The sequence below is a fragment of the Gordionus sp. m RMFG-2023 genome, chromosome 2 (assembly GCF_954871325.1).
Source record: "Gordionus sp. m RMFG-2023 chromosome 2, tfGorSpeb1-WG-v2, whole genome shotgun sequence".
NCBI lineage: Eukaryota > Metazoa > Nematomorpha > Gordioida > Chordodea > Parachordodidae > Gordionus > Gordionus sp. m RMFG-2023.
Window position 1 is genome coordinate 59,340,819 of NC_088776.1, and position 144,179 is coordinate 59,484,997.

Below are 144,179 nucleotides of genomic sequence, written 5' to 3' on the forward strand. Positions count from 1 at the left end.
GAAACTTAAAAATTATATTATTTTTAAAAAAAAGAAAATATGTATTACAAGCGGGGAACTTGTAATAATAATATGAGAACGGTTTAGAATTTATGATGATAAATCGTCTTTATTTAAAGAATTTAATCAATTGGATATAAATATCTGTTTTGTAATAATAATATTTAAAAGAATATATATGGCAATATGAAATAACAATTTTATGAAGTATAACTGATGTCAAATTATAATCTAAGATAAATAATATATTATTTTTCGCCTTAAGTGACACATTTGTCAAAAAGTAATATTAAACGTAAATGTAATTGAATAAACACCACTTTAAATACATAATGTAAAATAAAATGAAAACAAATAAGTTATATCATTACAACAATATGCTTATTATTATATTTATTATAAAAATCTCTATCGTTTTCTCGATTAGATTAACTTAACTTTTGTATATATGTTGCAAAAGGGCAAATTTGCACTAATAATAATAGGATATAGGATTGATGTTGACACAATACTGGTATTTATTCAAAAAATTCAATCTGATTATTATATAAAAATTGTTTTTTTTATATATATAATTTATTTTTTTAAACAATTAACTTTTAAACTCAAAATAAACATAATAACATGTCCAATTATCAAGTCACAATTGAACAAAATACGATATAAATAACGCCTTAAACAATAATATAGAAACATAAAAATATAAATCGAAAATAAAATATTATTTTACAATATTTACAATCACGTGACATTATATATATTTTTTCAAAACAGCATAATTATTAGTCACCATACCCAGGAGAAATTTTTAAATTTCATGAGTCTAATTTGACCGGAAATGTATTCGAGCATATGTCCAAATTTTAGATAGTATATCCTTAAATTTTTTGAATTTTTTAATATATGCGAAAAATCTATATAAAGAAATATATGTGTTGTTTAAACAGTTAACGGCATAACTGGCTGAAATTCAGGGTGTTGATAATATTTTATACCTTATAGTAGTGTTGTTAAACGGCTCGGTTTGAGCCGATTTTTAAAAACCCCTAACTCAATATCTTAGCTCGAAAAATACTGTCTAAGGAGATTTCGTTAATTAGATGTTCAAACCTTTGTGCCATCTATGAGCAAAATCTTAAGGCTTACTTAATATTTATCTGTATAAAATATTTAGCCGTTTTTAAAAACCGGCTCAAAACGAGCCGTTTAACAACACTACCTTATAGGAATAGATATTTCCGTCTTCGAAATTAAAAAAAAATTGCCATCATTTAAAATTGGGAGATTGCGTATTCCTATGAATAGGATTGTTCATGTTATTTTTACCAAGTTGAAACGTTTAATTTGTTATTTACAGGAGATTTTGCAGCGGATGGATTAAAAAAACTAATCATTGGGCGGAGGAGAGGGGGTATGACATATAATATTATCTAGAGCTAGACTGATGATTTATTTATATCATCTATCGATTTCCGTATAGAAATCAAAATGGCATATCACCACTTGATTTATTTCCAACGACACTTTAAAATGCAATTTAAGGTAAGTATTGTAGGTTATTGGGTTATTATGCCATTAATCTCCAAAAATCGCCATTTGTATTATTCCAAAGAAAATGTTATCATAGAGAAATTGATAATCATAACCTTATTATCTATAAAACTTTTACACAAAAAAATTGTTTTTTTTTTAAAAATCGAATTTAAAATTTATTAAAAATCTAAAAAGAATTTAATTTATTGTCTGCTTTTTTTTAAAAAAAAATATACAATTCGATTCGATTCGAATAAAAAAAAATTAAAATATAAAGAACTTCGTTATTATAAATTTAAAATGGTTAAAATTGGAATCAACGGGTTCGGGAGAATTGGAAGATTAGTGCTGAGGATAGCAATAAAGACATCTAATGTTGAGGTTGTTCAAATTAATGACCCATTCATCGATTTGGATTATCTGGTAAAGATAAAAATTATTATGATGTCTTTTTAATTTTAATATGAAATGCAAATTGAAACCTCTCATTTAATTTTAAGTTTTCAGTGTTATCGTATTATCAAAATGAGTTTGCAATCGATTTATAGTGGATAAATATATATATATATATGTAATAGAGCTGATAAATAGGTCTATTACTATAAAATAATAATTCTAGTTAGTTGACCTTGTAAATATATTTGTCGCTGTGAAAATGGCGAAATTCCATCAAAAATTAATGTAAATTATGGTAACAGTCAAAATGTATACAATCCTATATTTACAATTTTATTAAAAGATTGTTAAAATTTTTATAAATAGCCATCTTACCCGTTCCCTTATCAAGTTATACTTTTGTTATTTATAACCGGATCAAATCCATTACTTCATTTATTTTAAAAAAAATTATCAGTTTCCTCCACTAAATTCCCGTTGTTGGAAAAGAGAAGGTAAATATTGTATTCTGAGGAGATGGTATACACGCGATTCATTTAAATTTTATACAAGGCGATAACTAAATATTTTGTTGTCAGGTCCCTCTAGAAAATATACTATCTCCCGAAAGAAAAGAAAAAAATATCATTGATATCCGCCAATTATGCTCTTCCCCCCTTAGTGCTCTCCTATGCAAAAGCAGTCTTGCAGCCCTGGCTCTGAGATTTGTTTCTTTTTCCTTTTAAGAATTCTAAATATTATGGATGGAATTAATAAGAATATGTAAGTATATTTTTTTTTAAAGCTTTTTTAAATTGTATCAGCATCATATGGAAATATCAATTTATTTTTTAAAATGAAAGAGTCAGATGCCTTAGCAGAATTTATGGATAAAATGTTCAATTCAGAATTAAGAACCATTACTAAACAAGTAACTTCGAATCATGTATATTCATTCATTGCGTATTAAAATAATGGAATAAAGATATTTTATTTATTTTATAGGAAACACATAATTAATTAACTACTTGATAAAAAATAGTCCCAGCAGAGCTATGATTTTCTAAGCCCTGGTTTGGGGCTTGTTGGACCAAAATATACTTTTATTTTAACTAATTTTGAGATAAAAAGTATTAAATAAAAAGGTTTGAGGTATCTCATGAAATTTGTGTAAATTGAGATAAAAACCATTATTATCGATACTATGATTATCATAAGAAAAATTGTGGCCGACCAACCCTAGTCTCCCCTAGGTAAAAAATGATATTAAACAATATTTTGACTTAATTTACGATATATAATAGGTTTACATGTTTAAGTACGATTCGACTCATGGCAGATTTCAAGGCGAAATAGAGAACAAGGGTGGGGTCATTATAATTAATGGCCACTCTATCAAGATCTCAAATGAGAAAGAACCCAAGAATTGCAAATGGAACGTCACTGGAGCGGATTATATAGTTGAAGCAACCGGGGTATTCACGACGGTTGATAAAGCCAAAGTATTTATACCCAATAGAAATCTCATGATTGAAAAATCTAAATAATTAAACAATTTTGTTTATTTTAAAACTTTTACTTAAAATATTTAAAAATTTAAGATACGTATTCAATTTAGTAAACATGAAAAAACAGGTCATTTCTGAGAAAGTTAGACAATGCTCAAACATGTAGAAGAATACAAGAATCTGAGTAACTCTCTAATTCGATATAAATTAAGTTCAGCCATTGGCTATTTCTTATCGATATTATGGTCAGCTGAAAGTAGTTTCATTAATTACATTTTCACAAATTTACTGACCACTTAGCTTATCATCAAAAAAAGGGGAAGACCGAAACCAGAATTTGAATCTTAAAATTACAAATTTTTCTATATTTCTTTTTTTTGTATTAATATATCACCTAACAGGAACACCTAGAGGGAGCCGGTGGCGCCAAACGCGTCATTATAACGGCCCCGTCAAACGACGCCCCAACATTTGTCATGGGAGTTAACGAATCGAAATACGATCCGGCTACCATGAAAGTCGTGAGCAACGCTTCCTGCACCACCAATTGTTTGGCCCCTCTCGTTAAAGTTATCCACGAACATTTTGAGATCATCGAGGGACTCATGACCACCATTCACGCATATACCGCCACCCAAAAGACGGTGGACGGGCCGAGTTCTAAGGTTTAATTTATTTTTGTTTTTTCCAGAAGGTTCTATAAAAGAAAATGAAGGAATAAATTTTTTTTATAACTAAGGCCAATTTTATTTGAATTACATTTTTAAAATTTTTCTCTTTCTGATTTTTTCTGATTTGTGGATTTTTTTTTAAGAAAAGCTACTACTCTAACCTATAAAAACAATGTGTAGATGCTACTGACACCTTATAACATTACCAATTTTATCATCGTTTTTTTGAAAATGAATTGTATTAATGGTGCTCATTATTTGACATTACAGACTGCTTGACCGACCGTAACGTTAGCCTGAAAGAAAGAAAGAAAGAAAGAAAGAAAGAAAGAAAGAAAGAAAGAAAGAAAGAAAGAAAGAAAGAAAGAAAGAAAGAAAGAAAGAAAGAAAGAAAGAAAGAAAGAAAGAAAGAAAGAAAGAAAGAAAAAGAGATGGATTTGATGATAATCTATTCTATAAAATAAATTTTAAATACAATCCATAAAATCAAAATCAATATATATAACCGCGAATAATTTACCAATATTATTTTGCGCCATCGCCACAAATTCAAATAATCAAGGATTGGAGGGGTGGCAGGGGAGCCCACCAGAACGTCATACCATCTAGTACAGGGGCTGCTAAGGCTGTTGCCAAAGTGATACCGGAAATGGAAGGAAAACTGACAGGTATGGCATTCAGGGTTCCGGTACCGGATGTTTCGTGCGTCGATCTTACCTGTCGAACACGCAAAAATGTCGACAACGTGGCCGCTTTAACAAACATCTTTAAAGCAGCTAGCAAGGACCCCGTGTTTAGCAGGTATTTGACCTGTACGGAAGACCAGGTTTAAATATATTTTAATATCATAATCACATTTTTTTAGAAAAAAAAACCAAGTGGGGCATCTTATCTAGTTACCTACCATGGTATAGGAAAATGGTGGCTTGTGTTCACTGAAATTTAAGATTTTATTAATTTTTTAAATTTAAATAGCGGACCAGGAAGTTATATTTAGATCTATTTGTTCCGGAATATTAAACACTTTCACCATTAAATTTATTTAAAATGATAGGTAGACCGGGGATCGTATGAGCCTAGGCCAACTATCAAATTATTTGAATATTCTTAATAAAATAAATCTCATTTTTTTCCCCTCTTAATTACTTTTAAAAATTATCTTAAATAAATTATTATAAATTTTATCACCAAAAACCAATTTTTCCTAAAAAAAAAAAATTAGGGAAGGATTAAACTCGAGGAAAGTTATGCCTATACAAGCAGCTCTTGTAATAACTATAAAAAAATTATAATCCTTGCTTTATAAAATTTAAAATTTCTGGTAATATTAAAAATATTTAAATTTTATTGGAAAAGATTCGTATGAACACCTGAGACCTTCATTATCTCTAAAATCTTTAATTTAAAGGTAGTTTTAAACATTTTCTTTAAGTTCAAATAAAGAACAATTTTTATATAGAAATAGATAGGTAATAGATATTAAAACCTCCATTATTTTATATTTTGAAAAATAGCATCAGTTGAAAAAAATTACTTTTAAGGGTTAATCTATATATTTGAATATAACATTTTTATATATGATTTAACATAAAAAAATTTTATAGCCCCCTGTGTATAATATAGTTATATATATTTGCAGAAAAAACATTAAAAATTAGAGTTCAGTTTACTCAACAAGCGAGCACAAGAAATTCCCAAATCTCATAAACTCCCCGGTTTCACTACTATCTGGTTTAATCTTAAAAAAAACCTTTATAGATTTTTTCAAATATGTATAATATTGATTAATTTTTGAGGTTAACGGATTAAAATATTTTTCGGTACAAATACAAATAATAAATTGCGCGTTATATCTTAACTGTATAGCAAATGAGTTTCAAACGACTTATATATCAATAACATTCATATGGAAAAAAATGGGATGTGGGGGTGGGGAGTGGGGGGTGAAAGACTATATTTTACCTTTGTTTGGGTAATTATCAAATAATTTATAAACCATCATTAAATATTGCTATTATATGTAATATATTACTAAACTTTATTCGGCTGCAAATATCATGGTTATATTAAAGTAATAAAAATTGCTCGGGTCTTAATATCGGGTTAAGGAAATATCTATTACTATAATATTGCTCAAAATAATTTCGCAACTAGTACTAAACTTCGTTCAAAAACTATTTAGCAAGAGAAATATTTTCTCGGCTATGACTAAAACACTTTAGCTCTTATAATTTACTAATGATCTATTATTAAAATAAATAATCCTAAACAATATTTTGTTTCTAATCTTGACAGGTGGTGTCTAGCGACTTTATAGGTAATACTCACAGCTGTATTTATGATGCCTCAGCCGCGATAGTTTTAAATCCGACATTTTTCAAGACTGTTGCATGGTTTACTTTAAAAAATAAACATTATTTTAAAAATTGTATATTAAAATAATTGGCAATAAAAAAAGGATAGAGAGAAGTGAGAAAAGTAAAACAGGATGTGTTTTTTTTGAGAATGGATAAAAGAACGAGGAAATAAAGAAGAGAAAGAAGAAAATGACTTTGACATTTCTTAAATATGAATTTTTTTTAACGTTAAACTAACACATACTTACAAAAAATAACCAACCATTTGTTTAATTTAAGAATAAAGATGATAAAATTTTATGTTTTAAATTTGTGAATAGTTATCTTAGAGTTTGAAAAAAATTTCTTTATTTAGGAAATAATTACCTATTCTGCAAGGAGTTATAATAACTTAGTAATAGGATTGTTAAAAACAATAAACGACCCTATTAAGATTTTCGCCAAAATGATATTATGTAAACTTCGAGATTTAGCATACAGAGGTTCAAACCTCTCTGTCACATCTATGAGAAAATCCAAGGCGTTGGCTATGAACCCGAGTCGGGCTTAGAATTAAGAAAGTCCATATACCATATGTATAATTTAAAATTAAAAAATAAAATAAATGCACCTTTAAAAGGTACGACAACGAATATGGTTACAGTCAAAGAGTGGTTGATCTAATAGTCTATATGGATCAAAGAGAAAAGCATTAATAGCCTAATTTGTGACAAATCAAAATTTACTGTCAATTCCATTTATTATTTCTATTTTTTTCATTATTATTTTTCTTAAAACTTATTTTTCCTTGCGAATTAAAAAAAAAACTAACAGATGCTTTTTATATAACAATTAATTAACTTTGGAATGAATAAATTTATAATATATATATATAATTATATATTTAATATTGTGTTATTGAAGAAATGAACAATTAGTGATTATCGGAAATACACATTTTGAAATGCTAATAAAGGATGTCAAGCGGAGGACCGGTTTAGATCTCCCACAATTCTGATTATTTTTTTATCAAGTTATCGATGATTGAGTCTGAAAATATGTATAATATCTAGTTATTTCTGTAATTTAAAACAATTATACTGATAGCTTGCTTAATTTAATATAATATTTTAAATATTATAATATATCATTGTAAATAACTGTAACCAGGCCAATTAATTTTTGTCATTGTATTAACTTAACTCCTTTTTAACAATCTTTAATACTGCCATATCTACATAAGATGGGTTGTGATCCGTTTTTTTTACTTCTTTTAGCATTATTTTCCTTTATTTTCTCATTTCTGAAAAATCTAATTATTCTTGGTTTTTTGAATTTTCTCCTGATGCTATTCTCTTTCCTATCTATGATCTCTCACAAAAAATAATATAACACCTCTTGTACAAATTTTTTAATAACTATTTGAACCAATCTTTTTATAAATTTTCTTCAGAGCTGAAAGGCATAAATGGTTGGAGACTCTTGGCAAGTAACCTTGGTAAACTCTTATGACGTCGACAATAGCGAATTTCCATTAATAAAATCTGAGGGGGGGGGGGGTGGTGAATTGTACGACATCATATTTGGTGGCGGTATATTCGAACATAGGCATGATATAAATTTATTTGATCGGGAATATCAGCATAGTCACCTACCTTTTTGAGAATCTGACAACAATCCTAAGGGTTTAGTTCAAACCCCTACATCGGGCATACATTTTTTAGGTTCGGCATGATTTGAGAAAATATTTTAATAATTTTTAAAGATCTGATCCGAAATAAAGCATAAAATCGGTCCCTCTTGCCTCCGATAAAATGTTTTTTTGATTGAAACCCATCCCGATAGTTTAAACAAATCATTTATTAAAGCTATCGATCTCTTAATTATGTTTACATGTTACTATTAAATCGCTTATCTTGGTTAAAATTTAAAAAATGAATCGTTTTTTTAGCATGCCTATTATTCAGAGATAACAGTCAAGTTTTTGTAAAGGATAGGGTGCAAAATTAAGACTTGATTTTAATATATTATATACATATAATTATGGTCACTTTTTGGTAATACATTTATCAAATTTATAATTTATTATATATGCATTTTTATAATTTAGATAGTAGATAGATAATGCATTTTTATGATTTAGATTGATACTTTTTATAAATTATATTTTAAAAAAATTGAAAAACGAGACTCTTCACAAAGATGTTATAATTCGTATAGACTCCTGCACTTAAATTTTGTCATTTCCTTTATTATTTATTTTACAAAACAATCGCTCAAAATTGTACGAAATCCATCTTTTTATTTAATTACTATTTTATGCAACAACTACTAATCGTAAGGGCATCAAAGCCACAGTTAGAGACATCAAGTCTCATATTTTATGATAAAAGCTCATTTTTTCAAAATGATAAAAATATTATTTTGTGTATATTGGTCATTTAATTCTTTAGTACTTCTATAATCTTCATTCTATCTTGAATCTTGATATCAATTTAAATTTTTATATTTTTCTACAATGACGTGTAATTTTATAATAACTTTTTTTATTTCAAAGACGACACGCGGTCTAAAGTCAGGTAAATTAGGGTTCAGGAGCAAAGTCCCCCTCCCCAAATGCATAACCACTGCCCCCTTCCAGAATAAATCTTAGCTATTCCACAGGTGTAAAGAATGAAATTCCATATAAAATTAATCAAAATAAATAATATTATAAACCTAAAAAAAATTTATATTGTTCTAGGATTATAACTTTCCTTATAATAATTAGTATAAGTAAAAAATAATAATAAAATCCTGAAGATACATATAGAATCAAATCGACTAAATTAAGAAATTTCTAACAAGGAAGGGGTAGGCAGATACAATACCTTTACTAATTAATGGAAAAGGGTATAGAAAGAATTGGGGACGATTGTATTGAATAAATACGGAAGATTAAAGGTTAAGAATATAGCATCAATTGTGGAATATGGAATCCGTGAGGATTAGGAATATCTCAATTTTAAATAATTTACTTAGAGCAAATCTAATTTTACAATATGTAGTATATATTAAATAAAGTTCTTTATTTTCCAAAAAGGTAAAACTTAATCATAAGCATCTTGGTATATATACAAAATTAACAACAATTTAATATTAAATAAATATAATATAACGTTTCTAGCCTCAAGTCTTCTACAATAAAGAAATCCATTAATAAAATTGTTACTATTTAACATGCATCACCTCCAAAAAAAATAATAATAAAAATTAAGTAATGACAATACAATTGGGAATACGAAATAATTTTGAGAAAATCTCAACTCAAAAAAATTTTTGAGAAATAAGTGACAAAAACACTCGCTTGACATGCGGGAGGTAATTTAAATGTACTTTTTAAATAATATCTGGGTCAGAGGATTAATATGTAATAACTACATTAAATTTGTGAAAGAGGGGAGGGGGGAAGAAGACGTATTGTTATAAAATTTGTTTCTGTATCTTGGGTCAGAGGATTCATAAACAACCAATACATTAATTTTGTGAATGGGGAGGGGGGGGGGCAATTTTTGTCATAAAATTTGTTTCAATAGTATACTATGGGTTATAGGATTAATTTTGTGAAGGGGGAGGGAAACATGTAATGTTTTATAAATTGTTTAAATATTATTGGGTCAAAAGGATTAATTTGCAAAAAATAAATTTTGTGAAGGGGGAAAACATGTATTGTTATAAAATTTGTTTCATTATCTAAAAAAAAAATTAAGCAATAATTACATATAGATAGAAAAAAACTATAAAAATAAAGATTAATTAGTGAATAATTGAAAATTCAATTAAAAACTTTTAATTTGATCTATGTGGACAACAACTATTTTATTATCTATTTGAATCTCCCATATAACATTACTAATTCTCTCACTGACAATCCCTACACGCTACTCTTGATTGCTGCCCCCTTTACAAAAACAGAGTTGCCCAAAGTTAACTCTCTAAAATTTATTCTTTTACATTTAAGTTTATAATTACAGTCATTGTCTCTTAAAAAAAAAACTCCACTTCCATCTCAAATCCCTTTCAAATAATATAAAAGCAGGGGATGATTTAGTTACCGAATGTATGGTATTACGATAATTTAATAAAACATCTTCTAATAATTTATCATCCCAGCCACCTAATTTATAAATCATATTTTTTGCAGATCGTACCGCTCTTTCAGCCATACCATTTGAAGAAGGATGGTATGCAGGAGTACAAATATGTGTTATACATTTTTTATTAAAAATTTTTTTAAATCAAAAGACCTAAAAGCTGGTCCATTGTCGGAAGCCAACTCTACTGGATGACCAAATCTGGAAAATATATTATTTAAAACCATAATAGTGGTAAACGAATTAATGTTCTTAACCTAATAATCTCCAGCCAGCGAGAGTACCCATCAATCGTTACATATCTATAAAAATTCTTAATCGGACCAAAAAAATCAACATAAACTCGGTACCATGGTACGTTCGGCTGTACCCAATAATTTTGTTTAACTTTCGGTAATTTAGGCGCATTAATCATACACATGTTGCACCTAAAAACCATTTCTTTAATATCTTCAGTCACTAAAGGCCACCAAAAATATTTTTCCATCGTATCTAACATCCTAAGCAACTCAATATGACCCTCATGTAGCACCTTAAGAAAATCTTTTCTTAGACTATGAGGAACAACAATTTGTTCTCCCTTAAAAATACAATAATGTTCAACAATTTTCCCAACGCCTTATAACCTTTAATCTGCGAATGATCTCCATCTCCATTCAAAACGAATTTTTTAACTCTTATTAATTCAGTATCTACCAAAGTTTCTTTTTTTATCAGATCTAAATTATTAATTATTATTACATCTTTCTCAAAATCATCAACATTAAATAAACACACTACATCTTTATCAATTAGCCTTGAACCCATCAGGAATGATCTGATCTTTACCCCTCGTATAATAAATGTCAAAATCAAATCCAGCTAAACAAAAGGCCCATTTTTGTAACCTTGGAGACATATTGTATAGTTTAACTGGATGATCAACAAGAGGTTTATGGTCCGTAAAAATCTTAAATTTTCTCCCCACTACATATTTCCTCCATTTCTTAACAGCTAAAATAATAGATAATCCTTCTTTCTCAATAATAGAATAACCTTTTTCAGCACCAGCCAGCGTCTACATGAGCGGGAGGGGTAGGAACAGTTTGCATCCTATTTTTTGAGGAGGTATGGGGTAAGCTGTTTTAATGGGGGTAGGTTAAATTTTTTGGGGGGTTATCTATTAAATTTTGAAATGAAATAAGACAAAATTTATTGCTGTAAAAATTAATAATTTTATTATAGTATTATTATAATACAATTCATCGATCAAATCTATATATTGCAAACAATCATACACATTGTTTTCCAAATAAACTATCCTTTTAAATGTAATTTAAAAGGTTTAGATATTTCAGCAAGCTCATAATGCCATAATAATAAATTCATTGTAAATAATGGAGGTTTTAATTGAATTTATTATCTAAAAAATAAATTCTTTATATTCATAAAATATCGATAGTTGGTAGTAGAGATAGATTAATTTAAGTTATCCTTTATAAATTCTTTGAAAAGAGTATCAATAAATAAATAGGTGAAAATAATGATAAAGAGACACCGCCGCGGTGGCGAGGATTTTTTTTTTGGGGGGAGGGGGGGTAGGTAAAGGTCTTTGGAGGGGGTTTGCATCCAGTGGAAATCCTGTCATGTAGACGCTGGCACCAGCCCAAGCTTTGGACAAAAATTCAATTTCATGACCATCTTCTTCTAAATAAGATTGCACACATGCCTTTATTTAAGCATCAGTTGAAATAAACAAATTCTTATTTCTATCATAATGCGCAAGAACTGGTGCATTACACAATCTTTCTCTAATCTCGTAAAAACTTGCTTTTTCATTAACTCCCCAGTGAAAATTTTTACACCTTTTAAGCAATTCATATAAATTAGTTGCTAATTTAGAAAAACCTCTTATAAATCTCGAATAATAATTCATAAGACCCAGCCAAGAATGTAATTCATCCTTATTATTAGGTTCAGTCATAATATTTATCGGATGAATCTTTTCTTTGATTGGCGGTACTTGTGGTAACCAAAATATTTAATACTATCTTTGCTAAATTCACTTTTTTTAATATATCCAATCAATCCATATTCCAACATTCTTATAAACACTTTTCTTAATTTGTTAAAATGATCTTCTTTCCTTACCAAAAATTAGCAAATCATCTAAATAATAATTAACCCCGTTAATGTCAGAAAAAATTTCGTCCATGGTCTTTTGAAAATAAGCAGTTGACACTGTTAGTCCAAAAGGTAACCTGTTAAATTGAAAAAGATCCTTGTGGGTTGAAACGTCAAAAATTTGGATTAGAAACAGGAATTTGCAAATATGCCGTGGAAAAATCTATTTTCGAGAATATTTTTCAATTTCCTACTTTAGCAATTATGTCACTTATCCTTGGGAGAGGATATTCAAACCTTTCTAATTGTGGACTTACGGTTACTTTAAAATCAGCACAAACTCTCAACGCATTATCTTTTTTTTAACCAAAATTAAAGGAATGGCCCATTGAGAAAATCTCACAGGGTTATTATACGGTTAATGATGCTTGGTACCTTAAGGTACCATCTATCAAATTGAATTTTGTTCATTTTTCATTTGGATAGGCACTACCAAATATATTTATAATATATATTTGAAAAATCGTGATTTTTGGAAAGCCTCTCATCATTAACCTCATTGTTCTAATGTGACCTCTAATGCTTTTTCTATTTCAAAAGGCACTCCTCTAGCCTTCAAAAATCTTGGTTTAAAATCATCCTTTAACAAAATATCTATTTGTAAATTTTTAACTTTGCCAATTTTGCTATTAAAAATACAATTAAAACTTTTAATTAATCTATTAAATATCAAAACTCGCTTTAACACACCCTTCAGTAAATATCGACTGAATAACGATTTTATCTTTATAAAATTTATCATTATTTTTGCAAGGATTGTCAAAAGTTAAAAAATTTATCCTATCACCATCTAGCTTATTAATAGTGGTACTATCAGAGTTGAATTTAATTATGTCAAATTCTTTGATCCAGCCTTGACCACATAAAGGTGGTCCTTCCCCTTCCAAAACATAAAAATCTAAATATTTAATCGTATTAAAATATTTAACCTTTTACTGACTTGACCAATGACTGTGATAGGTGAACCTTCATAGAAGAATAATTTTCTCGAACAACTTTTCTACTCAACATCTTCATAATTGGCCAGCTTTTCAAAATTTTTGATGGGCAAGGATGTCACTGGAGAACCAGAATCTATCATAAAAGAAAAATTTAGATTATTAAGTTGTATGTCAATCATAGAATCATTAATAAAGTTAATCTTATTTCTTGGTCTAAGATTGTAAGGTGTTTGTATAATTTCTTGTTTCTAAAATTGTTGTTGCTGTTGCTTGTCTTAAAATTCTGTTTGTTTCCTTTCCACGATGAACAGCCTTGCCAATCTGCTCCATCATCTCTTCTCCAAGAATCTTTCTCTATAAAGGTTTGATTATTATTTATCTCCATAGACTGACATTTGACCACAATATCCTCAATAACGTTAAGCTCTGTTGTGTTTTCTTCTATCAATCTTGTTTTAAGTTTTTCATTTCGACAATTAATCATAAACTGAACAGCTATTAATTTCGAATTAAGCCCAGAACCACTACCTTTAAGTCTGTCAAGATATTCTCTCGAAGATTTAAGTCTGTCAGGTTTAGCATTGAACAATTCAAAAATACGTGTAATTTTGTTCTTTTCAACTTTCTTTTGTATCAATTCTTACATTTGTTGATGAGATAAAATATCAATGTTATCCATAATACTCACAGCCATATCTTTGTCCATTGTTTGGAATAGGTTATATTTTTTGTCGCTTCATCTACAATATTCTCCGCTAGAAATTTTAGATCCAATGTCTTCAATAACATCTTGATCTTTACAACATTCTCTTCCACCTGGACTAGCGAAAAGGGTATAGAAAGAATTGGGGACGATTGTATTGAATAAATACGGAAGATTGAAAGTTAAGAATATAGCATCAATTGTAGAATATGGAATCCGTGAGGATTAGGAATATCTCAATTTTAAATAATTTACTCAGAGCAAATCTAATTTTACATAGTATATATTAAATAAAATTCTTTATTTTCCAAAAAGATAAAAAAAAGGTAAAACTTAATCATATGGTATATATACAAAATTAACATCAATTTAATATTAAATAAAAATCATTGTAAATAACGTTTCAAACATGAATTTAATATTAAATGAATATAATATAATATAACGTTTCTAGCCTTAAGTCTTCTACAATAAAAAATCCTTTAATAAAATTGTTACTTATATTTAACACTAATAAGTTGATGGGCTTAAAATTTAAATAAAGGGTATATATGTCAACTAGCCCGTTTTTTTTAATTTAAAAATTTAATCTTACCTGAAAAATGTTATCCATCATGTTTAGAATACCAACCCTATGAATTTCAGACAATTTTGCTGTGAACATTTGAACTTAATATAATTTATATTCGTTTTACATTTTTTTTTATAAATTATAAATGATTCAAAGATTAACTCTAATATTGTCTGAAATTTATAAGATAGTATTTTAAACATATTGAAATATATTTCCAATAAGATTTTTAAATTTAAAAAACATACTCAAAAGTGATTTAAATTACAAAAATAACACATTGAAAAAAAACACATTGCCTCTAATATATGTTGCCCACTTGTGGGCTGGAACTTGCCTAAAACAGACCTATAGATTAATGATATTTTCCAAAAAGATATTGGAAAAAAATAACTTATCCAACTATATATGTTCGTTGTGCAGAATTATTATAATTCTTCCATTGTGACCCTTTTAAATTAAAGTTTACATTTTACTAAAATTAAAAATATTTTAAACCGAGCCCAAATTAAGACTATGATAAACATTTTATTCACACATATTCTAATTTGCATGTTAGATATTTATCAAATTATAATTTAAAATATTGTTGCACAACAAGGAATATAATTGTATTAGTTAATTTGGCAATGATATAATTGATTATAAAATATTTTAGTCAAATAATTCTTTGAACCTCTGAATTTCATTTTATCCTGAATGCTTTTATTTTTTTATTAATTTAATAACTACCCTACTTAACATTTTTCTTATATAAATGGATATATTATATTGGATCAATGATAATAAAATAAATAATGTTAGGTTCCTTATAAATTATTTCTAATAATAATATAAATTCATAATTAACCAATAAAAAATATAATGTGAAATTAAGAATATATATATTATATACATATATATATATATAAGTTTATATGACATTTAAAAATAATTAAAAATATATTGCCTATTTTATGCATCGTATTTTTTATAAATCATTTTAATATTATACTTAAATGCTAATTTTATTTTATATCTGGTTAAATTAATGAATTTTATCTAATTTAATAACCTCGTTTATTTTTAAAATGAATTTCTTATTATTACAAATCAACTTTATAATTTAATTTTTCCAATGACGAATTCTTATCAGAGAACCATTAGTTAATTTTGGAGGTATTAAAATATATCACCTATATTTATTAATGTTATCATAAAATATATATTTAAGCCAATAGTTAATTTAATTGACAATATAGAAATAACGACTTAGCATCACCTATCACTTGCCATAAGGTTTAGTTTTTTTTAATTGAATTTATCCAATTTTTTATTTAAATCTTAAATAGTATTATTAATGTTTTATCTTATTTAATGAATTATTTATAAATAATATGTTTTGGTCATAATCATATATCTTGATTGGATTATTTAGTAGCTAATTATTTGCATTATGAATATAATGTTCATATTTCATTAATCTATTTATCCATTAAAATGATTTACTAACATGAGACCAAATAATAAATTAATTTTTATTTTGATATCCTAGCATTCCTTATTTTTAAATAACATGCTCTATATAATTTCTAAATAAGTAAAAATATTATAATTTATAAATTATAATTATATAATTAAAAATAAAATTCTATAATTGAGTCCCCAAAAAGGAACCATAATTGTGTCTAAAAATTTCTATTTGAATTTTAAATTGAAATTCTTTTTTTATATGAAATAATTTTTTAGCATATTTAATGAATAGTATAATCATATTGACTCCAGCTGCAATAGATTTTATATAAATTAGATTGTAAACCATCAAATGAGATTTATGTAATGAATTAGTTAAAACTTTATTCTGTATAAGCATTATAAATTTTTTACAACTAGTTTCTAAATGTTCAAATCACATTAGTTTTTTTAAAATTTAAAATAACTTTTTGGATCTCATGAAGAGAAAGTTGGTACAGACAATATTGTGGTGATTATTACAGCCACCATCCATACCTTATTTTAAGACTGACTATAGTTACGACATGAAAATAAAATCAAATATGACAATCAATAGCCATAAAAATAGGTCTTTTCTAGATTTGACCTCTGATATCTTCAAAAATATAAGAGCTAGGATTCTAAAATTTCAAGAGATTCTCAATTGGTTTAGTATGTAATGACTCTTTTATTAAACATAATTATTAAAAATTATGAGATAGATAATTGTAATTTATAAACTATTAGTGTAAATATTAACTGCAACTAGTTATTTTAATATAAATAACATACCCTTTATTCAACCCCATTTTTTTCAATAGGTTCTATTTAAATACATTTTATTTTACATTTGTATTATATATATAATTATAATAAACATAGTATATATATAATTATAATAAACAAATGTTATGATATCAACTGATCACATGCTTCATTTGAAACCATTTATATAATATATATTCAAATTTCTATATAATAGTCAAAATTAGTGTTGTTAAATTGCCTTAACTTTGACCATCTCTTCTGTGACTTAGTCAAGCTTTTATCCTAAAAAATTGAATTAAACCTCTAAGTTGAGTCTCAACTTGAAGATTGATTCGAATATTTTTGGATAAAAACAGTCTTATAGTTGACTAATGTTAGGTTTTAACAACACTAGTCAAAATTTAAAAATTGTGATTGGGTGAGGCCTATTTGCAGACATCTTCTAATTCACTTTTCTAAAAATTAGGAAGTGATTAATACAATACAGCACATACATAGAATAGATTACATAAGTGATAGATTTGGAATAGGATCTATTTATGCATTAATTTTAAATCGAACTATTAAGGTTAATGTTTATTATCATCAAATCCTACCAAAAAGATATTTCCTCCCCAAAATTTTGACCAGAGAAATGGAAGATACGTTTAAAGAATATCTAAAATCATTTCTTAAAAATTATGATATTATCATGAAAGATTTGTTTTTATGCATAGAAATTGCAAAAAAATTTACTTATATAAAAAATTCTTTTAGAAGTAAAATTAATCTTCAGAGATCAAAATCCTTGAAGATTTTTTTATTTTGAAGCATTTCAAACTCTGCCACCAAATTAATCAATATTTTTTAGGGTAACAAAAAATAGATTACTTGTGAAATTTTACCTTTTTAATAAGTTCAAAAGTACATTTCATTTTCTAAAAGTGCAAATAGTTTTTTTTAAAAAATAACCAAAATAAAATTAACCATCTTCTTACATCTAAATGTGAAAATTTATAATCATTTTATAGGGTATTTACTAATAATATATGTTAAAATGTATATTTAATTTATTTAACAGCTTTCAAAAATCATCTTTTTTTATAATAAGTTTTTAAATATTGATTACAAAAAAACATTAATGCATAATATATCAGGCCAGCACCATATAAAGTCAAAGATAGAGAAAAGAAAAACGTTATCTATATAGCAGGTTTCCGCGCCAGTTTAATACACAGTTAAATTTTTTTTTAAATGGTTTAATAATACCAGGAAAACTGGCTATCACAACAGATTACTGGACGTCTGTTCAAAAACTTCTGTATATATCTATAAGTGGCCAATATATTGATGAAACATCGAAAATGAAAGAAATAATATTGGATGTTAATTATGTGTCTTATCCTCACAAAGCCAAAAACATATATAAACGCCTCTTTGAATTAATTATTGAATACAATTTGAAAGAAAAAATTATCAGTTTAACAACCAATAATGCTGCAAATATGCTTAAAACTCAGAGACTAATGAGAACTTAAATGAGTCAAAACCCATTTGCAGAATATGGCTGTATGGAACATTTGTTAAACAACATTTGCCAGAATATTCTACAAAATATTGATAAGTTATTGTGAAATTAAAATCAATTACAACAATCATTTTTCAAAGTCCATTATTACTTAAAAAAAATATAGATCATTACTTATAGATAATGACATTGGACAGAAACCTGTTGGAATTCAACATATTTGATGTTGGTGAAGGTCCTTACTGTAAATTATCTATTTTTTTTAATAGGATTGTATATTTTTTATTAGAATTTTGAGACAATAAAAACTTTATTATTCTGAATATGAAACCCATTGAAACATTGTCCTGACAAATGATGATAATAGAAAAACTATTTCCTTTATTTAACCATTTTATGAAACTACTTTGGATTTATCTGGATCCTCCTATCCTACCATTGGTTGAATATCTTTTATTTAATATTTTAAAATGGTTCCTAATTCTTTCCCCTCTTTCATTGATACGCCTTTTGCAAAGTAGCATAAAGACACGCAAAGTAAATAAAAATATTTATTTATTTATAAAGGAAATATCCTTGAGGAGAGAATAGCCAGGGATAGGCTCATGAACTGGGACATCAGAGAAAGCTGAGAAATAAATGAAATCCAAAGCTATTTATATGATATTATATATCCAATTAATTTAATGGACTTTGATAAACGTTTTTTGTAATTGATCTTTTCACAATAACTTCATCAATATTTTTTATAATATTCTGGAAAATGATGTTTAACACATGTGCCATAAAGCCATATGCTGCGAATGGGTTTTGACTCATGTAAGTTCTCATTAGTCTCTGAGTTTTAAGCATATTTGCAGCATTATTGGTTGTTAAACTGATAATTTTTTTCTTTCAAATTTATATTCAATAATTAATTCAGTGAGTCATTTATATATGTTTTCAGCTTTGTGAGGATAAGACACATAATTAACTTCCAATATTATTTTTTTCATTTTCGACCTCATCAATATAGTGGCCACTTATAGATATATCCGGAAGTTTTTGAACAGACATCCAGTAATCTGTTGTGATGGCCAATTATCCTGGCAATTTTTCTAGCATGGATATAACATGACTTTTTTTTATTTAGGTAATTGTTTAGAAACATTTTTTTAAAGGAATTATAAGCGAACACTTTAATATTAGGATTTATGTATTCAATCATTTCCAAAAATTTAATAGTTTTATAAGGGCATATAGGGGAATAGAGGACGTTAAAATGATTTCAGCAATGTATTTATTAATTTTTTTTGTTTTGATAGTTGTAATTCTACTATCATATATGTAATCTGAAGAAAAATTTATTTTCTTTCTGAACTAATACTTTTTCCTGTGAAACATTTTTATGCTTAAGAAACATATGTCATCTCAAAGTAGCTTTAATAAGATAAAATTATTGATTACATTGAATCAGAAACCTTCATGGGTCTTGATTTTATGATCAAGCCTAGCCCATTAAAAAATTTATTCAAAATCATCCCGGGCCAACCAAGCCCATGAAGGCTCTTATTCTTTAATTAAAGTTAAAAAAATATATCAATATCTAAGAGAGAAGGGATCATAACTAGCTCAAGGACCAATAATATAATTTGGTTTTTTGTGATATTCCTTTAGTGCAAATACTAACTTTTCTGTTCTATGATATCAATATTGGTGTTATTTATAATTCTAGTTTTTTTATTATGGAAGTAAATTTTTTAGGTGATATCAATTTTTATCTATTCCTTTGGGCCCGATCCGATCCGATAAAAATCTCGAATGTACAATTTATTTTTGGCCAACATCTCGTGATAACCATTTTTAGAAATTGCTTAAATCGAGCCAACAATACTAGCTGAATGTGACTCATTAGATATTTTCAAAATAATTATTTATAAAATAAAATATATAATTATTCAATCATAATATAATCAAAAACAATTTTATAAAAAATATCAGATCAAATCGGTTTTTTATAAAAAATATCGGATCGGATCGGTTTTTATAAAAATATCGGATTTTATCAAACACATCGGCCCGATCCGATATTTAATATCGGCACAGCCCTACTTTTGACAAATATTTTTGAATTTCAAGAATATTTTGATTAATACTCTATGAAAATAAATTACAATATGCCTATTTTTTTTGTATTTTTTTTTAATGGCTTCCTAACTAAAATACTTAAATCTATAAATAATTTATTGTAAATTCACAAAAAAAAAATAGAACAAGATAATGATATAATTTGATTTTTATTAAATGTATAGTAACAGATGTCAAACAATTGATTTATATAAACGGTTGTTGTAGAATGAAATCGATAGCCATAAAGGAGAGCTATAAGAGCCTTAATTGACATTGGAAAAAAATTAGATATAGAGTTTAAAAATGTGATGGTCAGAAAATTAATTTAAAAAAAAATTTAACAGGCCAGGGTGGACTTTTCATAAAATTTTGATGGACCGGATAAAAAATGTAACGGGCATCTTTCCGTAGAACTCTCCATTTCTAAGGTCTTACAATTTAGAACCTTTTTATTTTTAGTTTATTTTAAAAAAATTTCTTCTACATCGATTTTATTTTTTTTAAAAAAAAAATAAAATAAATTCAAGACTAACCAAATTAAAATGCTGGACTGTTACGTCAAACTTTACAAGATAGATCCTCTGTTAGGGCCCTTGGTCCAATCCCAATTACCCAACCCTGTTTCTAAGCCTCGTACATTAGTTAACCATCAACTAAAACACTCTTTATGTGATAATCGCTTGAACGATATAGTCCATGCCAAAAAGATGGAAGATCTTATAAATTGCCTACCTGGAGTGGACAATACCCGTATGCGTTCTAACTCGGAAATGGATGTCATGAAAAATTTGAGACCCGATATGGGGAACGAATTCAGAGAAATACAGGAATACGGGGAAGCCAGAAAAAAATCATTTTATAGCTATGCCTTGGCAGATTATAGTAAGCTAAATATTTGCAGCGTGTGTTTTCGCAGCTTCTCCTTGAATTGCGATCTTAGGGACCATATGTTTTTCGAACACACCATACATAACTCGCCACAACTAGCCCTGAATGCCCGGATTCTGGATAAACAAATATTTCAGGATGAATTTTGCAAAGGGCTTATGCTGAGAAATTTATCCTCTTGTGTGGAAGTCATAAAATCCGACTCCAATCACAATAACAAAGTCAATTCTCCCACTTTTGAAGTTTCAGTTAGGCCAGAATCGATAGCCACCTTGAATGAAAGCGGAAACCATGAAAGTCGAGAAACATACTACACGGATCGAGAAATTCTCAAGAAGCGAAGGAGGGTCAAGAGGATTAGCGAAGATTACCTCTACGAGGCGGACTTTGTCCCGAACCAAGGAGAGCCCTTTAAACGAGCCATCTTAGACAACAATGAGGCTCAAATAGAGAAGAATTTTGATAATATTACTGCGATCGGTTTAGATAATAAAAATACAATGACTCGAGCTGGATCTTCCTCTGATTTTCAAGACGCCGCTAAAGGCTCCTGCGAAACACTTTACATGGGTAAAAAACGCGGTCGCAAACCAAAGATGACCTTTGATCTGATTGAAACCCCGTATTCTCTCCCTAACCATGTAGACCAAACGTCACCGCTCAGCAAGAGTAACTACCAACCGGACGGTAATTGTGTGTGCACAGTGTGTCACAAGGATTTTGAATGGCCATCGAAGCTTAGACGCCATTTTGATTCCGTTCACCTGAGGCTTAAACCCTTCACCTGCCATCTGTGCAGCGAAAAATTTTCTTCCAAACTCGGTCTTGATGGGCATGTGAGCTCGACTCATGAAAAACGTAAGCCTTACGTGTGCCCGCTTTGCCCATTAGGGTATAACGACAGGGGCTCGATCCGTGCACGCCCCAAGGCCTTTGCCTTCAAAGCCTCTCTCAGGAATCACGTGGCCGTGGCTCACAGGGAAGATTTACTCAAATCCGAGCAGGCTCGAGAGATGAGCCTCGAAATAGTTGGTAGGGGTGATCTGGAAGGCAACTTGATTACCACCAATGACTACGATTCGCCGAATAGCATTAAAATGGAGCCTTCCGAAGTTTTCCAAAATATGGAATTGGGTGCGACTGAGCATCTTGTCGAGGACTCCAATGATTCGGCACCTGGAGAATTCAAACTCGAACAGGGATTCGTTCAAGACGAATCGCTAGTTTCTCAAGAGTTTATTGACAATTCATTTGACCCCTCTATCAACAAAGGCAAGAAAAAAAGGGACGGCAGTTTCATTAAGGTGGGCGAAAATTTGAAGGTCAATCTTAAAATTTACCGATGCGACGTATGTTCAAAAATTTTCAATCAATCCGGACATTTGACCCGTCACTTTAAAGTTGTTCACATGAAGGTGGGCCTCTTCAAGTGTTATATCTGTTCGGGGACCGAGAAGCAAGACACGGAGGATGTGAAAGAGGACAGGCTGTTTCATTCTAAGGCCAGTCTGAAAAATCATATCAGGCGCTTTCACCAGGGTTGCCGAACTCACAAATACGGATGCGAGGAGTGTGGTATGTCTTACGCTGATCGCAAGTCCGTTGAGAATCATAGACTTAAAGCTCATCATCATGGGACTTCTTTCAACCCTATCTCTGATTGGGGTAGCACTCCAGCTGGAACTCTGGTTTATCGTTGCCCTTTGGGTCCTTGTGGCAAGACCTTCGCTGCTAAACTCCACCTTACAATCCACATTAAAAAGTTTCACCCATACTTGCATGAACGGCTCAGACGCTTCAAGAAAATTCCCGTCACTCGTCCCACAAGTGTATCACGTAAAAACACTCTCTACATCAAGGGTGCAGAGACTGATTCCGGACCTTACCGTAATGTTACTGATATAGATCTAGCTTTGGACGCTGAAGACTCCAGGGTCGAGATAAATGAACCGACTACAACTCCCACCATGATGATGCTCGGCCACCAAAATAATCTGGTCATATCCACGCAAACGTTGGGCGACTCTGAAATCGGCAGTACCATGGAGGGAGGAGGCCCCACTTTTCTTTGTGATTCTTGCCAAGAGACCTTCGCCGATAGGCATTCACTCGTCAGGCACGTGCGACACTTCCACGAGGAGAAATCTTACGTCTGTCACATTTGCGGTCGATCCTACTACCAAAAACCCCACTTGAATCGCCATCTGGCCTCAACCATCCACGCCGACGTCCTCCCTCACCAGTGCAATTATTGTGGCAAACGCTTCGCTCAATACCCCCAGCTCAGGAAGCACCTGGTCGATCTATTTTATCATAGAGATCCTACCCTTCTTTCGGCTCCCAAGTTTATGTGTCATTTATGTACCCCATCTCAAGCATTTCTTCCTCCAGGTATGGACATTAATACCTATGTCAACGACATAAATACCGTTCTACTTCAAGAGGAAAACGAGTTGAATTCTGGCAATAAATCACCACTGATGATCCCGCCCGAAAATGAATTTGACGAAGATGAACAGACCCGGGTTCATCTCGATATAGTTGACAGGGTTCATTTGGGAACAGGTGAACCTGTGAATATCAAAAATAATTCTACTACAATAACCAAGCTAGTAGAGGAAATTTTACCCTCTTCCTCTCCTGATGTGCTCATCGCTTCATCTAAAAATATTATAGATTTCGATCGATCGAATAACACACGCCCAAAGTTTGCCGGCCCTGATGAACCCGACGATTATTTCTATTACAACATAAACAACGACATAAACGCCGTGGAAAATTACTTCGAGCCCTATACTCCCATAGTTCCTCCATCTTTCGACCCAGCCATCGTGACCAAAGAGGGCCGTCCCCCACCTATCCGTATAGTTCGGTTTCCGAATATGAAAGAACTAGTTTCACACTTGAAGAAGTTTCATCCCGATTTTGACCCTTTCACTGGGACGGATAATCTCGGCGTTCCCAACAAGCGAGTATGTTTCAGGATACTACCCCCCTTTATGACTCACCCTTCAGTATCTGTCCAATCCTACGAAAATCCTCAAAGCACCTTTACGGGCCCTGCCATTTTCAACGACGGTAATATGAATAACATGCCTGTATCCATGAACGAATACGATCCCAATCAACCTCCAATTAATGACCAAATCCACAATGGTGGCTTAAACAACCCCGAAACCTATTACTACGACTCGCAAAACAATTACTATCTTCTGAGCAACCCTAACGTTAGCACCACGCCCGACTTACGAAATTCTCCCACCACTCAATATAGTTAACTCCATTTCCGGAGGTTCAATCTCGCAACCGCCCCAAGAAGTTGTCCCCGGCTTCAACTTTATCCATTTATGCGAATTTTGTGGCAAGACCTTTACTTATAGCAAAACTCTCAAAGAGCACATCAAGAAAATGCATAGTTCCTATATAAGTAGTGAATCGGCTCTTTCTCACAGGACCCTCTGTTACGACAAGACAACCACGGGCGATGTTGAGTTGGCCGAGGCCAGTGCTGCGATGATGATGATGGAGTCGCCAGATTATCAGAAATATTTTTCCGACAGTTCTAACATGAACTCTATGCTTTTCAGCAGGAGGAAGAAAAGAAGATCCTGAGTTTTTTTAACTTTTTTGTTATCGGTTTTTTTATACACGAATTGTATTAGAATATTATTTAGTATGATGTATGAAGATGATAGATGTAAAATTATTATCGAAAATTTATTGTTTAAAATATAATCGTACAAATTTATAATATATTATTTATAATGATATTAATCTTCAATAAATAATTTTATTTATAAACGTTTTTAAAATTTAAGCAAATAAATAGGCTCATTATATTATACAGAGGCCATAAATAATAGTAATGCATTGAATTTTTTAAAATAATGAATTTTGATGATACTATGAAGAAGTGCGAAAAACTAGATCATTTACATTCATTGCTAATTCAACTGAACACTTATATCAGAAACGGCCATCACTATAGAGGGCGGGTGAGCGCGTTAAGAAAAATATTTAAACTATGGATGAGCAGGCGGGAGGGTTAAAAAAATTGACAACTTTTATTTGTTATTTTAAATTATTTAGTTAAACATTAAAATGCTCGCTGAAATTTGAACATTTTTAATACTAAAGTAACCGATAACTGAGAATGTTGTCTTCGGAAGAAATTAATTAGGTAAATTTTGCATGAAAGAATAAAACATCAACGTGGTTGAAAATCTGATTTTACCCCTTTCCCCGAAAGCAAAGAGAATTCAATTAGAGACCATTAAATTATAAATAGATAGCATCCACGTCAAAATTAAACAACAGATGGGAAGAGGTGGCTGTTACAGAGGAGAGCATTACCTGACATAACAAAAAATTTAATTGAAATAACGAGTTTTTATATAATTTGGCAAGATTTTAGGCTACTTAGTTTAGTTTAAGTTAACAATTATTTAAATTATACCGTTTCACTTTTTATTTAAATACCTCAACTGAATAGAGGACATACTTCAAAACGGATATCCTACTTTGATGGAAACGACAAGAAAAAGATTTATGAAGAAAAATATTTGCAATTGGAATAAGTATTTCTGGAAGGTTTTTAGTATCAATAAATATTAATTTTATATTACATGAATATTTTATTAGATCAAATAAATTCCTTATTCGTGATTTAAATTAAATTAATGCTTAATATAGCAATTTCTTAAATTAGAAAACCTTTTTGTAGTATGTAGCGCTGACACTATGGTTAAAAAAAATTGAAAGAATGAGCTTATTTGAATTTTATATGGGCGGCATATTAATAATGGGCTGGCGGGTAAAAAAGATTTAGACTAAAATACGGGCGGGTATATTTTTTTATAATCTCTGGGCCCGTTAAATTTTTATAAAAATATTGGACGGGCGAGCTTTTGGGCTAAAAACCGGTCATTGCAAACCTCTAGTTCGAATAGTACATTATTCGAATAATTCATTTTAAAAAATGTAATCATTAAATTATACTTATAAACTATGATAAAATCAGTGGGTGAGTATGAGCCATTTTTTTTGTAAAATCTTTTACACGCATAATTTATTACATAATATTATATAAATATTTAAATTTTATTTTTACAAATAATATAAGTTAACACAATTTATATACGAAAATAAAAATTCCAAATTAAATAATATACAGGTAAAATATAATGTAAAATGATAAGAATAATGATGAAGAAGTGAATCTCGGGAATGTTCGTGGAGAGAAGATTGCCATTGAAACTTTGATAATTCGTTTTAAGGATAGCTATAGCCAGTCTCTGTATGAGGACGAAGCCTTCTCGCGGATTGCCAGGATGCTTGCGGATGTTAGATCCTAAAACCCTTGAAGAAGGATTATGCAAGCTTACCAAAAGTGGAATTAATTTTAAATCTATATATAGATTAGTAAACATATTCTTATAATATTTTAATCCATTTTTTTATATTTCTATGGATAATAATTTGCCCTAAAAAAATTATGAATATAATTACGATATATTTATTTATTGATTCATCTTACTCTTAGATGTTGAAATATTGATTTAGAGAGTTTGAAATAAATTTCACTAAAATGTGAATAAATTTGCGATAAGATTAAATTTATTTTTAAATAATTATGAAAATTAACAACCAATAATTAATTATGTATTTTTTATTGCTATTTAAAAATCAATTATGTGATGTAAATCCAATCGAATACTTGTTTATTCATAGATTGATTAGATCTAGCTTAGGCATCAATAAAAAAAAAGTATTTATGTGAAAGAAGAAAATAATTAATTTTCATGGTAGTGTATAAAAAAAATTTTTTAAACAAAGGATCGGTTTTTCAATGCCCGATACGTTTAAAAAAATGTAAATTGGGTTCAGATACATACTTGTGAAAGGAATGGTAATTCCAAAAAAAATTCTTCGTAAGATATTTAGTGGTCAAATGTGAAGAAATAACGCAAGTGGTTAGGTGGAGAATGGTTCACTCCCATTTTATGTTTCACTAAAATTTCTATATTACTTTGATATTTTTAAAAACTTATAAAATAAACCGTATTATGGAGAATATGTAAACAAAGTTGATTTTTTAGATCTCGCTGGTACTAATGTGGAGCATCCAAACATACCGACTCAATAAAAGGCATATCTTTAATAAAAACTCCAATAAAATGTATTAAATTTTACAAAGCCATATTTTAGGATAAAATATACTAATAATACCCTAAATTTTCTAAGGTTTTATGACAATTATACTAGATTTTGGAAATCTAAGCAGAAAAAGGCTAAGATAAATTTCTAATGTAATTAAAACATTTCGACTTGTTTCTAAACAGCCTAAAAGTAAGGCATTTAAGTTTTTAAGTATGGCACTTATTTTATTTTTAAAAATAAATATTGTACAATATCAAAAAACAAATTATATAATGTTAGGGATAGAAAAATCATGTGTTTTTCAACAGTTACCATACACCTAAAAAAACTCCTAAATAGGGTGTCCTACTTCAAAAGCTGTTTAGCCATGTGTATCAAAACTAAGTCGAACCAGGACATAGAAGAATCGATAATTATTTTTGGACTTTACTTTTGCAAACCAGGAGCTAGCTTCCACAAAAAGAGAAGCATCAGTGTTTAAGTTCTGCAAATAGTAAAAAACATCCGCCAAAAAAAATTGATAATATTTTCATATTCGATTCTAAAAGTTTAAAAATCATGATATTTTTCGAATCACGAAAGATAATTCCTCAGGGGAAAAAATTTAAGGTAATTTATTCTCGTTGAATAATCTTATGCCCACCATGATATAATTCGTTGAAGATTAATTAATTTTAATTCAAATTTAAAAAAAAAAATTGTATTTCTTTCTACAAATGATTTGAGCTATTAGATAAACTCAAACATATTGGGGTTGGCCAATCAAACCTGGAAACAGTTAACTTATACCTGTCTGATAGGAAAAGACCAAATGGGCTCTAACATTTCTTGGTTTAGAGGAAAACACCTTGTCGCTTATCCAAGTTTTCCTCAACCCAAACATTGATCCGATCATTACAGCATTAATATCATCTAAGGCCCCCCAAAAATATGATATTATGATTTTATATTAGAGATTATCTAGAAATATTGATTTAAAAATATGAAAAATATCTTTTAAATTAATATACTAAATTAGAATATAAAATGTATAATGTTGTGTTCAACTGTTGTGTAAAGTAAAATTTATCCGGGTTGTATTTGTAAATGATATAAATTCGGATATGTTATTAAATAAATATAATTCAACTAACACTATTTTTGTTGAATATAAAAAAAATGATCAAATAAAATTATATCAAAAATATATCTAGATATATACTTTTGATAAAATTTTGTCTTGATACAGATACAATTGTATCTAGGAACAGATACTACATTTTTGTTAAAAATTTAAGCTATTAAATACACAAAAAAATATTTATTCTAAATCCACGAATATATCCACAAATATTTTAATATTTTTACCAATTCTTTCCAAAACCCATTATTTTTAACGAATAAGAATTATTTAAATTTTCTTTATTTTTTGTGGATATCAATTTGTGTTACACTAATATTTGCCACGTTACATTTTCATTTTTTTTCAATAATTTTAATAATTCAAACTTATTGAAAAAAGAAGAATAAAAATTTAATAAAATAGTTTATTAGTTTTTAAATAAAAATGTATGGATAAAATAATTTACAAATATATTTTCGTATTGTATAATAATATAAATTTGTAGACAATCAAATCAAATCAAATGAATATTAATTAAAGACAATGCAATTTTTAAAAAATAAATATTAATCATCAAAAATGATCCATAAACGATAAAATAATAAAGATATAATTTAGAAATGGCAATCTAATGATTGATAGACAACATATTTTGATGATGAGCAAGCTAAATCTCGTAAAAAAACTCATTTGAATATCGAACTCCTTTTAAAAAAGTTGTTTAAAATAAATCATAAGCTATAACTGTAACCCTGACCGAGTTCTTCTAAGCCAGTTCCTTCGAGGCCTATCGCTGCACCACCCCAGATGAGGGATTGAAGCAAGGGGGGAGGCAAATTAGCCGCGCCTCGCTTGGACGTTCTTCCATCAGTGGACTGGGGCTTCATCTTGTCCCACTCCTATAGGCGTTTTAATAAATGTAGTTATTTTTTAAACAAATATAAAAATGCCAATATTTGAGAAATCGCTAAAAAAATATATGCTTGATCTACAAGCACATACCAAAGAAAATGGGCTAAGCGTTGAGGAGCGATTTAATATATTTGTGCTATCTTTAAAATGGAGTTTTATTTTATGAAATGATAGTTTTCGTTCTAAAAACACAGGATTTCGCATTTTTTTTTAAAGACTAGGGCAATTACCCCCTCCTCCTAAAAACTGTATGTGAGAAGGAGAATTAATTTATCAAAAAAAACCTCTCTATGCATGGTTTTGACATGTTGCTTGAGCGATCTATCATAAGCCAAAGTCTTACCGCAAAAGTCGCACAAAAATCCGGGACCTGCTAGATCGAATCTGGTCCTTCGCTTGACTCCGTTAGCCGGGTTAATCCACTCTCCACTACCCCCACAGCCCGACTCATGTTTCATGTAATCGTAGTTGCCAGCAATGCTGTTATTGATGACCAATTGATTTTCGTCCAATTCTTCCTCTCCCACAACTCCGTCTTGCTCTCTTTTGACAATCAATTCCTGGTAGTAATCCTTGTTAGGGTCTGCAACGTTAAATAAATTTATAATGTACGTTAATGTTAATATAACTTTTCCGAATTAGTCCAATGTATAAATTTTACGAGCCTCAAATTAGCCGAAAAATATTTCTCTTATCCAAGGAATTATGCTTTTTAAATCTACTTGGAGATTTAACTATTCTTTTTTCACTCATTAAATATTACCATGCTGGTCCAATGTATTATCGGTGCCAGAACCGGTATTCCCGATCAAAGCCCTGTGAACGTTTTTGATGTGTTGTTTCAATGATCGATCATAGGCTAAGGTTTTACCGCAGAACTCGCACAGATGGCCTGGCTCTGTCCTAAGATCGAAGCGAGTTCTTCGGTCAGCCATTCCATTCGAAAACCGTCGTAATCGTTCACGTTCTATAATGGACCATTCTCGTGGGTGCATGGCACGCACATGTTGTTTGAGCGAACGGTCGTAGGCTAGCGATTTTCCGCAAAAGCGGCATCTGTGCCCGGGGACGTCGCCCAAGTCATGGCGGGTCCGGCGTCTCACCCTTGCGGATCCGATCGACCTTTCTCCATAAACCTGTAATTGGTTTGATAAGATGATATTAAAAAAATTAAACTAATAATTAATTTTTATTTCATAAAGCAGGGCTCAGGACCTGAATTCGGGTTCAGAAAATTAAAATTTTGTTGTACATTTTGAGACCGCAGACCAAATTACCCGATTTATGGGCAACCCATCGAACCCGGGGCAATGCTAACCCGTGTGGGTTCGGATCTCTTTAAGAAAATCGGTTTTCGATTAAGTTCCTGTTATCAAAATTTCAGCAAAATAGAGTTTAAAACTACTGAAACCGAATTCGAGTCCAGAACCATGCTTGCATACTATATATGATGTTGAGGTATTGATAAACATCAGCATGCTTTTATCATCGTAAATTTTTTTCCATCGTAATTAAAGTAAATACTTAGTAAGTCAAATGGATTATTATTTATTTCATTGGTTATTGTTTAATAATACGTTTAATGATTAATTTGTATAAATTGATTTTGTTTGATAACAATTTGTTGAATAAAAATTAAATTCTTATATTGGAAACATTGTGAAACTTTTAACAAATAATATTTGAAAAAATTGTTATAGTTTGTACTTAATCTTTTAGGTTTTGAATATTAGAAGTTTAGTTAACATCATTATTATTATTAATTTGGTTCCCTATTCAAATTTATATTTCAAATATTAGATTATAATTTTAATTATTATTATTACGATTAATTTTGTTCGCCATGCAAATTTATATTTCGTATATTAAATTATAATTTTAGTTAGCATTATTATTATTAATTTTTATTCGCCATGCAAATTTATATATTTGAATTTTTATGAAAAAGGATTTTTAATGGCTAGCAAAAAATATATAAATAGCCAAGAAAAATAATTATAATACACCGATGATATTTTGATTATTAATTTAATAAAAGAATTGACCGATGATATTTTGATTATTAATTTAATAAAAGAATTTACAGACGATATTTTGATTATTATTTTGGATTTGATAGAAGTTGAATAAAGAGTAAAAGTAGTGAATTAGTATTAGAAATTATTAATAATTATATATTTATTATTAGTTCCATAGATATTCAGTCTCTCCCACTAGCCTCAGCAATATAAATATCAATCCCATATTGGTACAAAAATAATTTAGATAATCTTTTAAACATTAATCTATAGTAAAATCATAAACTCAGCTAATCTATTTTAACAAAATATTCCTTATATTTTATAATAGATATCATCAAATTGCACTAGAATAAACAGATCAATTTTAATTAGTAAGTTTCACAGTTTTTATTCGATTTGTTCAGTTTTTAATTAATGTTTTCAGTTTCAAATAAATATCTTTTTCAGTTTTGATTAGATTTTACCAAATGCAGTGGGTTTGGGGTCTAATAAAATTAGCATTTTTCCTCATTTAATATAATCACTAAACCCTTATCTTTGTTACATAGCCCTAAGCTAATCGTTAATGCGGTCCATGAGTTTGGTATCAGGCCTTAGCCTGAATCGTGTAGTTTGTTAAAAATTATCAGAAACATATAGGTGTTTAAACAGCCCCAAGTATTTGTTAGATATAACCGAATATAGTGAGTTTGGTGTTTAAAATTAGTATTTCTCAGCATCTATTATAAACACTAAACCCTAATCTTTGTTGCATAGCCCTAAACTAGCTGCTAACGCGGTCCACGAGCTTAGTTTCAGGCCTAAGTCTGAACCATGTAGTTCGATAAAAAACTAACATACTTCCTAATTTTACCGAATAATAGGTTTGGTGTCTAATAAAATATTAATAAAACTGCTAATTCAAATAACAGTGAAGATTGAGTTTTTTATTTAAAAAAAAATGAAAACAATTTTAAAAAAACTGGGAATAATTAACGTCCTAAAATATATTAATTCATTTGAACCAAACCTTGTTCAATTCCGGCATTTGGGAGTCGTCCAAGTCTCCGTCCCCTTGATCTTCTCGCACCAATTCAGTTTCAGTTAGGAGTTGTTCGCCATCATTGCCTTGATGGTCGATTATGGTCAAGTTATGGGAGTTATCGTGGCTAGTCACAAGGTTATAAGCCGTAGCCAGCTCAGTCTCTGTGTCCTCCCTGGGCTGGGCCAGCCCTAGCAGAACCGAACCCGCAACTAATCGTTTTCCGTCCAAACCTTCTTCGCCATCCTCGAGTCCCGATAAGAACTGGTCGAATCGGTGGGCATGAAGGGGGCCAAACAGCTCAGAGTGTCTGCCCTCCACGGTGAGTTGAAGCGAGTGGGATAGAATAGGAGGGGGTTCGTGGTCTTTCAGAACCACTTTACTTAGAAGGTATTCCCTGGGGTGGCTATAGTACATATGCCGCAAGAGTTCCTCCTTACTTCTGAAACGCGTGACCTTGAAAACTTTGACAGATGGATCGTCATTGGTCTGGGTGGCCGAAGCCATTGTAGATGCTATCAGTTTCCACATAAGGTCTTCCTGCTCTTCCACTTTGCCGGGTGTACTACTTTTGAAGACAGCGCTGATGATATTGTTAGTTTTTTCAGCTTCGGTACTTTTATAAGCATCCTTTTTGTCGTCATTCTTATCTAACGCAACTTGTTCCTCTTGTCCCACAAAGTGGTGATCACCATTATTATTAATATTTACGATACTAAGATCTTCGTTTTGTGACAAGATCCCGCGATTATTAACTTGGTTGATTGATTGAATATTTTGGTGTAGTGTGATATGTTTTTCGTATCCATTTACCATATTTATATCTCCGATATTATTGTAATGGGCACTTTGATCAGTGTTACCTTAAAGGATATTTAAAATAGGATTTTCATTTTGGACCATACCAAATTTAGTTAAAGTGGGTAAAGTAAGGGGGGGGGGGTGGACAAGGTGAGTATAATCATTATTATTATTAAAATGATGAGTGAACACTTACAATTTATAATTTAACTTATATGCATTCATTAGAGTTTCGTGACATTTAAAAAACAATAATCTTTATATGTGATAAATTTATTATTTTACAAGCTGTATCTACGTTTAAAAATTGGTATAAGGTTAGGTTTTGTGATTATTATGATTACTCAATTTCGATTATCAGTATTTCATTTATTATTATGTGATACATAAAATCATTCTTAACCTATTAATGATGGCTCCTATTTCCTCTGTATAAATTTTTTTTTTAAATTTATAGATTCTTATGATCATAACCAACCTTATTGAAAATATCAGCCCAATATCTTAACAGTTATAAGCTATACCGTATATGGTATAGAAACAAAACAATTTCATAGGAATAAATAAACAAATATGAACTGCCATGTTTATTTTGGTTGGTCTTTACCTTCCACATGTAAGAAAATTGAGTGTCATTTTAATTACAAAATTTTATAAACATAATTTTTTTTTGTTTACTTGGGTGAAATTAAATTACATTTAGAATTTTTGAGAAATCTGATTTTAAGGCCGCCATTTTTTGTTTCATAGGGTGTCTAGCAGACGATGCTAAACTAAAGTTGTTTTGTTTCATTTTCTACTAGACAAGTGTTTTTGAATAAGGGGAACAGAACATTCGCTCCCGTGAAAGACAATGATACCCACTATAATTTCTACAAATCTTTTTATAGCATTGGAATAATACAATCAGCTGATTCTAATAATTTGATTTGAATACATGTGATATTGGTTAACTAAAAAAGAAGAATGATCATCATCGAAAAAAAAATAACAAGGTGAATAATGGTGAAGGACAGTTTCCAAGCTAAATGATTAAGCATTCATATTTTTAATCGCTTCTTCACATAATTGAAGGGAAAAAAAGTTGTCTCTTTTTTTGTTCTAAGAAATGTAAGATTACTACTAGGCTTATTATAAGCACCATAATGTATTTCAGTCTATCCACATGTAAGTTATCTAGATCTCATGCCGAAAGCCTCCTTGTGGTTGAAGTATGTTAAGGTCAGCTTATTTAGAAAAAACGTCCATATAACTTAATGCATGTTCAGGAGTTAAATTATTTAGCATCATTTTATGTAATATAATTAACAACAAAAAATAATTATTTCAAAAGCAAATTTTCATAATTTTATCTAATTTTTTATTTATTATACCAAAAAAAGGTAGAGAAATAATATATATTTAAAATTCTTAAATTAATTATTTATTCCGATAATCTTAACAGGTGAACATAATTATTTATCATTTTTAGAAACATGGGGGAGGAGGGGAGAATTATTAACTCACAAAAATGTGCCAAAATTTTTTCCCGTTTTATTTATTGGCGAAATTTTAAGGCCTAGGTAATAATATTTTGGCATCTTGATTTTACCGTTTTTAAAACATCGGAGAAATGGAACCGTTTTAAACAAGACCAAATTTAGTCTAAACATTGCCAATATTTTAAGAGAGATGATTGATCTTTGTGGAATAAAAAAACACGTGATCATTCATATTGCACCACATTTCTCATTTTAATATCCCTTGCTTTGCAAAAAAAATTATTTGTTCATGACTGGATATATTTTTTGTGTATTTAGGACTATATATAGTGTTTTTTTCTTTACAAACTCTTGGATTTAATAAGAGAAATGAATGAATGAAAACTCTCATAGCAAAAAAGACTAATTCACATATGATATAATGATGAAAAGGCCAGTGCGGACCATGTCTAGACCAAACGGATATGTAAAGACCCGTTTGAAATTAAGACCTTACAAAAATACAGACTCACATATCGGTCCAGTTTCAGCTAAAACCTTATAAGTCCGTTAACGGTCCTTGTGTAAAATAATACCATAGGCAATATTAATCATTCATATCCAAAATGTATATATCTTATCATCCGGGTCCCATGGACAGTGTCAGGGTGTAAGCTAACTTTAGCCCTAAAGCCCGAGCGAGTAAGCTCGAGTTTTATATCTGTTTTTTGAAACCAGTATTTACCCATCAAATCGCCTACAGGTTGATTTTGAAATTCCAAGATTGAGTGGGCGTTTGTGGATTGGAATGATTCTTCTTTATATACTGTGATAGTATTTCCTTGGCTATCTATCAGATATGTTTCGGTTAGACCATCACCATTGACAATGTTGTTGGAAGAGAGGTTAGAGTGGAAAAGATGGGAGTTCATGCAAGAAGCCCCGCCCAAAACCTGAGGAAATGTGCACAGGTAGCAGACATACTTGGGTATCCGAGATATGTCGGGATCCTGAAAACAAAAGGTAAAGTAAGAATAAATATATGTCTATTTGAGTATGCAAAAAATATGTAACAATCTAATCAGCTGATTTTAAATAAATTCCTAGTGAGCATAAACTTTAACCCTCGAGAGCATATGGAGTGATTATGAAGCCAAATGTTAAACTGCTATATTCTTAGTCATTGATTTTATTTTTCGTCACGATATTTATTAAAATATACTTTAAAAAAAAAAGAATTCAACAATCTAAATATGTATATTTAAAAACTTGGTTATCACATCCTATGCTTCTTAATCATGGATAACAAATTAAAACGATTCCTATGCCAAAATTTCCATTTATATTAGGCAACTTAATCAAATCCCGTGTAGTAAGCTCAATGACGTATAATAATGCCTAGACTGACGATGCATTCATTAAAAGTGTACATCAGTGAAAAACAGCTGGGGACGCCATATTGGTTGCCCATTCTTTTTAAAAACAACGGGTCCAGCTGATTTGCATTCAACGACGCTTTCAAATGTATTTATGAATGCATCGTCAGTCTAAGTATTATTATATGTAATTGAGTAAGCTATAAAAAAGGGAATCGATAAAAAGAGGAACGGGAAAGGGGTTCATTTTATTTTTTTAAAAAAACTTTATGATAAAAAAAATCGATAAGGTGTTCGTGGAGGCGAGCGGGAGAATCGAAACGCAGCCCACAGTATTCGCATCTGTGGAGTAGCACATCGGAATGGACGGCGGATGTGAGGTGGCGGTTGAGGTGGGACTTTTTGTGGAAGGTTCTGTTGCATATCTCGCAAGGATGGGACCTATGTTTTTTTTTGATTAAATCAAAATATCTTTTAAATAACGATTATCTTTTTTAAGATATAAATAAATTAGTGTTGATAAATGGCTAGATTTGAGCCGATTTTTAAAAACGGCTAACCCAATATTTTAGCCAGAAAAATCGTGCCTAAAACATTTAATTTTCGCTAATAGATGTTCCAAACCTAACATTATAAATTAAATCATTTTTCTTTATTGTGCCCTAATGGGATGGGAGAAGGATGAGGTGGTGGGAAGGGGGGGGGGGGGGGGTAAGCATTAGATTCGGTATTTCCCCCCATAAATTTTATTGGTGTTTCTTAAGTTCGAGTATTGAAGGCTTGGAAATTTCACTTCTTCTATTAATAAGTAGTGCTAAAGTAACGTCGTTACTGTTTTTGGGGAAAAGGAAAAAACATTCGTCACTTGTTTCGAAAAAGGGTAACGAGTGACGGGTTTTATTTTATATATTTTTTTTAAAAAAATTTTTATAAATAAATATAGCCGAGTTTTTTTAATTCAGATCAACCAAACAAAGTTCTACACTTTTATTTGTTGTTTTTAATTTTTTAAGGTAAAAATTGCTAATCTAATTAATAATTGAATCAATCAATAAGGTATCATAAAAATAATAAATTCTATAATTTTTAATATGCTATTATTTTATTTCCGACCAATCAACAAGAAGCAATATTGTTGATTGAAGGTTGCTTTATACTTTATTATGAGTTGCATTTGGGGAAGGAAGAATAAAGTTTTATTAAAGTTTATTTTTAGACCCAATCTCAAGCTTAATGTTTCTATTAAGTATAACATATTTTTTGTTTCTTCAACACTTGTAGACACAATGGCTATATCATCAGCATAAGATATTCGATTTTTCACACTTATTGTAACATTTGAACCTATATCTAATAGATTTGCAGCTCCTAGGGCTTCTTTTATGATTTTATACATTATGATATTGAACAAGAAAGGTGAAAGTGTGCATCCTTGTTTTACACCTTTTTTAATTCTGAATGAGGGGGATACTTTATTGTTTATTTTAAAACAAGCGGATAAATTAGAATAGTGATTCTTTAGAATGTAGATAACATTAGATTCAATCCCGCATTCCAAAAGTGTTATCCACAGGGCATCATGATTTACGCTATCAAAAGCTCTGCTAAAATCTACGAAAGTGAAGAAAACTGGAATTTTATAATTTCAACATTTCTATATCATTATTTTTAAAGCTAGAATAGGTTCTAGTATATTTTTAATTGGTCTATAAGCACAAATATATTTAGAGAATAAGTTTGATATAGATGACATCATCCTGTTTTTTAACAGGACCATAAAAATCTTAGATACAGTAGAAGTAAGAGCAACAGCGCGATAGTCATTAAATATTTTTGGGTCATTTATTTTAGGAAAATTACATAAGAAAGAAATATTCCATTCTGTAGGGGTTTTTCCGATTTCCCATATTTTATTAAAAAGTGATAATAAAAAGGAGGATATAGTTCTAGGAGCAATTTTAAGATGTTCAGCTGTTATTTTATCAAGTCCTGGAGCTTTATTACCCAATTTTTTAATTACTTTTACAATTTCATCCGTGGAGAAACCCGATGGGGGTGGAACTAAGTGCTCATTAATGTTTGTTGGATAGATAGCTCTTCTTGAGTCGAAGACCATCATATAATAGTCAAGCCATAGTGCTATTTGTTCTTCTTGGTCAAAGATTTGCTTTCCATTTGCTAAAACTAAATAGGGAAGTTTCTTAAAACTGTACGGTTTACAAAAATATTTCAATTTTTTATAAGCATCATAAATTCTATTTTCTTTCATATCCTTATCAATTTCAAAGGCTTTTTTTGCAATGTATCTCCTTCTATCGCTCCTCAACAATTTTTGTACATCTTTCCACAATTCTTGATTCAGATTGTTACCTTCTCTGAGCTGACTAATTTTTCCTATTGTTTCATTTGTTAACCATTCACTTCTTGAATAAATATTTATATTAGGTAGCCTATTATAAGAATCTGTTATATCTTTTTTAAAAAGGTTCCATCATTATCAATACATTCATTCGAGGACATGTTTATAAAATTATCTCTTTTTCTGACAAGTATTTGATCGAATAAAAACAAATCATCTTGCGACTGAGCTTTAATTTGTTTTCTGGAGATGAGAGGTTTAAAGAGATTTGCTGTGTGAAAAGATGTATTTGGACTAACCCCATTATGGTAACCTCATAAATTTTTTATAGTTATTTTGGCTACTACTATTCTGTGATCTCATAATTTAATATTGGTAGACACTATAACATCATCAAACCACCCAGGAATACTTGATATGAAGAAATCTATTGTCTCTCAATATAAATGGAATGAAAAACAAATTAGTAGTATTGCTTATCAATCATCAAATTTGTACACATGTCTGAAAGATGTGGTCTCCTCTATCTGAATACTAAATTTAAACCTACAATAATTATAAATTTATATGCTCCACCTAGAAAAAATGATAGATTAAGTTTTATTGACACAATGACCACCTTGATTGATTCTTTGCCATCAAGATATAATATAATAATATTAGGTGATCTTAATCCGAAAATTGGTAAAATTGAAGAGTATGCTAATAAGAATATCATTGGTAATGCAACTATACAACAATCCAATAGTGAAGATAGTAAAAAATTACATGATCTTTGTAAAAACAAAAACTCTAAAATTGAAAATATTTTTTTCAACATCCTGAGATAACCCTTTAACGTCTCATGATTTGTTTTGACATCATATAATATAATTATATATTTCAAATTTATAAAAGCCTATAGATTTAATTTAACATCATGATATAAATATAATAAAAATACTTTTGTATTTTATTAAAATTATTAACGCATAATGTTTTATTTTTAAATTTCATCCAATCATATTTTCTTGATTTTATTTTTACCATTTTATTGAATTTTATGATTTTATAACGACAATATAACGAATTCTGTGGATAATATTTAATAATTCTAAAATTTTTATTCATTATTAAAGGTAAGAGTATAATATTATAAAAAATTATTTTATTAAAAAATGCTCTTTTTTATACCTACTTAAAGTTTATGATGCCAAAATAACTCATTAGGATTTTAGAATACCATTAATTTTATTTTATATTTATAATGATTTTCTATAGGTATAATTCCAATTTAATTTGACATTAATAAAACCTATATCCTCTGACTTATATTATAATTTTACATTTATTAAATTTTTTAAAATGATTCTATATAATTCATAGAATAATTTAATAATAGTCAAGGGAGACATTTCGGAAGCCGACATCAATGAATCAAACAATGAAGAAGATATTTTGTACACTCTTTGCGATGATTCTCCTTCAACTTCATCAATTTCAACATCTAATAATCTTCAAGTCAAGATAGAAGATACAGAAAATAATGATAATATTATAATCCAAAATAATATCAAATGGAGAGCAGGTGATATCCCTCAATTGGACACAAAATATACTAATACATTTTCCCCTTCAACCAATATATTAAGTCCATATCAATACTTTAAATTATCTATTTCAAATAATATTCTAAATGATATATGCAAACAAAGTAATTTATACAGTTTTCAGCAAATAAATCGATCGCTAAATCTTGATATAAATGAATTAGAACAATTTTTAGGCATACATCTTTTTTCTTCATTAGTTAAAGTTCCTTCATATAGACAATATTGGTCTACGGAATTGGCGTTCCCTTAGGTTACGGAAACTATGTCTCGTACCAGGTTTTAAATATTGCGAAAATATTCATTTAAACGATAATTCTCAACTTATCCAAAGAAATCAAGATGGATATGATAAATGTTTTAAAATTAAACCCTTTATTTCAGGGATTCAAAACAATATGCGAAAATTAGAGATGGAGGAAAGAGTATGTGTTGATGAAATAATCATCTCGTTCAAAGGGCGGAGTCCTTTAAAACAATATATAAAATAGAAGCCTCATAAATGGGGTATCAAAGTTTTTGCATTAGCCGGATCCTCTGGTATTGTATATGATTTTAAGATTTATGCGGGAAAGCAAACTAATCCAACACCATTAGAATTAGGGATAAGTGGTGATATAGTCCTTTAATTGGCTAAAAATATCCCGAAATTTCAAAATCATAAACTCTTTTGTGATAACTATTTCAAAATAAACAACATTAACTCACCCTCGTTTGAATCCTGGTCACGGCACCATTAACCCTTTCGTGCCCGGAATATTTCCCATGAACAAAAATACTTGTACTTTGATATAATAAAATAATGATTTTGACATTTTGATATAATAAAGTAATGATTTTGACAGGTTAATGATAAAATACAAAATAATAAATATTGTTTTATAAATAAATATCTCTAAGTACCAACCATTAGTTTCTTTAAATATAAAAATTAATTGATTAAAAATTTTGATGACAATTGATCTCGCTGGACGCGAAAGGGTTAAAGAAGACTTCATATTTATTCATTAAAAATTTCTAATATTCATTAAAAAAATATAAAGATTATAAATAATAATTATCCAGCTTCCATATATTCTTCACCCCATAAGACATCTAAAAAAAGCTCCCATTGTTCCCTCACCAACCCATGTGATGATCACGTGTTTTTTTCTATCACCAATGAAAACCTAATTCTCCTGTCAGAAAATAACTGACATTTGATGTATTATATTAAATTTATTTCTTCTTTTTTTCATCAGCTACAACACCGATATCATATCGAATTTTGTATTCTGTAAAGATACCAATGATTTTAATTTTTAATATACTTTATATTATCTCTATAATTTAACTATATCATAACTTATGTCATTTAAATATATTGTATGATCAGTTGTAGTTTATATCCAATTCAATTGCAATTCTAAAGGTATATAAGATGTTTTTATTGTTAAATCACTTTTATATAATAAGTAATAACATTAATCTATATACATACTAAGTAATAAACAAATATAATATGAAATTTGAAATAAATATTTAAAATAATATTTAACATTAATATATCGAAGATTTCTTTTTAGAAATACTAAAATAAAATTTTCAATTTATCAGAGGTTAGCCTGCGGCGATGGTAGCTGTCAATATCACCAGCTTCACTAAAAACAGATTCTGAAGAGATGATCGCACAGTTTTATAAATAGAATGCGCAAAAAAATAACAATATGGCAGAATGTTTATTAATTAATTATTATTATTAGAAAAATAAACATAAAAATGGATTTGGATTTTATTTATAAAAATAAATGATTTTAGGTATAACTTTTTAAAAAATATTATAACATTTTATTTTTATTAAAAACGCCATTTTATATCGAATTGGATGAGAAATTTTCATAACATTGGCCACTAACTTATAATTTAAAATGGGTGAAATATCGGCCCGATCTGATCTGATAAAAAATATCAGTACATCCCTAATTTAATGTAAAATAAAATTAGATCAAGGTGTATCTAAAAACTGATATAGATACCTAGAAGATAGTATCTAGATATACAGATACTTTTATAAAAAGTATCTAGGTACAGATATCACATGATTTAGTGAAATTTAAAAATGTGCTTCTTTATACATTCTAATATTTTTAAAGGCTTGAACCAGATTTTAAAGGTTTAAACTTAATTATAATTTTTTAGGGAATCAAACTTGAACCTTAAACCATCTTTTTTGTATGATGCTGAATCAAAACAAAAACATTATTTTTTACAGTTCAGATATCTTGTGAAAGGTCAAAATTTATGGGGGGGAGGGATATTTACAACATATAAAACTAAAAAATTTAATAGTTATATATTTTTATAGTGTAAAAAAAACTATACTCCAAATTAGTTTTGTTAAATGGCTAATTTTGAGCTGATTTTTAAAAATGGCCAACTCAATATTTTATTGGGAAAAATATTATGCATGCCTTAAGATTTTGCTCATAGGTGGCCACAAAGGTTTGAACATCTATTAACGAAATCGAGGCTTAGACAATATTTTTCTAGGTTTTTAAAAATCGACCCAAATTGAGCCTTTTAACAACACTACTCTAAATTATCATCTATACAAATTATAATTAGCACTTTCTTAGCACAGTGAGGTTTAATTTAATTTTACAATCATACTTTTAAAAAAATATATTAATAAACATATGATAGTTACCTTTGTTTGTCATGAACATTTAGTACATGGCTTCTAAGGGAAGATTTGCAGGTGAAGGATCGTTGGCAAGTGGGACAGAAAAACATTTTATCATTACTTGATTCAAAGCCAGTGTCCATTTTTAAATCAGACGTTGAGTTAAGTTGCTGGGAGGTGGGAGAGGTTTGAGTGGCTAGTTTATAGATGGCTTCTTGACCCAGCATGGAGGCAAAATAGTGTTCCGGTCCTATAATATTCCCATCCTGGTTAACAGTGTTAAAATTATTATTGGGAGTGGTTGATATGGTTATAAAGGAAGCTTCCTGGTTAAGGCGTTTTTTAAGACTTGGGGTCTGCTTGTGTTTGGCAGCTCGTTCAGCATCATCTGTATTTGTAGAGGTGGCATAGTGATGCATTCTTATATGCTTGGTCAATTTCATACGGCTACTAAAAGATTGCCCACAGTTTAAGTAGTAACAAATTTTGGTGTTTGGATTTGGGGGTGATTTATTATTGCCCACAACTGTTAACGAGGAGGGATTGTTGATAGTGTCTATTTTGGGCCTGAGAGAAAGTGGTAAATAAACTAGCTTTCCCTTTAAAGTGATGTAATTATCATCATTGACTAGGTTATCTAAATTAGCAGTTGTGTCAATTATAGATTTATCCTCAATGGTTACGCAACTTGTTTCATTTGTTAGCCCTTGAATATACTCTCTGTGCACAACACATATGTGATTAGCAAGACTTTCTTTATCCTCAAAATTTGGTGCCTTGAGATTTGGTAAATTATCATTTAATATTTCATCTGGGCATAATGGACAAACAAATGTGTCACTCCCTGACTTATTTAAGGCATTATCATCAGGTGTATTTGAGAGGGGAGTGCAGGTATTTTGACATGATAATATATGATTTTTTAGCAAGCTCTTAGAAGTAAAAGAAGTTCCACAACTGGAACATGAGAAATATATTTTTATGGGATTTATTTTGTTGGGTATAATGTTGGATTCATTTTTTGGCAAATCAATACTATCATCTTCATCTGTTGATTCTATAAATTCATTAGAATCAATAATTTCATCGTAATTATCTATATTATCATCATCTGATTGTTCGTGTGGATTATTTTTTTTGGAATAATTATATAGATAATCATCAGATATAATATCATTTTTAAATCTAGCCCTATCCTGTCTTATTGTGTGATCTTTGTCATTAGAAATGTTTGATTTAGAATGTGAATATGCATTTTGTACTGAGAAATTTTCATTATGTAAATTATTTATATCTTTGATTGAATCATTAATATCATATTGCAAATCTTCTTGAACACCATGTATTTGATAATATGAATCAATTTTCTCAAGTTTAACAAAGCAATCTTTTATTGATATCTATTAAAATATATAAATTTGAGTAAACATTAATTTTTACAGAAAAAACTAAAATATTTACCATATTTTGACACTACTATGCCAGATAAATGATAATAAATTCTACATTATTTAGGTCGGCCATATTGGATATTCATTTTACCTAAATAAATTAATATAAAGTAAATACAAATATATTTAATCATTAATAATGCATATGCTAAGGGGAAAAATGTTTAGATAAGTTATTTTTTACTTTTTGATAATATTTTTGTATGTATGAAGGCATCAAAAGCTTTCACTTCGAAGCGTATTATTTTTTTTAAGAGTTGTTTGCATCGTTTAGTTTGATAATTTTTAAAATTAAAAATAACTAAATGTTATCATATTTATATATTAAATTAATCACAAATTTGTATTTTAATAATGTTATTTATTAGATATAAATATAATAATATTGTATAGAAATTATATGTATAATTGCATTATAATCAATATATAGATAATATTGATATAATGATTATATATGTATGTATAATATAATGCCCGGTGATAATATTTTAATTGCTTAAAATTATTGTAATGTAGAAAGATCTATTATAATATTTTATATCTTGTCTGGCCTATGAATGATCATGATTACATTGAATGTTGTATGAATTATCCATAGGCGTAGCCAGGATTTTCAAAAGGAAAGGGGGGGGGGGGGGGGGGGTAAATTAAAAAATTACTGGGGCTTCGCCCCCAGACCCTTAAAATATTGAGCCAGCCGTTTTTAAAAATCGGATCAATATCGAGCCGTTTAACAACACTAGTATTTTTCATTCCATTTTTATATTAGAACAAAAAAAACCCCATTTCCAAAAAATTAAAAATCTATCAATGTATTTTTATTGTGGGGACAAGTTAATTATATCAAAAATTATTGTTATCGTTAGAAAAATAAAAATTGTTTACTAACTTTTATGCTTTGCATAAAAAAAATACATCAAAATTATTGTTCTTGATAGAAAAATAAGTTATTTACTATCTCTCGTGTTATACCTAGAAAATGTATATATTTTTTTTAATATAAGAAACATTCCCCTTCCCCCTAAATCTTCCTAATAATTAAAATTATATTTTTAATCGGTTTCTTTTTAATTGGTAAAATCTCGAAATATCGGAAAACGGACAAAAATGGTTATACAATATATTTAAGTGTATCGAGAACATTCTTAAAAAAAACTCGACTTCATCACGAATATCTTAAACCTGATCTGATATCAGAAAAAGATTATTTTCTTCTGGTTCTATCAAGTTAATCATCTGCACTCTTTATATGAACGCAAAAACAATACCTATCAGAAAGAAACAAAAGATAGGTATATTTTTTAGCCGGGGGGGGGGGGCTAGGAAAATCATCTTCCTTTAGAAATATAATACTCTTTTGTGAAAACTATCATTTATTATCCCAAATGGAATATTATGGATATCGAAAATACCTTGTAAAGAATGGAAAGGAAAGAAGTAATATCTACATTTGTTTATATGTATATCAAAAAATGTATATTGATTATAATACAACTCTAAACACTATTTCATATCCATAAATTTTTTCCGTACAATACACAATAATATATATCTATATTTATACAAATCCTAAAACAAGGATAAAATTATTAATATACATTCTCACGTGATACAAATAAAAAAAGATTGATTATAGTAATACCATCTCTTCTTGAAAATATATTGAAAGGCGTCCATATCTGTCAATTACAAATCTACAGATACAACAGTTATATCTGATTATTTTAAAAAGTGCTAAGACAACCTATACCAAGGCATATGATAAAACAATACTGATTATGCTAGAGAAGAATGATCTGTTCCAATAAGTATTATATTTAAATATAAATATATAATTTCCAATTTTTTAAAGTTGATATTGATGAAAGAAAGATGTAGTAAAATTGGTTCGGGTGCGCTTTATATACTCTTAAAAATATCAAAAAGGCAAATAAGCTAAAATGGCCCCTATAAGTTTGAAGCGAGAGATTTTAATATAAATTTAACTTTTACAGATTATATAGATTTTACTATTTAAGTATTTAATATTAAATTAATATCATATAAAGAAAAATTTATTAATTGTATTAATATAAATTTTAGTAAATACCTTAATCAAATATTTAATATAATTACATAATTAATATTAAAATCAATTAATATAAATGGTATTAATATAAATTTTAATAAAATTGTAATATTTAACATAATATAATTTTAATATAATATTTAAAGAAATTAATATATTTAATTTTAATTAATTATTTAAAGAAAAATTTATAAATTGTATTAATATAAATTTTAGTAATATATAATTGTAATATTTAATATGATTTAATTATAATATAATAATTAATATTATTTACATAATTAATATAAAATTATATATTATTAATATAGTATATTTTATATTATATATTTATAATATTATTTACATATTTTATATATTTATAATATTATTTTATAATTTATTTATAATATAATATTATAAATATATTTTGAAATATTATACAATATTAAAACATTTATTTATATATATATGATATAACTTAATTTAATAATATAAATATAGAAATATTTGTTTTGTAAGGTAATATTATTTATAAAATATATATTAGCAATCAGCTTGTTAAATTGAGCATACAAATTTTAAGCTTAAGCAAAAAGTCACGCGACAAATCTTCAAAAAAAAGTATATCATGCGGCATGATACCGTAAATTTCCTTATAATAATTTATTGATCAATAATACTTACTTTATTATATATATATATATTAGTGCTGTAAAGTAAAGTCGTTACCCTTTTTGGAGAAAAGGAACGCCATGTGTTACCTTCTTCTAAAAGTAACGAGTAACGCGTTTTTTTTCAATAACAGTAAAACTATACTTTATAAAAAATATGGTAAAAACATATTTTATTGAAATATAAAATTATTTTTTTAAATTTTATAAATAATTTAAACCGAGTCTTTTATTTTTAATTTTTGTTGCTAAATTTGAAGTCAGTTGATCTAATTAACATTGAATCAATCAAGGTATTGTTGTAGCTGTTGAAAAAAAGAAGAAATAAATTTAATATAATACATCAAATGTCAGTTATTTTCTGACAGGGGAATTAAGTTTTCCTTGGGGGAAGGAGAGGAGATAGGGATCACGGGGTGTGTTTCATTGTTCGGAAAAACCCGTAGTTGGAGATTAAGAGATATTGGATTAGATGTCAGCTGTGGACCTTTGGATGTCAGCTGTGGACCTTTGAGAAATGAAGAATTGGATAATTATATTATATTTTTCTACATATTTTATGTTAGATTGTGTGGTTTTATTGGAAATAAAGATAATTATGTTAAATATGGATCGTCGTTAATGTCAATGGTATTTATTTAATATTATTAGAAAGAATTATTTTGGGTTGTTAAGTTATATAATTGAGAGTAAAGGGCATTTTTATTATATTTAAGGTAACTTGTAATATTGTTACCGTCGACAGGATCGGATCTATCTAGGGATTAATGTGAAATCACAACGCAAGTACTAAAAAAAAACTATAGTGAGATTAAGGATTGGGTTTAAGGATTTCTATACTTTTATATTTAACTTAAAAAGGTGTAAGATAGAAAGTATGTATGAGTATTAGGCAGAAATATGGAAATAAGATCAAGAATTTAAGACAGTAATATTTGGTATATTATCTTATGTCTAGATGTATATGGTACATATAATTTTGATCATTATTTGGTATGCCTTAAAACTCATTGAATGGTGTTATAGGTATTCCGTCATAGGAAGCTGAAAGAACTCATGAACAGCAGGACAGAAAGGATTGTTAAATATTTAAATATGTGAAATTAATGAAAATATATATGGATATAGACTTTTGTAATAAAGTGTGTATTATTTAATTATGCATTTTGGGTTTGTAAAGGGATGAATATGTATGGGATAATTTATTATTAATTAAGGTTAATATATTGCATAGGTAACATATGATATATTTAACTGAATTATTATTTATAATGTTAATATATTGTATAGGTAACATATGATATATTTAATTATGAATGAGAATTTGAAGGAATTGAAGTATGATGAAGTCAGAATAATATCTATAATGTTAGATGTGGATAGTTATTTTGATTTAGTGTCTGCATTTAGTGTATATATAAATTGGATAGGAATTTGTATGATACATTAGATGGTGTATAATATTTTTTTTTTCCAAATTATGAAATCTTTATATTTAATATATATATATTTTTTTTAAATTAAGGGAAAATATTTTTACAGATAAGGTCAGCCCGTGTTGAGGGGTATGCCTTGAGGTGAAAATATTGTTTAGTTTGCATACTGGGGAAAGTTTTTTTTTTGTAAATTTATGCTGCATAATACATTTTTTTAAAATCTTTTTAATAATTTTATAACACATCACATTTTACTATTTAATTATGAACATATTTTTAAAGAAAAGACTCAAATTATTTTATATTGTGAAGGTATATTAAAAATTCTTTACATATATACCATATAGCCCATTATATTATCAATTTTTGTTACTTTGCATTCTACATTTTTGTGAATTTGTGCTAATTGTGATGACAGAGTTAGGTAGAAATGGTATATTTTTCTTAGGATACTGAGTAATTCTAGATGGAAAATATTGTATTTTCTACATATTATATATTTGTTCCTTCATATATAATATTAAATGTATTTATATACGTATGTATTGTAATTTTATTTATAATCTTTGTTCGGCCAAGTTTCGCAATTATTTTTAATACCTAAAGATGGATTTTTATATTCATTTTAGGAAATATTTATAAAGATGTAGCTTTGTTTTTTTTCACATGATAGAATGAAAATTACATGTGTTGAAATTGCGTTTCACACATAGACAATGTTTTCACATTACATTATTATATGTAAAATCATTATTTCCTAATTACCATGAATCATACCCTAATAATGTATATTATAGCTAGTAGTTCCCAAATGTCTTAAAATGAATAAATTATTATGTTTTGCGGATATTACATTGTCCATATTAATGTTCCGTAGATTATAAATGCAGATACCCCCATGTACATTCATTATTGATAATGTCTGTTTTGGCGATTTTATATTGAAATGTACTGGAATTATTATATTATAAATCATTATAAGGGAAGTTGATTCGATAAATTCCCTGAATATCTTCAAGGCGTCCCAATACAATTATAATGGGCGAGTCGATACAATTCAAAGAGGTGATTCGATACAATTCAAAGGGACGATTCGATACAACACCACCACAAAGAGAGGGACGCTGGGCTTGTGAAGGGTGGGCGTGTTGTAGCTGTTGAAAAAAAAGAAGAAATAAATTTAATATAATACATCAAATGTCAGTTATTTTCTGACAAGGGAATTAAGTTTTCCTTGGGGGAAGGAGAGGAGATAGGGATCACGGGGTGTGTTTCATTGTTCGGAAAAACCCGTAGTTGGAGATTAAGAGATATTGGATTAGATGTCAGCTGTGGACCTTTGGATGTCAGCTGTGGACCTTTGAGAAATGAAGAATTGGATAATTATATTATGTTATATTTTTCTACATATTTTATGTTAGATTGTGTGGTTTTATTGGAAATAAAGATAATTATGTTAAATATGGATCGTCGTTAATGTCAATGGTATTTATTTAATATTATTAGAAAGAATTATTTTGGGTTGTTAAGTTATATAATAGTAAAGGGCATTTTTATTATATTTAAGGTAACTTGTAATAGGTATGTTATATTTTTATTCTCTATTATTATAATTTATTTTATAAAGAATATTATGACAATTGTATATATTTCCTCAGATGCACCCCAATATGAAATATTTTTTACCCCAGAAAAGAAAATTAAGAGTATAAGGTCCTTTGTAAATTTGTGCCTCAACTCAAATTATCCCTCAATTGTGGAACATGGGGCAATCTCCAAACTGTGCAGCCATTTTTAAGGAAAAAATGAGAAGGTATGATTAACCTTTATAATAAGATAGAACTCTTTTTATAACTCCGTGAAATTAATAGTATTCTTAAGAATGGGAAATTTGAAAAATCTTGTGGTAAATCCGAATTACAGAGATTTTTCAGATAGTTAATTTTAATTAAAAATTATAAATGTATATATATGATTTTATGTTATGGAACCTAGTGTTGTTAAACGGCTCGTTTTGAGACGATTTTCGAAACGGCCTCAATACTACATCCAGAAAAATATTACGCAAGCCTTAAGAAAGAAAGAAAGAAAGAAAGAAGATTTCGATAATATATGTCTAAAAACCTTTGTTTCTTCTATGAGCAAAATCTTCAGGCTTGCATAATATTTTCCTGGATGAAATATTGAGTTAGCCGTTTCTAAAAATTGGCTCAAAACAAGCCGTTTAACAACACTAATAGAACCTATTGTTCTTTCGATTTTAGGACATTTGGGATATCTCACTCCCACAATAACTATCATAATATTAGAACTTACTTTAACAAAATTTCAAGTTTTCTAAGCCACTTATTAATGCAATCCTGCAAGATATAGATTTTTTTTTCAGCTAACAAAACCTAAATTACCTCTTTTTTAAAAAAAAGAAGTATTATAGACAAAGAATTTCGAAATTAGAGGTAACTCCTTTAATTCTTCATGAGGCTCGAGCCCCTGCACGCTCCCCCCCCCAACAAGTGACGCTACTGATTGATACTAGATAAAATTATAGGTCAACGATGGTAGATTATTTCTAAGGTGTTAAGAGAAAATATCTTGACAAGAAAAAGCAAGACCTTGATTCCCTTTATAAAAAAAACAACGCATCTTACCGGATTATTTTGCGATAAAGATTTTATAAAAATATATGAGGATCTGCTTTATTTTTCAAAATAAGGATTATATTTTAATTTTTTTAATTCCCCCAATTAAAATTTCTATCTGTTTAAATATAATAAAAATCCTGCCATCCTCTGCGCCAGCTGAACGTGTGTTTAGCACGGCGAAAGATGCGTTAAAAGCACTTTCCTGTTTAACTGATCAAAATTTTGAAAATCAATTGTCGCTAAAAATAAATAAATAAAAGTTATTATAAAAATATTTTTCTCTTATAGTAATATATTATTTTTTGTAATAAATTAATTTACATTATATATATAGAAATTATCTTAAAAAGGATCTTATCTTAATATATTATTTTTATAATTTTTTTAATATTATAGGAAATTTTTGTACATATTATTTAATTCTTCGAGTAACGCGTTAATGTTTTAATATCCAGTAACGCGCGTTCCTTATATTAGACGCGACGCGTTTTTTTTTCGAGGTAACGTTTAAAGCGCTAATAAATATGGATTTTATTATATTTTATACAAACTTAATGAAAAATATTATTTTATATTATTTGTTCCAGACAGCTTATTTTTTAAGTACCATCTCTTGGTAACCAATTTCGTACATTGATAATAAGTCGTTTTTATTAAAATTCTTATAACCAATAAAGATATTTTCTAGCTATATATCGACTAAAGAGATGGACCGGATATCGGGCAAAGGCGGGCCAAAGGTTCCACCAAAAGGGGAGTATGGAGGGGCTATTAATCCCCCCCCCCTTAAGAGTATTAAATTTAATTAAAATCAACACATTATTTATGAGAGCACACCTTGTTTGTCATAAATGAATCCAAGAAAGAAAGGACATAATTAGTTTTAATATACCAATCAAATATGATTTTCTAAAGGTAACATTAAATTTTGATAAAGATTTCAAGGTTTTGATTATCATTATTTTGATTTAAGTATAAACATTTACATTTTATTTTGCGTATAAATTATAGACGGTAAATATTACTCTTCTTTTTTTTATATAAACATAAAAATACGATCCTATTATTTTTATATTTCCTTACCAATAGTTCTTAATTAATTCCGTTTATCGCGTAATTCATGAAATAAATTACCTAATTCCTTTCTATCTGGCCGTGAGAGGCTAAGTGTTACTGGAGGTCTATTTTATTTATTTGTTATAAACCTCGGTAGCCCGGCTGTCTTTTTTTTTAAAGCTATTTAGAGGAATTTATATATAGACGGTAAACAGCCTAATTACTATTTAGAAATAAGACGATACAGGATATGGCTTTGCGAGTAAATAACATTTGTTTCGTATATGATTGGCTAGCCTAAGATCTAGTGGGTAAATCATGAGGATTAAGATTGATTATACAACTGCCCGAGAGATTGCAGAAATGAATGCGTGAATTTTAAGGTAGGCCTCTTTTATTTATTTTTTTAGCTCCACCACACCATGATTTTATAATTTGCTCAATCAAATGTAGCAATTTAGACGAACTCGAATGAAATCAGATCAGATCATGATTGACATGACTATTTAAATTTAATATTATTTGTTTACATCAACAATATTCAGATATATATATTTATTTATATACTGTGGGCTGAATATTATATTGTTCCATATCCATTTTTTTATAATTAAAAAAATAATATATTTCTTTTATTTTTAGATAGGAGTTCACACCATAATAACGATATTTAGATTATTCTAAATTATTTTTTTAAGAATTATTGGTGATATGGAAGCAATGATGTATATACTAACTAGATTGGAGATTCGCTAATTTCCAGCGCCATTTTGCTCTTTTGATTTCGACTAATATTATATGTATGCAGATCAATCTCATTTAATTAACGTTCAAAACTATAAAATGGCGGTGCAGCTGACTCCTATGTATAGACACTTTTAAATGGATTTAATGATTGAATCGCCAAATTTAGTAGTATATATTAGATCTGCAAAAGTAGGTCCGGCCCGTGCCCGGCCTGAAAGGGCTTTTGGTGGGGTCGGGTCTAATATTTTTAAAGAAAATTAGGGCCGAGTCAGGCTGGGCCTTAGAAATTTTTATGTAAAATACAAATATGTGATTATATAGAAAGTAGACGCCGTATAACACATATATCGTTTAAATTGAGTAATTATAAAAATTAATTTCTATATTTAAATAAATTCGGAATTTCGAGTTCGGGCCGGGGAAAACTTTATAAAAAAAATTTTGGGCCGGGTCGGGCATGAAAAATTTGGCATGATGCAGATCGCTAGTAAATATCCTTCATTGAATGATATTTACAGTACTGAGGGAATGATATACCTAAAAAGTATATTTTGCAAAAAATGTGGATATAGAATACTATAATACTAAACCGACGACTTGTCATAACTGGGGATTACTAAATCTTTCGATTTTAAAATCATTTATACATGGGCTATTCTTAAATTTACAGGAAATCTGATCTGACTGGAGGTAACCGAAACCCCCCCCCCCTCCGCGGACCGAACGAGTTGTACAAAATACTTTTTTCGGGCCGGACAAAAGTTTAGACTTGCCCTCCGGTGAATGATTTAAAATGGCGATTAAGGCTCCTTATATATTCCGTTCCGCATCCCGTTACGACATATATTACAAATATATTAAAATGTAATTTTTCTTCTTCAAATTATTTCCAAAATAAGTTTGTTTTTTTTAAGGATTTGAACCTTAAACTTTATAAATAAAGAATTATTATTATATAAAAATTATCATTTATATTTTTAAAAATATAAAAGTTCAACATTTTTTATATGTATGTCAAATAATTCAAAAAAAAAATATAATGGTAAATATAATATAAAAAGCATATAATAATTTAATAATATTTGTTTCTATATCAGTTCAGGATTGAATTTGAAAACAAAAGCTATTTTATTTTTTTTAAATGTAATTTATGTAAAATGTAAATCTTTGGAGGCTAAAATGATCTGAACCTTATAATTAGTTCTGAAGCGAAAAATTTTGTATTACAAATGGTCCTTTAATAAAGTTTTGTGAGAGGTGATTCCCCCCCCCCATGTAATTTGGGATAGGAAATAGGATCATCGTTTCATCGAACGAGTTCTGAAAAAGAAGTCAACAGAAGAAGGTTAATTGTCGGGAAGGGCGTCCGATCGTAAATACTTTTCTCCCGTTACCTTCTATGAATAGTGCAGCGAGATGTCCATTGGAAGATGGGAGGGAGGGGAGGGGGATGTGATAAAGCTAGGCTTGACCATTGGCGGTGCGATGCCCAGGATCAGCGCGGTATTTTCGAACAGAGGCGGGTTACGAATCCTATCAGAAAACCGCGTCCCAATTGGGTTTCGGTTATCAAGTCAAAATTTCTGCCAGATAGTTTTAAAATAATTCCTAAAACTCAAACTTTCGGTTTCGAAGCCCTGGGCGATTTTGTGAATAAAAATTTAAATAAATCTTAACGGCTCGTTATAAATTCCATCTTAGAAAAATTGCTTCAAAATTTAAAACTAGTTCATTTTATAATGCCCAATTTCTAAAAAAAAAGAAGGGAGGGGGGGGTAAAAGTTCTGGTTCGGTTTTTTAAAATATTTGACGAGATTCGATGGAATTTTAAAATGAATCGGACATTTTCAACGAATATTATACACCGATTCATGAAAAAAAAATGGCTTTTCGTTTCCGGTCCCTGATCCAATTTCTAATTTTGCAATATATTTTACCGCGTGTAATTTTCTCATTGGTCCCTAAATGAAGACTTTTTCCGTAAAAAAAAAATTGTGCTTATTTATTAACGGAGATGAATGATTCGATTTCCCGCGAAAATTTCGTATAATTTGGTACCACAGACCCAGCACACACAATAAATTGGAGATCGTGAAATGAAATTCATCTTGGACACACTTACATTTGATAAACATTAAATATACCTAACTTCGGCGAAAAAATTCATGGCTACTAAGCGAGGAATGGGGGGTATTTGTATAAAAAAATATATATATATCGCAAGTCTTAAACTTGATTATGTAACTAGCGGTAAGCAGGGCCGTCATTAAATGCCCGCCCGGGGCAAAGGTGGGTTCGGCTCACGTTTAAAAATACCCCAATTTACTACAAAAAAATAATAAAATTGGCGAATTAAGTGGCAGTCTATGGAATATATTAAAAAAGGTAACATTATAAATCATCTGTAAAACATATGATTGGCGACCCATAAAATGAGCCTCCACCTCACCCGCTCCACCCCTAGGTCGGGTACGGGTCGAAAGTTTTCAATTTTTTTTTTCAAGCTTTTCCTCCATAAAAATAAAATTATTACGGAACCGGGTATACAAAAATTTACCATCACTCGATCATAAATTTTCATCGAACGGTTTCAAGATGGCCCTCACCGACCTCCATATTTGTACCAGATTCTTAGAAATCCGAGCCTTAAAAATACGTAACCGTAAATTTTGTATTTAATTTTTATTTATTTTTACTCCTTCGAAATTTGAAAACGGGATGGGGGCTTGGAATATGAACGATATTAATGATTACAAGAATAAGAATATCCGATAGGAATATTGAAATATAAATTCCCTTAAATCCGTCAAAGATGGCTGTGATATGATCTATTTTTTTCGGTAAAATTAATAACCATATAACAATGTTTTAGTAATAAATTTTGTTAAAAAATAAAGGCAAAATATACCCTTATTTATTTGTTTTGGATGGATTTTAAAAGAGAAAATTGAAGAAAAACCAGCCCGGCCAATCACGTATCGGGGATTTTACAACTATACTTTGTTATATATGATTAATGATTATAACTCTTTTTTTTCGACACATCACATCCTCTTAGGCGGCGTTAAGGCGAATATAACAAATATCGATTACCCTCCCTCTCACATCTTACACTTTTCGCGCCACGCATAATTCGAAGGAACTGTGTTATCACTGAAGGTAGGCCTGAGTGGTCTATTTAAATATAATCTCCTGTCATCTAACCATTCCAATTGGCTGTGATATGATTTATCGTATAATGAACACATATTCATCAACCATTTGGAACCATAGATGTCAGAATTAAATATGAGAGGCAAAACGGCAATCATAGGAATAATTCTAAAAAGTGCGGCATTCGTTATTGCCGTGAGGATAAATTTTCTCCTAGCAGAAAAAATCAAATTTAAAAGGTCACCCCAAAGTAAATACTGAAAGATAGAAAGATAACGTGAATGAATGACGAAATAAGCCAAGAAATTTGAATAACAGGCGATAAAAAAAAATTTATCAAATAAAATGTCTCCAATTTTCCTTGAATACTGCACATAACGAAAATAACATGAATTACTTGCGACAAAAAAAAATCTTTTGTGAATTATTACGTCATTTATAATTAATTTAAAAAAAAAATTATATTATTTAAAAAAAAAATATAAATAATAAAATAATTTTTATCAATAAAATTAAAAATAAAATATATTATCGATAAAAAAAAAAAAATAATATAATTTAAAGAATAAACAAAATTTTTTTTTAATCAATTTGAAATAATATACCACCGGTGGCATAAATCTCCTGTCTATAACCGTTCAAGAGCGCTTTATTCACATCCTGGAAATAAGTCAAAACCTTGAAAGCAATTTCTTTCACCTTCATTAAAAAAAAGAATATATATATATATATGCAATGTAGAGCAGTGACCTACATTTCGACCGGTTCGTTTATTTCATTTTCAAGCCGAAATACCGGACCGGATTTTTTAGCCGAGCTCGTTTAGATTTTCATTTTTTTTATTATCACAAAAATTCTGTCAGAAATGAAGGTTTCTAGGAAATGAGTTAAGAAAATCCTTATAATATACACTTATTTCTGGGCCACCCTTTTACGCCTTAATCCTAACATGTTCCAAAAGATCGATTCCTCATTCTGTCACTCAATAAAAAAAAAATTCTGGAAGGATTTTATAATTTATAAGAATTTTTTACCAGATTTTCCCTCCAAAATGAGGCATTTTTTTTTATCTCTTGTTTAAAAACGTAAAGGAAAAATAAAAGAAGAATAATTAATATCTTCTATAAACCAAAGATGTTCTTCATGCTAATTAAATTTTTTTTTGTTTTAAATACAAATACGATATTTCTGTTACCAATCAATTTTTTCTATATATATAATCAAATCAATAATTAAAAAAAAATATACAATAAGGGAAAATGTAGGGATGATGAGAGGTTAAAGAAGATATTTTTAAAAATATATAAATACATGTTTTATTTACAAAATGTGCGAAAACCTGTTTTAACTTAAAGTTTAATAATTTTTAATCAGCCGGTTGAAACCTGAGTCTTAACGCCCCCCCCCCACCACCATCGCCAATGTTCGCGGAAGTTAAGGCAGACATTAAAAATTTATTTTGTAACATAAAAAATAAAAATGATGATTAATTATGTAAGTAAACGTATAAATTTAATAATGCAATGCAGATGTCATTGAACGCATATTTATTTTAAATTTTTCTAACAATTTTACAATTTTATTATACAATATAATATTGATATTTACATTATTAGATAATACTTTAAAAAATGTAAAAATAATTAATTATATTATATAGTCATGTTATGAATGATATGTATTATATTTTTCTTCTCATCCTAAATCATCATCATCATCATCATAAAATCATAAAGATAAAATGTTTTTTTTAAAAAATATTATAATTACATTATCCAGGAAATTAGCTTGATAAATTATTATTATCTAATATTTATATTATATTGTATTAATTATTATCTATATAAGTATTGTAAAGCTATAATGTATTTTTTTATAATATATGTGATTGTTACTTGTAATAATATTTATGTAAGGTAAAGTGAAAAGAAAAAAATGGCGCCAATCCCTAATTAAGGAAAAGATGGGAGACGGTAGGTATATCAGAGATCCGCAGGCCCAACCCGGGTACTTTGGCCGAACCGTATTTTAATAATTTTAAAATATATCCGAGTCAGGCCTAAAAACCTAGAACTCGGGCCGGACCGCGTAAATCGTACCTCTTGCAGGTCTGTCAAAAATATATACTACACGTCTATAACTTATTTTTATACCAATTACAAATATTATTTTATTTTTTTTAAATTAGAATTCTGTAGAATCCAACCACGTGACGGATTTAAATCTCGAGTCAATTCATTTTTTTTAAAAAAATATTTTTTGGTTCGAACCGATTCGGGATTGGATGGTATTCTTTGGGCTAGAGCTTCCAGTGCCGAATCGGGTTCGTTTTTTAGGCGTTTTTAATAAAAGTATCTAAACGCCTTCGTCCTTGTCTGATATATGTACATATAATACATAGCTATGTCCCCTAAGAGAATCGAATAATTTGGTATTCGTTTTGTAAGAATCGAATAACGAATTAATCGTTTTGTACGAATCGAATAACGAATCACGTTTTATTCGTAACACGAATAATTTAGATACATTTTAGAAAATTTATTTAAAAACAAGAATTAATATTTTTTGGTATTAATTGCATAATTTAATTAATATTAATAAGTAAGGACACTTATTGTAATAAAGAAAATTATTTTATATTTTTTTCAAAAAAAGGTAGAAGAAGAAGCCAGAAGAAGCCATTCTTTTTCAGGAATAAATTTACCCTAATTGTCCTTTTTGTCTCCTTCCACGCCAATTAAAATGGACGCTCATAAAAAATGCGGAGACCGACCCGAAAAATCATATTTATTCGAGTCCAAGAAAATGTTTATCCGAGTTCGACCGAACCAAATTTGATCAAACACGCGAGGCTCCATCTTCAAAAATTTAGGCTAGAAGTGTTGAACTCGCATGCAAGAACGACCATTACGACATTTAGCCCTAAAAATATTATATAAAATTAACATTTGTCATTTTTTTCCCCCATAATTTTCTTTTCTGGGGTCAAATTTCGCCCTAAATCCGAATTTGAACTCGAATCGGTAGGGTCGGGTCAGGTCGGCTTGAAGATCGAAAATTTAACATTATGGAATATATAGTTCTCCGTAGCTATTATAGTATTACGATGATACAAATGTTGAGATTTATATATTAGATTTTATTTAATTTAATCGGGGGAGTTCGTTCGCGCGAGTTTATTATTTAATTGTACTTTAATAGAGGATGATTATGTGACCCCATTTTTATAATCCTTTTTATAAATTCATTTATTGTTATTTATGATATTATAATTTTGATTCTTCCCCCCCCCCTAAATCAATATAAAAGCATAATCTTTAATAAATAAATAATATTCAAAATAATCCACATACACCCCCCCCCCCTTCTATTAAGGGAAATAACCTAAATCTAAAATTGAAAAATGGGGAAATGAGAAGTGAAAATAAATTATTCTCCAATCAGAATGGTTTTAGCTCAAAACGGGACCAATAGTATCCGCCAATCAGGCAACAGTGCGGGGTGGTTGCGTTATAATTTAATTATTTATTATTAGGATTCGTATTATTCCAAACATCGTTAAAAAAAATCGATATTCCTTTATATTTATTTATTTAAAAAAACGATAATGTTAACGTATATTAATTAACTCATGAATAAATAAAATTAAGAGAAAGAAAAGAAATTAATTAGATTTTTATTTATTTTTTTTGAGGAAATATACATATACAAATCAAATACAAACAGTGTAACGAAATAATGACATTATGACACTAATCTAATAATCAATTACTCCATTTTTATGTAACGATTTAGCATGAATGAGATTGGAGAATGGGAAGAGGGTGAGTCATATCTGCCTAAAACAAATAAAAATGAGTGATTTTTTTTTAATACACCTATTACTCAATTTATTTTTGAGTGGAGATAATGTTCTTCTACTATTGGTTAGTAATTCGTAATACCTAAAATGGACGAACGGAACACAAACAATTTTTTTTAAAAGGACCAATCAAAATGGCTATCTTTTAGGCCGTGTTGTGTCCAAGATAAATTTCTATAAAAATTTTTACAAAATTTAACATATGATTTCATCTAAAAAAAAGGTTCTGGGGAATAGCTTTACTAAAATGGTTCAAGATGATCATAAATTTTTTATCTTTGGATCTTGCGTTGGGTTCTTTGGTATACCATTGCGCGTGTAAGATTTTTTTTTGTAAAACATTTCCATATATTTATAACAACTTTCTTTAAAAAATTGTTTGAATAGCTGTATAATCATTGTAAAAAAAAAATAACCTAATTGAAAAAATTAATAATTACAGCGAATTTAAACAATTTTTTGGTTACAAATAATGTGGAAATGTTATTACAAGAAAACAAATCACGTTGATACCGCAATATATTTCTTTTCTATGTGAGGTTAGAAACATATAATAATAGGTAATAAAAATCTCTAAATGACCAAATACAGTTAAATATATATACACCAATACCAACCAATGACACATAATAATACCTAAACTGACGGAGCATACGTAGTAATGCATATGAAAGCGTCGTTGAAATGCAAATCAGCTGGACCCCCCCCCCATTTTGGTAACCCGTATAGTAATTATTCTCGTGTTAAAAACGACTATTAAATCGATAACTTGCTTCCTTATCATCTCGATGATCAAGCGATTCTTTAATAAAGTTTGCGTAAGACATGGAATTAAATTGGTTTGTGGTTTAAAATTTTTTTAATAATGATATGAGTAATAAAAAAATTGAGTCTCCAGCTGTTTTTCAATGATGCACACTTTTAATGAATGCATCGTCAGTCTAGGTATTATTATATGCCATTGATATACACCAACACCAGTATCGTGAGCAAGGTTCGGTCATTGAATATTACGGCTTTCATAATATTTATTTATATAGGGACTTTTAGTTATCTATATTAGATTTAACAGGATAAACTGGGCTGTGCATATGACAGTAAAGTCCTCGTAAAAAAATAGGAATGTTTAAATGAATACGAAATAAGACATTATATCAAGTCGATTTAATAAACGAATATCAACAAGGAACTATAGATCGTTCCTCAGAAAATATTTGCGCTAACCTTCAAATCGAGTTTCGCTAACAAATGGAATCTAGTTACTTTGTCAACCAAAAAATAATAATTATTATATTTTAATTTTCGTTTATAAACTCTCAATCTGCAGGGCAGTTGACTAGCTTAATTTTTTGCGGGTTATAGGGCGATCCGAAACCAGCCGGGTTTAATCTTCTCCCACCGCGATATTTAACTCATTCATTTAGCACGTTGGTCTACTACCGGTCCTGACAAGAACGCACGTGACCTAGCATAACAACAAAAGACAAAAAAAATCAGGACAATACTAGCCAAGACACTACGGAATTATAAGTAGGTTTATACGTTACTCTACGTATTCGCCAAAATATTCCTTCTCTTCTCATGATGAAATTCTACAGTATCGTGCTGATTTGATGGAAAACTTTTCCATTCTTTTTTAATTTTAAAATGTAATTGCAAATTAAATATATTAAACTTGCAAAATAATTGTTAGAGAATTTATAAATGTTTTATTTATACAATTTTCGCAAATTAAATACATTTTATTTTGTAATTATTTTTTTTTTCTGCGAAATTTAAATAATTATCAATCAAAAATAATATTCCTTTCCCCAATCCTAATTGGCAACGACATTCTTGCCAGTGGCAATTACGAAGGAAAGAAAGGGGGAGAGAGTCAGCCATTAGAGATCAGTAGGCTCCAATCCGACCCCATGATTTTAAAGGATTCTTCGGCCAGGCTCGTCAAAAAAATTGCCCAGGTTACCCCGTCCCCTATTTGTAGGGGGTGGGGGTAATTTGATCTTCAGACCCATAATTCATTCACACTTTCCATTTTTTTTAAAAAAAATTTCTTTCTTTCTTTCATTTATTTATTATTTTTTCTTCTTCTATAAATAATCAAATAAAATCAAAAAAATGTGAGTTAATACGCAACCTATATATTTTATTTTTTAAATTTTTAATTTTATTGATTGCATCATACGATTGATTCATCCCCATATTAAATAAACCACATTGCGAAGATGAAGAAAAAATATCGATATCGACCGTAATTTCTTCTTTTTTTTTTAAATCAATAAAATAAATTTTTTTTAAAAAAAAATGAATGAATGCTAAATAAATTGAATTATTTAAATGGGGGATGAGAGGGAGGTGGGGGGGTGTGGGTTAGTATGATAATTTTTTTAAAAAAAAAGAAAAATGGTGGATAACGAACAAAGACGAGATAATAACTGTGTAAACTGCGTTGTGTTTTTGAATGTTATAATATGTATTTGTGAATTGTGTATTATTTGATAAAAAATACAACGAATATAAATACAAAATCAATTATTTTTTTTTGCTTCTAGGACAGAGTTTGCGTTTTTTTATTGATGTTTATAAATTATTATCAATTTTGTAGCGATAACCATTTTTGAAATGACCGAAACGCAAAAAAAATAATAATATACGTAATATTATAAAGATAATGATCGAGCAAAATTGGTCTAGCCAAGGGGTTATGGTCATAATTTTAGACATAAGGTTTCGCTAGTCCCTATTAGAGTTGACCTAAATAATTCACATACAATTGGACAATATTTAACTATCAATTCCGTCAATTTTTTACCGGGGAATTTTCGGGGATATAGAAATAGATTCATTTTAAAAAAAAACTCCCGCTCAAATTGAACAAGTCAAGAAATGTATCTTACCACCACCCCCCCCCCCCCTAACTCCTCCTCCTCTTTTGTATTAGTTTAAATACGCGCGCGTAAATTTGATAAAGATGCATCTCATAAGTATGTTTTTTTTGATGTTTTTTATAATTCTTATAATAAATATATATAAAAAAAATATTTCTTTTATTGTATACATATAGAGAAATATTTATTAAAAAATAATTTTTTTTATAAAAGTGCGTTTACCTTTATACCTAATTTCTATATTTAAATAATAAATAAATAAATAATAAATATTTTATTTTATATTTATTTATTTTTATTATTTTTTTTTTAAATATGAACTTTTAAAAAAAAATTAAAAATCATATGATTTTTAAATTTTTTTCTTTTTTTTTTTAAAATGGCACAAATGATGTTCTCTAATAATTAAAAGAAATAAATAAATAAGAAAGTATGTTATGTGTGTTTGTTATATAAGAAAGAATAATAAAAGATCTAATTTTTTTTTTTGTGAAAAGTTTTATTTAAAATGTAGTCGACTAACTCAATATTTTATCCAGAAATAATATTACCCAAAGGCTGAAGAATTTGCTCAACGATGGCGCAACGGTTTGTGGAATTTATTAGCGAAATTGCGAGGCTTAGCATATTTTTCCTAGACTGACGATTCATTCATAATCAATAATGCATTCGAAAGCGTTTTTGAATGCAAATCAGCTGGACCCACCATTTTTGGTAACCCCCATATAGTAATTATTCTCGTGTTAAAATTAAAAACGACTATTTTGCTTCCTTATCACATCGATGATCAGGTAAATTCTTTAATAAAGTTTGCGTAAGACATAGGAATAAATTGGTCTCTAAAAAAATGATATGGGTAATCAAAATGGCGTCCCCAGCTGTTTTCATTGATGTACACTTTTAATGAATGAATCGTCAGTCTAGGTATTATTATATCGTCGGCCTATTGGAGCGCTCCACTTGCGCAAATGTTTAAAAGGAGAAAATCTACATTAAAGTTTAAAATCAAATATAGGAAAAGCTTATTGATTTTGACAGAGCTATAACTTTAAAAAAAATTAATATTATTTAATCCAGTTTTTATTTTTAATTGGAAATAAATGAGTTATTATCCACTAGTGTTGTTTAAACGGCTCGTTTTGAGCTGATTTTTAAAAACGGCTAACTAAATATCTTAGCCAGAAAAAATATTGCCTTAGCCCCCGAGATATCGCTAAATAGATGTCCAAACCTTTGTTCCTTCCACAAACAAAATCTTCATGCTTGCGTAAGATTATTCTAGATGAAATATTGAGTTAGCCGTTTTTAAAAACCGGCTCAATACACTTCTAACTTAAAATTTTTTTAAAATGTCGAGTGGAGAACCCAATTCTAGACCGACGATATGCTATTGGATAAAACTGAGACAACTTCCCCATAAAAAATTTTTTTTGATGATTTTTCATTTTCATTTCGTTTTATAAAATCTTTTTTAATAAAATAGTTGGTTTGTGTTTTAATTAACCTTTTGAACGCGAAAAATTTAAGGAATCAATTAATAAAATAATTTAAAAAAATATATATATATAAGAACATATGCTCAGTATAATTTTTTTTTATTAATTCAAGAGTTTTTTTTAAAAAAATATATCGCCGTTATTAGCTATATGGCCGTGAAATGGTACCTCTCTCTGATAATATACAAATTTGATATCGGAATCTTATAGATCTAGATCTGGGTAATCCTTTTTCACCCCTTCTCCCCACCCCCTTCCAGCCAATATGATTATAATTTAATAATTACTGTAGTAATTGTCATTATTTGTAAATTAAAGGATTTTGATTTTTTAGGTACGCAAATTTGATATGTTAAAAATTATTATAAATAGGGAATTGGAAAATGTTAAAAAATTAAGTTATATTTTTCAGTTTTATATAATTTTTACTTTCTTAAAATTTTCCGTTAATTTTCTAACTTAATTAATAATTAACTTTTTCACGTATTTTTTTGTATTAAAAATGAAATATAAATTAAGGTAATTTTGTATTTGTTGTTATTATATATATCAAATTAATTCTTAATTTTCTTATAGTGCGCACAAATCGAGCATTTTAAAAGCTGCGTTGCAAACGCAACATTTTAAATAAGTTCTTTAAAAAAAAGGATTTGTCTTTTGAAAATTATATTATCGTCTGCGTTCTTATTCCTTAAATTTCTAAATATTCCTTTTTAGGATATAAGTAAGATATTTATATTACATTTTATATAATATTGCACAGCGAATAATAAAAAAGTAATGAAAAAGCAAACCTATTTGCGTCTTTTAAAATGGTTGCTAACGCCAAATTGTAATTTTACCAATTTGCACGAGGCCATTTGAAATGCATTATTTGCGCTTGAAACGCAGCGCTTGAAACGCAGCGTTTGAAACGCTCAATTTGTGCGCACTATTAATTTGGACAATCTGTGTCATAATATTACAGTGGGGTCAATAAGGAAAATAAAGATATTTTTTTTATTTTGGAATTCTTTTAGCCTAATCCGAATATATAATTATAATAGGATTAACGGTAAGATAAGAAAAAACATTTATGGAGATAAATATTGTTAGGTACTTAGTTATTTTGGTATATTATTTTTAGAAAGATTAAGATCATTTTAAATTCGATATATATTAATTACTTTATATAAGAAAAGTGTAATACAGATTGATATTATTTAAGATTTTTGGTTAAAAATAATTTGTTTTTAATTATTTTTTTTGACATTATGTATTGCAAGAGAAGTGTAATAAAAGACAAAAGAGAAGGTAATTATAATAATAATGAGTGAATGATAAGAAGCAAAACAAGAAGAATATGAAGATAAAGTTGCAGTTAAAGAAATAGATAAAGGTTTGAAGATTAAGGAAAAAGTAGATGATAAAAGAAATTAGTTTTGTATTGGTTATAGGAGCAGGGATTAGTTTGATAAATTGTAAAATAGCTATAGAAGAATAAGAGCTAAACAATTAAATGGTAGTGTTTAAATTTATAGGTTTTTATGTGATGAAATTGATAATAATTTTGTGGATTGCAACCCTGAAGATACAGCCGGAAATAGGTCCTTCTTACAATTGATGGAATCTGTTGGAACTGACCCAAGAAATCAAAATTAGAGTTGAGAAATAAGGTTAAATTAAGCAAGAGATAGTTCCCAAACTGAGAAATCGAACACCAGAGATTTAATCAGATATAGAACAATAAAGATTGATGGTCAGCATTCATAACAGATCATATATAAAGAAGTTGTATTATAGTTATTTAGATAGAGGTGAACTTATAAACCAACAGAATCTAATTAAGATTATGTTTTAGATTTTAGAATTATTATAAAGTAACTATAGATCAAAAGGGAAGTGGAATATAAAATATAATTTCCGAATGATGTTGATATAGAGCAATTAAATAAATTTAAGATTTGTAAAAGATACTTGAAAATATTCAGAGATTAAGATGAATATACAATTATTGTTATACAGATGTTGATGTCGGAAATAAATTCTTGACATTTAACTTATATTTAAGGTGATAATATTTTAAGTCTAGGCTACGTTGAGGGTTAAATGGATTGTGGAAATTGACATAGGCATATAAATTTGGTATATCTGCTTAAGGTTTAATTAAGAGACAAAAATAATTAGGGATAGGAATGAAGATTTATAGAATCAGTAGTCGGTACATAAAGTTGTCATGGGCAAGAAGGCGTTATCAGACTATAGAGCATTAGAAGCCACAAATAATAAACAAAAGATATAAAAATGAATTGTTAATGGGAGATTGTTAGAGACACAAACAGTATTGAGTCTAATTAAATGAAAAAGTGTCATAATTGTCATTATTTGTAAAATGTAAATTGATTATGTGGTTATTTTTAATTGAAGGATTTTTTTAGTATGCATATTTTATTTGTTAAAATTATTAGAAATGTTTAAAAAGAAGTCGAGTGTAATGTAATAATTAAAGTTATATCTTTCAGTTTATAAATTTTACTTTCTTAATGTTCTGTTATTTTTAATTCTTTAGTTTCTTGACAACCTGTGTCATAATATTACAATTAATAAGAACAAAATTATCGGAATATACCTTAAATAATATTTATATTACAATATTTAAAAAAAATCAGCTTTTATTTTTTTAAATTCAAACAAAATAAATTAAATTTTATCTCACATTAATTTATCAAATAAAATTCAAAATCTTTAGGACCTTCTATATTTTTTTTAAATAACCAGATAAAATCCCAAAGGATCCAAATCCATCCTCTGGTAAAGATATAGTTTAGATTCAACCAAGGGAAGGGCAGACTTGGGATGATAGTGCCAAAAAAAATGAATCATTGACTAAAATCGAGAGTGACAGAACAAATAATAATTCAGTCAAATTTGTAAAAGACTAGAAAATAATAATATATCATACATAGATTTATGTAGGAATATCAGTAAAGCAGAGATGTAAAGGATACCCCTACCCAAAATGCCCATGGTACAATGAGACTCAAAATTTTTACAGATATACGTATCTCAATATGCCTTAAAATAAGAAAATTTGTTTTGTTTATGAAGACAAGCAATGCCTATTAAAAAAAATATTGCTTATTAGGTGCATAGTCTATGTTAGCAATAAATAATATAAGTTGTGGGACTATCTTTTTATAACCAATTTAAAGTAGTAGGTTAAAAAATTTAAGTAATTTCATAGTTTTACTTTTTTTAAATTTAATTCTTATTTTCCAATCAAGATAATATATTGTCTTGTTTTATTGATAATAATGTAAATTTCTGATACAAAGATTTTCTTCGATTTTAATACAAATATTCACTAAGATTAGATAGCTTTTAAGGGATATGTTGTAAATTTTTAAACTATATTAGGATAAACTTGTATAATATAAAGTCTGTAAGAATAATTTTTGTTTATTAGCATAATTTTAGGAAAATATTTTTAAGGGGATAACATCTTTGGAAGAGTAAATTCAGGATGATTATATTAAAAATAATTATTAAAGTAAATGACAGAACTTGGAGATCATAATCATAAGTATTATATTATAGTCACTCTATTCATCTTAATAATTTAATTACTATATACATCTATATAAATAGAGAATTTCACCATTTAATTATATATATCCAATTTAGGGAATCATCTATTCATTGAACTTATAATTTAAAATTTAACTACAAAGAGATTTGGCCATTCTTAAAAGATAAACACCATATTTAGGTGATAGACTTAAAACACATAAGATTAACTTTAAATTAAAAACCTTAAAATGAATGGGATTAACTTTAAATTGAAAGTTATAAAAATAATAATAGTTTTAAATCTGATATAAATTATTTACTATTCTGCTGTTTGTTATTGTAGTTGTAACGAATTAATAACATGACATGTGCAATAACTGACAGTATAAATTCTGAAGCTAAATTAATCATGGATAATCATTGACATAAAATATATACTTTTAATTTTTGAAATACGCCAAGAGGTGACTATAATAAATCATTAAAAAATCTGTCCAAATTTTTGATATAGATTGAATTGGATAGGATGCGACTGAATTCAACCTAGTACATTAACAAATTAATGAACTCCCTGAAAATTAACAAAATATATTAAAGTTATTAACTTTTTTTTATAATTGGCTATCATTTTTTTTTAATTTTAAGTAATTCCCAATTAATGGTGATCACGGATCCTTTTAAAATGTTACATAAACTCAAATTGCCGTATTCCGAGAAAAATGTCTTTCACTCGGATCTCAAATAGAGCCTCATTTTGCCCTCTCCCCTATACGTTTTTTAAATAATTTATATATTTGTTGTTTTAAATTATTTACTAAACTAGGGAGGGCTACGCCTTAGTTATTAACTAAATAAACAGATTTTTTTATGAAAATAAAAAATCATATATAAAATGTAATGAATGCTTCATAAACGCAACAAGATTAATAATAAACTAAACAACTCTAACTGTGATGGATTATAAAGTTTTTAAAAGACTTATGAGTATAAGATCCACTAAAAGAAATACCTTCATACAATTGATCCTCTTCTATTTTTTAAATTATGAATTGTCATTATTATGTTTGATGAACAAAACAAGGATTATCTTATCACATCGGAAAATAACCTTTTAAATTCCTTGACTCCTTGGAAATCTTAGGCATTTTCATGTCAGACGGTGTTTTAAATAAGCTCGTTTTTTTGAAAAAAATGATTAATGGCGTTCCTTTTATTTTTGACGAACTTTGAATGTGAACGCTTTCCTTTTTATGACGAACGTGTTCAAACACTTTTTATTTTATTTGACAATTTTAATTTATACGAATTTTTTAAGAAAAAAGTCTTAAATTTTATAGTCAACTGTTTTTCCTTTTCCACAATCGATTTTTTTAACACGTCATATTATAGTTTGTTAATTAGAATATTATTGTTTATATTTTGATTTAATAGATTAGCATATAGCATGGATATTATTATTTCATCATCTGATTCTGAAATTCAAAATCAGATGATTTTACATTACCATGGCCCATATATGATAAATAATTTATAGTACTTATATTGAAGAAACTAATTCAATACTTACCAAATGTAAAATGTGCCTAAGAAATATTTTAACAGTTTTAAAATCTTCAGGTTCCAATTTAAAACGACATTAGATTGCAATATTAATTATAATATATAACTAAGTAATATTATATAACTAAGTAATATTATATAACTAAGTAAAATGATTAAATTGAAGAAGAAATGCATTTGGGCTATTTAACCCAGCAATAACGATAGTTATTTTAAAATTAAAGAAAATAAGTTACCTAAAATATGGTAAATCATTGATAAACGCAGTAATAAATTGGATTAATAAAAGGTATTTAACCTAAAGATCAATATGTTTTTTCTGAAATTTTACATCCAATATTCAAGCTACAAGGGCCATGGATATAACTTTCACAGAACGAACCTATAAATAATAAACTAGCGTTATTGAAAAAATGCATTTGAAAACCTAGAAAGAAATGATAATGTAAGAATTCTTAATTTCGGGATATCCTTTTTTTTGAGGAGGAAATAGAGGGATGGATTGGAGTAGGATAACTTATCTCAATTTTTTGAAGCAAAAGACAAACAATAAATTTTTTTAATAAATTCCCCATGTTAAAGTAATTGTTCATTAAGTATATTATCGCAATCCCCTCATCTGCCCCTGTAGAGCGCGTTTTTAATATAATTAATGCTGTTTTTAATGCCAAACGTTCTTGTCTATCAGTTAAAATTTTTTTAAAAAACAATTGATATTAAAAATTAACAAGAAAATTTTTTATAAATAAAAATATCTTTTTATTCGCTATATTATATTGCATTTATAATTATATTATCAAAATAAACTATATTATTTTTTAGCATGGCTAATATATTGTGTTAAACCCAATGACATATATATGTCATTGGTTAAAACATATAAGACATTTATTTATTATATTAAATTATATTTAAAAAAATTTATCATAAAATTTTGACCGAACGTGAACGCGTTCCTTTTTTTTTAAAGTGAAAGTGTTTGATTTTTGTCGATGAACGGTGAACGCGTTTGATCTTTTTAGAAATGTTTATAGCACTAGAGTAAGGTTGTTGAATAATATAAATTATTATCTGTTATTCATATTCTATCTTTATTTTAGTTTTATAAGTCGTAATTGTGTTATTCATATTATGTCTTTATTTTAGTCGTAACGTATATTATTCATTATACCTTTATTTTAGTTTTACTTTAAGATTATATTTTCATTTTAGTTTTACTTTAAGTTAACCTTTTTATATTTATTCAAATTTAGTAAAAAGATATATATATATGTTATAAAAAAGATATAAAATAGATAAAAAAATAATAGTTTTACTTTTCTTCATGTTGCCTAGGTTGAGGAATGGCAAAAAATACTCGCCACTATGTAATGCATTTTTTTAAATTTTTTTTAAAACAATTTTTTTTTTCTTCCATATTTTATTATGGTGAGATGTTATATGCAAAAACATTAAATAAAATAAAAAATAAAATCCTATATAAGGAAGGCATATTAAGGTAAAAATTATTTTTACAATGTTTTCTTTTAAATTGATAAATATACCATATGAAGTGTCTATCTATGACATCCTTTGGGAATTTACGTATGATAGTGACATCTAATATTCAAGAGAACCCACTAGTGGTGATGTCATATTTAAATTTTTTAGTCTCAAAGAGAAGCTTCGATATTTTGAATAACTAAACGGAAAATATTATGCTTATAATGATTTGGAGTTTATACAACTCCGTTGTATATTTTTAAAAATATAACGTGTCATTATTAATTTCAAATGATTATATGATATATTATAAAAATTATCAATAAATGGACACTAAACCTGATTTCATATTTTATAAATTTCCAACACTGAGATTTACTTAGATAGTGTTAAGTTATTTATCGACCAGCACATTACCGGACTCCATTAAAATAAATACTTTACTTAATAATTTATCTGATGATGTGTTTGATAATATTAAATCAATTTGCTCTGATACCGATATATTAGATCTTAAGATAGTGATTAAGAAATTGGGATACCTTTTACCTAGACAAGATAAAAATATTTTAATATATAAATTTAATTTAACACATCAGAATTCGAGTGAGAATTTCATGCAATGGTACATAAGAGTATCAAAGTTGCATAAAAAATGCAATTTTTCAGACGACAGTAGTTAAAGAAAAATTACTTACATCTACCTTAAATGACAAAAAAAAATATAAATTTTGTAAAAATATTAATTTAACCTTAAACGAAATGTTGGAGTTAGGAAGTAGAAGATTAGATAGTATTAATGATAAACCAGATATTGATAATATAAGTTATATGAATCACGATAAAAAGTCTGATAAAGATAAAAACTTTAACAATATATGACAATAATAATTATTTTAGACCTGATAATAATTTTAGAAACAATTTTAGAAATAATTATGATAATAGAGATAATAATTATAATAGGAATAAAAATAGGAATTACGACAATAATAATAATTTTAGATACTATGATAGGAATTACGGTAATAATAATTCTAGATACCAAGATAATTATAATAACTATAACTACAACAACTATCGCTACAACAATAATAATCAATCTAATTATGGTAGAAATAATACATGGCATGATAATAATCAAAGAAAACAGATCCAATACGGTGACGGAAATCGTAACAATTCCCAATCTTATAGCAACAATTCAAATAATTATAGAGGTAGCGACAACAGTCAGAGAAAGCAAATACAATATAACAACAATTCAAATAATTATTGTGGTAGCGACAACAATAATAGAAAGCAAATACAATACAACAACAATGATTACAATATGAATATTGAAGAGAAAGTCGACTCTACAAAGAATAAAGATGATAACGATTTTAATGTTAACAACTTATCTGGGGACATGCTTAATGATAAAGATAATGCATTTATGACTACTTTAAAAGTGAATGATATTGTTACAAGTATGCAAGTTGATACAGGTTCCAAACATACTATCATACCTCATGGTCTGGCTAAAAAACTTGGTGTTAGAGATGTTAAGAAATCCGAGTTACAACTTACCGCTTATGACGGAAATTTAATTAAGATCATCGGCATTACACAAGTTAAAGTGACTTATGAAGGTATCTCAAAATATTTACAAGCGGTAGTCGTTGAATCAAGGAAAAATGCCTTGTTAGGACGTACATGGATCAACGATTTCAAAAATATTTTAAATAAATTTATAGCAAATATTGACACTAAGATGAAATAAAAAAATTGATTAAAGAGTGCGAATCCAAATTGACTAACGGGCCAATCAACAAAGCAAGTGTCAAGTTACATTTAAAAAGAGATGCCCAACCTAAAATTATACCACCTAGACGTATTCCTTATTCAAAAGTTGATCTTGTGAGCAATGAACATAAAAAATGGATACATGATAAAATTTGAGCCTGTGAATGATGTCCGATGGGCAAGTCCTATCACCGCCACAAAGATGATGGGAGCATTAGGCTTTGTGTTGATTTTAAGGACACTGTAAACCCAGCTCTTGAAGATTTTAGATACCCTCTAGAAACGAATTAATGATCTAAATAGCTAAACTTTCAGAAGGAAAAATTTTTACGAAGATTGACTTTAAAAATGCTTTCTTACAGGTCCCGATTGATAAGAGTTGCAGAAATATTTTAACTATATCTACGCACAAGGGATTTTACCGATTTACTAGACTTCCTTTTGAGCTTAAGACCTTATCTGCAATCTTCCAACAAATCATGGATGAAATCTTCCGTGACATGGAAGACGTCATATTTTATATTGATGATTTACTTATAACTGGGGAAAACGATAAAGCCCACCTTAATAACATAAAAAAAGTGTTTGATAGAATATCATCCTTTGGGCTAATACCTAATCTCAACAAAAGTGTTCTTTAAAAATAAAGTGAGGTTCCTGGGTCATGATATTGACGCCAAGGGAATTCATGCTAATCACGACAAAATTGAAGCAATAATATGCCAGAACCAAAATCAGCTGCTGAATTATCAACGTTTCTGGGAATGGCTGGCTACTATAGAAAATTTTTGAACAATTTTGCAGAAATAGCCGATCCTCTATATAAAAAAAATGGGCTTGGAACTTAGAACACTCTAAAAGTTTTAATCATCTTAAGAAGTTGATTAGTCTTCATCCTGCTTAGACATATTTTAACCCTGAATTAGCTATAGGGATGATTTCAATTATTATTAAGGCAAACATAGATAAAAACAAAAAAATCATTATTTTCAAAAATGGATGTAAGTTGAATGGTTGTCCTTGGTCGTTAGAAAAGTTTTTAGAATATGCATTATTATTTATGTTTTGATTCTCTTTATCTATAACTTCAATTACTATTTCCTAAATAACTAATATGAATGTGTTTCCATATACAAAAATCTTGCAGCCACAGATGCCAAGCTTATTTGATAAGATAAGAATTAAGAGATATTATTTAATCTTTCTAAAGTAATAATTAATGTACCAACATATTTTGTGGTAAATTCAAAATAAAAATTTATCACTTGGTAAATTAGATAAAAGGGAATATTTATAGCTCTATCCTGAATACATTTAAAAGTATAAGATATTTGTATTAATTAATTAGTAAATAATATAGGTATAACTTTTAAACCAATATACCATTACTATTGAATTAATATATAAGCTATTTGTAAGTGGTAAATATTGGTTTTATTGTCAGTTCCAACACACAATATTTAACTCATAAAAGTACTATTTTAAATATTATATGGTTTGAATTTGTTTAAACATTTAGAAGTTTGGGTTTAAAAAAAATCAGAGCATGCTACAGGGTTTATAAATGGGATTCGATTTTTTCTGAAGGTATATTTTTAACTAAGAGTAGACGTGATGGCTAGAATGCCATCCAAATTAATATAACTTCTATAAACTTTGTCATATTTAAAAAAATTAAATAAATATTTTATTAATAAAATATGACATTGAGTTGATTCATATGAAATGCGTTAATTTTAATCATTATATTAAATTAGGTATTTATTCGTACAATCACAAGTAGTAAGGTGTATAAAATATTATCAAAAATTATGATGCGATTATTAAACTATCAAGAGGTTATTTCCATAGATATATTATTGCTTTGGCATTCGTTTTCTAGATTAATGTTAGATTTAATTTCGTTTGGAATTTCTAATGTATCTGTTTTACGTGTTTCGTCTGTTTGTAAATCGGTAGATGATATATTATTCGGAGGATGTATATTATTTTCTGTTGTGGGTGAAGTAACGTTATTGTTATCGGCTATTTGATTATTGTTTGGAACACTTTCTCCCCAGTCTATAGTAAATTTAGTTACCCTAGGATTGGTGGCTAAAATATTCCTTTGCAACTGGTGAATTTTTTCAAAAAAAAAATATAAATAGATATTATATTGATAACTTAAAAAAAACAATTCACTAAAATGCAAAAGTTGGCAGTGAAAGTTAATGAATCATATTAAGGTTTTAAAAAAGAAATTAAGTAGTTATATTTTTTATATTATCTCCTGTTGTTATTTTGGATAAACCAGGTTGTGGCTAAGCTTAAACCCGATTTTTAAATCTTTCGCTTCTTTTTCTTTTGCGCATGATTTATTATTTTTTATTCATTCATTTTAATTTATGATTAAGTTTTTGTGAATTTTACTAAGTGGAGTGAGAAATATCCATATTTAACGATAGTTTTCAATGTTTTTTTAATGAAAAAATCTTAATTTTCGTAAAAATTTAAAATTTGATTAGTTAATTATTTTTAGCCATAAAACAAAGTTTTGCTGTTGTAAATATTTTCGTAAATGATTGATTTTAAGATGTATAAAAATTCGAAAAAAATTTATCTCATTTGATTTTTCAAATTACATTTATATATATTTATTTGAGACTAATTCTGAGCATTTCTATTTTTCTTTCTAATTTACTATATAATCTGATCATTTAATATATATATCAAAAATTTTGCAAGGAAAAACTTGCATGGTTAACCCAGATTTTTTTTTCAGGTCTGGCCCCAATTTTTTAAAAATATATTTTATTTATTTTTCAAATGCATTGTCAGTCTAAGTATTATTATATGTCATTGGGCCCAACATTCTGGCCCATGTACCCAGGCTCAGGACCTGCAGGTCTGATATAATATATAAATATACATAATAAAGTAATAGATATATTGTAATATGAAGGAACAATATTATTATATTCTCTTCCTCATTCATCACGTGAGGCATTGATGATCTAACATTATATAGTAAGGTTTAAATATTTTTAAAGTGTTATATGGGAATGGGCTTGGCCTGTTTGAAATCTTGCCACCCCCCTCCTCATTATTATGTTGGTGAATTACTTTTCTATATCATTTTTTTACAATAATAAAATATTTTAAAGATATTTATTTAAATTAGTTGGAATAAATGAAATTGATTTCATTTTGATATGTTATTTTAATTTGGATTTTTTTTTAAAAAAAATTATCAATCTTTTAAGCTATTCATTAGACAAAAAAAAAGAGGCAAAATAAATTCTTCCAAAATTATAATGGCAATTGTCAAAATAAGTTATTGAAATATGAAAAGTAATGATTGATGAGAACCCCAAACCCTTGAGATTATTGAACATGAACTTTTTTTTAAAAAAAAACCGAAGATTTCAAGCTTGGTTAGAAAGGTTAAAATTGTAAAAAAAATAAATATTTGCCACTGTATAATTTATATTTGTTAAGTAGCAAAAAAAGCAAGTATGGACATAATATTCAACATGTCCTGAATTCATCACACCATGGGCATTGGGAGAATTAAATTTTATAATTTGTATTTATTTTAAATATCAGTCATTTGTACCTTAAATAGTTTGATAACAAAATAATTTTTACGAATTCTTAAACTCAAATCAATCTAACCATAAAAGGTAGTAGCTGCATTGTATTTAGTAGCCATTTACGATAGAATTAGGTTAAAGCTATGGATAATAATTATATTTTTAATTATATAAATTAATTTTGGTATAAAAAATGATAACTGTTCATAGAAATTTCCAGATTCTTTTTAACATCATGATTTAAAGATGCTTCCAAAAAATTTAGATTAATTTTACATGAAAAATGACCAATAATTAAAAAAAATCAATTATATAAAATAAGATCTTTAATAAAATTTGATTAATATATATTAATTGTATAAAACATCTATATATATAAAAAACTTTTCCTTGGATTTTGCATGAATGCCATATTACAATATATAATGTTATAGTTTTTCTCTATTTAAAATACGAAGAAAATTTTTTTTTCGCTTTAAGCTGTGATTAGAACATCAAAAAATTTAATTTAAAAGCTTTCAAAATTTTACCAAAAAAACCTTTTTTAATAAAAAAAAATAAAATTATGGACAAAACAGATTTGCAAAATTTTCAAAATATCAATAAGGTTTCCTCAAAGTCTTAAAACTATTGACCAATTTTGGAGAAAATCTTAAAATCTTTAAAAAATTTTTTTAATAAACTAAATAAACTTTTCCAAAAAATTTATACTATATGAGCCATTTTGAAAATCACTAATAATAGCCATTTTATTATAAAAAGAACTAGAAGTTATGATGATAATAGTTATGGCAAATTAGCCAAAAGCAAACCAATTTCATTGCTTACAACTAATCAGCTATAACCATTTTATCCGTTAATTAGTCAGTTTAGCCAATAAAAGTTGGCTAAATTTAGCAGAGTGCCATCTCTACTCACTCACACAAAATATATTTATATAATTATTTTAATTTGTATAATTAGAAAAATATAAAGTCTGTCACTCAGAAAAAGATTCAAACTAAAAAGTTAAAAATAGATTTAGCAGCAAAAATGGATAAAAAATATTGGAATTACTTTAGTAAAATCAGGAATGGCTGGAGGATTTTCCCTTATTTCAGGATCTGCGTATTCTACATTAACATAATAACCTATACGTACAAACTCTCTTTCCTTGTAAGAGCATGTTAAGAGCAATACTGTAATTCCCACACAATCAGCTACTGGTATCTTAGAACTATCCGGTGGTGGGGCCTTAAAAATTTATAAAGAAATATCGATTAGAAAGTATTAAATATATATAAAATTTAGTCAAGTGAGCAAGATATATAAAAAAAATTATAGATTCATTTTTATAAATGTTTTAATAAAATTAACTGAAATTCAATAACCTACATCTATAACAAGGTAATATTTAAAATTATAAAATAAATATAACCTTCAAAATATAATATTGCAAAAATAGTTTCTATGAAATTCAAGTAAAATAATTATATAAATAAGTGTGATATATTGTCATCATCTAAAAATAAAAAATAATTACTGATAAAAATATTAATCAAAATCCTTATTTTCCAACAATATAATTATAAATTTTTTATAGAATTCTCTTATTAAGATGTATTTCTCATTTAATAATTTAAGATTAATGTATAATATTAAAATTACTTGGAATAAAAATTTATGTGTTCCAGCAGGTATAGGTCCAACTAAAACGGAGTCTAGAACTTGATCATATTCTTCACTTTCTGCTGATCCAACGTAAATTATTTTCCACTCCAAATCTAATTCATAGTTGAAAGAAATGGAATATTTTTATATTAGAAATGCTTGTTACCTTCTGGAAGATCTTCATAAGAATCAAATACAATTTCGAATTGAAATTGATTGTTAAAGAAACATGGATTATCTAAAACTAATACATTTACTACATTCACTTTGGACATATTTATAATTTTCTATGATTATTAAATTTTAATGAATACGTGATACGTGATAAAAGCGTTTTCGCCCTCTGGTTGTGGATACAACAGAGCTACGCTAGGTTTTCCTCAAAAATTGCGCGAAAAAAGTTGATTAATAAATAAGGTTAGAAATTTGCATTCAAATGTAAATTATTACTAAACCATGACCTACCTTATACTTTGTCTAATATCTAAAAATCTATGAAAAATATATATAATAGCGACAATGTGTCTTTTTTCAGTTGTATCTTATTTTTACAACTTTAAATCAATTTTTGAACGTGTTTTTTAATAACATTTGATTTTGACGGAAATGTATCCCATCATATTTGGAATACCTACCTTAGGTGTGGGCATTAGCAAATTTGTCTTGTTATTCGTAGTAACAGATGATTTGCTATAAAAGGTGGGTAGTCTTTTTCAATATTAATTTTAAATTTTTTATGCTATCTGATATGGGTTATATTTGAGAGAACCAAGCGATGCTCTGGTCCTAGGGCTAGACACTTAATTATAATGTTTCAACTATCACTTATCAAATATAAATAACTATCCTATAAATTCGAGACAATTTAGCAGGAACATTTGAATTCAATAAAATTTATATTAGTTTTCCAAATAAATTTTATGTAAATTATAAATGACTTAAAGGTTAAGTGCAAAATTATATACACTTCATTAAATAGGTTTTCTAAATAAGTTGGAACACATTTCCGGTAAGATCATATTTTTGAATTTAAAAAAAGAGCTCAAAAAATAATTAAGTTGAAAAAATAACACAATGGCAGAAAAAATACATTGCTGCTAGCATATAATATTTTTGTATTATGTAATAAAATTACCAATAGATTATTTGCAAATATTAATATAATTTATATCTTAGAAAATTATAAATATTAAAGTTAAATAGATAATAACAAAGAGGGCTCAATAATCTAATTTTGTTTTTTTTTACCCCACTCGAGAATTTTATTGATATGTCCCTGCAATTTCACCCCTATCCCATTAATTATTTTATTAAAGATTCCCTACCACTTATCCTAGACATGGTAAGCCTCTGTATCCTTGTAAATGAAAGAAGAAAGAAAGAAAGAAAAAGTAAAAAACTTTCTGCCCTGAAGTACATGGGAAAAGGTTTGTAATATTTTATTTATAAATTTTTGTCTTCATAATCAACTTAAATCAGTCAATAAACCGGGGGGGGGGGGTGATAAAAAAATAAATTCCTTTAAAATATTTTGTATGGGAGTGTGTGTTAATTTTTTGTGGATATTTTTTTAAACAGTTAATATAGACTATGAAATATAATTTTAATTAAGATAATAACTTTTCAAATCCTATAATTGAGATGATAGCTAACAACTAATTGATTATCATCAAATAATGTTTATTTGTTATTCCTAGCTTATTTTTTGACTCTGAATAGTTTTAATTAAGATTTGGCTGGAAATTTACAAATGTTAGCTCGTTATACGATTCATTATATCATGGGGTTGCTAGAAAAACTACTTTTAGGGAAGTGGGGGGGGGAGGTATGGAAGATTTTGGTGAGGGGTTTGCTTTCAACAAATTTTCTGTCATAGACGCTAATACCAGTAGAGCAATAAAATTGTATTAAAAATAAAAAAAATTAAAGTTGGCAGAATGGTCTTTGATAAATTTTTACTGTTCCCTGCTTAGAGCGGTTACCTTAATAGAATAGTTTATAAATAAAATTTAAAAAGTTGACCATATGGAATGGTTATTTTAGTGAAATGCTCACTATATATTTTTAGTTACCAATTGCACTGCCAGACCAGGCCCGGGTATTGTATTTAAAAAAATTAAAATCCGGCGACCGGGCCTGCAGGTCTCTACCATATATATTATTTTGTAAATTATTTTTGCTATTATAAATGTTGATTTTTCGAGATTCTCTCTTTAGATATATGCTAATAATAATAAAATAGGATCGATTTCTAGGGGGAAATCTTGATCCAAAACAATGTAATTATATTCACGTGGCAAACGTCGAATTTAAAAATTAATCCCAATAAATAAAAGTCATAAAAGTTGTTAGACCAAATATGCATCCTTTGATGTATTTATTCAATAAAGATACCTTTTTCAATAAAATTGAGGTGAGAAAGAAATAAGACATATCTTTTAAATTAATAACTTTTATGTTTTGATAGAATAGCTGTTGTAATCTATGCATATAGCTGTTGGTGAGACATTTAACTGTAAAACTATATTTAGAAAAATGGAAGCTTCTAATTAAACTAAATTACTAATCTTAAAGGGTATAGAAAATATTTGTTGTAAATATTAAATAAGTATATATCACAATCAACCATTTAACTAAATTTACTCTACACGAAAAAAATTTATTCATTTCATTTAAAAAGAACTTAATATAAATAAAAAAAATATATTTTAACATATTAATGTTTTCTATTATTTTACACGATTCCATAATTTTTTTTTTATGTATTTCGCTAATCTTATATTCATATTTATCCCATTCATCTGTATACATATAAACTTTTCGTGATGATATTGTATTACATCAAAGATATAATAATAATATGGAGCTCTTTATATATTTTCAAATATGCCAAAGCCGATTTCAACATGTCTTACGAAGTAAAAAATAAAATCAAATAATTTATCCGTGCTTTACCATAGCCTAGAGTAGAGTTGTTAAACGGTTCGTTTTGAGCCGATTTTTAAAAAAGGGCTAACTCAATATTTCGTCCGGAAAAATATCACGCAAACCCGAAGATTTTGCTCATAGAAGGAAGAAAGGTCTAGATATATATATATTATCGAAATCTCTAGCCTTAGGCAATATGTTTCTGGCTAAAATATTGAGTTAACAACTTGGTATTATTTATTTATCATAAAAGAAAAAATATTGAGCTCATAAAAAAAAATTTTGATTTGACTTTATCATTAACTATTTTCAAAATTTGTGTTTAAAGTAGTGGTGTTAAACGACTCGTTTTGAGCTGATTTTTTAAAACGGCTAACTCAATATTTTAGCCAGCCACGAGATTTCGCTAATAGATGTCCAAACCATTGTTCCATCTACAAGCAAAATTTTCAGGCTTGCGTAATATTATTCTAGATGAAATATTGAGTTAGCAGTTTTTAAAAATCGGCTCATAGAGAGCCATTCAACAACACTAGTCTAAAGGGTTTTCCAGGTTTTTCTTTTCTCTAAAATGAGCGCTTTATATAAGTGGGACATGTTTTGTAATATAGTTCGCAAATTTATCTTATTATACATTTAAATTCAATTAATTCTAACTTTACGTGGAAAATAAAATAAGTAATGAATATTCAAAACTCAATAATATTACATTTCAGCCAATAGTCATATATAAAACTAACGACAATTTTTTCCCAGTCAACATACCTTTTTATTAACGAATACCGCGAATCTATATTTCTCAAACAAAAACTTCAACTTGAAACTTTCAAACATAAAATGTACTTGTTTTTCAGGAACACAAAGAACACACGCTTTTTTTTAGAGCCTTCGATACTTAATAAATGTATATCTATTTATTTTTATTTAGTAATTTTATATATTTTTATTAAAATAGTTTTTTATCATAATTTTATTTATAAATTAAAATAAAAGATATTTTTAAATTTAAAAAAAAAAATAAAAAATTTTTAGATTGCTTTATTTTATATTATTTTATATTTTTTTAATTGGATGGTTGATTTTTTTAAATTTAACATACAAGAGTTAATGTTACATTATTATACACACTTTGGTATTATATTTTATTCGCTTATAAATATTTCATTTGCAAATTCGATATAAAAATATTACCGCTACGAAATGTTATTTTTTACTGCATAATTATATTTCACTACAATAAAATCACTCCTATCTATATATACATATATATATCTATGTTTAATTTAGTATCAACATAATCAATTCTGCTTTAATCGAACCCAAATATACTCTAATCTGCTCACAAGCTAATCTCTCCATAGTAGTGGCTTGATTTAAACCGAATTTTAAAAAGAACTAACTCAATATTTTTGCCAGAAAAATATTGCCCAAACCTCGAGAATTCGCTAATAATAGATGCTCCAACCCTCTGTGCCATCGAATGACCAAAATCTTCAGACTTGCTTAAATAATTTATCTGGATAAAATATTTATAGCCGTTTACAAATATCGGCTCGAATCGAATCGCTTAACAGCATCTGCATTTAATTATAAACAATGATTTTTACAATTCGGGAAAATAATTATCTAATAGATAATAAATGAGATATATAAATTATATATATATATATATATTATTTAACACATTTTAAAAAGTATCTTAAAGAATAATCAGTTACTTTGTCCTTTGCATTTCAAGAAAATGTATAGCCAACAACTATTTTTATACATATTTTCCGGTTCACTTTATGGCCAAGTGGCCAATCCGCATCAGACTAATATCACTCAAACATTTCATATTTTTGGGTTTAAAAACAAAACAGTTTAGTCACCCAAATATTCAAGATTAATATGATACATTTTTGATAGAATAAATGTGTTTCCAGAGAGTTTCCAACACAAGCAGTTGTGTTAGAGTCATTCTTATGAACCTTAAATAGAAGTGCCAGCGGGGTAAAATGGGAAATGAAGCACATTTTATAATTTCACTTTTCTTGGCATAAGTCTGTCAAAGATTTAGTGTAAATTAGGAAGTTCGGCAGGATTTAGTGATGTTTTATTTATATAAATTATTGTCTATTTTCTTTTAAAGTAAAATAATGTAGATAATAATTTTTTTGAATACAATATGGCTGGACAATACAATAAAACAGCAGCTCATTCCGATTGGGCTATTAATAATATGGCAAGGGAGGATTGGTTTAACTAATTTAATACATAAAATAACATAGATTCCTTAGGGCCCACGCCTTGATCATTTATATGACTTCAATACAAAAAAAAAGGTCAAAATGGTCTCATCTTCACATATATAGAATTGTTTATTAACAAATTAATAAGGATACTGATGAACAGGAATAGTAAATAATGAATAGATTATGTTGTGTTACGAAATAAGCTATAAAAAGTGAAAGCACGGATGACTGAATTAACTGTATAGGTTTTATCGAATTTAACAACTCTAAATAAGCTATAATTTCATACTTTTTACATTATGTTCTTTATTTCAGGGATCCAAACTGAAACGAATATCGGTTCGGTTCAGGTTCGGATAAAAATAACGGTTCAAGGTTCAGGTTCGGTTAGCAAAAAATAAAAATATCGGTTCGGTTCGAACCTCTAAAAACCGGATTTAACACTTTTGTATTCAAACCTACATTAGGATTATGTATAAGGAAAATTTTTTTTTTATTTCATAATTAAAATAAAAACCTTCATTTTTATTGATTGCACATTATAAAATAATATTTAATTTATAAATATAACGAATAAATATATCAATGATTGATTTTAATATGAACAATTACTTAAAAATTTTTTATTAAGCCGCACAATTAATATATTTTCAAAATTCGTCTCACTCATATTACATCTATAAGGAGATAATATAAATTTAATTGTTGAAAAACATCTTTCCACACTAACTTGGGTAACTGGCATTGCCAGTATGATATCAGATTTGATGTGTCATTTATAATACTATATGTAAATAATTTATATATTAGATTTAATTTTTTCTAGGCATTATAATTTATATGCTTAAAATATTTAAAAATGTTGTAAAATGACAATATACTAAAGTTTATAAAAATTATGACGTTTATCAATCAAATGTGATTGATAATAATTTTTAAAAATATTTGAATATAATTAAAATTTTTGCAATATACTACTAGTAATAACTTACACCTTATTTTATAAGCATAAAATTATGAGACTCGAACCGGTTCAGAGGCATTTTAGCGGTTCGGTTCAGGTTCGGCTAGAATTTTTTAGAGGTTTAGGTTCGATAAAAAATACCGGTTTTTAGCGGTTTAACGGTTCGGTTCAGGTTCGGTTTGGATCCCTGCTTTATTGCATGAAGTAAATTTATCAAATTTTATAATGATATATTTTACAATATAAAAATAAAATATTTCTTTTATTCTTTAAAATTTGATATTTTTAACCATTTTACCCCGTCTTATGGTTTCACATTTTGCCCCGGATCGTTGGTAAAATAGCAAATAAGAGCAACCCTTTTGCCTCTTAATTAGTGCCCAGATAAGTATACTACTTATATCGGATTTATTTTATTTTGCAGTCTAATGATAAGGCTACTCAAAAATATATTATATTAAATTTATATATAATCCAATCATTATAATAAATACAAAAAAAAAATTCTTGTCTCATTTGAACAAAATGCTTGCCATATCGCCCCGTCCCCTCCTCCATAAGTTCCTTTTTTATGAAAAATTTTTTTTTATAAACTATGATATATACATTTTTCAGAAGTGTCAAGCATATTGCAAAGTGTGTTCAGCGATGTACTTCGGGGATGAATCGAAATATCTGACAAGAGGTTCTCACTGTTTGCTATCTTGTAAAACTACTTTTAATTCAAATAGGGTAATTGAAAAAAAAATATATAAATGGTAAATCGCTTTTAGGTAAAAATCGAAATGAACGCGTTAAATCTCTAGTGTTGTTAAAACGGCTCGTTTTGAGCCGATTTATAAAAACGGCTATCTCCATATTTTAGCCAGAAAAATATTGCCCTAGCCTCAAGATTTCTATATATCTAGACCTTTGTTCCTTCTATGAACATACTCTTCAGGCTTGGGGAATATTTTTCTGGATGAAATATTGAGTTAGCCGTTTTTAAGAATCGGCTCAAAATGCATTTTTAATATCTTTTATAACATTCTTCATTAATACGATCAAACTTAATCGCGTATTTTGGTATAGATTATAGGATATACCTTATTCATGTAATAATTCTAATTATCTTCCGCAAAAAATCATTTTTTTTATAGGATAATATCTGCCTAAACGATTTGAACCAAACGTTATGGAGCGTATGCAATAAAACAAAAAATTGGCTCCCTTGTAAGTAAGTAATTTCAAAGAAAATAAGAATGTATATATAGTAAATGTTATCTTATAGGGATCGTGACTACCGCTCTTAGAAACTGGCGTTGACAGACTACACTATTTACTGCTGGCACCCAGGAATAGTCGTCATTCATGAACGGATCAAACTTCCGAACCGAACCAGAATCGAAAACATTGTCAACGGAACTTTGAATGACAACCTATAAAGAGGGTAGACGAACCCGCAAAACCTATCTCTACCCCAAAATTATTTTTGAGGCCTTGGTCCGCGATACTTTTTAAGCCTATGATAATGATAATAAAAAAAAAAATCTTAAAAATATTGTCCATAAATATTATCCAAATTATACGAGCTACTATTTCCAACTTCTCATCCAATTAAAATAGTGATAAAAATTATTATTCAGGGCCATGCAACAATCATAATTTAGGAATATAACAAATAAAATTTTTTTATAGGCTATTAATCAACTGGTTGTTATTAACCGCGATCTAAAAATTAAGTCCCGAGCATATGTGGTTGAGAATTGTTATCTGTGAATGAATGATTTTAAAATTTGATTCAACATTAAAAATCGAAAAATAATTCATAAATTGGAATTCTTTAACCAATTATTTTGCCCTCGAATCAACAAATATTGTTGATTTTTTTTCATTTACCCTCACGATGATAGCCTACCGCCTTTAAAAAATGGATTCAAATGCCCCCTACTTCCTCCCACCCCTCCCATATGGAAACTGATGTTCTCTATTTTTATTCTGATATCGAAAGCGTTAAAATATGAATAGTGTAACCGAAGTCTGTAAATTTATTAGATTTAAAAATTTATTAATATTAGCTAAATGCATGTACTAAGCAAACTCTAAAAGACAGATATATTCTGCGAGGATGCATTTATTATAAGGTGTACATGCATTAAAATCAGCTGTAGCCATGTTATATTGACTCTGTAGTAGACGTTTGAAATGCTATTTAACGCTAGAATGTATGTAGTACACCTATTTTTTTTTCAGTCATTTTAATACATGAATCGTTTCTAACAATACTAATAATTCAAGATGTTACAGAGTGAACGACTACAAACCGATGGTGGGTTGCATCGAAAGTATGAACGATGTCTCGTCGCAATATCATCCTTCTCTTGGTTCGAGGTATCGGGGAGTAACCACAACTGTTCCGAAAGATTACAATCCTGTTCGCGACCTAAATTTTTTTGCCAGAGAAATACACCATATTTTTATGGAGGAGATAGGAGCTTACGATGTACGCTCAACTGTGTTCTTCTACAATTCTTCCGTTCGAAGTAGTGATGGGTCTAAAATATTAAACGAACCAGAGGTCATTTACGAGTTTCAGACTATTTTTGAGGTGTCAGATTATATAGTAGTTTGTTATGCGGATAGACTATGCCAAATTACTCACACTGAACCGTATCCTAAACCAGGAAACTCGGTTACCAAAGCAAAGTCCTACCCGCTGGGTAAACGTTTAGACGGGTCCCTTAGCAAAAACGTAGAAGATAAAAGCGGTAAATATGATTTCGATAACAATTTTGCTAACGACGCTAGGGGCAGTACTGGGTATAATTTAACTACGGTTAAAGTTATGGGCCTAATAGACAGCGAAGGAATTAAAAATAGTGTTAATTATTCTCTTGGCAACTTTAAAAAGGTCGAGGGAGTTTTGAGTAAGAGAAATCCCACCTATTCATTCACCCCCATTATGCTCCCATTTTCGTCATTCCTTAGAGGAATCGGTCCTTCCACTAAAATCATTTATAGTGCTATCGAAGATTATTCCAAAAAATTCAAACCAAAATCAGATCGAATTGGAGAAAAGAATACGAAAAAACACTCGATATTGGCAGAAAAGTTACAAAAGGGGGAAATTGTCAGAAAACTGATCCTTAATTATCCTGGCCCAAACAGGGATATAAATTCGAGTTTCCCTATAAAATTGACGAAAGCTGACAAGGGCAAATACATAGTTTCCTCGAGGGATATAGAAATCGAATATCATTATAGTAAGAGGATTGTTTTGTAAAAAAAAAACTAAGGGTATTATAATAAGACATAATATTGACAGGTATGAATAAAACATATGATTAATATTAAATTTTTAGGGTTAGAATAAAGCGGGTACGGTTTTTATCTAATGATACTTTTCTATAAAAAATTGTATATATTTTTTTTTTCTTCCAAGAAAACAAGATGTTAACGTTACTATTGGTGACATTTCTTATAGTCGTAATATTGACCGCTACTTTCAGTGTCATATTAGGTCGAGCCCTGCAACAAAACAAAAAGAGAAAATTTCGTCTAAAATGCGCCGGCTTCACCAAAGAAACTCTACCTAACACTTCGTCCATCTTTGACGATCCCGAGAGGAGGCTTGTGATAACAGATAACGAGAATATCTCCATGCCTAGTGTTATCGAATTATCTCGCAGGAGCTCGGCTAGAGAATGGGCGGAAACATCCTTCAAAGGATAATAAACTATGATCCTTTATTACTTGAGAAATAATTATATGATAGTAATAGTGATAATTAACATTCTGACTACACCTTTGTTATATTGATTTCATAATTTTTTTTTTTACCAATTATTTTTTAATTTATTGTTATTAAAAGCAAAATAATTATTTAAAGTTGCAGTTATTGTTGACTGGAATGTCAGGATTTAAGCTAAGTTGTTTTCTTTCTTTCTTTCTTTTTTCTTTCTTTTCTTTCTTTCTAGCGTTAATATGTTTTTTTCCGCCAATGTGTATTTTTTTTTTGAACCATTTTTTGAGAGCGTTTTTTTTTTAAAATTTAAAAATCTGATTTATGTGGAATTGTATGCCGTCATGATTGGAATACCTACCATACGAATTTCATACAACTCTTAACTTGATATAATTTATATTAAATTTTTTTTCATAAACGTCTCTTAGGGTAAACAGCAAAATTGTCTGCAATTCATAAGATAGGTAATTCCCAGAGTTGTTAAAAGATACTTTTTCATCGTCTAAAATAATATCTAGATACCGATATTTTAATCAAAAATCTATCTAGATACAGATACCACATTTTTAGATCCTTTAACAACTCTGATAGTTCCAAACATGATAGAAATATATTTCAGGTAAAAATCCGATTTTTAAATTTAAAAAAAAATACGTTTCAAAAAATGATTCAAAGTTGTAAAAATAACAACATTGCTAGGAAAAAAAAACACATAAGTATTTGATAAAATAAATTAATACTTCACTTGCATATTATATACCAACTTTGAGCTTATTCAATATATTACAATTCAGAATTATTCGCCCAAAATAAGGTTATTTTTTTTATAAGTGACATTTCCCGATTAACCAAATCCGGCAAAGCGAATAATATCCTATAGAATCGCCCTAAAATTTATGTTAGCTATTTTATACACATGTTAGAATACATTCCCAAAACGAAAAAAAAATTCGAATTTAAAAATTAAGAGTTTCTAAAATAAAAGTTTTAAATATTGGAAAAATAAGTCGCAAAATGATTTGTTTTGAAACGCTTTTCTAAAATTTGAAGATTTTATTTTTTGCAGAAAAAAGGTATTTATTTTCCATTATATAATGTAAAATAGTGATCTGAAAACCCGATCCTACTCGATCTGACTCGAGCCGGTCCTCTCCGGGTTTAGGGCCGGAACTGGACTAGAAATTTCGGGCCGGGTAATAATTTTTCACTAATGTAAAATACCTACCCTATTAAATTTCAAGAACAAATTAGTAATTAATTTTTGAGTTATTTTCTAATTTTTTAAAATTACACAAAACGTGCTCATTGACATTTCCGATAACATAAATAATAATAATAATGATATATATCAGAGTTATTAAAAGATACTTTTTAAATGGATCTAGATACATACATCGTCTAAAATAATATCTAGATATCGATATTTTAATCAAAAATCTATCTAGATACAGATACGGATATCACATTTTTATATCTAGATACAGGATCTAGATACTTGTATCGAGATCCTTTAACAACTCTTATAAGGATGAAATAAACAATGTAAAATATATAACTTTTATTTATCCCATAATAAAGGTAAAAAAATAGCTACAAATTAATTAATAGAAACTATAGAGGTTAAAATATCAATTTTTGTGGTAATTTAAATGTATATATATAAAAAAATGCCGGAGTGAGTAATGTTGTCAAACGGCTCGATTTAAGCCAATTTCTAAAAATGGCTAACTCAACAATTTATCCAGAAAAATATTACTCAAGCCTGAAGATTTTGCTCATAGATGGCACATAGGTCTAGACATCTATTAGCGAAATGTCGAGCCTTTGGCAATATTTTTTTGGGTAATTTGTTGAGTTAGCCGTTTTTAAAAATCGGCTCAAAACGACCCCTTTAACAACACTACAGTAGTAGACTTGGAAAAATGATTTGAATTAGGGCATCTCTATCTAAAGAATTCTCTTTGCTAATCGTACACTTATTATTATCATAGATTGATCGCTCATAATTGATTCTATTGAAAAAAAAATGGATTATATACTATAAAATAGTGGCCTCCATTTTTGATTGATTATAAATATTTAAGTAAAATTGAACGTGCCGATACTTTTGATAAGTTACTTTTATTGGATTATCCTAATAATGTAAAACTTAAAGAATAATTATTTAGCTTACTATAGCAATTCAATAAAGTTTTATTAAAATCGCAATTGCGCTACCTAATGGTGAATTAATTATCGTTTTTTTTAAATAATTAAAAACGCATTTTGGTGCAAACACCTGATTAAAAAAAGTTATCATCACGTGATCTTCCTTAGATCCTTATAATTTCTAGAACAAAAATTTATGAATTGTTAACCAAGACCAATTTTAAAAAAATTTATTTTTTTTAATCCTTCTTTAGGCTGTGTCCTAAATCTAAACAAAATTATAAATTTATCAATTTTGAAGAAAAAAAAAATAACATAAGCTATTTTTAATGTAAAAATAAAATGGTGTTTAAAATCATTTTTAAACATTAGCAAAAATTTATTTTATTTTTAAATAATAAGATATTAATAATTTTCAAAATTTATTTAATTTAGAAAAAAACTAGTATAAGTAATATAAAAATATGTTTATTTTCTGTATTTTATTATCGTTTTTTATGTTTGTTTTTTTCGTATTTTTTTTAATAAAAAAAATGATAATGAAAGATTTTGGACATGTTTTATAATTATATTAATTTGCTAAAATTTATAAAATTTGTAAGTATTTTTTTCAAAACATTTAGGACACAAACTTAATTTTTTTTTATAGTATACAAATGGATAACAATGTTTAATGATAAAACCTGTAAAATAAAGTTCAATATTTTTATAACCTTATTTAATTACTATTTTTTTTTTCGCTTTTAAGTAAATTATTTTTTAAAATTAAAATTGTATTTTTTAATCTTTTTTCTTCTTCTAAAATTAAGATAAATAAAGTTCAGTTCCCACACGTAATTTAAGGTTGTTATATAAAACTTCTTTCTTTCTTTAAAAAAATTATCAGAGAATTTAGGCTCTTTGAAGTTGTAAAATTTAAAATTAGACTGTAACATATCATCAGGAACTGGAGATCTCAATGATTGCTGTTATCTTAAGCAACATGCATATTTATAGACAAATCTAACTCTGATCTTTATTCATTGCTTAATGCTCTGCATGACTTAAGAATTTGCTTTTTATATTTATATTGGAAGTTCTATTTTAATCCTTTTTTTTCCTTCTTGTTTAGATAATTTTTAAATGTTCCTTTTAATAAATTTTTTTAGAAATGTTTTATAATGTAATTGTTATTCCCACACTCAGAGGTCTCTATTACCGTTCTGTCTAATTGGCTTCTCCATCCTTAGAAGAAAAAAAAAGAGTAAATGAAGACACTAATCCCTCAAGTACTCTTAATAATGCTATAGCTTCGCCTATTTACGACTCATATATCACTAGAGGCAATTGGTATTTGTCGAAAAGCCACCTAGAATAATTATCTTAGACGACATACATATACATCCATTATTTTGTAGCGTAACCCTAATTCGTATATATCCTAGTGGAGTTAAAAGGGTTAACTCAATATTTTATCCAAAAAATAATATTACGGATGTTTGAAGATTTTGGATATAGATGGCACAAAGTTTTGAACATCTATCATCGAAATCACGAGGTATAGGCGACATTTTTCTGGCTAAAAATATTGAGTTGGTCATTTTTAAGAATAGGCCCCTAATTAGAGCCGTTTAACAACATAACTCTAGATCAAATAGATGTGACAAACGAATGACGTCTCACGATCTGTTTTGACAATCATACAATATAATCATATATTTTAAATTTTTAAAAGCCTACTCATAATGTTTTATTTTTAAATTTCATCCAATCATATTTTCGTAATTTTATCTTTACCATTTTTTTTACTGAATTATATGATTTTATTAACGTACAATATAACGAATTCTGTGGACATTTAATAATTCAAAATTTTTTGTTCATTATTAAAGATAAGAGTATAATATTATAAATAATATGCTATTTTTTTTATATCAACTTAAAGTGCATGATGCCAAAATAAGTCATTGGGATTATTATAGAATACCTTTTTTAAACATTTATTTTATTTTATATTTATAATAAAGTTATAATTATATTTCACCATAATTATTCTAGATCCAAGCAGTACCACACCAATTTTGAATTTGACGTTAATAAGACATATTTCCTCTGACTTGTATTATAATTTTACAATTATTAAATTTTTTAAAATGAAACTGTATAATTATTAGATGACAAATAATTTAACACTAGTCGAGGGAGCCACTTCGGTAGCCCACATCGATGAATCAGACAACGAAGAAGATATTTTGCACATTTTTTACGATGATTCTTCTTCAACTTCAGCAACACCAACATCTAATAATCTTCAAGTCGAGATAGAAGATCCAGAAAATAATGAGAGAGCAGGTGATATCCATCAATTTGACACAAATTATAATAATACATTTTTCACTTTAACCAATATATTAACTCCATATCTACGTTAAATTATTTATTCTCCGATAATATACTAAATAATATATGTGAACAAAATTTAATGCGGTATTGTATATGATTTTAAAATTTATGCGGGAAGGATCCAACATTCATCAGAATTAGAGATAAGTGGGGAGCTATGTATGTAAAGTTGATAAAAAAGAAAAATATATTAATTGCCAAATGGTATGACAATAAGTTTGCGCACGTCATCTCATCATTTGTCGGTGTTCATCCGATTATTGAAGTGCCAACCAAATATATTAAAAATATATAATGAAGGTGTGGGAGGAGTCGACTTATATGATACGCTTGTTGGGCATAGATATTAAAGGTAAAAGGTTCTACCTGAAGAATCATTTTTCATCTCATTGATATATGTATGTAGTATGAATTCATGGCTTTTTTTTTTGTATAGGCGGCAAATATGCCATGTAAAAGAGAATAAATTCATGAAACTGATCAAATTTAAAACATTTATTGTCGACGCATTGTTATCGGCAGGCAAAAGTAGTAAAAAAAAAATCATAGATATACCTTTGAATGAACAATAATTTTTTTTTCTATAAATGGCTCCTATATCTGATATGAGATATGGCAACATTAGTCAATGACCGAATTCCTGCGAAAACGAAGCAAAGATACAAGTTATGCATAAATGCATACTCCAGAACAAAATGTGCAAAATATAATATATATTTATATTTTTAATCGTGATTTTTATAATAAATAGATATTTGTAATTTTTTTTTTGGATTACAAATATGCCTGATGATGTCAAATTGCATCATTATTTTTTTTTTTTTAACCTGTGTATTTAAAAATAAAATTTTGAAAAAATTTTGGGCATCTATGGAGTTGTATAAATGAATTATTTTTTTTTTAATTATTAAAAAGTTGGGTGTTTCAAAGCGTTAAAACGAGGTTTAAAATTACGAAATCTTAGATATTATAACTTTTAGGGCAAAAGCCCTAGCCGACACCTGCCTCTCTCGTATCTAAGACAATACTTTCCCCACTGGAAAACAAGATCATTCCCCCCCTCCCCCAATTCCCCCTTCCAAATATGGCGAATCCTCTTACCTAAACTAAAATATAAATAAGGTTTAAGTGGGTTAAAAATGGGGACACGAGCTTTAGGTACGCAAAATTTCATATTTACATCCAAAATTAAGATGGTATTATCACCAGAACCATGTTATAAAAAAATGTTGCTTACAAAATAATTATATTTTTTTTTTGTTTACGAAAAATAGCTCTATCTCTCACAGCAAATTTTTTGCGGAAGGCGGATATCTAATTTGATCTATGATAAAACAAAAATAAACTTTTAGGGAGAGTCTGTTCAGAAAATATATAAGCCTTTACCTGGGAAAAAAAAATCTATGGGCGTCTTTGCCCGTGCTTCTGCTTATGACAAGAAATATATTTGATTTGTTCTTAGAATTTCTATATTTAAATTCGCATCTCAGCGTCAATGCAATGTATTATTTTTTTTGAGCATTTTTACTGTACGCCATCATGTTTAAAATACCTACCATATGAATTTCCGACAATTTTTTTTCCATGTACCATTTTAAATTTTAATATAATTTATTTTTAAAATTTTTCCATATGGTATTATTACAATTTATAGGTTCGGGTATTACAAACATGATAGAATTATATTTCCGGTGAAAATCCGACGCGTTTCAATATATGATTTAAAGTTTGTAAAAAATCGGATACCCGCAGGGTGGGACCTAGGCCCGACCCGGCCTGGCCTTATTATAATCTTTAAAAAAAATCCGGGCCGGGCTGAAAAAAATCCGGGCCGGGCTGAAAAAAATCCGGGCCGGGCTGAAAAAAATCCGGGCCGGGCCGTACAAATGGTACCTCTGCAGGTCTCTGGATAAAAATAACACATTTCCGGAAATAAAAACACACTAAACTTAAAAAAATAAATTATTAAATCTTGAAAAAAAATAATGTAATAAATGAAGATCGTTTTATTTACACAATAAATTTATATGTTTTGAAAGATGATAGACTAAATGCAAACAATTTAAATTGTAATTTTTTCTTCTTCTATTTTTAATAAAATATATATATATCAAAATTCAAAAATATCACAAAAAAATTACAAAAAAATTACAATAAATACGAAATAAAAAAGTTTACTAACTGATATAATAAAAGTATCGAAAAAGGGAATATATATATTTTAAGAGATAAATGCTTATATTATAAATATATCAATATTTTTTTTTATCAAATTTGTTGTTTTGTAATAAAGATATCAATATTAGGTTAGTGTTGCTAAACGGCTAATTTTGAGCCGATTTCTTAAAAATGGCTAACTCAATATTTTTGCCCAAAAATGATTGGCCAAGGCTCCAGATTTTTCTAACAGATGTTCTAGACCTTTGTGCCATCTATGAGCAAAATACTCAGGCTTGTGTAATATTTTTCTGGATAAAATATTGAGTTAGCCGAGCCATTTAACAACACTTTATAATAGGGAATTCATATTTTTTTACTAATTTCTTGGACGAAATTAAGTATTTATTTACTAAGTTGAGTGAAAGACGTCATTATAAATAAGGCGTGGTCATGTTACTAATTTTTCGAGGTAAGATCCATTAAATAATAAAATGCAATTTTTTTTTATTTTGTTTCTACCTAATTTAGGTAAAAATTAATCTAATTTATTCTCGGGAAATCTGGAAGCCATACTATTCTTATAAAAATTTAGCTCAACTTTAGTAGCTTCCAATTCTTCTCTCAATATCTTGGATTCCTTGATGAGGTCCAGGTTTTTGGCTTCCAGGTCTTTCCTTATTCGCATCCTCCTCAATCTGCTGCTCTGCGCGTAGCACCTATTCTTGAGGGTGCGTCGTTTTTGTTTAAATTTGTTGATCTCGTCCTTCGTGTGCCCGTGTAACTTTTGATTCAAATCTCTGACAGTTATATTCACCAATTCCTTGTCACTAATCAGGTTGTCGCCATTATCGTATTCGGTATCGTTAGATTGATCAAAGGTGTAGGCAGAATTTAGGGAAGACGCCAAACGCTTTCTATAATTTTTATCGGGTTTACGCGAGGAGTTGTTGCCATTAAAATCGCCAATGGAATCCTTCATATAATCATACGGGTGCTCCATTTTGTCCAAAAAATGGTGCAGATTTTTATTTGTCCCATTATCGTTATTTAGGTTATTGTTGGTATTACTACCTAAACTTCTAAAATCGAGTGGTGGAAGTTTCAACGTGTTAAGATTATTACTAATTTTGTCGTCCCCATCTCTATTCCGTAAACTTGCGTTTCCGGTATTTCTCATTACATCTTTCGCCGAAGAATTTATGGTAGTGTCTAGGGAATCAGAGTACTCTTCTTCACCTTCGTTAATAATATACTCCGCATTATAATCGTCTTCATCCGATGACATTATTGAATTAGATCTAGAGTCCAAATTTAATATTTCGGAGAGACGTTTGGCCTTATGATCGATTCCGTTCACATGTCTATCAGCACAAATATCAGAATCGAGTTCATCACATTTATTATTATTTATATCTATATTATTATTATTATTATTATTATTATTTATATTCTTATCATTGTTGTTATTATCAGTTTTGGTATTATCATAATCAACACTAACACATCTTTTACCATTAGTGTTCCTGTCATTATTCTCATGGATCTTTAATAAAGAATCCTCAATCGATAATGGCGGTTCCATATGTTTACTGTTTACTGAATTTGGTTCAGTGTCAAGTTCTAAGTTATTGTCATTTTCATCATTGAATTTATTGTTATAGTTAGAATGAAGAATTCCATGATGGGTAGGAGTCTTGATATTTTGATCATTGTAATCAATTCTGCTTGGATCAGATTCAAAATAAGGATACCTTATATTAGAAATAAGCGAACTATCGAAGGAGGGAGATAATTGAAAGTTATTATATTTTTGATAACATGATGGAAGAGGCAGAGTAGGCAGACTAACAACATCGTTGAGGGAAGGTGAAGTAAACAACATATCTAAATACCTAGGTGGCTCTCTAGGATCCACGTCAAATGCTTTTCCATGGAAATGGGCAACATTGTCGTAATTTTCATAATGATTACCTTTATATCCGGTGTGCATACCAGGTATGGGATAGTAAAAATTTGAACTCTCTTGTCCGTTGTGAAACATAATTTCTTTAGGATCTGGCTCCTCCCCATTCTGCGGCGAAGAGTCATTTATTAAGCCGTTGTCAACATTTTTGGAAATCTCTCGAAGGGTATGCATTTGATTGATCGTTGGAGAATTGATTGAATCCAAAATATTTTTTTCCACTTGGTAGAATTTTTCTGCATTATTTCTTCTAATCCTCAAGTCGTTTTTTTCGTCATTAAGTTCTCTACTATAATATGAATTTGTTTTTGAACAATCCTTAGGATTGGTATCGACAATATTGGTTTTACTTGGAGTATGGTGGTTTTCAAGAAAACTTTCGTGATACGTTTGATGGGTGTCAAAATAGTCTACCATAAATCCGTTGTCTATGAAGTGAGGAGCATTACTTCTAGAATTTAAAAATTGTTCTTCTATAGAAGAACCATTGTACCCTCTTTCTATATTACTTTCATTGATATTACCGCCGAAATGTCTAGTGTGTACGAATTCGGAATTATTATTAGTATTGTTGGGATCTCCAACATTTGCGTCGCGTGGACAGACATCGTAGTATCCCTCAATCATTTGCTTTTTGTTATTAATAGCGCTTTCGCGATTGGAGTTCGCGATCTTTGCAAGGATTTTATCGTTCTCAACATCTTGCCCAACCAAAAAACATTTCTTAACGGTGCTCATGTTATTTTTACCGTGAGTATCATTTCCATTACGCGTGTTGGAAAAGGATGATTCTTCTTCATTCAGTCTATCGTTTGTCGCTCTAACGAATTCATTGGGACATCTATCTTGTATTAAACTATGATTGTCTACATACATTTTATCGATTACACCCGCGTGAGAAGAACTAGCAGTGCCAGCGGTAGCCCTATCATTTATATTTTCGTAATACGTATTAATCTCGTCATTGTAACGAATGTCATTTAATTTGGTTTGGGATGAGTTGAATTTGGAATTAAAAAATGCACGGTGGTTAGAATCAAAATCATTATTGCTATTTATTCTAGGTGATATTTGGTTCAGATATTCGGAATGATTATTATCGTATTGCTTAGGTAATTCGTTGTAGCGAATATTCTTGTTTACATTGAAGGAATTTGTATCGACTTGTAAATTAGAAGGAGTTATGCTTTCGGTATGAACGAGTTGATTCTCTGTAACCAAAACGTCCGTATATTCTGTGGGGTCGTGCGTTAGAACTCTATTTATATCGTCTTTCAAGTTATGGTTTCTATTGTAGTCTTTGGCGGAGGAGGGGTTGTTGTCATAATTATTATTTTGAGTAAGATGATCATTTTGGGTATTATTATTATTATTATTATTAAAATAATTGTCGTTTCTTAAGCCATTATCCCGTCCATTCCACCAATTCTCGGCTGCGATCCTACTTTGGGCTCCTGTGTGATCATTATAAATTAAATCATCCATCTCTTTTTTTATGATGGGCATCTGAAAATCGGATTTATTGGCGATAAGATTTGGATCTGTTTCACGCATTGTTCTCATCATATCGTTTAGACAATAGTTATTTTCGTTTTGAAAAGCCCATTCATTAATATGGGTTGATGTAATCATTTATATCTAATATTTTTTTAAAAAAATAAAATATTAAAGAATAATTGATATAAAAATTATTTCGAATTAAAAATAAAAACCACGATTTTCGGGCCATGACCTTCTCAGGATTTTAAAATCTTATCTATGATTGATAGGGGGGGGGGTTGATAGAGTGATGCTTAAAGTTCAAAAAAGGTTGGGAAATATTAACTTAATTTTAAGAGTTATATGCTTTAATTTTATTCAATAATATAATCATTATTGTCTCGAATTCTTATTCAACTGGGGTGAATTTTTATCTTAGACCTGATTTTCAGCATAATTTTACATAAGAGATATGTGGCTGGTCTAGCGTATTTAACTCTACATATTTCTCTTCAAGATCAGTCATTTGGATACTAATTTACAATTTTAACGAAATTTTTAAATAGAATAAGATCCTTATGATGAGGCAACATATCAAAATAGGAAATATTAAATTACATAGAAGGCTTGTTAATTTATCGTTTAAAATTATTAGGGAAATATAATACCTAGACTAACGATTCATTCATTAAAAGTGTACATCAATGCAAATCAGCTGGATACGCCATCTTGCTTACACTAATCATTGTTAAAATTTTAAACGAGAGCCCAATTTATTCCTATATCTGATCCAAACTTTATTTAAGAATTACCGCATCATCGAGATAATAAGGAAGCAAGTTATCAATTTATTAGTAGTTTTTTAACATTTACTATATGTGTTACCAAGATGGCGGGTCCAGCTGATTTGCTTATAACGACGCTTATAAATGCATTTTAATGAATGAATCGTCAGTCTAGGTATTATATATGTCATTGGAAAATTCATAAAAATATTTTATGCAAATTTTTGGATTCATGATGTCCCCTGACATTATAATATTGCGATGGAAAAATTCAAAATGATACAATACATTCTGCGATAATGAGAAATAATTTTTTGAAAAAAAATTTACAAAAAAAAATTTGAGAGTTTAATTTCTCAATTTAAAAATATTAAAATGTCAATCAAAGCATAAATGTCAATCAAAATTTATAAATGTCAGGTAAAGATTTTATTTTTAAAAATTTAAAAACTATTATTTAAATTTTATTTGTGTATAATAAAAGATTAATTTAATCTGACAATCCTAAAATTTCCCTTGATTTTTCCTTAAGTATTATCATGAACCAAGACTTGATTTTAGAAAAATGGGTTCGGTTAAGGTTCACAAGTAGATAGCGTAGATTCGGGGATAGATTCAATAATCACTTCTAAACTCAGTTCTCCGCTCCGGGTTTCCCTCGCCGCCTCTGCTTCCTAGTAATTAAATTCTCCAATTTTTATACACCATTCATTATCTACAAAATGATTCTACTCAAAGCTCCTGCACTTATATGAACCGTAGACACAAAATAATTAAGAAATCCTAGATCTTGATCCATTAGAATCCTAGAATTATATATGAATTCTGGAATTTCCTCCTGGACTAAAATAAATCTTCTGTTTCCGGTCCCTAATATTTCTTTAAAAAGTGGTTCTGGTTCTTAAAATTTGACGGTTTCGAGAGTTCCAAGGTTCGGATAAATATAGTTCTGCACAGCTACAGCTATCTTTGACATTTCCTAAAATTTTCTTCAGTTTAAAAAGAAAGTCATATACTTCGGTTCCCCATATCTTCTCTCTCTCTAAGGCTTTCGCCACTTCTAAAGCTTAATTCTTAGCTGTCACAATTCTGGACCTATAAGATGACATTAAAATTTGGAAGAGCAATTAACAACACTTGGTATTAGGAGATCCAACTGCACACTTCAGAATGATAGGGATAACTATTGCCCTCCGTTTACCTTATTCTAGTGATTTACTAGAACAATTTTTCATATAAGTCCATATACTAAATGAGACCTTGAATGTAGTCAGCAATTTCTAGTAAAAAAATCTGGGCCCTATTTGTATGAGATGAGACATAACCATCTTCGTCGTTATTAGTTGCTCCTAAACTAATTCTAAAGGGTACCAACCTTTGCGTTAGAAGTTTTCCTAACGTCGACTTTCCAAGTTCTAAAAAATAAAGAAGGAAGCAAATATTTTAAGTTATATACTCTGAAAGCAAATAGTTTTAGCTCTTCGGACAATAACAAAAGGTCTGACAAAATTATAAAATAGGAAAGGGTAGATAAAAATGGAAATATTAGGCTATTTAGGTGAGCTCGTTTGTATATTCCAGAGACCTGCAGGTCCGGCTCTAAGCTCGACCCGAGTACAAAAGCTGGGTTGTATATTTTAATTTTTTTAAAAAAACCCGGGCCGGGTTTGAAAATGTAAAACTCGAGTCAGGCCGTAAAATATTTTGGGCCGGTTTGCGCAAATGGTATCTGCAGGTCTCTGATATATTCTATAAACGAAACCGGCCAAAAAAGAGATATGGATGGTCATCCAAATCTTATATCTCCCCTTCCTTCCCCTTGCAATGTTCCTTAGATATCTATGCTCGTAAAATATTATAATTTGACTTGAGAACTGACCTCTGACAATTTTTTTTTCTCTTCAACATCTAGAATTGGTCTACGTAATACAGATGCGTTTCTTAAAATTGTGTCCAAAAACTTGCAAACTTTAAAAAAAAACTTTAAGGAAACCTAATGATTAGTCTCAATATTTTAGCCTGAAAAATATTGCCTAAGCCATGAGATTTCGCCAATAGATGTCAAAACTTTTGTTCCTTCTACAAGCAAAATATTCAGGTTAGCGTAATATGAATTCTGGATGAAATATCGAGTCAGCCGTTTTTAAAAATCGGCTCAAAACGAGCCGTTCAACAACGCTACTAATGATAGAGTTTTTTTAAAAATTTTCGCAAAATTGTATTTTGACCGCATATTACTTTTTAATAAAAAAAAAAAGGAAGGTGTTTTTCGATAAAGTTTTAAAAAAAATTTCGAAATTCAATTTTTGGTTATTTTGGACACAGTCTAATTATTTTTTAAAAAAAAAGGAAAGAAAGAAGTAATTAAATAGCTTTTTTTAGCGCCATATTTTTCGGAAAAATATCGCGCCATTTCGGATCTAATTATAATATCAAAAAAGTACGCAATCCAATTAAAAAGTACAAGTTTGGATAATGGCATTGTGGGGTGGGAAGTTGGGCTATTTTTTTTAGGGGGGTGGGGATATTTTTATGTCACAAAAGTTGGGGAAAAAATGGAGAATGTGCTGCTTAAGTTGGAATAGAGCTCCCTAAATTTTTCTGAATGGGCCCATTTCTATGTGCCGATAGGTGATATTTTTTTTATGTGAAGACCAATCATTTTTTTTTAAATTAAGAACTATGTGTTACACGAGTAACCTTGAATTCATAGTGGGGCGATTGCGATCGCGATTTAACAGCTGATTGATTTTTAAAATCTGTTTATGAGATCAATTTTTATTTGTTGATATTAATTTTATCTTTAATTCAAATTTTAATAATAATCTAAGAAATAATGACTTTAATAAAGAATAATTGATCTCATAAACAGATTTTTAAAATCAATCAGCTGTTAAATCGCGATCGCAATCGCGCCACTATGAATTCAAGGTAAAATTTGATAATCGCTAAGGGATTGCCATCATATCCAGGGGATGGTTGATGGAATAGCAAAAAGCGCGACTTAAAACTTAGCCTAAGATAGTGCCACCTCCTCCTGTTATTAAAAAAATAGGAAGTCCCGAATTCTAATGATTAAGGCTAATCCAATGGTACACCAATTATAGTTTAAATCTTATAAAAATATTTTATCGCAAAAGAGGAATGAGCCACCTCTGCCATAACTCCGGTTTCCCTCCCCCCTAATACAGGAATAAGTTTTTCCTTAGGACTTTTAAAAAATTTAGTTTTTCGTAACAGGCGGAATTCTTTGCAGAACTTCCGAGTTCGCGACGAAGCAGTATTATACTATTCGCATTTTTCTAAGAAAAAATAAAATACGTAACTGGCAGTAGTATACTCGTAGAAACAATAGAAAAGTCAGCCAAATATTATAACTATTTTGGATCAAATTCTTAAAAGAAAATTTCTTGACACCTTCGTAAAGTTTCTGAGCGAAGTGAAGGGTATATTTTTTTCTGTTAGTTCCTCAAAAAAATTGTTTGAATAATTATCAAAAAAATAAATAAAAATAAAATAAAGAATCTGCCAAATTTATCACAAGTTTAAATTTAGGTAGATGCGTTAATCTAGGTAGATGCGTTATAACATTAAATTACATAAATTTAAATAAAAGAGAGAAAAGTTACGATATTGTTACTTAGAGTAATTTCTATATTTTTAGCCGTTTTAAACCGATTTTTAGCCAATTTAATCAATTTATAGCCGGTTAAAACATCGGCTAAACCCAGTTTTTAGCCCTAAAAAAATATAGCTTTTGACCCCCAGGGGTTTTCTTAATGATTGGCCAACTTCAAAATTTCGAAGAAACTTAATATAAAATTAAAATTCCTTAAATATTAAACGAGTATTTTCTCCAGCAGGGACACCTGAAGATTAAGCCCGAATTAGCCAAAAATTTTAGCCATTACTCGACTATAATAAATCACGCGTTAAATATTTTAATCGGCAAAAACCTATCATAAAAAACCTATTTCCACGTTTTTCACCTGTCCGAATATCCATTACCCCTTCATCAAAAAATAATATAACTCACGAGGGGGTGATAGGGTTAGGGAAAATAAACCTACCTTATAGCGGCGGGAAGAAAACCTATATTTACGCGCCATTTTTTTAAAAAAAACGGTCAAATTCAAGATTTTAGCTGAAGAAAAAAGGAACAAAACTTTTCTAACATCGATATGCGAAATCTCGAAGTTTAGTTGATATTTTTTAAGGGCTAAAAATCATGATGTCGCAAGAGGTTTTTGTCAACCTCTTACCACCTTATATCAATAATGACCATGACCATGTCACAAAAAAAAATTGACAATTTTTCAAAGCAAAATTTAAAAGAAAAAAATTAAGATAAAATCCACAAACTCCTCTTTATAAAGTTTTTTTTAATATTTTATTTTCATGAGAGGTGTCGATCATTCAAGGAACGCAAAGATTTTAGTAAATTTAAAAATAATAATTTACAAAATAAAAAAATAAATTATTATATTAAATATAAATATTTGTATTTATTATAATTGTACTTTTGATTGAATATTTTTTTTTTCCGTTTCGTTCTTATCAGAACTTGAGAAGAATAATAATTTTGTGCCTGTCCGATGATTCCAATAATGAGAATATTAAGATGATTTGAAGGAATACTTAGATTAGATTTATTATTTTAAAAAAAATTCCAAGAAAATTATTGCGATTATATTTTTATTTATTTTTATTTATTTTTATCAAAAATTTAAAAAAAATTAAAGGTAAAATAATTTTTAAATTTATATTTTATATCATCATGATTATTTTGGATATTCCTATGAACATTTGGAATTTGGGAATTTGACAGCTTAAAAAAAAATTTAGATTTTGTATATTTATATTAAAACAAAATTTTTAAGAATTTTTTTTAGGTAATATATCTTTCCTTTCTTTTAATTATTTTCTTATTTTCATTTAAATATTATATTTTTATTTTTATTTTTGAAAGAGTTAAAAAAAAATTAAAAGAAGTTAAATTTTTGTTTACCAGGTAGGTAGGTGTATTGTATAATATATAACTTAGATAGTATTTTAGATATCTTAATAAAATATAAAATAAATTTATTTCGAAATATTAAATAAAAAAAAATAAAAAGGATAAATATTGACTTAATCCTATCCAATCCAAATCTTTTGTATCATTTTTAAAAATTCACAAAATTTTAATTTACGTTTATTTCTCGGAAAAAGGTTTTTTTTTTTAAATTTCAAAATATTTTTCCAATTTTTCATAAAAATTTAAACCTCGACTTTCGTCTTCAAAATGACGGGAAAAATGGGATTAAATCTGAAACCAGGAATCAGTTACTCTTTTTAAGGAACGTATACCAAATTCTTAGATTCCTTATAGAAAAAAAAAGGTAGATTATTTTTTTCACTTACGTTTATTTTAAGGGCAACACTTTAAAAATAAAACATTAAGCTTAATTTCAGTTTGGATATTTATTTGTTTAAAATATAAAAAGTATATCATTGTAATAAAAATCAAAGAATATAAATAATTAGTTATCGCTTTTCAACCATCGTTTTATACCTTAATGACTAATTGATAAAAAATAGAGTTACATTTTTATAAGAAAAAAAAAGTATCGCTTATTACCTTTTTAACATTTGTAAGCTTTATCCATAATCTATTAAATAAATTTATACATATAAATTTCAAGCTTTTTTCTTATTTACGGTAATGAATAAGATTTGATTTTTGTAAAACATAATCCATAACATTTTTTTTAAACAAACTTTTCTAACACAAAATTCTTTAAACTTGCTAATAATTATTTGTAAAGAATATCGTTTTGATAAAAGTGTCGATAGAAAGTCCGGCTCAATTAATATTTCCGCAAGATTCAAGATTTGGCGAATAATAAACTCTCCAAGCATTTCTGTCAATCTATATGAAGTGAAAATCGCCAGGGTTACATAAATGTTATTTTGGTAGATCCTAATTGGACGTCTTAAACAACATTTACGATTACAAGCAAAAGCAATAATAAAAGTTTAAACAAAATTTTATCGGAAAGGTTTGTGTTCACCAATAGAATGTTTTATCATCAAATCGGAATCACTAAAAAGCCAGATTTGTGTTGATTTTTCGCTACGACGGCATTATTAAGATCATAGCGAAAAATGATATCATGTATAAGCCATCGAGATTTGGGCAAATAGATTCCTCTCCAAGCATTTCAGCCAGCTGTGTGCCAAAAATCTTTTTTGGCTTACAGAAATGTTTCTTTGAGCTATAATCTTAATAGGGCCGTTTTTAACATTTGCTGTTACAATTAAAAGTCATCGGTCCTTATTTTGTTTATTATTTTTTTTGTAATTAAATTTAATTAAAATTCTCTCCTTGAAAGAAAGAAAGAAAGAAAGAAAAGAAAGAAAGAAAGAAAGAAAGAAAGAAAGAAAGAAAGAAAGAAAGAAAGAAAGAAAGAAAGAAAGAAAGAAAGAAAGAAAGAAAGAAAGAAAGAAAGAAAGAAAGAAAGAAAGAAAGAAAGAAAGAAAGAAAGAAAGAAAGAAAGAAAGAAAGAAAGAAAGAAAGAAAGAAAGAAAGAAAGAAAGAAAGAAAGTATCAGAATTTTATATATTTTTTTAAAAGATTTAATAAACCTCTCTTATAAACAAATTAGTGTTGTTAAACGACTCGATTTTTAAAAACGGCCGACATTTTAGCCAAATATTAAGCAAGCTCGGAGACTTTGCTCAAAGATGGAAGAAAGGTTTGAACATCTGTTAACCAAATCTCGAGAATTGCAATAACAATAAATTTACAGTTACCCGTTTAACAACACTAGATACTAATTTTTTACGTCAAATCAAAAAGATTTATTTATTTATCGCTATCTTCCAAGTGTCTTTGAGTAGAAATTGGATGAATACGAAAAATGATTTATCATTAATAAAAAAAAAGCTAACATTAATATCCTTTACATATATAATTTAATATATTATTTATTTAGATTAATATACATCGTAATAAATTTGAAAAAAAAAAGATATCGTTCTCTACAAAGTTTCAACTATAGATTTTTAATCCCGACATTATATCCTATCCACACCTTATTTAATAAATGGTTAATCTCGTACATGCACCTCTAAAAAAAATGTAAATCCATATCTTCTTTAAGAGTGTATTTGTATCTAGATACATTTTTAGTCGTCGGCCTTCGGAAATTTGACTGTTCTCATAAAATTTCCCTACACAGCCTCTGGAAGCTTATCCAAAGACAGAGGTTGGCCATAGAGATATCCTCAAAGAAAATTACATTAGCTTCAAGGGCAGCCTACCATCCAAGGATCTTTCTATCTAGATACATTTTTAGTCGTCGGCCTTCGAAAATTTGACTGTTCTCATAAAATTTTCCTCTACAGCCTCTGGAAGCTTATCCAAAGACAGAGGTTGGCCATAGAGATATCCTCAAAGAAAATTACATTAGCTTCAACGGCAGCCTACCATCCAAGGATCTTTCATCTAGATACATTTTTAGTCATCGGCCTTCGGAAATTTGACTGTTCTCATAAAATTTCCCAATACAGCCTCTGGAAGGTTATCCAAAGACAGAGGTTGGCCATAGAGATATCCTCAAAGAAAATTACATTAGTTTCAAGGGCAGCCTACCATCCAAGGATCTTTCTATCTTGATACATTTTTATTCATCGGCCTTCGGAAATTCGACTGTTCTCATAAAATTTCCCCATTCAGCCTCTGTAAGGTTTTATCCAAAGACAGAGGTTGGCTATAGAGATATTCTCAAAGAAAATTACATTAGCTTCAACGGCAGCCTACCATCCAAGGATCTTTCTATCTAGATACATTTTTAGTCATCGGCCTTCGGAAATTTCACTGTTCTCATAAAATTTCCCTATTCAGCCTCTTGAAGGTTTTATCCAAAGACAGAGTTTGGCCATAGAGATATCATCAAAGAAAATTACATTAGCTTCAATGGCAGCCTACCATCCAAGGATCTTTCCTAGAATTGCTTTTCATTTTATAATTTTTTTTATATAGATTTAACCTAATTTTGTACAATTTACTTTAAAAATTAATTATATTTGTTTAATAATGTATATATTATAAGATTATTTAATATACTTTCCTCGTTATAATAAAAGTAATATATTACCGTCATGGCCAATGTTATATAAATATATATAAGAAGGAAATGGGGGGGGGAAGAGCTTTGAGATCCCAAATCTTTGAAGAAGAATCTATTAATCTTCAAGATTTTCTCGCTGAATATAACAAAAATCTAATTATTTGGTATCTCCATCGATTCTTACATCTGGTTTTACGACATATATATTGCTTGACAGATCGAATAAGTTTATTCGTTTCTTTTTGGAACGAATCAAATAATTTACTATTCTTCGTTATTCGTTCTAGGAGGTAAAATATAATATTCTTATTCGCTCCATGTAATTTGGTGTCGTTAAACGGCTCGTTTTGAGCCAATTTTTGAAAACGGCTAACTCGATACTTTATCCAGAAAAAAATATTATCCAAGCCCTGAAGATTTTTCTTATAGAAGGAACACAAAGGTCCAGACGTATATTGTCGAAATCTTGAGACTTAGGCAATATTTTTCTGGCTAAAATATCGAGTTAGCTATTTATAAAAATATCGGCTCAAAACGAGCCGTTTAACAACTACGTGTAATTTAAATTTACTAATAGCAATGTAACGATTTGATTAGGCATAATATAAAGGTGTCAAAAAGGAGAAAGAACATTAGAGAAAATTAAATCATTTACTGAATGCGACAATAATTCGATTTTTTGCTAAAGAAAAAAAAAATGGAATTTAGAGGAGAAAATCTTAAAGATATCTCACTACTGTTAATTATTTATCAATAGGTTCTTCTTCCAGGATTTGGGATCTCAAAAAGGGTTTTATTCAAAGGTCATCATAGATATTCTCAAAGAAAACTACAACAGCTTCAACGGCAGCTTACCTTCCAAGGAGCTTTCCTAGATTTGCCCTGCCTTCCTTTTTCTTTTCTTTTCTTTTCTTTTCTTTTCTTTTCTTTTCTTTTCTTTTCTTTTCTTTTCTTTTCTTTTCTTTTCTTTTCTTTTCTTTTCTTTTCTTTTCTTTTCTTTTCTTTTCTTTTCTTTTCTTTTCTTTAAATATTTTTATTAATATCAAATCATAAATAATTTCAAAAATAGTTATTAAATAATTATATAAAAATTCATAAAACTTTATAATAATAAAAATATTTTTATCATTATTTATTATACATGAAGATTTACATTTTTTAAAAAACTAAAATAAAAATAAATTTTATATTTTAAGTTAATTATAAAGGTATGTATATTAAACATACATTTTCAAAAAAAAAATCAAATTTTTTTTTGAAAACCTCAGCTAAAAAATTCTTAAATATTACATTATATTTTTTTTAAAATAAATCATTTTTATTTAACTATATTAAAAAAAAAGTATGTAAGAGATAATTTTGATTTAGATAGAGATTGAATCAATAATTTAAAGATAAATTATAACTAAATTATATAGGCTTCAAATGGCTGCCTTCTCTCCAAAGAACTTTGCTAGACTTACTCTTTCTTCTTTTTTTTCTTTTTTTCTTTCTTTCTTTCTTTCTTTCTTTCTTTCTTTCTTTCTTTCTTTCTTTCTTTCTTTCTTTCTTTCTTTCTTTCTTTCTTTCTTTCTTTCTTTCTTTCTTTCTTTCTTTCTTTCTTTCTTTCTTTCTTTCTTTCTTTCTTTCTTTCTTTCTTTCTTTTTTGGTCATATTAAATATATATTTTATGTTTTTTTTTGTCGAGTGGTGAAGAGTTAAATTTTTAAATTATACATACTTATTAGGCCAATATATTTATAAAAAAAAAGAACATCTAATATCACAACTTCTATGGGTTTTTTTTTGTTATGCAAAATTATTTTTCATTTTAGCCAGCTTCAAGAGTTATAAAAAAAATGTATATTATTTTATAAATTCAAATGGCTACAAATACATAGAGGAAACCATTTTAAAAAGAAAACATCTCCCGCTAATTCTCTTACGGTAAAAAAAAAATAAACGCTATAGAAAAGGGGACTAAATTAATAAGCAGGAATGAAGATCACACGTGTGAGGAATGGATTCCCAAATTGGAAAAGAAAATTTCCAAGATGACCCTTTGTCTACGGTAAAACCCTCCTCAAAAATGACATGGAGACACTTATGGGATCAATCCCCCTTTAAAATGTTGGCACCCAAATGTTGGTAATTTTTTTTTCTTCCACTTTTTGAAACAAATTAGAAATAATTAGATGTAGGAAATTTCCCCCTCCCTTTTAAAATCAATGGATATTTTGCCTTATTTTAACCAAAAAAAAATATAAATATGGGTAGTGTTGTTAAACGGCTCGTTTTGAGCCGATTCTTTTTTTTATAACAGCTGACTTAATATTTTTAGCCAGAATAATGTTGCCCAAAGGCTCAAGGTTTCGATAATATTATGTCTAGAACCTTCGTTGCTTCTACGAGCAAAAATCTCCTCAGGCTTTGCTAATATTTTTCTGGACGAAGTATTGAGTTAGCAAATACTAAATATGGGGCATGAATTATCTTATATTAAACAATAAAAAAAATAACCCTAACTTCCCTAACCCTAACCCTAAACCTAACCTTCCTAATCTAACCCTATAAATACACACATTACTATACCTTTTTACAGTTATAGCGACCCTAAATTATGGGTGGGTAGGACACCCTAGGTAGTATTATATTTTTTTTGGGGGTCCTAAGATTTTAGGAGATACGTCTCATTATAGGAAACTTTGAATAATTTTGCCCTCCAAAAACTATATCAATTGATTTTTCCGTCTTGGGTTATCACACGCCAAATGATGAGTTGAGGTAAAGTCATGTGATATCACAAGGACTTTTTATCCCTTGAAATTTTATCAAATAAAATCTTCCAAAATAAATGAACGTATACATTCATTTATTTTTAATATATATAAAAATAAAATTATATAATTATATAATTATATATAACAATCGTATATATACAAGAAAACGCATTATCACAATTTTTTTACAACCAAAATAAAAAATAAAAAAATTCAAAATTTGATACAACTTTCTAAGTGGATTTGGTGTTATCCGAGGAACCGCCAGAAGAAATTTTGGAAGATTTGGTGGAAGTTGAACCAGTCGAAGATCCAACGTTACTTTTATTTTTCTTAGGGGGTAATTTAGATTTCTCTAAATATCGGGGTGAGAGATTCTCAGATATGATGGGACTTTTACTAGTATCCTTATAGATTAATTTGGAAAAATAAGAAAAATGATAATTCTAAAATATTAAGTGTAAATAAACCATAATTTATATTCGAAAAATATTTTATTTGACTTTTATTAGCCAAAATATCAAACTATAAAAATATCCGAAGTCACAAAAACGACATACTCCCCTCAAAAAAATAAATAACGTAATCTATACAAGCCAAATAAAACAAAAAATAACCTCAAAAAGTTAATATAAATATGAATAAGAGGCATAGCCCGACGATTAAGATTTGAGGTAAAAAATAATATAACGTAAGCATCTAGATTTGGCGAATAGATTCTCCAAGCATTTTCTACCAGCTACTAGCAAAAATCATTAGTCCTACATTAATTCTAAATCGTTCAAATATATATTTATATATATATATACTTTAGCTATCTCGCGAATTTCTTTATCAGTATTTTTATGGATACGCCTATCGATCTCGGCGAAATACATCCTTCCTGTGGATTCGTCGCTCTCCCAATCCTTAGAAAAAGTGGAATTGATGGCTCCTCCACTGCTGCTCGAAAAAGTAGGCGATTCTGCGTTATCTCGACTCTTGACACTTGAAGATACATATTTTTTCGCTACGAAAAAAAAAAAAATGGTTGTAAAACCTATATTAGTTTAAAGTGAAAAAAGGAAATCATAATTTTAATTTTAGGTAGAGGCTTTGCATCAAATAAGAAGAGAAGAGAAGAGAAGAGAAGAGAAGAGAAGAGAAGAGAAGAGAAGAGAAGAGAAGAGAAGAACTCAATATTTTATCCAGAAAAATATTAGGCAAGCCTGAAGATTTTGTTCATAGAACGGAACAAAGGTCTAGACATATATTATAGAAATCCCTAGGCTTAGAGCAATATTTTTCCGGCTAAAATACTGATTTAGCCGTTTTTAAAAATCGACTCAAAACGAGCCTCTTAACAACACTCTTACATCTATGTTTTCATATTAGATTAAATAAATATTACTCTTAACAATTTCTTAATCAGCTGATTAGTAGAATTAAAATAAGAATGCTCAATTTATACCTTATTTAATCTCTTCCTTTTATAATGTAAAATACTTCTTTTTTTTCAAAGCTATCAGGGGTGCTTTAGGAAGCACGGGGCAAAAAAGACCTCTAAGAAGCCAAAATAAAAATATATGGAAAAGGGGGAAATTGCAAAATCAAAGTCAACGCATAAGAAACCAACATTTGTCGGCGATAAATAAGAAAAAACATATAAACATTATTTTTTTTATTTTAAAGAAAATATTTATCCAAGGCATGAAAAATGTTTAAAAAACTTTAAAAAAATTGATATTTACTTATAAAGAAATAATGAAATGCAATAAATAAATAAATAAATGATACATATATATATGTATTTTTTTTTTAAAAAAGTTATATTTTAATAGTTTAAATGGGCCTAGCTAGCTCGGTCCGACCTACCCCTACACCTCAGTTCATATAAAAATATTAATATTTTACATTTTCAAGAGGAGGGTTTAATCTTCCATGATATGCTATGTATGGTTACTTAATTATATTAGAAAAAAAAAATAAATTCATCGAACATAATATTTTTTTTTTAAATTTTACGCGATAAAAAAAATTTTTTTTTTTTTAAATATAGTACTATAAAAATTAAATTTTTAACTAGTGTTGTTAAACGACTCGATTTGATAGCCGGTTTTTAAAAACGGCGAACTCCAATATTTTATCCAGAATAAATATTTCGCAAGCCTGAAGACTTTGCTTCATAGATGGCACAAAGATCTAGACATCGATTTAGCGAAATCACGTGACTTAGGGCACTAATTTTTCTGGCTAAAATATTGAGTCAGCCGCTTTCAAAAAATCTGCTCAAAAGGAGCCGTTTAACGACACATTTTTGGATAAATTGTATCGAACTCATATGTACCCCGGTCCCCAGTCTCTCGTTCCATTCTCCCTAGTGCTGTTAAATGACTTAACTTTGATCCATCCCTATTGTGTCTTAAGTCAAGCTTTTAGACTTTATAAAAAAATTGGCCTCAACTTGAAGATTTGATTAGAATTATTTTGGGTTAAAAATATGGCCTCAGCTGTTTTATGGTTAACTAAAGATAGGTAGTTTAAACAACACCAATTCTCCCAATCATAAAAAATAAGGGATGAATCCATTTTATATTTTATTCATCAACATTTTAAAATTAAACAGGCGCTTTGAACCTTCCGGCTATTGTAAATTTATTTTAAAGGGGTTTTCCTCTTAAAGTTATCCCGGTTTCTGAACTCTGTACTTTAACGAATAATTTACTCGAAGTTGGTTTCGCGTCGCTGGCTATTTCGCTAGTAGAAGAGATCGTCGTAAAGTTTGACAGATCTTCCTCGCTCTCTTCCGCGCTGGCTTTCCGAGGCGTGGGATTTCTGGCGCCTTCCCTGACGGATAAGGTTGAAATTACGTCTTTGATGTCCAATTCTGGCGCGTATATGCTGGTGTTCGATACGCAACTCGACATGTCAATCGATTTATCGACAGTTAGGAAATTACCTGCGGGTAAGAATTTTCCCAATAAAAAGGGATTAAATTAATTTTATAAATTGATTAGTAGCCATATCTATTTGCTAACATTTTTTTTTAAGATGTAATAACCTGTACTAGTTAAATGAAATTTGATAGCAAATATTTTTCGCCGACTTTGTTAATATATTTAACGGGAATTGGTTATTAATTTTAGTAAATGCAACTTGGACACCCATACATTCGATACAATTAATTCCCTAAATTCGGCCTCGAAAATTCTTAGCTGATTTCATTGAGTCTAGGGACGAGATATAAGATGAATTATATTATGATCAAAATCTAATATCATTATATATTTTTAGGCGAGTGAGTTTTATCAAGTTCTAAGAAATTCTGACTAAATTGCCCTTAAAAAAATAAACAGATCCTAGGACATTTAAGGTTGCTAAAGAGGAAATTCCTTGTTAAATTATACACCTTATATATATATTTTTAAATACAAACCCGAAAAACATCTTTTAAAACATTTAAAAATATTACAAAAAAAAGATAAAATAAAATGTCGGGCATTTAACAATGAACAAAGGAATCAGGTTAAATTTGCATATGTTTATATTGTATCTCTTATTTAAATTATTTTGCGATCTCTAAAATCTTACTAAACCAGGATTCACAGCTGGACCGCTATTATTTCTCGCGATCGGGCTATGTAGGTTCTCGCGAACAACACACTTGAATTCATTCGCGGGCGGAATATTTAGTTTGGGAGGAGGGGGCGATTTCTTGTAACGCGTTTCTTTGGGCGAATTCCTATCCATCTCGTGATTGTAATGGTAAACGAAAGAGGGGATTACTCTTTTATCTAAAAGTAAATATGATTTTTTTAACAAAAAAACATTATAACAATACCTAGACTAATTTTGGCACAAATTTCGTTAAAATATACACTACTTTATATACTGAGCATGATTTTCTCATCAAATTTTAAAAATATATATTGAGAATCCAATCAGAGATATGAAACTTTCAAGATTTATCTGGGGAAGGAGGGGGGGGAGGAATTGGGGTGTTGCTTTAGGATCATCGGAATATATTTTAAATGGGATGTGAATATAAGTAGCGCGCGCAAATTGAACGTTTTAACGCGGCGTTTCAAAACGCGAATTATAAAAAAAACGTAAACGCAGCTATGTTTAAATTTGAAGCTTTAACTTTCATTTTGTTGTCGATATGAAACGTTTTCTAAATTCTAAACAAAATACCAGAGTTGTTAAAAGATACTTTTTAAGTGGATCTAGATACAGATACATCGTCTAAAATAATATCTAGATACCGATATTTTATTCAAAAATCTATCTAAATACAGATACAGATACCACATTTTTATATCTAGATACAGGATCTAGTATCTAGATCCTTTAACAACTCTGCAAAATACCCTATATTTAATTTGGCAAATCTTTTTTTTTGTAATATCATAATTCCATAAGCTAAAAATATTATTGTATCATTTAATATAATTATTATTTAACTTTATTTTAGAAGATGTTGTGTCCATGCTATCACTTCAAATTTAAAAAAAAACTTTTCAAAAAAACGCAAGATATTTTGTTTTTTTTAAAATAATTTAAATGATTTAAAATACAAATGGGAAACATTTCCAATTTAAACGAATTGCATTTGAAATGGATTATTAGCGTTTTAAAACGCTGCGGTGAAACGTAAAATTTGTGCGCAAACTATAAGCATGTTAGAATAAATATATAAAAATAGACAATAATTAAATTTTTAATAAAAGAGTATAATTAGGTATAATTTTAAAGCATAATTTGTATTATAATATAAGGATTGATTTATCAAATATTTACATATTATTTTCTTTTAAATTACATATCACTGCTAAAGAGTATGAAAAATTGGTCAAAAAACCCAGAATCAGCTTAATTCCGTTAGAAAAGCCCACCCCCAAAATATTTTTTGAGGTGGCTCCGACCCTCAAATGCCACCCCACCCCTTCCCCGCCGTTAGTTAAAGCCCCTGCATATATATATATCAATTTGTGAATATAAAAATTTAATAATGAACCAGAAAAATTCCACTTGGGAACCTCGTTTCTTTGTTTTTTCAAATGTAGGATATATAGGATAGTTGTCAGGGTTAGTAAAATGGCGAATATAATTAACGCGGGAATCGCGTATGTCCATAAAGCATTATCTTTGTTCTTTCCAATTTTAGGGCGTTGATTAACGGCGATTATCCTAATAGGTTTTAGAGGAGGGATATGTTGTACTGGCTCAGAATTTCTAAACAATGAAACAAGTTGACTTGTCGTCGATTTATCTTATTTAAATTATATTAAAATGTTGAGTGATATGTGCCAAAATTCTGATGAGAATATATTAAAGTATATTTTTTTAAAAAAAAGAAAAGAAAAATGCAGTGTCGTTAACACCCAATATATAAACCAAAAAAAAAGAAGAAGTTTAATACCAACCCCGGAGATTTTTGCTTCTAGATGGTTAAAATGGTTTGGACATCTGTTAACAAAATCTAGAGGCTATGCGTCAAAATCTTCTAAATCGAGCCCCGGTTAAACAAACACTCTAAGAAAGTGGAAAAGGAACGAAAAAAGAACGAAGGGGGAATGGAAGGAATCGTAAATTTAAAAGTAATTGTATAAAAAGAAAGAAAAAAAATAATAATTACTTCCGGAGATTGGGATCGTCAAATTCCTCGATTGGATTTTATTCACAGAAACATGTGTCAAGATCGAAATTATGTGGATGATAATAATGGGTTTTAGTTCGGTGTTTATTATCATGTAACGTGTTAAATTTAAACATTAGTACAAAAAAGACTAAAATGCCGAAACTATAATTTTTCGAGTATATTACAATAATATATATTAAAAAAATCCTTTTAATTTAATTTAATATTTTTCTTTCCTTTCAAATCATATAAAAAAATAAAATCATTTTCTTTTTTAAAAAAAATAAAATAAATTGTTTAGTATAAAATTATTAATAAAAATAAATTCCAAAAAAAATCATAACTTTACATAATTCGAATTCACTTTTGTAATTTTCTCTCTTCATTTGCATACAAACAAAAAATATGGCGCGAAATGCTCGTATAAAACGCGTATCAAATGACACGTCATCACTAATCAATAATCATAATTAAATTTAAGTCACGTTTTTGTGCTAATTTTGCGTATAACAATTATTTCGAAGCGAAATGAATTGCACACAAACGCAAATTTTAATATGTTCAAATTTAAGCACTTTTTCAGGTTAGTTTTTTCTTATTAACGGGCTTATATATATATTTAAAAAGAATTTCGATTTTAATATGAGGGGGGGGGGTGGATGATGATTCATAGTTTTTAACCAGTTTCACACTTTAGGCATAGACTATTTTTTTGTTCTTGGAACAGATCAAATTAATATGTTTTTTTATCTAATCTTTACAGAGGCAAATGCAAGCCATGTACAGTGCGTTCGTCCAATAAAATATATGGGGATTAATAATACTAATTTCATGGTAAGACGCCTTGGTGATAACCATAACTTGATTGTACCCTACTTTTTTGATCTAAACAATTTTGCCAATAAACTATCTTGTAAAAATTATTAGTCGCATCTATAGCATTTGGTGCGATTATTTATTCTAATTTTTGAGAGTATCCAATTTTTTTTATTATAACTAACTTTTGTATAAGCAAGCCCACATCTTTGTTTTTTTTTTGGAAATTCCGTAAGTATCATTAACAGTTTAATATCTGTCAATCTATCTCTAAAATTTAGAAAAATATTGCAAAATAAGACTATTTAACACTGGGAAATTATGATTTCCTCTCAAATCAATAGGGGAAACTAAATAAATTATAGGTAGTTTTTTGCTATAAATGCGAATATCGAAACTATAGATTCTTTGTAAATAGTGATGTAGATGGATAGAAAGAAAGAAGAAAGAAAGAAAGAAAGAAAGAAAGAAAGAAAGAAAGAAAGAAAGAAAGAAAGAAAGAAAGAAAGAAAGAAAGAAAGAAAGAAAGAAAGAAAGAAAGAAAGAAAGAAAGAAAGAAAGAAAGAAAGAAAGAAATCATCAAGATTAAATAGATTACGATATACTCTCTTTAGATTTGACAATATATGAGGAGAATTAAATTAAACAAGATGACTGATTTGCTAAAATTGTCAATTAGGCACTCGATAAAATATGGTGACAAATACAAGAAGAAGACAAAAGAAAAATGCTAAAGAAAAAATTATGAAGAGAATAAGCCAGAAAAGTTGGTAGCTTGAAACCCAAAATGCTGTCATAAGAGACATGTAAAACGAGTAACATCATAGAAAATAGGAAGCGACATAAAATTTGCAGATTAGTCAAACAATGAGAAAAACTTGAAATGACACTCCTAAAGTATTCAAATAGAGATGGAGTACTGATAATAAAAGAAAAAAAAGAGATAATGAATAAACCAGAATATTCCAGAAGCTTATCAGTTTTAATCTTCTGACATTACATTTATATTCCCAATAAATAACAGATCAGAAAATTATGAATAATAATAAAGCAAGTAGTCCTAACGATCTTCCAAGCAGTAGGAGATAAAGTACAATATTCTACATAAAAATAAAATGAAAAGTAATTCCACAGAGGCAGAACAACCAATTCTGATCTTTATCGTGAAGATAATTTATTGTAGAAATTACAGAGGAATAAAACGACTAATGTGCCAAGTTCTAGAAATATTAATTTCTGGAATATCAGCCACTGACGCAATCCAGGAAATAGACAGACGATTAAAATACATGGAACGAAAATCATATACTTCTCAATCTAAAGAGAAGGCTTTAGATCGAATATGGCTTTGAATAGCAAACAGAGGGGGCAGGCAGAGCTCAAGAGTGATTGGTTAACGGCAGAGAAGTGGGCCAAAAGGCTCACAAATAAAACACCGTCAAATTAACATAAAATAAAAAAAGATAATGAAGGAGGTTACCGCCCAAATTGGTGAAAGTTTAGTAGAAGTTAAAAAAAAAATATAACAGAAAAAACTTTGTGTATTTCGTCTAGAACATGCCTAAAGGGACCCCTATTTAATGCGAATGTCGATTTAGAATTCGTTTTTATTATATATCGATCAAATACCTTGCGCTCAGTGTGATGTATAATATATATACTACTACTAGGTTAGCGATTGATAGGGTAGCTATTCATTGTCTATACACCGGAGTCAGCTTTAGCGCCATTTTTTTGGTTTGCTTGACGCGTGAACCCACTAAGATGGCGCTACAACTGACTCCTAGGTATGGTCACTTTTAAATAAATTTAATGAGTGAATGGCCAATCTAGTAGTTCGTATACCTCGTTGATCGCACCCTTTTATATTATTTTTACACTACTAAATGAAATTCATGTTCTATGCGATTCATAGATTTTTGGAATGAGCACATGAGTGAGGATAGTATATTTTCTTTCACAGTCACAGGTATCGCATGTATTTTTTTAGGCTTAGTCTTGTACAAATTTTTTCCAGCATTGAATTAGTCTCGCAACTTTTACTAAGCTCTAGCTCGCCATGTTATATTTGGGTGGGAGAGAGAGATTCACGAATTCACCTCCCATTCTACAGCTTATCTTAATATAAGTTTTTTTTTTGCATATAAACGATGAGATTAAGGGTCGTAAACGAGCGAAATGTAGGAGGTTCGGTTTTGGTTCGGAGGAACAACAAAAAAAAGATGGGTTTTTTATAAATTTTTGAACATGGGGTAGGTAGGGCTTCCGGTCCGGTTGAAAGATAATTTAAATCTCAGGGCAAATGACTATTTAGAAAAAACGAATATCAAGCGAATATTTTATTATCCGTATTCAATTCTTTAAGTATCGAATATTTATATATCTACAAATTTTAGATAAATCTTTACCGCATTGAGCGGCATGTCCTGGTACTACTCATTACTAAACAGTCCGCTATTTAGCGGGCTATGTATCTTCGATTAACAGCCTAAACGGTTGAGTTTTTTAAAAAAAAGCTTCCCATCTCTGAAAGGAAATTAACTGATCATAAAACTTTAGTAATATCTCTAAATCTTTGATAGATTGATTCTAGAGGTTTGAGCCTTTTAGAATGTTAATTTTTATTATTTTATAAACTCGAGACCCTTTACATTCGTCACCCGTATATAGTATGGATTTTTTGTGATATCTAATCTGACTAGGAAAGTTTTGTAATTGTGTATTTTTACATTAATATATATATAATAAAATTTATATAATATCCAATGTCAATTCAAATAATGCTTAAATGTAGATATTAGTAAATTATATATTTATTTACATATAATATCTTATGACATTATATGATAATGCATATAATGTAAGACATCAAGAGATCTCATCATCAGGGATTATAGATTAGGCAGTGATCATCTTACAACCAACTCCTTTGTTGTGTAAAAGTTATATATATATTATAATTTGATGTGTACAAGTTAAATTTATTTTGTTAATATTATATATTATGATTCAATTGATAAATAAAATAAATATAAAAATTTGGAGTTATTTTAGAAAGTTTGTGCTGGTTGTTGGATTTAATTTTTTCCCTGGAATTATATGATAGTTTTAAAAAGTTCCAGCAATATTATTTAAAAAAAATAAATAAATTAAATATATCAATAACAAACCCTTAGCTCCATAAAATGAGATTTCCTAAAAAACTTTCTATTCTTATATTTTTAAGTGCATTTTATAGCCCCTACGACATTTTTATACCTCGAATATTCTGTCATCTCGCGATGAAATATTAATATATTACTAATAAGATTAAATAAAGAGTTTGATGAAAAATGATTACTTTTCTATTCTATTCTATTCTATTCTATTCTATTCTATTCTATTCTATTCTATTCTATTCTATTCTATTCTATTCTATTCTATTCTATTCTATTCTATTCTATTCTATTCTATTCTATTCTATTCTATTCTATTCTATTCTATTCTATTCTATTCTATTCTATTCTATTCTATTCTATTCTATTCTATTCTATTCTATTCTATTCTATTCTATTCTATTCTATTCTATTCTATTCTATTCTATTCTATTCTATTCTATTCTATTCTATTCTATTCTATTCTATTCTATTCTATTCTATTCTATTCTATTCTATTCTATTCTATTCTATTCTATTCTATTCTATTCTATTCTATTCTATTCTATTCTATTCTATTCTATTCTATTCTATTCTATTCTATTCTATTCTATTCTATTCTATTCTATTCTATTCTATTCTATTCTATTCTATTCTATTCTATTCTATTCTATTCTATTCTATTCTATTCTATTCTATTCTATTCTATTCTATTCTATTCTATTCTATTCTATTCTATTCTATTCTATTCTATTCTATTCTATTCTATTCTATTCTATTCTATTCTATTCTATTCTATTCTATTCTATTCTATTCTATTCTATTCTATTCTATTCTATTCTATTCTATTCTATTCTATTCTATTCTATTCTATTCTATTCTATTCTATTCTATTCTATTCTATTCTATTCTAAAGATGAATCGATGTCAGAATTGGTAATTAAACTAAATTAAATTAAAAAATATTAAAACCGAATTTATTTAATTAGATTGTTTATATTAAATTGAACGACTATGACATTCCATGGAAGGAGGTATCTCCGAAAAGGAGGGGGGGGGGTAGCCAACATTAATGTCATAAGGGTGAGTTAAGAGAGCTCAGTTCTGGATAATAGGGTCTTCATGCGGGGATAGGATAGATGCAATCATGCCTGGGTCCTTTTATTTTATTTGCTCTTCTAATGCATTATAGTGCGCACAAATTGAACGTTTCAAACGCAGCCTTTCAAAACGCAAATAAATTTAAAAAAACGTAACCCAGCAATGTACAAATATTTTTATTTATATAATTTGTTTTATTTGTTTTATTTGAATTATAAGAATATATTTATCACAAATATCAAAAAAATTGATAAAATAATAAGAAATGCAAAATATAATAAATAGAATAATTAACAATGATTCCCACAAATAAATTTATCGATTTTCATGGAGGATGTCTAGTTTGTCCTATATATATATTTTTTTTTTTAAAAAAAATTGACACATTATAAACGAAATTTTTTAAATTTGCTGAGGATGATTGCTGGGGTAACAAGAAAGGATAAAGTGCGCAGTACAAGAATACTAAGGAGTTTAAAGGTAGTGCCCATTAAGACTAAGTTAATGGTAAACAGACTTAGGTGGTATGGGCACACAAAGAGAAGGCCTAAGAACTACATAAGAAATAAAGTTAAGAGTTTGGAAGTGATGGGCAAACGTAAAAGAGGAAGGCCAAAACTTCAATGGGGCCATAAAGTTAGAGCCAATATAAAGTATAAATTAGATAAAAGAGATTGTATTAATAAGATAAAGTGGAGAGAGATGTTGAAGGAGCTTACCACCAAAAAAGGTGAAAGTTAAAGAGAAAAAAAAAAAATTTTAAATTTGAAATTAAAACTTTCTTAAAATTTATTATTCAAATTAATTTTTTGATTAGATGATTCTATACTATATTATGAGAAAAATTTTAAAAGTGAGACCATGAGTTAAAATTAGAGATCGACAAAAGTAAACCCGAACGGGCTTCCGGCAGGACCGGGTTGGGCTGAAAAATTAGGCCCGATGCAGATCAAGTTACAAGTGTTTAAGTTTAAATCGTAAGTTCTATTCAATAGTGTTGTTAAAAACGGCTAACTCACTATTTCACCCAGAATAATATAACTTAAGCCTGAGGATTTTGCTTGTAGAAGGAACCAAGGTTAGGACATCTATTAGAGAAATCTCAAGGCTTAGGCTATATTTTTCAGGCTCAAATATCGAGTTAGGCGTTCTTAAAAATCGGCTCAAAATGAGCCGTTTAACAACACTACTATTCAAGTAAATTTTATTTTTTTTAGCCCGAAATCGCTCACATTTAACTTAAAGCCCAGCTGGTCCAGAAAAATATATAAATATATTCTGTAGGTCTGAGCTTAGGGTCCGATTAAATAATCTCTAATAGAATATTCATGATTATATAATAAAGTCATCAATATTTCTTCTTCTTATTTTCATTCTTTTTTTATTTTTTGTTGGGGGGGGGGGGAGGTTCTCAAATCCTGATTTTTTTTTTCATCAGAGCTATAATTTTTAATTTTTTTTTCCTAACGAGATTTACTGTATAAAACTGGTGTATAATAATCATATACCACTTTAATGAAGTATATGAGAAACCTGCAGTGGTATCATCTGCGCAGCCAGACCCGGCCCGGTTTTAAAAAAAATTTTGGTCAAGCCCGGGTTTTATATTTTTAAGTCCGGCCCGGCCCACCTTTTTTCTTTTTAAAATAAAATTTCAGGCGCAGCCCGGATATATTTGAAATATATTTATTTTTGATTTATTGCTAATAATGGCGAAAATATTTGGTTACAAAGTATAGGGCCTAGCCCAACCCAGATACCGGGCCTGCAGGTCTCCTGATGACAGTTTTGCCAGGTTTACAAAAAAAGATAATATTTATTTAGATAAGTATCTAATAAGATTCTTGTAGCCAAATTTTACCACTCTCACCCACCCTCCCCCCCATTTTTCCCCACCCAATTCCACTCTCACCAGCTAATATGAGGATAAGAGATGTACCCTTCTATCTCACACTTTATAATTCTCAACCCGTAAAAATCACGGCGAACCCCCTAAACGGTTAACGGGTATGAATATCTGAATAATACCTTGAATTTCAAAAAATTGAAATAAACTTTTCTTATTGGAGTACCTCACCACGAATCATAGATTTACCGTTAAACCTTTAATAACTGCTTTTAATACCCTAAATAAATATTAATGACGAAATTAGTAACTGCTGAAAGGGACTCTGGTTAAATAAAGGCATAGATCTTTAAAAAAAATCTATAAACTCGGGTATACAGCATATCCCCTAATCCCCTATTATATATATGCAATCAATCTTATAACATACTATGATTAGTTGGGCATTTGGTTGAAACATCAAGCCGTAAAAAGAAGAGAATTTACAGTGACTGCCATTACCAAGCTTCTATACTGTTTTTTTTTATATATTTTTTTAAAAAAATATTAAATATTTATTGAAAAGAGTATTAAAAATGTTTAAAAGTCGCAAAAGATGTTGATTTAAAATACAATGATGAATATCTTCAAAAACGAAGATAAAATAAGAATAAACCGACGACATACATAATACCTAGACTGACAATTCATTCATTAAAATGCATTTTTAAGCGTCGTTGAATGCAAATCAGCTGGACCCGCCATTTTGGTAACCCATATGATAATTATTCTCATGTTAAAAACTATTATTAAATTGATTTTGCATCATAGATAGGAATAAATTAGGCTCTCGTTTAAAATTTTAATAATAATTATTGTAATATTAAATTTTATTATATAAAAATATATTAAAATATTATTTAGTTATATTTATATTATATTATTTTATAAAAAAACTTTTAAGAGAAATAAAAAATAATACAAAATTTAAAAATTTACTAAAACGTCTTTTTTCTATTTTTTTTTTGCAATTAATTATTAGGTATTTTTTTTTCCCCAAGATTTTGAACCAATAAATTTCATTTTGTTCTTATAGACATTTTTATAAGTCGCCGCCTCTGTTCAGTTACCGTAGTCATCAGCGCATTTCGCGCATTTCTTAGGGTCAACAGCGGACAATATGTCGTAGCTTATGTTGAAAGTATTAGGAAGATGATTTGCGTAGGTAAAGTCTTATATAAAAAACATAAACATAATCCCCATGTACCGTTCTGGCGGTGACTGTGGCTAAATAATTCTGATAGTTAAAGAGAAGAAGTACATCTAGAAAATTGAACTCTATTGACTAGGAAATTTTCCCCGAGGCAAACAATGGTTGTCAGAATTTTTGGCGAGAGCAGTTTAAGTGAGGCAGACAGCCTGCAAGGGCAAGGTGGGTAGGAACAGTTTGATCTAATTTTTTTAAAGGGAGGTAGGGGGTAGGCATTTAAGGAAGGGGGGGTAGGCTAGAAGTACCGCTAAGTGTATTGGGTGGTTTTTTTTTAAATTAAATTTTAAAATGAAATAGGGCGAAATATATTGCCGTAAAAATATTATTTAATACTTGTATAATACACTTTCCAATAATACAATGATATTGTTAAACTTGACCAAAATTTATCTATTGCTTATAGTCGTTATTTTTCAAACAAAACTTATTTATGGATAATTTCATAGTTAAGCTCATGTTTATGCCAAACAATATGCTATAATAATGCATTGCATTCATTAAATGAATAAGGGTTTTATTAAAAAAAAATTATTCATGTGCTAAATTATAAATTTTTAAAAAGCCATGTAATTCAAAATTTGTAAATATCGCTTCCAGAAGGCCATATAAAATTATTAGAGAGTTAGGTATATAGGTGTTTGAGGGAGATTTGCATTCGTGAATATCTTGTCATGTAGACTCTGAGTAAGGTCATTGAATATGAATAGTATATTCTTGATTGATTCAAACCTAAGCTCTCGGAAAAATAGCTATAAGAAATTTGCAACTGAAGCTCTCTCTAATGGACCCCAAGAGGACATGATCATTGGAAGGAGAAAGTATAGGTAATCAACAAAAGTATCCAAATTTCCCCTAAATCTCTCTATATTTAGACATGTTTAGTTTTATTCCGCAGCATATTTAGGAGACAATTCGAGCCAACATGGTCATTTAGCACGCTAGTTGAGGGATCGTGAAGTCAACGGTGGATAAAGTGGTTGAGAAACATATAACACGTGCTACCATTTTTGGTTATTAGTGCAATTCTTAATTAAAATATCGTGGTAGAACGGAGGGCGTAAGAGTAACTTGCAAATGTTGACGATGTTTTGAGAAAGAATACCTTGTGAGTTGACAGAACATAAAATTTTATATATTAGTAAATCTCTTTGAAACATCGTCAGAGACCGACAGATTTGTCACATCCATATGGAGAACAAAGTTATATTGAGTTCATCTGCCGCTAAAAACCTAATGAAGTTATATGAAGAGAAATTGGAGTATTCCTTTACCTTCAGAACATTTATATTAGTCAAAAAGACAGCCATATCGAGGCCATCATCTAAGTACCACTGAATGTTTAGGACACGCTTAATTCTAATATTAACGATAAAGAAATAATCTGTTATCATTAAAAAAAATGCCTTAACTTTTATTGATAAAACTAATTAAGAAAATTTGACAGTTTTTTTGTTTTTTTTTAAAACAAATCACATTACTTTTCAATTGTAAAAAAAAAAGTTAATAATTATTTTCATAAAATTTAAATATCAAAAATATTATATTACAAATGATACAATTTATTTTTCGCTAAAGACCGAATTAATGGAAATGTGACGTGCGTTAAACGGGGGTTGCGTTGGGACCAATAGTATTCCTACTATACGATGACGTAGACTATGCATGCTATATATCTATCATACTGAATTTCGCACCGTGAATGCAAGAATATGTACATAGTTAAAGAACAAAACACGTGTCTAAAATATCTACAAATCAACACTTCACATTTTCTATTTTTTATCTCCTTTTTTTTTTATAATAACTAGGCTTGCTCTAAGCACGAACGCTTGATATTTCAAAAATGTCACTCAACTATTATAATTATAATGGAAGCTTTTTATCCAATCATGATCAGCTTTTCTTTTCCTTTTTTTTACATTTAAATTCAAACCATAAATATCGCCGTTTCTCTCTGATTGCTAAAAATTTTGAAATGAAAAGGAAAAAAAAAACTATAAACAATTAGGAATCTTCGTTCTCGGAGTCATGTAGGAACAAAACTAAGACCCGTTCTTAAAATCCCAACGGACCTTCTTAAACTGGAAACTATGAAGTAAAAAATCAATATATTAATTACTGAAAACTATGGATCCTAACAAATACATCATCCTAATTTCCAATAGTATTTGCTCTAGTTTTCCTAAAAAATAGGTTCTTAATAATATCCTAATATATCCTAATTGCTTATGGTTATTAGTTAGGAGCTAGTCTTTTTTTTTTTTCAAAGTGTTTTTGAAACATTAGAAAATATGATAGAAATTTTTTTTTTAATGCTTATTTACTATTTAGACAAATATTTTTTTGTGATTCAAAACATTTTAATATTAATTAATTACATTTTCTTGCCTCAAACGTGAAACTCATTCATGAATATAAAACAAAAAAATATTTTACGTCAATCGTTATAGGCATATCGTTGGCTGTTTTGGTTATCCTGAAAGTGTAACCTCGGTAATTCATAAAATCTAAGGTTTCATTTCTAACTAAAACGACGGACGTGGTGGGCACAGCCATTGTGCCTATGAATATAAATAAAGGATTTCCAAGGGTCACCGTAGCTGTTGTAATCGTTGTCGTAGGCATGCCAGTAGGTAGAGTCGCGACTAAAAAGAATTTATAATATCTCTCTCTCTAAGAGATTTGTTATAAATATCAATCGTTCATTAGTTAATTTATTCTTTTATATTCATTCATATTCAATCATATTCATTAATTTATTCATTCTTACTTATAGAATTATTCCTTAACAAACGAAAGGATAACACCATAGAACAAGGTGATGTTGCGGATATAGTGTATATTGCTAATCTTGATGCCGACTCTACGCATAAAGATAAGACATAACATTCGAATGATTGTTTAATAAAAAAAGTTTAACAATAAATTTCCCTCCCTCCTCTCAACGAATATGCTATTTTTTTTCACATAATACAAACTCCTTAACATAACTGATTCATAGACGTAACGAAGGTGGGAGTGGGGCTCGGGGATGCCCCCCCCCCACCATTTCTGAAATTCATCTGTTTGTAAACAACATTTTGGCAATATATAATATTCTCCCACCACCCACTACCCACTACCCACCCGTCATTCGCCCTCCTTAAAAATGTAAAATTTCTTCGGGAAAAATACATCTAATACCACCTAGAGATCTGCAAAAGTAAACCCGGCCCGGCCGAACATCGAGTTCGGATTGGAACTGGTCTAATATATTTTTTTAAAAAAATTGGGTCGAGTCGGGTTGGGCCTTAGAAATTTTTTTGAAAATATACCTTAAATTTATCAATTTTATGTCGGCAAAACTTTTTTTCAAAAAGGGTTAAAGGTTAAACAAGATTTAAAATAAAATTATTATAAATATTGTATTACGGAATTTGAAAACTTTTTCCATATTTATCCCAGCGATTATTAGGCCCTGTGCCGCCGCGGTCGTATTGGCTGCTCTTATCAACGGGGACAGTAGAGTGCACGTTTGTTGCGGTTTTCGTCCGAAATCTTAAATTAAAGTTTCAAATATTTTATTAATTTTTCTGATAAGTGCTCATAAGTAGCTGCTATTGACCTAAATACTTACAAGGCGGTAACCCCGGGTCTGGACCCCGGGGTTAGTCGGTAAATAGAACACCTAGAAAAATTGCCTTAGCAACAATCTACTACATATTTTATTTTATTTTTTTTAAAAAAAACCCTAACTCTTTTCCATATTCAAGATTTGCCATCCAAGGGGGGGGGGCTTCCATAAAAGAAAAAGGTCTGATCAAAAAAATGAAAAGTGCCAATCAAGGAAAAGGTCTAATTGCATAAGGAAATGTGCCAATCAAAAAAGAAAATTCGTTATTATTTGTAAAAAAAAATTATGTTAAATGATCAATATCATTATTCTTTAATTATTTGTGATTATCCTTCTTATTTTATTTTCTAACTTTTTGCGGATTAATTTATTTTTTGTATTCTTAATTTTTATTTTCTTCTCCTCCATTTTTTATTTTTATTTTTTTTTTAAAAATAATTTCTTTATTTTCCCTGTCATTCTTCAATTATCTATTTCTTTTGTTTTTTTTAAACTTTCTTTCCTCCCCCCCCCTTTATTTAGCATAAATCAGGATCAAGTGGAAAATGTATTTTTTTTTAATAGTAGGATTTTGTCAGAATTCAAAATCCTAATAAGTGGAATTGGTTAGTTTTATTGAGCATGGAGAAAGAAAGAAAGAAAGAAAGAAATGAAAATAAGGAGACCTACACTTCAAAATGTAGAAGGGAAATTACTAATGATTTGGAATATACTTTTTTTTCTTACTATACACCGTACTCGCGGAACTTTATCATTTTTGATTGACATATTTCAGATTTTTTTTTGTTGTTCGTAATTTCTTCCTTTTGATTGAGACATTTCCTTTTCTGATCGGTTCTTTTCCTTTTTTGATTGACATTTTTTTATGTTTTGATAGGAACTTATCCTAGGTCTTTATAACTTTTCCTTTTTTTTTAAATTAAAAATTTTCTGACCTCTTCCTTTTTAGATCGACACTTCTTTTTTTGATTGAAGACCATCCAAAGTATATGCTATACCCTGAAATCATAGTGGCGCGAATACGATCGCGATTTATCACCACTGATTTTAAAAATCGATCAGCTGTTAAGTCGCCATCGCGATCGCAATCGCTGTACTATGAATTCAAAGATACGCACTACCGACTTCAGGTCGTGGTCCAAATATAATCCTTTTATTCATGACCAAACATCAATTATTATACAATGCTATTTATAGACACCGGCTTGTACCTAGTGTACAATTCGTAATAATCCCGCCATTTATGCAATTTAACTGTTTTTACAAAAAATGTATTTTTGGATATCGACAATCCACGGAGAATTTGGAATCTCTCAAAATTTTCAAAAAAATTAACTGAGTGTGCGCTAAATTTGAAAAATCATTTGATTTGATCGGAAATGTTCTCTAACAATGATTAAAAAACATATAATCTACTCTCTACTTCAGACATTTTTTTTGTCATAAAAACCTTTGCGCTACTCTTGATTTAGATCCCATTCGTAAGAATTTGCAAACTATACAAAAGTTTCGGTGGATAAATTGTGGGAAATTTATTGGACAGGTATATTCTACAGGTGCTGAAATGCATTCCCAATCAAATCAGATTTATTTTTAAATTTTCAAATTTTCAAATTTTCAAATTGCATTCGGTAAATAATTTTTTAAAAAAAAATTTTTGGATATTCATCATATTCTGAATTATAAAAAAAAAAAAAATTACGCAAGAATTTTTTAACACGAATTTCACAGTTTTTTTAAATCATGTATTTTCTTGAATGTTTCAGGATTTATTTTCCTTGAAACTTGTATCACTTCTAGATTAATTAAATTCTTATATTTAAATTGAGCTAAACCCTACTACTAATATCCATTCTGCAAAGCATTGCCTCGCGATTCAGACTTCCAATATTTTATTCCTCTTTGCTTATAATTTTAGCGTTTTCGTTCTGGTTTATTATATTATCTGAGCGATAAATATATTATTTTTTTTCGGGCCCAAATGAGTCTTCCTTTATTTTTTATTTCGAAATCTCTGAAGTATATTATTAAGAAATTAAAACTGCAAATTCACTGTTTTATGCAGAAAAAATATTGGATTAGCCTTGAAGACTTTCCCATTGATGGCATAAAGGTTTGTAAATCTATTATGAAAATCTAGAGGCTAAGGCAATATTATTCTGGCTAAACTATTGAGTTAGCCGTTTTTAAAAATCGACTCAAATCGGGCCATTTTAACAACACCATAAGAAATAATTCATTAAATAGGAACCTACTCTAAATACCTTCCTTCCTTCCTTCTTTCCTTCCTTCCTTCCTTCCTTCCTTCCTTCCTTCCTTCCTTCCTTCCTTCCTTCCTTCCTTCCTTCCTTCCTTCCTTCCTTCCTTCCTTCCTTCCTTCCTTCCTTCCTTCCTTCCTTCCTTCCTTCCTTCCTTCCTTCCTTCCTTCCTTCCTTCCTTCCTTCCTTCCTTCCTTCCTTCCTTCCTTCCTTCCTTCCTTCCTTCCTTCCTTCCTTTCTTTCTTTCTAGCGTTTTTTCTCAAACTGTATATGCTTCATTTTGAGAAGAGAAAAAATTAAGATAATGGCTGACTTCTTTCTATAGCGATTTATCAAATTTTCCATTTTAAAATAAATGCACTATTTTATGTACAAAAAAAAAAAGGTATACTCCCCAAAATCATAAATTTTTTTTTCAGGAAAAAAAAATTAATTAACCAGCATTGAAAGCGCAAGTTTATTCTATTCATGCTTTTCTTCAAAGGATTGTGCTTATAAAGCTAAAGTAACAGTTTTCAGGCTGAAAATCTAGGGTCACAATCAAATAGCTCAGGGTCGGAGAAAGGCAATGGGAAATTCATTATCCTAAAAATTTGTTAATCCTAAATATTATAAAAAATCCCTTCCCCTTTTCCCAGATTAATATTATACTAATTGATAATTTATAATCATTATTTATTTATAATTTGTGTTCCGTATTTATCCATTTTTTTTTAGAAAAAGATCACTACTAGTGGCTCCCACCTTTCCTTGGACAAAATCCTGGATAAGCCTATGCGGTATAACCGTCTTTTACGCCGGCTAAAAATAGGCTGAAACGGCTAAAATAAAACAATCGTCCAAAACTATTTATAATTTGCGGAGTTTAAAAAAAAAAACAAAACCATAAGACAATGACATATGTAATACCTTGACTTACGATTCATTCATTAAAAGTGTACATCAATGTAAACCAGGAGACGCCAAATCATTATTAAAATTTTAAACAACCTAATTTACCTATATATGATGCAAACTTTATTATAGAATTACCGGATCATCGAGATAATAAGGAAGCGAGTTATCAACTTAATAGTTTTAACATGAGAATAATTACTAAATGTGTTATCGAAATGGTGGGTCCAGCTAATTGGCTTTTAACGACGCTTAAAATGCATTTTAATGAATGAATTGTCACTCGTCAGTCTTGGTATTATATATGTTATTGATTTAAGAAATAGTTTATAAAATATAAATTGAAATTACTGTTGGGTTCATAGGTATATGATGAACAAAGAGTCGATACGAATATTACTATATTAATATATTGGTTCATTTTTTTATTAGGTATATATTAAGTTATTTTGTTTAAATTTGATTTTAAAATGAAATTTTTTTTTACAAAATATAACTTCTTAAAACTTATATTTATGTAAATAAAGATTTACCCATTTATTTAGCAGGAATCACTACTTCCTATTTTCACTCCTTGATTTTTTTTAAAAAAAAATTTTTTCTCACCTAGATTCATTAAGAGAATTAATAGAAATTATTTCCCGTATAAAGTTTAATTTTTATTTTCATTTATTTTTGTTCCTTACCTAATTATTTGTATAAACATTTAAAAACCTTAAAAATTTGTATCGTTTCAAATCATTTAAAAATAAATTTAAATAACTAATTGTCAGGTAAATAATTATTTTTTGATTGGTTTAAAAAAAAAATACAAAACACCCATAATCATGGGGGGGGGGGGGGTGAGGAAGATTACTTTAAACATTGTTTGAAATTTAAGATCTTCATTTTTTAATAATATTTTGCTATTCTTTATATAAATGTCGTATTGGAATATGAACTCAGCGAGGATTTAGAAATAATCGATTTTGAATCATTTTACTAAAGGTGATTCTTAAATTTTGAAAATCAGATTTGAGAGGAATTGTATTTCAACATGCACAGGAATACCCCAAATCAGCTGTAAATTTAAAACAATTTTTTTCATGAACTTTAGAACTTACTCTCAATTTTTTATTAATTTGGGTAGATTTTTCGTATAAAATTTAAAATTTTTTTTACAAAAATGTCTATGGCAGAAGTTGGCTAAAATAATTTAGGGCGAATATACTCTGCACATGCTAGGATACATTTCCGGTTTAATCTGATTAAAAAATTTCTTTAAATAACCCTCAATAAAGGATTTAAAATCGAGAGATTTTCTTTTCTTTTCTTTTCTTTTCTTTTCTTTCTTTTCTTTTCTTTTCTTTTCTTTTCTTTTCTTTTCTTTTCTTTTCTTTTCTTTTCTTTTCTTTTCACGAATAAGATTCAAATAGTTAAATATTCAAACCAAATCAACTTATATTTAAAATTGTGTAAGTCAAATATGATATAAAGTATTCCCGGATAAGCTTTTTTAAATTCCCATTCTGCGTTAAAACTATGTGTAAATGTTAAGGAATAGATTCCTAAGCTGACTTACGCTAGTCTTAATTCAATCCAAGTTCGACTTCGATCGAATTCCTGTCAATCAGACTCGAGTAGACATTTTCAAGAGTTGGTCGGATTTTCACAAAACACTTTTCCCTTATTTGTTTTTATGAATATTATATATTTTTAGTATACCAAGAATTATCCGAAAAATTGTTTATTATTCCTTCAGCGATTAGAATTTTTTTGTTTTTTTAGATTTTATTAAAATAGCATAGCTCTTCAATATTACAATAGAATAAAAAATTTAAATTGGGAGGAAGATCGAAGGGGGGGGGAGAGGATTTTTCCCATTCATTGCTTTAATTTCGTTTCTGATTGCGATTTGAAGTCTAGTTGTAATAGGGAGGACTTTTTTGATTCGTAAACTTATAGTGATAAGGATTGTCTAAAATTTGGATTTAAATTCCAAAATCCTGTCCTTTTTATCCTAGTACGCCCAAATTAACGATATATGATAAAAATCCTAATATCTAATGCAGGACAATTTGTGCAAAACATATTTAATGGGCAGGCCAAAATTTTGCATATTTCCATAATGCTTCAGAATTCAGCAAATTTATATATTTTTCTTTCATAAAAAATTATTATTTGGCCCTAGCTATAAAACTATTCCAAAATTTTCCCAGACCGAGCCAAGTCTACCCTTAATTGCTTTAAGAAATGAAATGTGAAACAAATGTAAGGTAATTATATGGTGCGATTAGCTCTATTTTATTCCCCTCCTCTTAGCTAAGAAGACTGAAAACCAGTGAGGGGGTCTACAAAAACCAAATCAAGTCATTCGCACAATTGCTATTGGAGAGGTTTTAAGAAGCAATTATCTTCAAAATTAGCAGATACCAAAGACATCTTATCAGAATTGCTGTCACCAAACTAACTAGGTTGGAATAAAAGAAGATCATGAAACAATAGCCACGCAGCAGGAATTACCATTTATCGAATTCGATATAAAAAGCACATTCAAATGTATTAAATCGTAGTTTTTTAGTTGAAAGTCATTTTAAAATATACCCAGTATATACATTGCTGAATTAATTAATAAGTTAATGTATAATACACAATATCGAGATCTATAATAACGAAAAAAACATTTTTTAAAAAAGCAAAATGAATATATAAGAAAAAACCTTAATTTGGAAATCAATTATGAGAAGTAGGCATAAATATAGCAGTCATATTTTCTAGTTATTTTCTTTCATTCATTTAGGAATATGGAGGCTTTGTGGATGTATTCATTAACGAGTAGTTTAAAATTTATCCCAAGCGTAAGATGTTCATTTATGGGGTCTCGTTTATGGAGAATATATATAGTTATGATAATTACTTTTTACTATGTTTAAAGACATCCTCTGACGTAGGTAATAATCCTCACTGATATCCTCTGACCTAGCTGAGATCCGGTGTGAAAGCCGAGCATGCTTTAGTAGTGACTATTACGGGTAGGAATGCATAGTCGGTAGGGAGTGAGAGTTTAATCGACTCAATGTTTATGAGAAAGCTATGGTATTATTTAGTTATATATAAACTTTATTTATTTTGAAAATTTAATATCTACACCAGAGTAATAAGATTAAATATAAAAATTCTTTCATGGGCCGTGCCGGCACGTGGCCCACAGGCCCATACCCAGCCCTCTAGTATTATATTTTCCAGCCGGCCAGGGCCGATCCTGGATTTTTAAAAATTTGTTTTAATGAGCTTGGGCTGGACTTGGGCCTTAAATTATTAAATTTAAATTTAGATTATTTAAAACAGTTTCTAATTTAAAGAAATATTGCCTATTCTACTTCTAATAATAATAAATTTCCGTATTGTAAACAAAATGAGTGCCTAAATATATTTAAATATTGTTTATTTTCAATAAATAAAAATAAAAAAAAATTAAATTTTTGGATGGCCTTGGCCGGATGTGAAATTTTTTTAAAACTTATCATGGGCTTGGGACGGGTTTGGGAATTTTTTTTAACATTAGATATGGGCTGGGCCGGGCTTGGGCCAAAAATTATTTTCACTGCGGGCCTGGTTGGTCAAAAAATAAAGGCCCATGAAGTCTCTGATCTACATCCCAATGTGCATAAAGTAAAAAAGTCTAGATCGTAAGTACGGGAAAGTCTAGTTTACCTTATCACCTTAACCGAACATGTCTGTTTCACAGTGACCATGATCCGACAGCTCACGGCAATAATGTCAATGCTAGACGTCTTGTCTAAGAAGCTGATTAACAAACATGGTCACCTCCCAAAGGACAAAACTGAACAATTACACATTAACTTTAACTCACGAAAGCTGATGATGATATCAAAATTAACTCTGTGGGGCATTCCTCCACTTTAAATCCTCCAAGACCACTCCGTGTATCAGAATATGTTCTACCTGCCACTCCATTGGAAAAAGCGGTACGAATTAAAACCACATAGCAACATCCGCGATGAAAGTACATTTATTGTGACAAACATGAACTGGAAACCCTCACAAAGATAGTTGTTATATTGAACCAGTACCAGGATATCGTTATTAATGACGCCCTGCTGGGACAATCAAGGATATTGGCAATCGCTGTCTACTAGGGGTAGGCAAGCGCACGAGCTCACGACACTACATATTCGGCCCAATACGTAAGAGGAGAAGAAATAAGAACTATCAACGACAGGCTCTTTAGAGAAACCCGGCGGACGCCTATCGCTTTTTGCCGGGCAAGAAGACGCCCACCTCAATTCTAAGAAGCAAAGATAAACAAGTCTTCTGCAGTGATCAATTCCCCTCATCTTGTGACCATTGCAACAATACCCATAGGCCCTTTATCCAAGTTTTCAACTACCAACACAAGCCTCAGTAGGGAGGATACTGGGATGCCGCAAACGGGTGATAAGTTCGAGACTGAACAAGATCGCAACTTTCCAACTGGATGCATGAGATAAAGGGAATTTAGTCATCAGATCTTCTCTCCCAAACAACCTGTTCCTCCATCGCCACAACAAGGCGATGGCAATCAAACTAATCCTCCTATGATGACTCGTGACAGGCTAACTATTTCACCGGAAACAGTTCTGAATAGCCTCGCTAGCATCAGAACACTCAGAATAGGGAAATGATTAGCAGACATCTCGATCGACGCATCTCCCATCGAGTAGCTCTCGCAGCCATGAACTCGATTCTGACTTCATTCCTATCGTCTCATCGTTGATTTCAGTGTTAAGAGACATTTTACCGATCAACAATATTTTGTATGGTATGATCAAACCTCGTCATGTGGCGGGTATAGCTATATTGAACTTTGAGAAGTTCCTCTCACTCAACATTGCGACGAAAAAGCTATGTGAGGTCTATGGCAGTCACCTTTGATTAAGGCTGTAACCTGTAAGAGGATCCGACCTAGGTTGGGCTCTCTCAGATAACAAACAACAATTATTAATATTTCTTTCACCCAGCTTTCATTAAACCCGCAAAAATGTATGCATCTATCATTACTCAGTTAGTATAAGTAACCGTATTGGAAGAGGCCTTACCTATGATGAACACCGACGGATCCACGAAGGTCATCATTAGTTATTTTTCTCAGGTCTACCCGCATTCCTCCTTTAGACTAAAATCGATTCCGTTAATGTCAAAAAGTTGGAAGCGCCTCTCAAGCGTTTAAAATTATTCGTGCCGCGTTCTTTTGCATTTTGCTGTCCGTCAGATTATTTTTTGGGATAGTCTTTCAAGGCAAGAAACACCGTTATACAGTACTCTCAGAGGGAGCTTCCTTTAACCCTTACTTTAATCCTTCCTTCAGAGTATTATATTGGACGCCTGTGCTAAAAAGATTCGACGAGCATCTTACAATGTCTTGGTGGTATTCTAATTTATGGATCCGCCATAAAGATGTGAAACAGTCATATAGGAATCTCCGCATACGCGAAAAGAATGGAAATTAGAGATAGCTCTCAACAAATCCACTCTCCTGCTTAGTGCAAGAACATCTACCTTGATGTGCCTATCGACCTTATGTCTCAAACCATTTACCTTTAGAAGCCTAACATTCACATTCCTATCAACATCTGCCAATCGATCGGCTTCTAGGTGCAAGAATATTAGGAGTAGTTAACCATTTTGCATAAACTATCAGAAGGATGTTGAGGGTGTTTTCCTCATACTATATCACTATGTCGGCACGTATCTCATTTGAAAAGCTACCATTATTATCAATGCGTTAACAACCTACAAACTTAGGTAGCACGCCACCCACACATTGTATATGCATTAGACAAGCATATGGGTTTCTCCTTTTGGGTTTATCAAAATATATTCGTTTCCTATAACGTGACCCTTTTGATGATTGATGTCCCAGCAACTGTAATCGAGCATATTAACGCTAAGAAATTTTTGCCATCGATAGGAACGCTTCATTATCTCGAAAAGGTACTCCGCATATGATCATTACCGATTCATCAGTAGTTTATTACGTCTTTCGAAAAGGAGGATCTCGCTCTCATAGTCAATCACAAAAGAATTTTAACACATGAATAAAAATTCCAAATCATAAAAGTAATCAATTTAAGAACGGTGCATTGATAAAATATAAAATATAAATATATATTAATTGTATACCATTGTCTTTTTTTAGTATCTTCACTTAGGTATGGATAATCATAAAATTGGTGAAGGAGCGTTTATTGTCTCTGATCCAAAGAGGGATCTTTCTTGGTTAGCCTGAGTCATAATATTGTTGATGTTGGATTTGTTAGAAATTATTTGTTGGTCGAAAAGAGTGAGGGCTGATTGATCTCCGATTCGAATTCTGGACAGTTCGTCGGCTGGGTTCGCTATTAGGGACCCACTTTTTTTTTAGAGATAATGATGAAGTTGGCTAATTATAGTTGTGACGACAATCATGACGGATGGGGATCAAGATCCTTTTTGTATACATAGTAGAATACCGTGAAATCTGTTAAGATCATTGGCCGAACGATGTCCTTGTCCAGAGCGAGAAAGGCGCCTACACCAGCTGCTAGGGACTCTTTGGCGTTGATATGGGCAATAAAATGGGAAGGTACGTTGAATAGGAGGAATGCCTCCTGGTACGATATTGATTTATTATCATCCCCAAAAGGTGAGTCCATGTCCAATATGGATATTAGAGGCTTCATACGTTTCTTTGCATGATATTTTAATTGTATTAGAAATTATAAGGCGTCATTGATGGTTTTTACTTTCATGAAGGCAATATGAATCAATCGGGGTAAGTTACTTTGGTTCAACGTTACTTAGTAAGGGGGGAAAGAGTCTAGACATCCCTAATGGTGTAAGCGAAATGGTTCACTACTCCAAATACGGCTAGCAAACGTCCTATTTCAAGGTGTTGTTGTAATGGCGTCTAAACACATTAAGGCATCTGGACAGCCGTCGTTTAGTGTTAGCCAAAATGGGTACTCCGAGGTATGTGCTCTATGGGTTGGATCAAGGACTGATTTGTTGACTACTATAGTAAGACCCCACCCTTCGAGCTTACAGCTAAGAGAACAAGTTGGCTACTTCACGTCAAACTCATTATCACCGTATATGAGGGTACATTATAGCTTGCCTTCCTTACCGGCTTAGTGTATACATCAAGGATGATACATTGTAAAGCGTAAGGGCTAAACGAAGCCCCCATGGATAATACCTTATATAGAAAAGATTGTCCCTAGAAACGCATTCCAAAGAAACTACTGACTTGCGCTGCCAGTGGGATCGAGAAAAAAAGTTAATCTAAAATTTTGAAGGCAAATTTGGTTTTTACTAATTTGGCAGACATAAGAGGTATTGACTTTAGTATGAAAGATTACTGCAAGAAATTCTTAGACGTCTATGAAAATTCGCTAATAACCATAGGGGAACCATGGGACCTGAGGATGACTTAAAGAGGGGAGTAGATTTGGTTGTCATCTGCTGGCTCGATAGCTCCGAATGCCAAAAGTTAGTGAATTATTGGGGCGTAACTCTCGTCAGGTTCACGTAAATAAATATGGCTAAAGTATCTTCTTCCGCATTTGAATACGTAGGTAGTCGAGCCTGGGCCTGAAACTCTATCTGGCGATCGCTTTCGTGATGAAAGAGTGAACCCACCGCGAGTTACTCGCGATGTTCAGCGTGAGTCAGCTGGTGAGTCAACATCTGCTGGAAATCGGTGGTTGTCCGCGTTAACTAAACTGTTTAGGATATTGTTGATGGGCGAAAGAACGGTCGACCCTGTTTAGGGTGCACTAAAATCATGGTTATCTCCGGCGCGACTAAGATTTGATTATAGACGTTTCTCCCTCCCCCAGGCGAAATATGTCTGAGGAAGCTCAGGAGGCAGTTGAAGTGTTATCAATTCTATACTCCTGGATCCCGCAGTCTTCCGATAAGAACGATATGACATCTGATAAAGATTCGGTGTTTTGGCTAGCGATGGTGGCATCTGAGGGGAAGGCTGTTAAATATTCTGATCCATGCTCTTAGATTCTGATCTACCAGAGCCGTGATCGTCATCGAGAGAGATCAACTGGCGTCTCAACTTCCTTAGGAATTGGTTTACCTTTTTGAGCCAGCTTGGGAATTTAGTTGATTTATGTCGGTAGATAAAGTAGGTTGCCTTGAGTTTCCTAGGGGAGTGCCCTATAAATGGCTTTTTTGGTGTTAGGGGTAGGTAGGTTATATGAGTAGGAAAAGAGGTAGAGGAAGAGGGAAGAGGAAATGAGAGAGGAAGAGGAAAAGACGGAGGCAAATCAGATTTCTACTTTCTCTTCTTTCTAAGCCTTTCCGCAACTGAGTCGCAAATTTCCATCTGCACCTTCGTGCATTTGTTTCACAATTCTCTAAAGGTACTTGATTTCGTGCCAGTCCCTTTCGTTTGCTTTAAGCTTGGGCTCCTTGAGACCGCCCATCAGTCCTTTCCACCGGAGCATAAGCTTTCGCACTTTATGCTGCAGCGTTAGGGACGCCTCTGCTATTGTAATAGGTATTAGCGTGACTGGAAGTGTGCGCGGGACATGGAAGCCCTACTATTTAGCTCTTGGATGCTGTCCTCACTATCGGAATCTGTAGTAATGTCTGTTAGTTCTTATAGAGTGGATCGAGCGACGGATAAGTGGGATACAAGAACGCCGTCTGTTGGTTGTAGTTAGTGAGTCCATACGGGTCGTAAAGGCAGCAATGGCGGAGAGGATGTTCTCGATTTGACTTAAGAGCTCTGGAATTGCTTGGGATGTCTGAAGCTTGAGGTATTTTTCCCATAATTGGCATATTTGTTTTCCATTTTGTCGCAGGTCCGAGCTACTCCTACCCCTAAATTATTGAGGATGATTAGGTTAGTTAGACGGTCGTTCTTTGGAGTTTTCTATGGGTTTTTCATCATTAAAATTTTGTATAAAAGAATATAAGAAAGGAATGGTGAATAATATTAAATCAGAAAAGAAAACAATAATGGAAATAATTTAATATAATCGGGTTGTGAATCAGGCTTTTGGAAATACTAATTCAAAAACTTATTAATAAACCTTTAATTAGGAATTTATAAGTATATTTTATTGCTATACTTTCCTAGTTAGTTTGAAGAGGAAAAGAATTATTAGTAAAAAAAATATATAATTGTCAAAATCAGCATAAAGCCAGAACGGAGAATATAAAAGTTCTAACTATCTGGTTTGGGTTAATAATTGGTGCCTTATTAATTCTCTTCATTCAATTTCGCCAGCCATTAAATAAAGTAACCGAATTATGAACCAAAAACTAACTATGATATCACGTTTTAAATGGAAAGTTAGCCAAACTGAAAACATTCTCGAGGAAATTTATGTCTAAATTAGTGCCTAATTCACACTTCTTTACTGCTTCAACCGTTTGGTAGATGATTTAAAGAAAAAAATTGCCAAAATTGGCTTTATGCTGAAGGAAAATTATAGGAACAATCAACAATATGTAATGCATGAGTCACTAGTTCATATATCAGTTTTATTTAGCCAATAAACAAAAACCAGTATAGGCGAAATATATATATTACGGCAAATCTTAAGTTGTATCTTAAGTATCGAATTTTCAATCATCAAAAATCAATTTGGTCTGAATATATTGAGGTTTCTTTTTCCCAGATTCAAGATATTTTTACCATGGTGTATGATGTATGCTTGGAAACCGAAGATCTCAGGTTCAATCCTGGTAAGTTACTAAAAATTTTCGGGTTTTTCTTTGATGACGGATTGGTATAGACATATGATATGAAAAATTTCTGAGCTGAGAATTGTCACCCCGGTCACCGACAGGATTTTACAGCCAGGTGATAGGCTAGGATACTTCTCCAATAAACCAAATAAGACCGCCAGCTGAACTTGTGGGTTAGATGATAACGATTTCTTGGCCAGCGCTAGGATGATGGTGACCTCGGGGGCCGTTCAAGCTCAATGTCTACCAAGTTACAATGGACTTGATAACGATACTACGGTGGGAAATCCATCGATTGATACTCCGGTGGGATATCTGTCGATATTGATTTAATAAACCCGTGGGAGATCAAGATACTTTGGCCTCGATAGCGATACTCCGGTGAGAGAAACAAATGGAATCGATCAGAAATAGAATAATAAAGTGGAGGTAGATAGTGAAGGAGCTTACCACCAGAAAAGGTGAAAGCTAAAAAAAATTTTTTTTATGATCTCCATAGATGTTATTTTTTCTTTTCAGTTTAGAAGTCTTTTAGATCTCATTAAACAAGACAGAACGAAGATTCTAGAAGCACAGAAGCAAATAAAATAAAAATTAAATAAACGAAATATTTAAAATATGTTTTACTATTATTATCATTATATAAAATCCTTTCATTATTTTAAAATATGTTTTACTATTATTATCATTATATAAAATCCTTTCATTATTTTAAAATATGTTTGTAGCATTGATACAGCCTATTTTTAAAAACGGCGAACCCAATATTTTATCCAGAAAAATATTACGCAAACCTGAAGATTTTGGTCATAGATGGCACAAAGGTTGGGATATCTATTAGCAAAATTTCTAGATTTAGGCAAAATTTTTCGGCTTAAAATATTATGTTCACCGTTTAAAAAATGGATTCATATTTAGACATTTAACAGGTTAATAATGCTTGGTACCTTAAGGTACCATCTATCAAATTTGAATTTTGTTCATTTTTCATTTGGATAGGCACTACCAAATATATTTATAATATATATTTGAAAAATCGTGATTTTTGGAAAGCTTCTATGGCCTAGTAGGCAAGAGCTTGGTTTACTTATCCCATGGTCCCGGGTTCGAATCCCGGGAATGATCATGTTTTTTTCTTATTCTAACTTGGTGGTTCCATCCTTGGGGGGGGGGGTAATATATAGGAGGCCGGACTCGACCACGTGATTCCGTATTAATATATTAAATAATAATGATCTTATTACATTTTAATAAATTTTGGTCGGTATTTAGCAAATTAGGTTGGTATTTAGAATATTTCCATACATTCACTTGGTAGTAAGCATCATTAACCCATTTAACAACACTGCTTTTATATCCAAATAGACTTGTGACATATCTCTCTTTAACATTTGTTGAAATTTTATAATTCATCATAAGATAATTGACAAAGTGGATTTTATTTTTAAATAGACAGACTAGACAGGTTGTTTTTTGCAAGATAATTTAAAATTTATTTAAAATAATATAAAAAATAATCAAATACTGGTAGATCAAAATTATTATTCATTAATTAAAAAAATATTTAAATTTTAAACATTTAAATTATCAATTTAGTTAATTTTAAAATATAAAAAAAAAATTCATTTTTTTATGGGGAGAGGATGGGGTTTGTACCTATAACGCCCCCCCCCCCCACTCCCATTAAACTAATCTATTTCGCAAATTTTTATGATAAATTAACTCCCAATTCTCTCTTAAGGGAAAAGGAGTCTATTTTTTATGTACAAGCCAACAGATTAGTTGCCCAAAATTTTATGAGCTTCCTTTGCCGCTTGGTGAAATGGAAATAAAATAAGGTGTCCGCGATACGTTATTTATAACCTTATAAAAAAATAAATACAACTATTTTAATTTGCTCTAATTGGTCATCGAAGAGAATGAGGCGTATAGAGTAACGCTCTTAATAGCTATTTTTTATTCAAAAAAAAATGGCGATCAAAATTAGGACAGCTGTATCTTCAAGGCATTAAGAATAAAAACAAAAAAAAAGAATTAAGTTTGAATATGATATAATATTTTCACACTTATGTTTTCTTATGAAATCAAATCATAGAAATGAGTAAAATTCCTGTCCGAAATAAAAAGGGATAGTCAAGGGTTATAAACAAAAATAGTATGGGTGTCAGTTTCTATACGGGTTAGGAAAAAAAATTCTCGAGCCTAAAGGTCTGATCTATTCATAAGGTTACGTTACGGGAAGATTAACAAATATCTTTTGTTTCATAGAAATGTCAATCAGAATAACTGATATTGATATGTACTTTAAATATGTTCATCACTATATTTTTTATCTTTTCTATATAAAAACAATTAAATCATCTTTTTTTCCGACGCCAATCATGCAAATCCAATAATTTTTAAATTCGAATTGTTATTTATTTATGATGGAAGAGATCGTCTGCTTTTTTACCAAACGATAAAATAAATACAAAACTAAATAACCACAATCAACAGGTTTCTTTTTATTCTTTTTTTAATATTTTTCTTCTTCTTTTAGAATTCATATTCATCGCAAAGTAACCTAAAATACAACTCTTTAATTAAACGAGCCCTGAAACAAATGAATTTTGCGAAAATAAGATTGCTCTGTGAATAACAATTTCCGTGGATTAGCGCAAATTAGATTCCTTGAGGAAAAAGTAGCATTGCACAATAAGTTTTAGATTCTAATATTTTTATAAAAATTCCTCAATCCTACCCAAAATCTACCATTCAGTCATCTCAAATCCAACAAATACCAATTTTAAAGATATCACGATTTTTTTGTATTGTTTTAAAATGTTTTGACCCCAAAAAGAATTATGAAAAACCAAACATTTGCAGATTTTAAATTATATTTATTTTTGTTGTATAAAATTTATTGGAAGAAATTTGAACCAATTTAAAAAAAATCTAACTTAGAAAAAACTACCTTAAAAAATGAATTACCCCCAATTAAGTATCTATATATCCTACTTTAAAAATTTTTTTAAAAAAAGATTTAATTTTAAGTTAACTTAATTAATTAGTATATCCTGTAATTTTACCCAAAATAATAAAGTAAACATTTAACAAAATTTATAAAAATTATATTTTATTTAAAAAAAAGATTATATTTTAAGTTAACTAATTAATGGTATATCCTGTAATTTTACCCAAAATAATAAAGTAAACAAATTTAACAAAATTTATGCATTACGAGAAATTATATTTTAAATGTGTTAATAATTAAAAATTTTCGCGATAATATCATATTTCTTTTAATTCGATATTAAAATTAACCCAATTTTCACTTTTATTTTAGATATTAATTATTTATTTTATTTTTTTAAAAAAAAAAATTTTTTTATCATAAAACCATGCGGATGCAGGTCTTGGAATGAGAATTTTTTTGAAAATTTTTTTTTTAAACCTTGGAGAGATTAATCTGATAAAAAAATATACTGAAATCGCTGACGCATTTATACCCACCAGTGTGAGGGTTTGCCTGTAAGGCTGCTTTCAAAGTGGAGACGTATCCGTTTTATATATCCGTTCCGTCAAAAGTCAATCTCATTAAAAATGATATATATGTTCATAGTGCGTCCGTTCCGATACCTTCTGTGTTAAAAACGGATCCGTCAAATTTTGAATGCAGCCCTAAGGTTTTGGAAGTAGCGTTGTTATAAACGGCTACAAGATTTAAGCCGATTTTTAAAAACGGCTATATTTTGTCGAGAAAAATATCATACGCCAGCCTGAAGATTTTGATCTTTGATGGCATAAAAGGCTAGGCATCTTTCAGCAAAATTTCGAGGCTTAGAGCAATATTTTCTGGGTAAAATATTGAGTTTATTCTTTTTTAGCGGTCGAATCGAGCCATTTTACAGCCCTAGTTGGAAGGATTAATGACTCAGCCCATTCAAACTGATAGTGTTTTTTTAAAAAAAAACTTTCATAAAATTGGGTTCGAATTCAGATAGAGCCATGTTTTTTTTTCTGAAGCTAGCTTGCTGGATTCTATTTGGAAGGACGACATATTGTAGATCGGACTCGACCATGTGAATCCGTTAATATTTATA

General features: G+C 29.1%; 6 protein-coding genes and 1 long non-coding RNA gene across 8 annotated transcripts; 4 read left to right on the forward strand and 3 right to left on the reverse strand.

The window, feature by feature from the left end:
* Positions 1-1,833: 1,833 nt before the first annotated feature.
* Positions 1,834-7,139, forward strand: LOC135924515 (uncharacterized). Its single transcript, XM_065459572.1, has 6 exons — positions 1,834-1,956; positions 3,213-3,410; positions 3,818-4,081; positions 4,650-4,913; positions 6,383-6,480; positions 7,064-7,139. Exons 1-6 carry the CDS (start codon positions 1,834-1,836, stop codon positions 7,137-7,139), a joined length of 1,023 nt encoding a protein of 340 aa, XP_065315644.1.
* An 8,808-nt stretch (positions 7,140-15,947) lies between these two features.
* On the forward strand, positions 15,948-25,389 carry LOC135925381 (uncharacterized). 2 transcript variants are annotated; one of them, XM_065460669.1, is made up of 3 exons: positions 16,018-16,092; positions 16,148-16,212; positions 21,319-25,389. In XM_065460669.1, exon 3 carries the CDS (start codon positions 21,334-21,336, stop codon positions 24,955-24,957), a length of 3,624 nt encoding a protein of 1,207 aa, XP_065316741.1. In that variant the 5' UTR covers positions 16,018-16,092; positions 16,148-16,212; positions 21,319-21,333; the 3' UTR covers positions 24,958-25,389. The 2 variants fall into 2 exon arrangements, with proteins under 2 accessions (XP_065316740.1, XP_065316741.1); XM_065460668.1 differs by lacking the exon at positions 16,148-16,212 and having other exon boundaries at positions 15,948-16,092.
* Positions 25,390-29,471: 4,082 nt separating this feature from the next.
* On the reverse strand, positions 29,472-44,681 carry LOC135925532 (uncharacterized). The gene is made up of 8 exons (XM_065460913.1): positions 44,603-44,681; positions 43,166-44,541; positions 36,798-36,972; positions 35,901-36,165; positions 32,883-33,757; positions 30,616-30,988; positions 30,137-30,435; positions 29,472-29,839 (listed from the first exon to the last, which is right to left on the reverse strand). Exons 1-8 carry the CDS (start codon positions 44,603-44,605, stop codon positions 29,672-29,674), a joined length of 3,534 nt encoding a protein of 1,177 aa, XP_065316985.1. The 5' UTR covers positions 44,606-44,681; the 3' UTR covers positions 29,472-29,671.
* Positions 44,682-71,946: 27,265 nt separating this feature from the next.
* LOC135924516 (GATA zinc finger domain-containing protein 4-like) lies at positions 71,947-73,613 on the forward strand. The gene is made up of 4 exons (XM_065459573.1): positions 71,947-72,032; positions 72,151-72,878; positions 72,965-73,086; positions 73,335-73,613. The coding sequence occupies exons 1-4, from the start codon at positions 71,947-71,949 to the stop codon at positions 73,611-73,613; spliced, it is 1,215 nt and encodes a 404-aa protein (XP_065315645.1).
* Positions 73,614-74,688: 1,075 nt separating this feature from the next.
* Positions 74,689-78,499, reverse strand: LOC135924608 (histone chaperone asf1b-B-like). The gene is made up of 4 exons (XM_065459699.1): positions 78,361-78,499; positions 78,192-78,307; positions 77,601-77,777; positions 74,689-75,085 (listed from the first exon to the last, which is right to left on the reverse strand). Exons 1-4 carry the CDS (start codon positions 78,467-78,469, stop codon positions 74,804-74,806), a joined length of 684 nt encoding a protein of 227 aa, XP_065315771.1. The 5' UTR covers positions 78,470-78,499; the 3' UTR covers positions 74,689-74,803.
* Positions 78,500-95,269: 16,770 nt separating this feature from the next.
* LOC135924517 (homeobox protein 2-like) lies at positions 95,270-98,329 on the reverse strand. The gene has a single exon (XM_065459574.1). It carries the CDS (start codon positions 98,327-98,329, stop codon positions 95,270-95,272), a length of 3,060 nt encoding a protein of 1,019 aa, XP_065315646.1.
* Positions 98,330-112,509: 14,180 nt separating this feature from the next.
* LOC135925097 (uncharacterized) lies at positions 112,510-115,199 on the forward strand. The gene is made up of 3 exons (XR_010571528.1): positions 112,510-112,778; positions 113,413-113,613; positions 115,171-115,199. It is a non-coding gene; the product is annotated as an uncharacterized LOC135925097 (long non-coding RNA).
* The last annotated feature ends 28,980 nt before the right edge of the window (positions 115,200-144,179 follow it).

Bases quoted from the DNA above. Each gene is read 5' to 3' on its own strand.
- LOC135924515 (XM_065459572.1), top strand. From the start codon at position 1,834: ATGGTTAAAATTGGAATCAACGGGTTCGGGAGAATTGGAAGATTAGTG. The intron at 1,957-3,212 runs GTAAAGATAAAA...GATATATAATAG, and splicing joins TCATCGATTTGGATTATCTG to GTTTACATGTTTAAGTACGA. The intron at 6,481-7,063 runs GTTTACTTTAAA...CACCTTTAAAAG, and splicing joins TTTTTCAAGACTGTTGCATG to GTACGACAACGAATATGGTT.
- LOC135925381 (XM_065460668.1), top strand. From the start codon at position 21,334: ATGCTGGACTGTTACGTCAAACTTTACAAGATAGATCCTCTGTTAGGG.
- LOC135925532 (XM_065460913.1), bottom strand. The intron at 33,758-35,900 runs GTAAATACTGGT...ATATCCTTTAAG, and splicing joins ACCTGTAGGCGATTTGATGG to GTAACACTGATCAAAGTGCC. The intron at 29,840-30,136 runs GTTTTTTTTGAT...AAACGCCTATAG, and splicing joins TCAAAACCATGCATAGAGAG to GAGTGGGACAAGATGAAGCC.
- LOC135924516 (XM_065459573.1), top strand. From the start codon at position 71,947: ATGTTGGAGTTAGGAAGTAGAAGATTAGATAGTATTAATGATAAACCA. The intron at 72,879-72,964 runs GTACATGGATCA...AATTGATTAAAG, and splicing joins GAAAAATGCCTTGTTAGGAC to AGTGCGAATCCAAATTGACT. The intron at 73,087-73,334 runs GTGAGCAATGAA...GCTTTCTTACAG, and splicing joins CTTATTCAAAAGTTGATCTT to GTCCCGATTGATAAGAGTTG.
- LOC135924608 (XM_065459699.1), bottom strand. From the start codon at position 78,469: ATGTCCAAAGTGAATGTAGTAAATGTATTAGTTTTAGATAATCCATGT. The intron at 78,308-78,360 runs GTAACAAGCATT...ACTATGAATTAG, and splicing joins TTATGAAGATCTTCCAGAAG to ATTTGGAGTGGAAAATAATT. The intron at 77,778-78,191 runs GTAATTTTAATA...TAAATTTTTAAG, and splicing joins CACATAAATTTTTATTCCAA to GCCCCACCACCGGATAGTTC.
- LOC135924517 (XM_065459574.1), bottom strand. From the start codon at position 98,329: ATGATTACATCAACCCATATTAATGAATGGGCTTTTCAAAACGAAAAT.